Source organism: Apteryx rowi, unplaced genomic scaffold (assembly GCF_003343035.1).
Source record: "Apteryx rowi isolate R43461 unplaced genomic scaffold, aptRow1 scaffold_506, whole genome shotgun sequence".
NCBI classification, from domain to species: Eukaryota; Metazoa; Chordata; class Aves; order Apterygiformes; family Apterygidae; genus Apteryx; species Apteryx rowi.
The window spans coordinates 18,405-133,287 of NW_020450768.1; the positions used below are offsets into that span (position 1 = coordinate 18,405).

Consider the following 114,883-nt stretch of genomic DNA (forward strand, 5'->3'; position numbering starts at 1 on the left):
CAAAGATGATTAGGGGACTGGAGCATCTCTCTTATGAGGAAAGGCTGAGAGAGCTGGGCCTGTTTAGCCTGGAGAAGAGAAGGTTGAGAGGAGATCTTATTAACATGTACAAGTATCTGAAGGGAGGGTGTCAAGAGGATGGAGCCAGACTCTTTTCAGTGGTGCCCAGCGACAGGACGCGAGGCAACGGGCACAAACTGAAACACAGACAGTTCCATCTGAACATGAGGAGAAACTTTTTCACTGTGAGGGTGACAGAGCACTGGAAGAGGTTGCCCGGAGAGGTTGTGGAGTCTCCTTCTCTGGAGATACTCAAAACCTGCCTGGACACGATCCTGTGCAACGTGCTCTAGGTGACCCTGCTTGAGCAGGGGTGTTGGACTAGATGATCTCCAGAGGTCCCTTCCAACCTCAAACATTCTGTGATTCTGTGACTCTGGCCCTTTGTCCTGGATAGCCCTTGGATCTTTGTTGTAGGAGCTTGTCTCCTGGATGGACCCTTCAGGCATACATTGTAGCTTGTCTCCAGTCCTGTCTTTGGCACCATCTCCTTTTGCTCCTGACTGGACTTCCTGGATGAACCCTGGACCTGTTTCATCACTTTCCTTACCTGGGACTGTTGATGGACTGTGTTACCCACACCCTGCTCTGCCCATTGTGTTCAGATCCTGTGGGACTGTGCCCCATCAGTGAGGGCACTGCCTGTGCTGGGCTCACCCTCAACTCCAAGCTCACTGTCCCTTAGAGAGCAGCTGGCCCTTGCTGCTCCCTGACACTGAAAAATCAAAGCCTGATAGTGCTGCAGAGCCTCCCTGGCCATCTCGCTGTGAGGGAAAGTCTCTTGTGCACGCAATTTTGGGACACATGACAAAAGGAATGTAGTCAAACACAGTTCATTCAAAGTACAGGGTCCAGGACGTAATCTCAGAAAACATGGATTCTCATCCTGATCTGGTTGTGGCTAAATCATTTGCTTCTACACCTCTATTTCCTTTGCTTATTTAAACTGTAACTTGGCAGGGGCAGGTACTATTTCTTTCTTTGTGTTTGTACAACATCCAGCACAACAAGGCCCTCACTTTCACAGGACCCTTTGATGGTCTAAAAATAATAGTGAACATTTGTCAATTCCTAGGCTGAACCTCTTTGATGATTAAGTAAATGTTTTTGCTTTCTAGACTACTCTGTCTGGTGGCTTTGGTGAACACTGAAATATTTATTACTATTTTTTTTTGAAGGTCAAGGTAACCTTCTTTTGATTTCCAGTGTACAACTCATGCCCTGCATGAAATGTCAAACTAAAGAAAATATGAATCACATCAAACCAGATCTGTTAATTCCTCACTGAGATCATCCACTAAGGATATTTCCTCTGTGTGTTTGTTCTAGTCAAACTACAGAGGCTGCTGAGCCTTGTAGTTTTAAAAGTAGGAAAAGGCAAAAACAGGCCACTGAGGGCAGAGTAGTTTTACACTTACATGCATTCTTTAATGTGAGTTTGACCAGAATAAGCCTTACCTCAATAATATGAACAGACTTGGGATAAACAGTGTCTTTGGCACTGAAGCTGGACAGACTCTATAGCTATCCATAATAGAATGAAATATGATTAAAGATAAGGGGCATGGTAAAGACCATAAATACCAGAGGTGGTTTACTCTGGAGCAATCTGGGGACTCTTAACTCCCTTCCCCACCCCCAGTGCTGCCTGTCAGATAAGTGCACTCTTGCTCACATGCAAACCATGAGGGTGGAAAACTCTACCCACACACACTGTGGCTGTTTCTGGACTTAGATTTACAGGCAAAACTGGGTGCCTCAGTGGAGAGGAACCAGCAGGAGGATGCTTCAGCTGGAATTTGCTGACATGCAAAATGATCTGTTGCCAGCAGGCATCATCTCTTTTATGTTATATAGGTGACATTGCCCCCTACTACAGGGGTCAGGCATTTCCTCTCAGACCACAGAGGTTTGGCAGGTGCCTGACTTACCCATGTCCCCTTCCACAGTCCAATGACAGCCATGACCCTCTCCTCTGAAGCTGTTGGTATTTGGCACATCCTTGAACCTCTCCTCTGTGTGAGCATTCTGGGTAATCACAAAGCACAGCTAAAAGTATGCATCTCCATTGACACAGGTGTCTAAGTTTCTTTGTCTCTTCTGCAATGTTATTATAAATGAAGTTGTTCTATTGCACTTCCACACTGCTCTTCCACTGAACAGTTTAACCCATCATGGAGCTTATGGCCCTGTTACTTGTTTTTGATACACTGGAGAATTACAGCAAGCTCTGTTTCAAAAAAAATTGGTTGGGTGCGTAGAAAATTGCTACTCCAATGGGTAACATAAGATTAAGCCCTTGGCTACACTTTGCATTTCTGTGGGATAATTATTTCCTCTGTTTTGCAGGCACATATGTATGTTTATTTGAAACCATGTAACATTCAAATACATTATTTAATCCTACACTGGATATAGGTTCGCTTCTGGACTGATTTAATCCTCAGAGTTAGGAGCTGGATCCCAGTTTCGATGTTGTATGTCACATGCATAGCTTTTATGTTCTGCAGAAGCAGCAGCAGCTTCCAGCTGATTCAGTGTCTGACTTTGTATTTACCTGTTTGAGAAATGGCAGTAGGCCACACATCCCAGCTCTGTTTTGGCTTTCAGGTACATTTTTAACCATGCCATGAGCTGGACCACACTAAACTGTGCCTGAGTTTATTTGTAGCCAAGCAGGTGAGGCCACATCCCTAACTAGTACCAAACACTGTGCCTCTGCCAAGCTCTATTGGTGAATATCTAACACTGCTTTGCTATATATTTTCATCATCCTTTCTGTTTATCTTTGGGCTTTCCACTGTTTACAGGTCATCTCAACCACATGTCAGCTTCCTATTTGAAAGCTGGAACATAGCCATGGTCTGTCTACATCAGTGCACACATCAATTCTACATCAAAGCTCACAGACACGCATGCCATGCTCCTGATTACGGATCATTGGGTGGCCAAAATTTGTGTTTCAGTTTCATCATGCGTAGAGGTTCTTGACTTCACTTGATTTAGGGAAGAAAAATTATGTATCCAGTCCCACATGAATGCTGTCCAGCGAAATTCACAAACAGATCAACACCCAAAGTGACTCCCAAAGAAAAAGATCACAGTGATCAATGTAGTGAGCTGAAGGTCCATGATACTGAAAGTTCAGATGCCAATGTCCCTAAGGACTCAGAAGAAGAAATAGTTCCAAAGGCCCAAGTAGCTGACCTATATGATGCCTCATGAAGGAACTGCACCGTGGGAGAAACCCAAACTGATGTCTACCAACTTTTTACCTCCTGGGCTGTTACTCCACCACCTCCTTTCACCACAAATAGCAGCCATGCTGGACTAAAGACAAGGCTTCCTGCTTGTATGCATTTGTGCTCTCAGCCAGCCACTAATATTTGCATATTTTCCCTTACCAAGTGCCTTTCAGTATTATTAATTACCAGGTGTTCTTCCTACTCTATCCAGACACACAATCTAAATTATTGGCAATTCAGGATTTAATCCAGTGTCACAAGCAGTGAAGAAATTTTTTTACTGTAGAGGCAAATGCAGAATAAAACTGCTACTGAATCATTTATGCAGTTCAGACCCTCACTAATGTTTCCTGCTTTTAACCCATTTCAAGGTAGATCCATAATAGAAGGTAGAGAAATATTGCATACAAGAAAAATAATATCAGATACTTAAGAATTCAATTTATTTAATCTATTACTGAAAAGACATCTCATCTAAGTAGTGTTTTGGGATTAGTCTCATAAAATCTGCAGATTTTAAGCAATATGAACTATCAAAGGGTATGTCACTCAACCCGTACTGTAGTGTTCCTTCTTCAAAAAAGAAAAGGCGGCCATTACTACAATTAATTCCCTTTATACCACTGCAGAATTTTGTTTATTTTGGACAGCATTTTGCTCAGATGCTCACTATTATGAAAGGCAACTTAAACTTAAAATAATTCTATAATTTTGTATGATTACAGGGTAAGGCAGAACAGCCTTAGAACAGCCCTCAGAATAGCCCAAATGTGTAGTCCCCTGCAGCTATTCTGTGTCCCAAAAGAGCTTCATTTAGGGAATACTGTCCCATTCAAGCTTCAGTTCACTCACATCACTTGAGCTCTCCCACAGTTCTATACAACTGTCCAAACTTTCTCCATGGGCGACAGGTTTCTCTTCTTCCTCATGTAGCCTTCGGCTATGAAGTATTAAATCACTCAGCAAGTCTAAAATCCCACTCCCACAGAGCTCCCTGGACCTCTAATACCCCATTGCTCTACTATGGAGATCAAACTTCAGCTCAGCTTTGACAGTAATGAACCCATATTGCATGTTTTCTGTGGAGGGTCATGACAGGGTTAAACTGGTGGAAAGTTTCAAGCAGCAAGCAACAGGAACCTCAGACAAATGTACCCAAGGACACTGGTGCAGCTGGGAATGATACATCCTGAGAAAGTATAGATAAACTAGCAGAAGCCAGTGGGAACCAAGGTTAAGGGCAAGACAGCTTTTCTAAACAAGTAGCAAGGTACAAGGCATGACCGCTGCGTGCGTGATCAGTGTAATGATTGGCTACCTGTGACATAATCTGCATGATGATTGGCCTAGCAAAGTGTGTCTGTGAAACCACTGAAGCAGCTAACTTTTTAAATATGCTCAGAAATAACAATAAATGTCTCAGGACACAAACCCTCCTGAGTCCGTGCCATTCATCCGCCACAGTTTTCAATTGTCACTTTCAGTCCTTCATCCTCTCCAGCCATCATTCCCCATTCTCATGTACACTCAGCTTTTCATGTACATGTTTTCATGTACATGTTTTTCTTATGTACATTCAGCTATTGGCATTGTAATACTGCGCACTATGCAGGATTAAGAATGGGAAGAGTATTCAAATCCCTAAGACAAGTGCACATAGCACCAAACACCTCAGAGTAGTAGTCAAAAAATTATGTATGTCACTGCCACACAGCAAAGTTCACTTCCTTTCACACTAAGGTGATGATTCATCTCACCTACCTTACCTATTTCATCTCAAAATCAGCCATCTCAATCTGAGCTGCTCACCCAAGGCTCCTTTTCAGATCCACTGGAGAGGAAAAGGCACCTGCAAAGAGCAATTCATGTGTCGTCTTAGGAGGAGATGAACTGCCCCCTGCAGGCACCTCCTTCTCTGCGTTGGCCCCAAAGGAAGCCTTGGGTTGAGCAGCTCAGATTGAGATGTCTGACTTTTGGAGGCTTAAATTAGGGCAGATTAATCCTATTTTACCTGTTTGAATTTGTGGATTACCTCCCACAGTTGCTGCTGGAGAGTCAAAGGCTAAAATAAAAAATGCAAATGGCACAAATTTCTCTAGTTCTCTAACTAAATTTTGTGAAACCAAAAACAGCAGAAACCAAGGAGCTGCACAGAGCTTGAACCTATTATTAAATCATTCAATGACACTGAGTGCTTTACTAGCAGGAAAAGGAAAAGCCACATTTGACAATAATTTGTTGCTAGCCAGAAAGCTTATAAAAAAGAAGATAATATAATTGCCAGTCATTGATATTTTATTTCATGTTCCTTCTTTGCTCTTGAAGAGGTATTGTACCTCTACGTGTTTCTTCAAGTGTCTTGACCTATCTTACACTTCACCTATAGATGAAATCACCTTTGACCTGATAGTATCAGAAGTCTTTGTTGGATCTTTGTTGGGCTTACTGCTCCCTTCTAGCAGAAGGGAGTTTTCAGCACCAGCACGTGACCTTTCATTAAAAGTAAACTGACTGTAAAAATGAAGCCATTAAGTTGGTATTTCATTTGAAAACCTTGCAAGTGAAACTATTCATTCTTGGAATTTATTAGAGCAAGAAAGTCCTCTGTTGCTGGTTTTATTTTTGCTAAGGTTAATTTTGCTAAGGTTAATGTGGCCTCCAAATCTATTTTTTTTTTCCATTTCAGCTCCTGCACAGGTCATTCTCAGCTGCATCGTAGGCTTTTCCCAGATATTGTTCCCCATTTTGAATTGCTCTGTGCCTGCTGCTTCAAATACATTTTCATGGAAATGATTAAATATTCCATGTCTTATTTTGCAGTCTGTCCTTGTGCTAACATTTTCTTGTCTTACTGCTGCAATCTCAGTCGGGCATTTCTGCTTCAATGGGCTACTCCAGCACACACAATTAGCGGATAAGCATTCATGGAATTCAGCCCCACAATGTGCCAATCCTTTCTCTGATTTATTCTACATAGCATTTTTGTTTTGGCTAAAGAATAGGCATCATTCTAAGGGTGACGTTAATTTCAGCTAGTCCAATTCCGAATTTAATTGTTATGTATGCCTAAATATTTCAGGCTGTATTTAGAGCTGGTGCAAACTCTAACTTCTCAATTGGAATCCCTATGGTTGAACTAATCTATCCAGGCTCAGAATATGACCTATCATCTTTCTCCCTGGCCTTTTCTCTTTTTGCTTTTTGCTCTTAAATATCTCAAAATCCATTTTATGCCATTCATGAAGAAAAAAAAACAATAGATCATGCCACCCCCAGGTAACAGAACTGATAATATTTTGAGCAATTTTTGTAACTATACAAACTCTTAACCTTTGCTCATAAAGTCAGTAGGGATGAAATCTGCTACTGCAGGTAGGATCAGATATAGATCTTTGCACCATATAAATTTTCTTCTGAGTCTCCAGAACAGGCTAAACTGGTACTGAACCACTGTCTAAGCTAGGACTTCCCTCTGCATATGTTTTATTGGAAGAACAACTTATAGCAGTAGTGAATAAGAATGGAAAGAATGCTTGAAAGACAAGGGAAGAAATAGGCCAATGAATCACAGAAAAATCAGAACTGCATCTGAGCCAGAACAAAAGTAAAAAGCAGCTGTAACAAATCTTTGTGTCACTTCCTTTTAGGCATTTTTCTTACTGGGCATAGAGACTTGAAAGTAAGACCATACAGATAACCTGTGAGTTCACTACAATTGTCTTATTTATTGCTGATACACAAGGTATGAGTTGGGACTAGCATGCTATTAGGCTAAGCATTAATATCCTCACTAGCCCTGGCATGGTCAACCAGTGTGTTGAACTAGCCAAGCAATTCTCAGTGAGGTGGGGGAAGTGTTAACTCCCATTGCTCCTTGGAACAGGTTGATCCTCCATCTTGCTGAGCTTCTGCCTTCCTCCTCTCTGCTCCCTCATGCTGTCATGTCAGTGCCTGTTTTTATAAAACTTTAACAAGTCCATTTGTTAAACCATTACTGACTACAATCAACTCACCTCTTGCTTTGTTTCTGCTCTCCCATCCTGCATGGTTTGCTCACAGTATCTTGCTCACAGACTAAGGTAAATGTGACAGGTACAACTCATCATTGACTTGTTTCAGATAAAGCTGGACCTTGGGTCACACAGTAATATAAAGTAGGAAGAAATCAACAGCATTTCAATATCTGCTAGGCAGCCTCTGCGTATAAACACTGTAAGGTCACTTAATTTCATGATAGTAGGTGTAGAAGTTCTGCATACTTAGAGAGATGAAAGAGTAGGAATTTTACAGGTAATCAAATCAGTAGTGAAGATCTTGTGTTGCTGAGATCATAACTGAAGAACATAATATTATGAAGGCTACTATTTGTTTTACAGATCCATATTCTATTTGCATTGTCCTTGAGACTGCTCCAGTGACTGAGGCACCCTGAAAACCTCAATTTCAGCAGAGAAAGGTTCTGCAGGAACTAAATCCACCCAGAATTAAATTCCTCCCGAGGTGAAGAACCCAGCACAAGGCTCATTCATTATTTAGCTCTTCAGAAGATGGCTTAGATGGGAGCTGAGCAGCACACAGGTTTCTGCTGAGTTTCTGCCAGGGTTGGCTTCCATTCTAAGACAGCAAAAAGCTAAAGAATTCAGTGTAAAGCTAAATACACAGTGAGCATATCATGCAGCATACAATGAGAAAATGACAGGCTGTAGCTAGTTCTGAGAATCAAGGTCTGGATGTGTTTCCTTCACAGTCTATAGGACTTCACTGGGTCCTGTTCCCAGCTGGGTAAAGAGGACAGTTCCATGGACAGCTCTTTCTTGATAGGCCATCCCCAGGCCATAAAAAAAGGAGCCAGGTTCCTGTTCACCTGCTGAGAAAACTTCTGTGCCCACAAGTTCATCTTAGAAGGGTTGTCCTTTGGAATGGTGGACATTTTCTGGTAGTCAGAGAAGAGGTGGATGAAGGGCTCCCAACCAAAGCCCTCCTGCAACTGAGGGACAAAAATATAGAGTGTAAAAACAATGAAATTCTCATTTCATAGACATTATTCTTGTGTTACAAGTAATAGAAACTTCCACAGGTTTCTGCAGTGTCATTTGGAAAGGGTGTAAAGTTAGATAAAGTCATCCAACTTTTAGGCTTCAGAGCATAACTTACAGCACTAGCATACAGAAAAAAACACATTTCCACTACACTGGCCTGCCAGAACAAATGGAGACAAAAGGTACATTGGGAGCAGATAGAAATGTCAGCACTCAGCAGCAACCAACCATGCAAGCTGATGATTTGTGCAGAATAAAGCTTCTTGTGCAGTGAAAAACCATCAGTAAGGACTCTGAGAGAGAACCTGGACAGAAGGAAGACAAGAGAACAAGGAGTAGTCAGAAAACAGGAAGGAGAGATTGTGAGCAGAGCATGTTTTGTCTAGGAATAAGAACAAAGGGGATAAAGACAGAAAAACTACTGTTGTATGAGAAATGAGTTTAAAGTAAAGAGGGAGTAGAAACCTGTTTTGTTGTTCAAGGCGAGGTTAATATGGAGAGCTGAGTTGGAACAATAGCTTGACAGGATGCAGAATGTTTACTGATTGTCAGTGTCAGTAGTTCATTACCAAGTCAAAGTGCATCACGCTTTGACACTAGTTTGACACTAAAATGTATTCCACAAATCCTCCATCATGCTGGAACAGCTAAGCAGTGGCAGACAACATTTCTACATTAGGCAGAACAAACAAATGGGTTGTCTGCCTATGATATTCCCATATTCACATGGAAACCCCTGGTGCTGAGACTAGCTATGGAGTAGGCAATATTTTGGGGTAAGAAGGTTGGAGAGTCATGAGCAGGCTGACCGGAAGGTAGGAAAAGGAAGGGTCTGGTTTTGAACAAGGCCAAAAGCAGTAAGCCAAGTTATACAGAAGGCTCCTCACCATGTTAAGTTATATCTGACCTGCAGAATGCAGGAGCATCTCCTAGATCCTGAGTTCAAGTATTCACCTCAGAGAATGGGGAGTTCCCAGCTCCATGTCACAACACGACCAGAATGAAAACTGTCTGTTCACTCCCTTACAGACAGTCTTCTATGGGAAGAAAACACAGGTACTTGTGGGGGGCAACTGGATAACTGGGGGAACAAGTACCCTGGAACATGCTGCAAAGTGCTTCTTTTGCCTAGTTTAGACAGAGTTTTGGAGGGCTCTGACCTTAGTCCAAAGCAAGTTCCAGAACAGTGAGGAAGTGGAGACAGAACAGTACAGACAGGAATTTTGCTGGCCCATTTAAATCTGTACATCCCTTGGGCCAATTGATTGATTTTCTAATTGCTTTATATTCTCTTTTCCAAGATCCGTGTTACAGGCTTCAGAGACCACTCTGGAGAGAGAAATGCATCACTAGGCTGAACTCTGAGGGATGGTATGCTCTGTCAGGCAATGTCAGGACCAGACAGCACCCTCCTGCCATGCAAGTAAGAGGCAGACAGGATGTGGATCTGAAAGGCCTGAAGGTCAATGCTGAAGCCTTTCTGGATAAAAGGAATGTGAAAAACATCTAAATGGGATCCAGATGTATGGCTCAAAGCAACATGGAGAGCATTCAATTGAAGAAAACCCATTATGGCTGGAAGAGGGAAGGTATCTAGACAATAATTATACATAGGTCTTCTGTTTGTCTGTAGAAGGTGTGGTTAGTTTGTAAACTGTGAGTGTTTCTCATCTGTCTACAAAGCATCTTTGAGGTGTAAATATAGAAATTAGGTATTATGTGCACCTTCCTCTGAGGCATCCCAGACTGCTGTCAAAGACCAAGTCAAGGTTGGAAATTCAGCCTGGTACCATCCAGCAGTCTCTCTGTTTCCACACAGGAAGAGCAATACAGAGGCCCTAAACTTTTTCCTTTGCTTAACACATCCTCTCCCAAGCACGGAAATTCAGCACAGGCTAAGTTATGAGACTAGGTGAGGAAACGGCAACTCATTTTTACTTCTCAGCTAGGGACCTGCTAATATCACTTTACATCAACCCAACAACTCATCTCTAGGAAGTATTAGGAAAAAAAAAAGCAATGGAAAGAGGGAAGGTGGCTCTTCTTCAGAGGTAAAGCCCAGGCAGACCTCAGGTAAGGTACCTCAAAACTCCCACTCGGCTGACACCTAAAAACTTATAGGCACCTATCATCCCTGAAACTCATGGTTTTCCAAGTGAATATGTACTAAAGTATTCAAATCCCGGCCCCAGAGCCCTAGTATAACACCCTGTGGACTCTTTGAGAGTCCCTGATCACTTTGAGAGTCTTGCGGATTCTCAAAGTAGCTGTAGCATCCTTTGCTAGTCTGATGTTCAGTGCTCAATACCACTATATTTGTTGCACTATAACATCAACTATTTCATGATGACTTTGAGGGGCACAGTGGGGAAGAAGAGGATTGTTCATTTGTTTGTCCCAACAGTTCTGTCAGTAGCCAGACAGGAGATGGCAGACTCCGGTCCATACTCTGCAAGACCTGGAAATCAGATTTGACCCCAAGTTTCCCACCTCCTCAGGCAGTGGCCAAACTGCCAGCCTATAAGGTAATGTGGGTAAATCTCCCCTCTTGAAACTGTTCCCCTCTGTCTAACTATTTTGATATTCATTGCACCAGAGAAAACAGAAGTTGACTCTGCAGCTTGATGATTCAGGCATTCCTCTGAGATGTGAAAAAACAAGAATCAAGACTCTTACAACAAATACTTTGGTATTTGTATGAGATGTAAGAGCTCCCAGAGGAGGGGCTGAGGGATATTCACCTCACAACAGTCAACAGCCTAAGCCATCATAACGGACACTCACCTTGAAATCTCAAATTCAAATCAAGTTGAATGCTCTCTCTACTAGACTACTGGCTGCTACAAGAAGAAAGGTAAAGGGGGTAGGGGAAGAGCTCTCTCACATGCTTTTCATGAGAGTGCACCTTAATCGAGGACAAGGTTCATGATTTAGAGTCTTGAATGCAGTGAGGCATCTAACTACATTTGGAAGGGAGAAGATAAGATGAATCCATCCCCTTGCCATTTGATAGACTACACTGGCCCCACTCAGTGCACTGGCTCATATGAACACCCTGGTCTCTCCTTTGTTTTGTGTAGGGGAGCTCAGCCTTGTAACTTATCAGGATACTACTCTTCTAGAAGTTCTACAGTGCCAAACATTTTTTGCCAGCTAGCCCAAAGTCCACAGAAAATCTGCAGCAGATTAAAGAACTGTACCGACACTTGATCCTCCTTTTCCCACTCTGTATCAAGAAACAATTCCTGTTTCTCTCCTAGGAAGAAAGATTAGCACTCGGTTCTCTCTCCACATGGCTGAGGCGAAGTCTTGCAGAGGAAGGGCATCAGGAGACATTAGTGATACACAAACTATCCATGTATCTCTCTGGTGCTTTCCAGACCTAAGAAAAATCCAGCTTGTAAGCAAACAGTTGCAGTCACTAGGCACTGAGAATGAACCCACCTCTCCCAGAGTCACCTGCAGGTATGTCTCCAGTGCAGTCCACATTTCTCAGTCCTTTAGCTGAGCACCCTTCTTCAGATACCCTCTTATCCTTTCCTCCCCACACTGTGACCTAAGCGCCTTATGGGCCTGATGCCTGGGAATCCGCAGCACCTTCTCATGCACATAGACAGACCAGAGGTTGCAGGTAGCTTCTGTAGTATGAGGGGGAAATTCCCATGCTTGCTGCTGTTGATTGTGTCCCAACTCATGGACAGGACCCCAAAGACCAGTGGTTTGCATGTGCTTCATATCTACCATCTCCTTCACTGAATCTAGGTGGCCCATGATGGGGTAGCCAGCACGCATCCAACCTGCAGGAAAAGACAGGTATCAACACACAGCATAAGTGCTTATCCCAGTACCTCTTAGATATAAATGACTGTATTTTTTCATTTCTCTAGTGCCTTTCCTCCATCTCACATACCATACTTTATCACCATGAGTGACAATCTTTTCCTTTTTTGAGATAAGGAAATATTACAAACTTCACCTTAACAGACAGTCAAATAAGGGGTGTAAGGGTAACATTGAACTATCAGTTAAGTGCAGTTTTGCCCACTTGCCCTGTTTATACATAAGCGTACACTCACATTTGGACTGACACTGATGTTTTAGGTCGAAGAAGAAAGCCTGAACGTTGCCCAGAACACACCTGAACTCTTTCAAACTGAGCACAGTGAGGCCAATCCAACCATGCAAAAATGTGATTCAGCACTCTCACAGAGCTTGACTCTTCCTGTGTAAAGTGTGGATATTGCAGGTCTGCACTCCAAGAGTTAGCAGTGTGGAAGAAACACATGGAGATCACAGCGCTCATCACGCTTAACTTCACAGAACAGCTGTTATCTAAACAATTTACCAGCATCATGCTGGGCAAGAATTTGGCACTGCAAGGGATTTTACCCATGTCTCCTGGGTGGCTTCATCCCTGATTTGTCCTTCTGGAAGGATCCCAAAACTTTATATGAGAGTCATCTCCCCAAACTCAAACACCTGTCATAGGATGGGTTAAACAGCCCTTTACACTCACCACAAAGGGAGCCTACATAGCTGGCTTTGACTGAACACAAAGCTTGTAGACTACCCAAAGTAGAGGACATGAATCACATACTCCTTCTTGCAGAAACTGTTTAAGATCTTGAGCTCCCCTCAAGCGGAGCAACCCTATAGCAATCCCTGGCAACCCCAAAAGTTCAAGTCCAAAAATGTGAGTCAAACCATTTAGACAATCCAAACCACAAGGGAATCTTGAGTCTGCAGACTATGGTAATTTTAACTGGCATTTTCCCAGGACAGTAGAATTTTACACTCCGAAGATATGCAACAAATTATTTCCCTGTGGTCTAGCCAGAGGTTAGAACATCAGGGTTCATGCCAAGCCCTTGCCCTCACTGTGGGATGAAGAATTTAACCAGCTGGCTTTGAAAAACAACTGAATAAAAATGACATTGTAAGGTTCCACATTTACCATCTAACTGACTCTAAATCAAATGCACTCGGTTTACAACTTCAGAAGCTAGGGTGGAGATGTGGAGGAGCATCAGTGCAAAACTACAAACTCACAGGCTTTGATAGTGATGCACATTCTGTTTCTCCTTTGCCTTCAGCTCGGACACATATTTTTTCAGGCTAAGTTTTGCCCACAGTAACTCTTGTGTAGCCTGTCTCCAGCAGGTACAATTGCAACTGAATGTAAGCAAACAGTCCTGTGACTGAGGCAGGGGAAAATAGAAATCAGGTCACTATCTCCCAGTTGTACTGTCTCTGCAGTGCATTTAGGAGGGAGAATGAGTGAGCCAAAGCCATTGCAGTCAGCAGCTCTGCCTCTCAGAACACTCAGGCAGCAGAAAAGCTGAGTGAGACAATACCAGTTTTGAAAGCAGAGGGGCAACTGCACCAGTCACTGTGGTTTTTGAAAGCCGTGCCTTACCACATTTCCATCCTGATGGAGTAGCTCACAGTTATGCAAGGCTTGCACCCCTTACATAAGTTTGCAGTCCAATTTTAGCACAACAACCTCAAAGAAACAGACATTGCTGCTAGAGGCCACTTTTCTCTGGGCTCCTTGAGAAGGCTATACAGCAATATACCTACCACATGAGATCTGGACATCTGTTACAATCCTCTCCAGCCTTGGGAATTTTGTTGGTATGGCTGCCAATGTGCTATTGCCACCATGATCTCATCCCACAGGCTAAGCAGTGGCTTTGGGTTCTCTATGTGTAGAATGCTGTCAGCTGGTACAGTCAGGATAAGATTCTCAACAGCTAATTCTGCCCAGGGAGCAGGGTAATGCCGGATACAGGCCTGCCACTGGCTTTCACAGGTCTCCCCTACATCAACACAGAAAATCAATTTTGAGCACACTCCCAGAAGACAAGCCACAGAAACATGTACTTCAGAAGTCTCTTCAGGGCTCTTTTGTGGATAGGAGACAAAGAGAGAAAAGGACTGTCTTACACCAAAGTAGTAGCACAGCAAGAACAGATCTCTGTTTCCTATCTGAGAAAAAGAAGCATCAGACTTCTCCAGCCTCTCTTGATGATCTCATTCCCTGTTCTCCAACAAAGAGATAACAACACTGATTTTTGTTTAGTTTGACAGAGGAGCAAAAAGAAGTTCCATACAACAAGAGAAACTGATGGAAACATGGGAAACCCACCAGTGGGGAGATTACTGTTTACTGTAGGGACTGGAGGTGGCCATATGGGGACACCCTAAAGCAGGCATATGGCAAGGCAAGCTTTACCACAACTGAGGTCAGCCTGTATCGCTCCAACACAGTGGTTTTCATTGAAAATGACAACTCCAATCTCTAAAAAATGTCATTTTGAACAAACATTGCCCATTTCATGACAACCCTCTCACCTGCCTCCCGCCACAGAGTGGTTAAGTGACTTACCCAGAATTCCAGGGGAAGTCAAAGGAATACAAAACAAGAAAGCTAAACCTGGGTATTCCTAAGTCCAGACCAGTGACCCTAAACACTGGGCCATCTTTCTTTTCAGTCACAAGAATAACAGCATCTATGAGCAGTGCTAAGGAGAAAGACACCAAATAAACAAACCTACCAAGCTTGAAGAAAGGAGCTCTGACTGCCCCTTCTACAGTGATGGACACTTTCCCCAGGACACTCTTTCCTGGTACTGTGATGTAAATAAGGCCACCCCAGACGCAGGAAACAGACTGTTTGTGGCAGGTAATATCACAGGTGTGTATCACCACTGGGGCCGTTTCAGCTCTGTGGCATGAGACAGGTCATCCGCATGACACCCAATCTGCACCTGGCAAACAGAAGGGTAGGAAGAGCTGGGCAAAATGCTCCAAGTGCAAGCTGACAGGCCACAGCACCCTGAGACCCCTGGTGTGCCTTGTAGGGCACACACACAAAAGCAGCCTTCTGACTCCAACCCTACTCAAGCTTTCAGCTTGTGGTGAGCAGAAGCAGCAAAACAAGAAAAAAAAAAAGTTCAGTGCTGTCCCTGTCACACAGTCTTACACCTCTACTCCCATTATTACTGGGGTCAGCTACCTCCTTCACTGGCAGCGGAGAGTACCGCAGTGACTTCCTTCACTAGAGTACTGTATTGATATTTTCTTCACTCTGCACCAGCATCGAGGTCACATACTAAAAACGTGAGGTGAGGAGATGTGATCACTGCTGGCTTCCCTTCTTGCGCCTCTTCCCTGGTACTGATACAGTAAAACAGGATGTGGCTGCAAGATCATACAGAAGTACCTGAGTTAACCTTGGGTTTCAGCTACGTGGAGCTTTCTGCAAAAAATACCCAAGCAGGTGAGTGCTTGCCTGCTTTGTACTTTACAGATAGCAGGAGCCCAGGTAGCTAGTTTGTATCTGATCTGGATACATCTACATGAGCAACAGGGACAGCACTATGAAAGTACCTCACGAGAGATCTGGAAAGAGACAACACTAAGTTTGGCGATTAGAAGGACCCAAGCACTTATCCTGGGCCAGGCAACCACCTTGATTGTTTCTATCTGCAGGGTAACAAAACAAGCACAGCTGCCTTCAGGTAGCACATTTATCCAAGTAGCACACAGAAATAACAACAGTAAAGAGTGGGAAACAAGGTAAGAAATGATGATAATGCACTAAAAGTGACATAGGGTGGCAGCAGTAGGCAAGGATTGAAATGGCAGCAAAATTAGTACGGAGAAAAGCCTTCTGAGGCCTGTATTTGAGTGCCCACCTGACAAATACATCAGTGTACAGTAGCCAAATTCAAGAGAACTTACCTGCAGACCAGCACCAACCACCATGCAAGTGAATGTTATAACTGCCGTGTGTCCTTCAGGGAGATAAGAGTTCTGTACTCCTCCAGGCTGTCTTGCCTAAAAGTTAAGACTTTCCTGAACAGTCAGCACTTTTTCAGCCTAACGTCATGCATTCTGGAGATGTCAAGCTGCAATAAAAGAATCTTCATCCTCTTTTTTGCCTTGCTCTACACTCACAAAACTGTCTTGTGTTTTACCCAAACTGTCAGAAATACATTTCTAGTTTTAAAGCAAAAGGTGATGTGAACTAGACCGCCAGACAATTAGCATGCTTGCCCACCCAAATTTGAACTTCTGAAAATGACAAGATTAAACGCACTTACTAACAATTTAAAAATATAAAAAAGAAACCCAAACCCCAACACCTCCACTCAGATTCTCTCACAGTAAAGCCCTCATAAGAGGTGCATACTGCAGTGATATTAAATACAGTTGAAGATGTAATGGTCATAAATCATTTCCTAGATAACAGACAGACAGTAACATCAGATTTTTCCCTAGAGTCTGGTCAGCACAAGCTGGGGCCCACACAAATTCCCATTCCTAGCAGACTGAAGTTATGAGAAAGCCTAAAAGGTCTGTCTTATCCTAGGTCTAACTCTAAATTGGGTACCCCATCATTCCAGTACAATTCAGCATGTTTCTAGACAGTCCTTCCATGGAAATGCAAGTCTCCTCTGCCTAGAAGATCTCTGTGGACAGTTGTGACACACAGTGCAAAGTTGATCCATCTCTACTGTACTGTCCAGGCAAAATCCACTCACTAGTTCACAAATAATGTTTTACACAAGTGTATTTCAGCACAAACAGTTAACAGTCCTAAAAAGAGCTGTACGGTCATAAAGCACCCTTTCCATAAAGCACCTCCAAGAAAGAATGACCAATTTTTTCAAGTAAAACTTTCTCCAAGAAAAAATGCAAATTAGACAATATCCGGTTTCACCATATAGCATGTTCACCAAATACCATGTTTCACCAATTCATCTCAGTTTTGCTTGGCTTGCCCTGATAGCATTTTTGAAATGGTGTTCAATCTTAAATCATGGTTTGCTAGCATTTCTTTATTTTTTATATGAAACTATACAAACACTGAATAATTTCTGGCCAAACAAAACAAGGCATTTAAACCAATGCATTCAATTTAGTCAGTGCTAAACAATTTTCTTCTTTTGTCCTGACTCATTAGAGAACTGAAAACCAGTGAACAGTTGTTCCACAACTCTTCTTCTCTACATATCCTCTGCACTCAGACATTGCCACTTCAGAACAGTCTATCCTCATTAGAACAGTTTTCAAACAACTCCTCTCAAACATACTCAAATACAAAAATATAAGGTGAATCTGTCCAGGGAAAAATACCTTACTAGTGGAATTACCTAGACTTTAAACATATTATTTACACACAGGAATCTCAGCAGGGTTGTATAGATAAAAAACCTAAGTTTAGACCTCTTACTCAGGATGTGATTACAAAGTACCTTGGCTTTAGTGACAATGCCAGCTTAAGAAGTTCCCACCTTACTTCTGGACCCCCAAAACCACAACCGGTTGCTCCTTCAGTTGTGCTGATGCAAGTTGTGGGACTGTGCTATAAATTGGATTGGAATGATTTGGATCAAAAATAGCCCTTTGTGCCTAATTCAGATCTTTTCATAGCACAGCCCCATAGATGGCTGTATCAGCACAACTATGGGGATGGCAATCTGCAGTGCAGGGCCAAGACTTTCTTAAGGCAGTTTTCTTGCCAAAACCATTATGTTGCATAATTCCCCCGAAGTGCCTCTGTTAGGTGGTTCATCTCCCTCAGTGCCCTGTACACCAACAGAGAGGGAGCAGAACTTCCACAGGGTGTTTCAGAGCACTGCACTCCAGGTTGGCCACAACAGGAGCCTGTCTGTCACTACAGAGAGATCAGCCTCCTCACAAGCCCAAAGCAAAATTGTACAAGTGTCCCCATGTTCAGCCATACGTACACACAGACAAACACGTGAGGTGGGCCACTGTTCCCAGCAGCAGCATTACTCAAGAGGGAGGGAGATATGCTTCTCACCTGGGTTTGTGCCATCAATTTCTACAGTAACAGGGAGGTCACAGACCCCACTGGTGGGTTTCTGCACTAAGGCTGCACAGTCCGTCATGGCACAGGACAGCTCAGTTGCCATGCAGAGAAGGGCTGCCTCTTTGGAGTTGCTCTGGACAGGGCAGTGCCTGCTGACATGTGGGATCCCACTTCTGCGAAGAACTTTGGTCAGGATGCGGTGGAGTGAGGCATATGCAGGGCAGTCTTTGGCTGGGATGCGCAGAAAGGCAGCACAGTCTTGTGTCAGTCTTTGCAGGCAGTCCTTCAAGGGAGCTTTGAGCTCCTCATCCCTGTCTACATGCCTCTGGAAAAGAGAGAGCACCTTGCAGAAGTGGTAGTGCTCCCCAGGCACCACGGCTGGGTATTTAGCTGCCTGGACGTTCAGACCCAGAATGCTTAGCCCAAAGTGGTTGAGGATTTTGTTGCCAGGATATTCTGCCACAGCAGCTTTGTTGTGGTTCTGGGAAGCTCAGTACCAGGCCTGACCTCCAGTCAGCAGACCGCCTCCCTCTGCCACAAAAGCATGAATCTTCTCCATCTCTCTGTCACTGTAAGAAGGGCAACAGTACACACTCATATCGCTTGTCAGGTGTGACACCTGGAACTTCACCTCTCCTTGAGAGAACAGGTTACACAGTCTCTTCAGGCTGACATCCACACCCACCAGCCCCTTCTTCCCCGCATCCAGCCACTGGACAATATTGAGCAGGAATCCAGCCAACTTTGAGGAGAACAGCTGACTCTCATGAGTTGCCACCACAACACGCCCTTTGCCATAGCACGCTGCAGCTAAGAGGCAGCGGTGTGAGCTGTCCAGGCAGAGTGGGAAGGAGAAGATACCATGCACCAGCAAGATAGAGGGTACACCCCTTGTCACAACATCCAGCTCTGACACACCACACAGGAGAAACTCAGCATCAAGGCTGAGATTGGCATGATGTCTACAAAACCAAGAGACATCCAAGTTAGCCCAAGTCCCAGAATCTTTTAAACACAAGTCTGCCTGGTCCATCCGTGCCTCTTCTTCCACCCTCACATCACATTGACAGTTCTACCAATTTTAAAAATACCTTCATTTTTCCTTTTAAAGCTTCAGGTTTGGGGGTCAAGTATCTCTGTAAGAATCTCAGTATTCATTTAAAAAAAACAAGAGAGAAAGAAAGGTCAAAAGGAAGTTTCTAGGCCTGTGACTTTGAAGAGCAGCTTGAAAATCCCTTCTAAATACATCACAGAAGCTCAAAAATCAGAAGGCCTTTCATATATTTTAATCAGTCTCTTGCAGGTTTAAACCTTGATGTGGGGATTGGCAAATCTCTTGTAAGGGAAACTTCATCCATTTTATCCTCCCTAGAAATCATCAGCTAACCAAGCCCAAAAGATTTCTCTGTGCTATTTCCTGGCCTCTGTCACTGTTCAGAACTGAAGAAAGGATAGCTTGGCTAAATGGACAGATAGGCATACAGACAGTGAGTGACTTGAAGTTGACTTAGGCTCCTAACACATACTCCTCAAATGCCCATCAGTTGACCTCTACCACATAAAGAGATTTTATTGTGCATGGCCCTCCTCTTATCTCTGCTATTTCCATGTAACTCCTATATGTCACTGTGGTAAACAGTGTATTGAATTGCTTGGTTTTGCTTTGTTTATATTTTCTCCTGGTTTGGCCATACAGTTTTACCAAACACAGTTTTCACTCTGGCACTGGAAAGCATCTCATTACGTGGCCATTGCAGCCAACTCAGTGAGAATAAATGATTCAGCCCTTATGCACGCCCACAGGAGAGAAATTAAAACTGCAGCCCTCCTTTGATTATCACTTTACTCCAATCCTTTGTCACACAGAATAGGTATCCAGGCATACGGCACAGCACCTGCATCAGACCGCAGTCTGATTCTCTGTGGGTTAAACAAAGGCTAGCAGGAAGGCCCAGATGCACAGAGCTGTTGTGTTGCACTGAAATTATGTATCTAAATTCCTCTGTGGCTCTGGGTCAAAACAAAAACACCACAGAAGCACCCTAAACAAGCTCTAATTCACTGTCAGTTACCACTTAAAGCCTTGTCAATTGCTATGTAATTTCTCTCTGGTGAATTTTCCACCCCCCTCCCTTTCTCATCTGCCTGTGAACTGGAGGTGGGGGAAAAGATCATTCAGAAAATTTTAATTAAATAACTTCATTTGTTGGCTGTGTCCTGAGCACTTTTCTGAATTCAACAGCAGAGCTTTCTGCTACCTTTACTGGGGCATAAATTCAGCATCCAGGAAGTATCAAATCCAATTATTTGTTGAAATTTAGTATATACAAGACTGTGATGAATGAAAAAACTTGTAGGGAATTTTATTATAATTGTTGCAGCTTTCAATGCAATGAAATGAAACTGCCACACACAGGAAGCAAAGCAGCATGCATGCTCCTCAAAGACCCCACTGCACTTTATGTAACTCTGGAGAAAGCTGTGCTAGGCACAGCTTGGCATGCTAAGTGGGAAGGGGAGATAGAGGAAGACGGCAGAACAACACCCAAGATTCTGGTGACTTGTCTGCTCTGTCATGTGAGTCACAATAGCCCTGAATTTTATACGTGCTGCTTTGGGTCCCAAAGGGCCACTCTGGAATCCCAAACTATCTCGGAGCACAGAGGTTTCCTGCCCATGGTCTGTGTCGGGTGCTGAGAAGGGATGTGGCACTGGGCCAGTCTCCTCAGCTCTGTACTCGCCCTGGGGCTTCACTTACAGAAGTAAATTTCTGCAGCTAACAGGTTGAACAGGTTTAATAGCTGCCAGCCAGAGCCTGGCCCAGAAAGCTAGCCAGATGTTCCATCTCAAATCTGGTTCTGAACCACAGGAAAGCCACAGTTGCCCTGAATGTACAGTTCTAGGGGCAAAGGAGAGGAGTTACTCTTCACTTCCCCAAGTTGCTGTGTGTTGCGCACAGATGCATTTGGTCATATATGCTGTTCTAAACAATGGCTACCTTCATTTCTTGTCCCTGAATGAATTCCCTGCGCTTTACCCAGCTCCCCTGGAAGCAGTCAGACATCATTCTTTGAGACGGCAAATAGTAAGAAGATCTCTCTTAAATTTCAAGATAAAAATTGCATCCCTGTCTACAAAAGAACCAGCATTCCTCATCATCCTCATCTCTTACCTCAAGAATCTCCTGTAAACATCTCACCTGTACAGCTTTATCAGCCACTTAAATAGAGATAGCAATTCAGACACTCACGGGACAAGTAAGGGAATCTTTGGCATCTTCTTCACAACTTTGAAGATCCCCTTTTCCACAGTGTTTCCTGTGAAGTACACACCAGCCACACTGGTCACCTGGTTCCCAGGAAATTCAAACAGCACCTTCTCCTTGCCATGTTGACTAGCCCAGTACCAGGCCTGGCCTCCAATGAGCAGGCACCCACCTTCCTTTACAAAGTGAATCAGGTTTTTTGCATGAGTACTGTCATAGGCATCCATACAGTACACCCCCAGAAGGATGCTGAGCTCTGCCCCAGCCTGTACTTTGGTGCCAACCCTGAGGAGCAGCTGGGAGAGGGAATCCAAACAATGACGGACCCCAACCAGGGCCCCAAGGGAGGTCTTGAGCCAGTCGACAGCATTTATGAGGAACTGGAAAAACTTGGAGTCCTTCAGGATTCCCTCATGAGAAACAACCACCATCCGGCCCTTCCCATACTGTGAAACAGCAATCAGAACTTGTTTCTGAGAGCTCACAAGCACAGGGTAGGCATCCTTTCCAGTAAGCAGCAGCTCACAAGGAACAAAGCCTCCAGTGAAGTCCCATGGCCCAACACCATCCACTAACAGCCCATAGGTGGCAGAGAGTTTCATCTTCAGGTCGCTCTTATCTGGTGGAGAGAAGACCAACATTCACTACAGGATGGCTCAGCTCTAAAGAACTGCTATTGACAAAACTGCAGGGTCATTTCTTTGTAGTCTAATAGGAACTCCAAACCAAACAGGAATCATTTACTGGAAGCAACTTCAGGGGCACAACTTTTCAGTGACTGGGATTTTTTTTTTCTTGTTTGGTTTTGTTATCACACTATTTACCATTTAAACAGAAGTGATAAGTATATCAAGATGACAGAGAAAAAGAAAGAGACTTTGTAATAAATTCTCCTATTCATCATGAAGGAGATCAAGTAAATAAAGATGAGTACTTTCCCATTAACAATTTATTTGGAGAGGGAGGGGTGCTAGAGACTCCAGGAAGTCTACAAAGAACTTCCTTGGTGGAGGCGGTTTACAAGGAAAGTGCCAGAAACTAAAATGATGGAAGCAATACAAAACCCAGATGTTGCTGAAGGTAAAGAACTTATCAGCACAATACATGGCATAACTCCAACATGCAGTTCCACTTTTCTTCCTAATTGAATATATATAGAACTACACACAGTTGCTCCCAGACGAGCTTCCAAAGTCATGCTTTTCTATATGCATTAAGACATTGAAAGCAAAGAGTATTACAAGGTACTGGGAGGGAGGAGGAGGTTCAGTATAAATGATGAAGACAATCAGCACTCCTGGAAGAATAGGGACTTAGAAGAACAGGTCTGGGAGCAGGAAATTCATGCCCTAGTTCCTTGCTCTGAACTGCCACATGATCTCAGGGAAGTCATTTCCCTTTTCTGTAGCTTTGTTTCCTCACCTATAAAGTGAGGTGAATGATACTGACCTCAATTGCCAAGCCCTTTGAGGTCTATGGGTGAGACGTGCTCTATTTAGGCTCCCCCAGTTTGAAAGTTGGTCTTCTTCAGCAAAATTATCCCTGCTACTGAGCCGGGGCTGCTGTGTAACAGACTATACAAACAGGATGGTTTTGAGGCGGAGAGTTTAACTTAATCCCACCCAGTTCCTGTCATTCAGGATTCCCAAGGCTGACTCAGAGCAGAACGCCTATGGCAAGAGAAAGAGCTGCTTTGGGGCGGGCTTGGCCCTCCTCTTGGTCATGTCATATGGCAACACCGGAAAGACACCTGGTCTTCACATTAATTTCATATGTGCTACCCTGAAAACAGTCCTTAGCGTGCAAACACAGAGAAATGGAGTCATCCTGGAAAAGCAGCATCCTTGATATGGATTTAGTCATCACAAGCTGAAAGGTGCTCAGAAACTGTAACTTGACCAAGAATGACAGCATAATTTTCCCTGGCTTGTCCTCCGGACATGCCTGGAAGCTCCTGTTTTTCTCTGAAACTCTCCTGAGACTCTGGAATTGTTTTAAATATGACTTTTCAGTGGAAGCTGCTGACTAGCATAGGAAAAAAGCTGTATCACCCAGAAATTTAGCACTTGTTTGCTGACTCATTTTGAACTGTTTCCCTGTATTTGAATAAGCCCTAAATTTAAAGGCACTTATTTAGCCAGAACCAGGCACGGCTGTCTGCGGAAGGATTTTAACTCTCTCTTAACAGAATGTAACTATCACCCTATACTTAGAATTCCCAATTTCTACGTATTTACAATTTCACCCTTACTATTGTATTAACCATTTACTCTCATTTTTGCATAAACATAGAGCTGAAGTACTCAATTGCTTTCAACTAATTCAGCATCTTTATATTGAAGTATTATAACAATTAGCTATAACATGGTTTATATAGGTGCATTTGAGTGCAGCCCAGTTCAAATTCATATTCTTCTTTGGGATGATTAATCAACTAATAAATCTCTGCTCAAACAGCCATGCCCCTCTTAGAAGTTTACATATCCATTTACAGCTAAGGGAAGATCTGCAGCTTTGTCAGTCTATCCACTTCCCATAGGAAGAATCATTAATTCAAATGTGGGAGCCTCCTCCACTTACTGCAGTCCTAAATCCCAGAAAGATTTACACTCCCAGTTCAGCTCTGCCACAACGTGCTTTTGACTTGAGGGGGGAGCCACAGAGAAAGACAGTTACTGAGCAAGCAGGAGTCATGGATGAGGAATTTCTTGCCTTTTTTGTGTGTTGTAAGTTAGTAGGAGTAGGAGCACCAGGGGTGAGGGGAAACAGTCTAATGAAATCCACCCCATGTTAGAAACCTGAATGTGCACTGTGCAAAATAGTCAGCTTTTCCTCAGACTATTGTTCAATTCTCAATTCCTTAGCAAGTAAGCTCTACTTCAGATAATTTCTGTGGCCATTCTCATGATTGCTAGTGCCTCCTCATATGAATGGCATTATGTTAAAGCAGTGCATTCATATACTGGGAGTCAAGCTGAAGTAATAAAACGGTACAACATCTTGAGGAAATTTGAACAGCTTATTTGGCACATACATCAGCTAATTTCTGTTTTTCTCCCTAGTTTACAGGCAAAACCTCAAAACTGTGAAGTGATATAGACTGTCGAATTACCCAATAATTCCTGCACTAAGCCCAGTAACTGGTCAGGGCTTGCTTGTTTTTGTGTTCCCACAGCATGCATAGGATTTCAGTGTGGAGAAAAAGAATGTAGCATACCCATTATATGGGTATACCCATTATATGGGACTCAGAGCAGACACAACGAAAGACAAGCCCTCCTTTGTAGAGAGACAGGAGAGGATGTGGCAGGGAGAGAGAACACCAAGGTCTAACAAGAATTACAGGAAGATGCAGAAGACTGAGATGTATGTCATGTGAATTAGGAGGAAACAGCAACTGGTTCTAAGTATGCACAGTGGGAAGAGGATTATCTTGGCTCCCTTATAAACATGGAAGTGCAAACTCTCCGGGACAATGTTTGAAATGAGCTGAAGATTCCCCATTCCTTGTCCTCCTCCTGCTCCTTCCACCTCTGATCTCTAGACACTTCTCACTGTCCCCAGAGTTGAAAATATCAAGAGTAAGGTTTGGTGCATACATTTGTAAATCCTGCCTTTCTTCTGCCTCTGAAAAATGGACAAAAATGGCATGGGAAGGTATCGGAGCTTCATTAAAAGCAGACTTAAGATTCCATCAACTCCTCTGAAGCCAGGGAGCCATTACAGCAAAGAGAGCAGCCAAGCAAAAGGGATGTGGTACAAAAGAAGGAAAACCCCTTGGTCCACTGAGGAAGACAGATGGCTGGGGAACTCTAAGGGTGAATATGGGAATAGACTCTGTGTGTCGAATGCTCAGTCACTTTGGGTTCAATCCTTAAGGGTCCTTCTGAAGCCTGCAAGGATCCACATGGGTAAAATGTTGGGGGTTGTGCGAGGGACGCAACACAAGGCACAGGACAGCCACTGGGGATGAATCACTGGCTAGGAACACATGCAACCTGTCCAGTGAGTGAGGAAGACCTGATTCCTACAGATTTGGCTGATATACCTAAATAGGGGAGATTCTTTGCCCTTTCCTCTCTCTCTGCTTTACAGTCTAGCTGTAAGCACAGTATTCAAGCACCAGTATGCTGCAAGGCCTGCAGATAGTAAAGAATTAGTATGATGTGAAGAATGGTGCTGGGCCATTGTCTTTCTAACGTGTTTATTAATAAAATTGAGCAGAGAGGAATGCTGATATTCAGCATTTGCTGAAGAGACAAAAGGGCTTATATTCATTATGTCCATTCATTATCAAGATGAGACTGTTTATAGGGGAGAACACACCTTAATTAAGAAACTGAGCAGAAAGAGATTAGATAGACTAACAGCTAACCCATAGTCTGGGGCAGAGTGAGAAGGCCCGAGTGGATTCTCCAAAAAAAGTTCTCCTAGGCAGGCAAAACTATTTGGGGATCACTGAGGGACTTGCAAAGCAGATGGGGGATGTGGCCTTTTAGAATGCTGATGTTTAGAGCTCAGCTAGTCTCTGTGGGCTCCGTTTATTATCAGTGAAAAGAAACAAGCCATTGGAGGGAGCAATCTCTCTGGCCTACTTTTTAAACCTCTTCTTTAGGGTGACATGGATCACTTCCTACACTCCACTGCCTGGATCTCTCCTAATTACAACGGGAGCTCAGGACAATTAGCTCTGATGTAATCCCTTCCAATTAGATGAATCCCGTCTCAGCAGTCCAAGGCCTACACGGAGAAATTAAATGATGCTGAACTCCAAAAATGCCTTAAATGCCTTTTATCCAAAAGTAGCTAACTTACAACTTGAATTTCAAGGCTTGAGATGTGCCCTTGAGCATGCTGGGCAAGCACGCAAAGCTACAGTTTTAACATTCCATGTTCTGTTGCATGACTGTAATTTCGAATCCAGAATAGAAAAATATCATAATCCTGCTCTGCTCATGTGAAATTGGTCCTCAAAGCTCCCCCCAGACATTCACCCAGCCCGATCTTAAAATAATTATTCACTGACAACTATTTCCTGCTATTCCAAAATGAAACTAAAAATGCTAATATTAGCTGCTTCAAAAATCCTTCCCTCCACAGACAGTCTACATCATTCATTCTCACTAGGCTGGGAGGGAAACACAGGAGGGTGACCAATAAAACTTGGAGACTTCTGTCCTCATAAGCACTGTAGGACTGCTGGTGTCACATGGCAGGCAGGCCCCAGCATCTGTATGGAAACAGTGATCTGCAAGTGCACAACCTAAAAGATAACCTGAAGGCAAGAAGACACAGGAAATAAGGATGCATTTATGTCAATGCAATCAAAAAAAACCTGAAAACCCTAGAACTTATAATTTGAAGTGCTTAGGAAATTTGATGGCATATATAATACACGGTGAAGACTTATTTCTTTCTTCTCAGCAAGATCATCTGAGTTCAGTGTGACAATGCCCTTGTTAGCAAGGGAAGACTCACTAACTCACTGTAAAACTGAGTCACATATGCTTAGTATGCTGAGTAGTGTGAGTGCGAATTTAACACGCAACAACTGAAAGTGCACTTGAAAGTTCTATTTCAGATTCATATAAAGAAAATCCATGTCTATACAGCAAGAGTAAGTGGGCTCAAGAGTTGGCTTAAGCACACAGGTGATAGCCTGGCCTGATGTTAGGGCAGTTATGTGCTCAGGCTTTTCCCTGCCAGTGGGTCTGGAACTTGATCTCAGCCTACACTCAATGTGTGCTCACATATGAACATCATTCAGAGTAACTGGTGATACTTGAGAATGGGCTCAAACCTGTGCTTTCCTGAAGATGGGAACAATGACTTTCTGGACTGCACGTTCCAGTTGTGTTCACATGCTTCTCCATCCCCCTTCAACACCTGTGAAAGCATAAACACCATGAAGCCACCAGCGGGGTAGGCTACAGCAGTAAGCCATGAAACTTAAAGACCAACCAATGTGCAACAAAGATGAAGAGAAAAAGCACTACAGTTCAAGTGCAACAGACAGAACACAAACAAGAATACAATACCTAAACTCGGGCAACAGCCTTTCCCAAAGAGCTTATCAAAACTGCTCCAATAGACTATTGGAGATGAAGAAGCTGGAAGCAACCAAGCAATAAAGAACAAACAGAATTAACAGAAGCTTGCATGGGAAAGATAAATTAGGAAAAAAACAATAAAGAAATCCCTCTTATGTTACTTAACAATATCAAAGAAACAAAGATAAATACATCACGGGGAAACTAAGAGCCAGAGAAAAAGTAGGTGAAGTTGTAAAATTAATAATGAGTCTAAAGCAACAATTAAAAGCTGGATTCACCAAGAAAAACATCACAAAAACCTCCAATAGTGTATACCTTCCAAAGGTGGCTGTTGATAAAAGTCAGGTAGGGAAAAAATTTAATCCATACAAATTGACAGAACCAGATTATCAAAGACATTTTAAGTCAAGAAAGCAATTCACTTTTTTTTTTTTTTTACAGTTACTGTGCTGGAGTTACTAGAAAACTGATTAAAAACAAATGCAGTACCATTTTTAGTATGAACACATCAGAATCAACCAGGCAATCACCTATTTGTAATTACTGACAGTAGTTTCCTATGGCACTTTACAGCAGTAGATCACAAAACACTACAATTTCCAAGCTTAGTAAAATACTGCTGTGTTTTAATGAAAGAACCAGGAATTGCCCATCCTTTCTGGTGAGGTTAGCATGCATCCATTAGGGTATACTCACTGGCTACCATGCAAAGAAATAGAAACCTGAGTGTGTAAACATACATCTGCCCAGCAATCTTAATTGCTTTTTAAAGATAAAACCTCAAAAGGAAAGAACAAAATGAAAGCAGCTGATGATATTTGTTTGGATAAAATAACTTTGCATTTGGTTTGGAATGGTAATCAAAATCTTAATTCAAATATACTTTGAACTAAAAATAGGCTCATAGGCTATGATCAGTAGAGACAGATATACTGAATCAGAAGAAATATCTACACAAGAAAGTGCTAAATTTAGCCTTTTTAATCTGTATCTGTGATCTAAAAAAGGGCAGCACCTATCGCATAAATGGAATTCACAGATAATGCTAAACAGAAAGTAGTTATGTGTAGAAGCACAGGAGAAAAAATAATAATTTTACCAGAAAATAAAAAAGAAGAGAACTTATATAAATGCAAGTCCTATGGCCTGTACTTTTCAAAAAGTGTTGACATCTGTTGATGAACAATTGGAAGAGCAGCTTTGAAATCACTGAGAACTGCAGATCCAGAGCCCTTCCATTCCTGCACATTGGAAGGGTTGGGCCTCATTTGCATGCCTGTTATGTAACAGCTCAGATCATTTCTCTTTGAATTTTGCTGGGTTTTAAAGTGAGGGATGAGCGTAACACCACTGTTTATATTTGAAAAGGAACATGAGAGGCCTGTGTCTAATGCTTTTCGATTGGGGGTCATGCCAACCTGCTATAGTCTGTAGTAATGCAGTAAAGGGTAAGGAGGAACACTGACTTCATCTCTTCTCCTGAACTAAAAAGACAACACGGGGCTTGTTGTGTTAGATACTGCCAGGAGTAAGGAAAGCAGGTATATCAGGACACCTCGGTGAAGCTGCAGTGGAAGCTTCTCAGGCTCTGGGCTTTTCAGAGCCCTATGAATGAAGAGCAGTTAGGGTGTAACTTGGCTGGAGGGCAGCGGCTGATACCCTGAGTGGTCTAACATGGGTATTACATACAATAACAGTGTAGGGTTCCCCTGAAGAAAGCTTGTGCTCTGCTTTGTACTTCAAGGGTCATACCACTGAGAGCAACAAAAAAGTGTGCAAATCAAACAGATTCAACTGTTTCCTCCTTATTATGCATCATTATATTTTATGCAACAAGCAGAAGTATTACAAGCTATCCTTGATTTTTTAAATCATATTTTCCAACAGGCTACAGCCCAGCTGTGTCATACTATGCCTATCTTTTCATGGCTTTTTGTCCAAACCCTACAATCTCTGGCAAATCTTTACACAAATCTATTCATAAATGTAGCAAGTTGTAAACCAACATTAGCTAGGCTTGACCTGTTGGGAGGCTGTTCCAGAGTCTTGCTGCAACTAGTTGTTCTGGTGACATTTGATTGCCCAGGCTACTCTCTGCTATTCTGGATGTTCATCTTACTTGTCTTTCAGTCTGCATGGAATCTATTGCCAAAACTTTAATTTTCATCACTGTTAATCATGCCTCTCAAGCTCTGAAACCTTATTTTTGAATTCCCCTCCCTTGCGTAGTTACTGTCTTTACTTTCAAAACTATCAGATACCTCAACTGTATATCTTCTGAAAAAGGTCTCTCATATGACTCAGGGTCTTTTCCAATGCCACGGTAATATAAACAAACCTTAAAGGACATTTGAAAAGAGGCTTAAAAGACGGGAGACTCAAACCTCTTTGCATACAGCAAAAAATTTTAAATCAGCATAGAGCATGATATAAGAAAATCTAGGTAAAAAGAGAGGTCAGGGACCCGATGACTTGGCAGTGCAGAGAACTTGTGTGTTAGTGCTGACCTGAGACTACAAACCCAGTACAGTATAGACTCATCAGTCAGGGGACAGAGGAAGAATCTCCATGATTTTGCTGTACCTCAGCTAATAAGACCTGCTAGACTTGCTGGACCTGAACCCGATTTGATGCTTCTCTGTGCTCCCCAGAGTGTCAAGATCTAGGTTAGCATGCACAGAAACAGCTTTGCACCTCCCACAGATTTAATCTGCAATCTAAATAACTCATCCATGGGAAACTGAGAGTTGAGTGCGGCTAGAAATTTCTAGACCAAATGCACCCAGAAACCAGTCTTGTCTTTCTCTCTTACCCTCACCCCCACTTACTCCTCAGATTGAAACTGCACCAAAGCATGTTTATTTTGGGGCTGAAAGGCACGCTTTTTTAGAGGGGAAACCTGATGATTTTGCTCTTTATTTAGGCTCTTTCCACTGTTTTCCTTTACCACTGGCAGAGCCAGGCTAAGGGTGCTGAAGTCTTTGTGTACTGTGCACACATGCAGTTTTATATTGGCACAGAGCAACTCCTGGCTCCTTGCAGAGCCAGGACAAACACAGCCTGCCTGCTCACAGACCAACTGCACACACTGCTGCCCACTCCCCTGCAGCCTTCCCAGGCATCCCTTCCAAACTAATGGGGGGGGGGTCTGAACTGCACGGACCAATGCCATGAGGTGGCAGTGGGGACTGGAAAACCAACTCTGGAAGTACCGAGCATCACTCTGCAAGCCTCTTCCCTTCTACCCTCAGCACTGGCTTTTGCCATCGAAGGGTCAAACATCATGTTGAGAAAGCTAAAGCAGAAAGCGCAAAATACGCAGCTGTCTTTTCCTCGGCTCTGGGGCCCATGTACGCCATACGGGCGTTCTCACTCAAAGCCAGCTCTAACTGGGGTCGGGCCGCCGCAAAGCACCCCTCTCGGCCCGGCGGGCGGCCGCGGTTGGGGGCAGCGCCGCCGCCGCTGCCGATGTGCGCCGCGCGCAGACAGCAGGGGCCGCTCTGGGGCAGGAAGAGAGCTTTTGGGGGCAGCGCCCGCCCCCAACCACCGCCCAGGGCGCCTCGAGAAAGTGAGAGAACGAAGGAGGAAAAGAAAGTTCAGGAAGGGTCGGGAGCATGCCAGCAACCTCACAACTCTCACGGACCGCGCGGAGCGGGAAGCACGCAGAGTTGCACACGGTAGTCCAGGGAACCCGGCATTAATGGTTTGCAGTAGAAAGTTTAACGTTGTAAAACCTTAGCTTTTGATTTACTAATTTATGTCAAAATTGCCAGACAGGATCCTGGTCTGATACTACATCATTGCAAGTTGCAGATACTTTGGCTGAAGGTAGCACGCAGCACCATAACCTTTGTGCTGATACAAATAAGCGGCAGAATCTGGCCTGCTAATTCCACTACACTTGTACTAAAAATCTTCATTTTCAAAGCGGGTTTCTTTTTTAATGAATGCAAATCCACAACAATGCCATCAGTCTGGCAGTGGGTCAATGCACAAAACCAGTGGCAGGACTTACCCCCATACAAACGTTTTACAACTCAAAGGTAATTCTTAGCCACAGAACTTGTGTCAGAAGCACACTAAGCCTGCTTCCACCTTTCCTGACTCAGTTTTAAGCATATAGTTTTCCAACGAGATTCCCCAGCCCGGCAAGCCAAGAGATGTGCAAGCTACCCCCACTACCGCTTCTGAGAAGGCACTTTGCTTTGTACTTATTTGTGCTTTCACATAAATCTAAAATATATAGCAGAAAAAAGATTTGCTGTGCGCTGATGACAACGCGCCCGCCCACTAGGCGACTCTTCCCCTCCCCCTTGGCCGCGTAATGCGTACTTTCTCCTCAACCCCTTGCGCGCTCAGGCTTTTTAAATCCTCTCGTTACCTCTCTAGAAACTTCTTGGCCCCTCCTCCCCTCCCCTGTCTCCTCCCCTTCCGCATCGAGCTCTGGGCCAGCGCTGCGGTGGAGGTAGAAACGTAGGAGGCGCGCGCCTGCCCGCTGTCCGCGCGCCGCCGCCACAGCCAGGGCGCGAGCCGGCCAGCGCGGGAGTCGCGCGCGGCAGCCGCGCGCAGTCGCAGCCAGCGGACGAGGGCCGAGGCCGCTGCGGACCCCGCGTCGACCCCCCCACACCTCCGCAGCGGTGGCAGAGGCAGGCGGGATGACGGCGGAGGAGATGAAGGCGGACGGGGCCCCTCTGGAGGGGGTGGACATCACCCCTAAACGGGATGAGGGCGTTCTCAAGGTAACCCGGCGGCTGCTCGGCACCGTTCTCGGCTCTGGCTTGCGGGGCCGGCGGGAGGGTTTCGTGGACAAGGCGTGAGGTGCCGGCCTGGCGCGGCACCCCGGGGACCCCTGAGAGCGCGCGCTTTCCCCCTGCCCGCCGCCCCGGCGCTTGTCGGGCTGCGTGATCCCTTTTTTTCCCCCCTTCCTTCCTTTCTCCCCTTCCTCCCCTAAGGGCACAGCTGTTACCTGGCTACCCGCCGCCCGGTAGACTCGTGCGGACCTTGCAGTTAAATATTAGCCACGCCGCCCCGGGGCAGCGGGCGGGACGGCGCTCCGCCTTGCGCGCGCAGCCACGTGCGCGTGGGCTTGCGCGGCTGCGGCGGGGGGGACTCCTCGGACCGGCCAGCGGGCGCCCCCCCCTTACCGGAAAGGAGATACTCTGCTCGCGGCGAACCGGGCTTTCAGCCTCCAGCTGGGAAGGTTAAAACGGATTGCGAGGAGGAGACGCTGCTCGATGCCTTTAGGTTGCTGCACGACGCGCGTGTGGGCGAGGGGGCGATCAGAAAGTTGTGTGCCTTTGCAGTTCTCCCAGAGTGTGCTTCTGTCCCCACTGCTCGCTTGTTTGGGGGAGTGTTGGTTGTTTTTTTTTTTTCTTACAGCATGTGTTCTTGGGGACAGGGACGTTTAAAAAAAATAAAAATGGAAAAGTATAATGTATATTTTGTATTCATCCGTAATTGGTATAAAGTAATGGTGCTCTTCGAACCTGACCTTAAGAATCTGAAAAAGAGGCTCTCCATCTTGGTGGGAGCAATTTCTTAAACGTTAGATAGTGCCTTTTCACTTGGTCCTGAAGTAAATGTAGTCTCCATCTCTGTGGCAAGAGCCAGAAAGGCTGCCTTTTGTTCCATTTCATGGGAAAAATTAGCTATTAGCAAGCTACAAGTGAGGCTGTTAGTAGCATGGACTGCAGAGCTAGTTGTGGTCACAGTTTCTGCTGTATATTCAGCATGCCAGTAGCCTGGCTTCTTTCTTCTGTACTTGCAAGACAGTTAATAGAAGCGGCAGAATTCATATGAATAAGGGGGGAGTTACATTAACTTCCTCTTTTCTCTAAAATTTCCTATTTCCCAATCTGTAGAAGCTTCTTCAGTCTCTCTAGAAATTTTAATGTTAAACAATCACTAGAAGCTTTTCCCCTTCCCCCTCCCCTTTTCCCCTTCCCCCTCCCCTTTTCCCCTTCCCCCTCCCCTTTTCCCCTTCCCCCTCCCCTTTTCCCCTTCCCCCTCCCCTTTTCCCCTTCAAAGAAGAAAAGCAGCAGGGCGGTAAAAACAAAATTCTGGCTTTAGCAAGACTTGTCTTCAGGGCACTGCTTCTACTTTCAGGAAAGATTTTTGGGACCAGACTGAAGATGTGTACCTGGTTCCTGTACCCTACTTTACCCATGTTTCTGCTAGCGTATTTTGGTGAGGGTTTCTAGGTTTCATATACAGCACAGTATCAAGTTAAAGTTGTCACATACGTGGCTGCCCACAAAGCTGCCTGCTGGTCTGTCATCTCAGCTCCCTGAACATTGTAAAATGCAATGTTATAATGCCTGTTTTCTTATTGCATGTACTACCTTTTGATGATAGGGGAGAACCAGGTAATAAAAAAGGAAAACACTGGCAAGAGAACTGAGGAAAGGTGTAACTTTGAACTGAAGAGGTATAAAAGAATGTAGAGGTCATGAAGTTAATCCAGTGTGCCTTTAGGGGTTTTATTTTTGTAGTGATGTAGAAATGCAGAATACACCTACAGAAACCAAGGGTCTAACTCTCAACTAGTCTACACCAATCTTGTACTGGTATCATTTCACTGATTCCTGGAAAGTTCTGATTCGTTCATCAGTTTCATATCAGGATAGTGTCCAGAGGTTTTTACCCGGTGGTGTTGAATGTACTTGCATCATTTCTAATGTAAGCATTTAAGTTCAGAAATAGAAATGAGTTTGCAATCCCAATATGAACAGAAAAGGCAGGATTCTGCATTTGAAAGGGAAGTGGGTTACCCTATTGAAAATACTGAGTATATGAAAAAAAGAAACTTGATTCCTCTCCAAAACAAATAAAATGTGAAAGAATAACATTATATAAATACTGAAAATGAGATATTCATGACTTTAATGTTGTCTAACTTAATATGACACTTGAAGAACCTGGCATTTGAAAGAGCTTAGTAAATTCTCATTAAATGCAGTTACTTCAAAATGATTCCAAGTTGGCTGTCTTAAAACTACTAGTCTCTCCTAACAATTTCAGTCCTTTTTTTCCCTTCTCTATTTAAAGCATCATATAGTTCAAATTGGTTACCAGATTCCCATTATTTTCAAATGTGTCTGTTTACTTATCTCTTTCAGTTACAGTTGCTCGAATTGTCTTCCATGGGAAAAAAAAATTAATAAATTGTCTTAGTTCTGTAGCATTAAGAACTGCTGTAGCATTCAGGTTATGCAGGATGAGGGGGTGGTGTAGTTAGATAAGGCATCCCTCCTTACATTGAGCCTTCTGTCTGTAGGTAACTGAGCAGATGTAACTTCTCTTCTGCCTCTACTGAGATACTTTCAGCTTGTCAAGACATAAGCTACTGACAGCTTCTATTAAGACAGCTTCTGACAGAAGCTGTTCACATTTGCCTCTGTTTCAGGCTGAGGGTCCTAGAATTTCACTATCATAGTTGGGGGGTGGCACAAAACAGGAGATTCTGGTAGTGATTGGTTGCAGGAAGTTGCAATTTGGGAGTGAGAGTCCCAAGGGGGCTTGCACCTTCAGTGCAAACCTGCAATCAGTATAAAAGCATGGAGGAATATGATGTTTTCCAGATATGCATAGATGTAAGCAAGTAAGTTCCCCCATTAATTCCCTTTTGCCTAGCTAAAGTAATGCCAAACTTTGGCTAGGAGCCAGGTGGTTTCAGTCAGTATTGGAGAAAAACAGAACTTGAACTTTATAAGTCCTGTTATTGGCAAGGCCTCGTATCCATGTTGCATGAGAGAAGTGGGCATTTTTCTCTATATACATTTTAAATGAATACCAGAGAGGTTGGATGAACTTGCTTTTTGTACAGTGTAGACTTAGTTGATGCTGGTTTTGTTCACTAACCGGTAGCACCTCTTGAAAAGAATGTCAAATCCTTGCAGTTTTATATGTGAAATAGGGGTGCTGACAATCCATGTTATAGTTGTGGGGTGCCGAAATTAGTATTACAGTTACAGAATCACTGAGGTTGGAAGGGACCTCTGGAGATCATCTAGTCCAACACCCCTGCTCAAGCAGGGTCACCTAGAACACGTTGCACAGGATCGCGTCCAGGCGAGTTTTGAATATCTTCAGAGAAGGAGACTCCACAACCTCTCTGGGCAACCTCTTCCAGTGCTCTGTCACCCTCGCAGTGAAGAAGTTTCTCCTCATGTTCAGATGGAACTGTCTGTGTTTCAGTTTGTGCCTGTTGCCTCGCGTTCTGTTGCTGGGCACCACTGAAAAGAGTCTGGCTCCATCCTCTTGACACCTTCCCTTCAGATACTTGTACATGTTAATAAGATCTCCTCTCAGCCTTCTTTTTTCCAGGCTAAACAGGCCCAGCTCTCTCAGCCTTTCCTCATAAGAGAGATGCTCCAGTCCCCTAATCATCTTTGTAGCCCTTCGCTGGACTTGCTCCAGTAGTGCCACATCCCTCTTGTACTGGGGAGCCCAGAACTGGATGCAGTACTCCACATGTGGCCTCAGCAGGGCTGAGTAGAGGGGGAGGCTCACCTCCCTCCACCTGCTGACAACACTCTTCCTGAGGCACCCCCCTCCCCCCACACCACCCCCCAGGATACCATTGGCCTTCTTGGCCACAAGGGCGCATTGCTGCCTCGTGCTTAACTTGGTGTCCAGCAGCACTCCCAGGTCCTTCTCTGCAGAGCTGCTTTCCAGCAGCTCAGCCCCCAGCCTGTCCTGCTGCAGGGCCTTATTCCCCCCCTCGGTGCAGGACCCTGCAATTGCCTTTGTTGAACTTCATGAGGTTCCTCTCCGCCCACCTCTCCAGCCTGTCCAGGTCTCTCTGAATGGCAGCACAGCCCTCTGGTGTATTGGCCACTCCTCCCAGTTTTGTATCGTCAGCAAACTTGCTGAGGGTGCACTCTGTCCCTTCAGCCAGGTCATTGATGAAGAAGTTGAACAAGACTGGACCCAGGACTGACCCCTGGGGGACACCGCTAGCTACAGGCCTACAACTGGACTCTGTGCTGCTGATCACAACCCTCTGAGCTCAGTTCCTGATTGTTACTGTGTTAGCTGATAGAACTAACCTGTGTTGGGGTGAAACTGTTATCTTTGTTAAACTATAGAGTAACCTTCAAGAATCTCAAATTCCTTGCATGCAACATCTATTCTAACAAGGAACTGGTACATTTTTGTTGTTAAAATGCTTTGCGTAGAACATGGAAATTTGGGGTAATGATACAGTGTTGGTAAGGAAAGTACCATAAGCAGATAAAGTAAAAAAACTTGCCTATGGCTTTATCTACATTTCACAAACATCTAAAATTTGCTGGGGAAGGATAAGTGACATTGTTAACTATGGATGCGGAGATCTCTAAGCTAGTGCCAACTGTGGCCATTCAAGTTCTCATATCACAGCAGAGCTGTCTTGAGTGTCCATGCATTTGCAACACTACTAATCTGTAATATATTTCCAGTTAACCTGCAAATCTCATATCAACTGAAGATGATAATGTGTACACCTAAATAAATGGAATTAATGTCCAGTTGGCGAACTTAGTTTTCATCATCTTAGTGTCACTTACTCTTTTTCTCAGGTTATCAAGAGAGAAGGCAGTAGGACAGAGTCTCCAATGATAGGTGATAAAGTGACTGTCCATTATACAGGATGGCTTCTTGATGGCACAAAATTTGACTCCAGTCTGGACAGGAGAGACAAGTTTTCATTTGACTTGGGGAAAGGTAATGTTTGATGTTGACTAGTCTTAATGATGCTGAGATGAGGATTCCCTGCATGTGTGGCTCCTTTGTATGTTAAAGTTGCTATTTTAACTTGTTCTCAAAATGTAAGGTTTTTTCTCTTAGAATGGCCCAATCAGAACTGCTTTGAGAACTTTCTGAATTGGAAAAAATATATGCATAACCACTTCATGAGGTTTGTGAAGAATTTGGAGGACTTCAGACAAATGACCCCAAGGGAAGCAAACTCACCTTCATGGGAATTCACCCTGAAATGTAATGATAAAAGTTAGTTAAATAGCCAGCATGTGCATTTTTTGATCCTTTTTTGGCAAAAGTCTCGTTTAAGTATGCTTAACTGTGACCAATTACTGAGACGGTGTACTTGGGCAACTGTCAACTGCAGTTGAAGAATGGGGAAATCTATTCCCTCTTTCCCTAAACTTTCAAGTTAATCCAAATCTGGGTATCAAAGTACACCTCTTCATTATCAAAAGCCTTATTTTTTTGGATGCAAAAAGCATCCTTAGTGTGACAAATCTTACTATTCAGTTTCTTGATTCCCCCTGACAGTTATCCACCTGGTGCCTTTTCTATTTGGGGGATAAATTCTGTAGTGTACTGAAATTGGGTGATATGAGGGATACCAATTAATACAAGGTTAATACATGGGCTACTTGATGGAGTTGAAAGGAGCAGCAAGTAGGAGAGCTTGAGTGAGAGAGAGAATTTTGTTACTTTAGGTTCCAGCTTCTGTTCACTTTTGGCTTTACAAGGAATATGTCTTCCCCTTTCCTGTCCCCTTCTGTTACAAGTGTATGTAACTTTTAGTTACCACTCATGCTGGTCTTTGCCAACTGATAAAGTACAGAGAGAAAAGACTGTTGTTTTGGATTATTTTCAAAATATAAGCAGGCAATCTATCACCCTAAGACCTTCTTCTTTGAAGAGTTTATTGTTATTTTCTAGCACTTGAGATTGTGCCAGACACTTCAGATATGGTCTGTGTTCAAATGGCTTGTATTCTCTATAGGGGGAGGAAAAGAATCATTACATTCAAAATGAAGAAATTTTAAGAAATTTCAGATTTGGATCCTCAAGTAGCTTTGTAATTTGATTAGAATTTAAACTGATATATGCAAACAAGAGTGAGTGCGATCAAGTCCTTCAGTACTTTTGCTCTGTCTGGCAGATTCTTAAGTTTTGTATGCTAAAAGTGATGATGCCAAGATTCACAGCTGATGATCACTTTCATATGTGCCTAACAATCATGCGATTGAAATCTGACTTGCATAGGTGAGGTGATCAAAGCATGGGACATTGCCGTGGCAACTATGAAGGCTGGAGAAATCTGTCGGATTACATGTAAGCCAGAATACGCCTATGGCTCTGCTGGGAGCCCCCCAAAGATACCTCCCAATGCTACACTGATTTTTGAGGTGAGTGGGAGACAGTCACTAAAACTGTACACTTCAAAAACAGTTACAACAAAAGTGTCTTACTGTAGAAAATGTGTGATGTAATGTGCTGTGCAACACATAGTTAACCTATTATTTCATTATTTAGAAAGACTGTAGCTGAACAGTTCCTTTTAATGAAATCAGTACAGAATAATTCTTGTGTCTCAGAATTCAGGATCATCATGTCACAGCTGGATATGAACGTTAGCCTGTTATCCCAGGTAGTCAATCTTGTATTTTTGGAGCAAGAGGCTGGAGGAGCAAACAATTACAACAACTGTACTGGGTCAGGCCAAAGGTTCGTCCTTCCCCGTGTTGTCTGTGACAGTGGCCATTAATAGGTGTATAAGTTCTAATGAGGTTTAAGAAGTGTGGAGTGGCATTGCAACTTGTGGTTGTAAATCTGCTAATGCTAAAATCTGGCAATACAAGTTGGTATTGGACAGCATGATGAGATATACATGTCTTGTTTTACAGTAGATCCTACATTCTGCAGCTAGGGATCCTACATTACAGAAGGTCTCAGTGTGCTTTTAAACAGGAGTGTTACGTTTTGGGTCTGAGTTTCGGTCTCGTTGGTCGCCGTATTGTTGTCTTCTGTAAAAAAAAAAAAAAAAAAGAAAGAAAATATGATCCACTAAGGAAGGGGGTGCAAAACAGAGATGTACTGGTGATTTGGAAGGTTTGGGGTTCCCTTATTCTGGAGTTTTTAAAATATTTGAATGTTTCTCTCTTAGGTTTGATCTGACAATTAAAAAAATGATTCCATATAGGAAAATGAAGGTTGAAAAAAGGTGTAAAAGGCAGGTTGTTAAATATTTTTCAACAGAGGTGGAGAGCTGTATATCATGATTTCACTTAACACATGAGTAAATACAACTGTCTGCTCATAGGCTTGTTTTTCTTCTGTTTTTATGGATGCCTTACAAGGGGAGCCTGTGGATTCCCAAGGCTTTGTATTTTTTACCAACTGGCTGAAAACTTTCAATGGAAGACTCTCAGGCTAAGGTTGTGAAGTAGTTGAAAAAAAACAAAAATTTTTTATTCTGTTTTCATTTTGCAAGACTCAAAATAACCATACTTATGTTAAACTTTTTTTCAACAATAGAAAAGGCAATTAGTGTCCTCAGTCTTGTATTTTTCATATATATGTATGTGTGGGTGGGTTGGTGAGCATTTTTTTCATTTTTTTGTTTTGTTTGGTTTTTTTTTTTTGTAACATTAACACAATCTTTTATGAGCTGCTCAGGAAAAAAAGATAACTAGGCTGTGTAAACTGCTAAAATCTATATATTTGAACAGCCATGAAAGTATGAAGTCTGTTTTCTATAAGACCAGAACATTTTAGGAATCCTTGAAACGCCATAAAAAACAGTTGTTCAGATTCAGGTTGTGTGGTGAAGACCAAAGTCTTTCTGTGGCTCCAGGCTTCATTGATCAATCTTACTGTCACAAGCTCATTTGAATATACTTGACCATGAGACAGATCCAGCAGTCTTGAGTTTGGTGTCTGGGTAACACTAGTTTTACAATTCACATGAAGAGTTCATCTCCTCAGAGGTGAACTCCAAGTATCATCTTAGTATCTTAATAAGCATGGAGCTGGTTAGGATGAGTGTTTCTTAAATTCTGTCCTCTACTGGGGAGGTTACTTTTCAAGAAACCATGTCAGGTGCCTTCTCTGCCAAGGGTGGTGGAAATAGCAGTTCTCTTCTGTATTGCTTCAGTAGAGTAGTTTCTCAGAATGCTGAGACCTGTGTTTGATTTCTCATAGTTAGAGAATAATACCAAAGCTCTCCTGGAGCATGCCCTGACAAACAGCCTGTACAGTGTTCTGGGAGGATATATTTTTCTCATTTTTGAAACTATTCCATTTTCCAAGAAATGCTTCAAAATTAATTGGGCTCAAGAGGAGGAGGATGGACTTTTAAAGTATGGGGTTTTTTGTTTGTTTGTTTTAAGCACTTAACCAGTGGAATAGACTCATACTTTTAAGGTGCTTACTCTGGGGGCATGAGGGTTCTTGAGTTCTGTTTGATTGCTCTGAGATTGTTTTATCCAAAAACTGAGGAAGGTGAAAACAGTTCTTGGAGTAGGGATCGGAAGCCAATTTAATTCTAAATGGAAATGATGAATATCTATTAAGGGTAAAGTAATCAGTGTTGGATACTTGTATTTTTATTTCATTTTTCCATGAACTTGTGGGTAATAGCATTAGAGATGTATTTTTTTGTGGAAGGATTCAAAAAATACTGCCAGAAAGTAGTATGCCAGGCCCCCAAAGGATGAGCACTTGCTCATTTCAGGTATGCCAAAATTAATATTATTTGTGCAGTTAATGGTTCGAGAATAATGACTTGTGAACCTCATCTTAAAAACAGGGTTTCTTATAAACCTAAAGATAGTCACAGTTCATTTGTATTTGATTGAGCTACACACATGCTGGAATGCACAGTTCTGTGTGCTTTACACCAAGGTAAGTGATACTAAGTGTAACACAGGACCAGATTGAAAGGGGAGATAAAAACAGCTCTTGTTCTCCTTCTGCTCACTCTGCTGTCCATGCATGCTGTCTAAAAGCTCAGACTTTCTACCTTGACTGCATGGCTGCATAATAAAGCATTCATAAGGGCTTAGTCAGTAGCACACAGGATGGCTACTTAGTTTTTCTTCAACAGTAGATGGTACCTAACCTTTTGATTAAATAGAAGTACAATTGCAACAAGGGATTTTTCTTCCGAGTACTGCTGAGAAGTACTGAGCTTATCTGATGCAGTCTTGGATTAAATTGGCCCACTCTGTAGCATTATAAGCTAACAGTTCAGTAAACCACCTATTTAGCTTTGTGGGCTGAAAATTCCAACATGAATCACCTTTCGGTTGAGGTGAAAAGCCTTCTTTCTAGGTAACTTGTGCAAAATGAGAAGTAGCTGTCCTGAGGTGACTTAGCTTGTTTCAGTCCGAATATTATTTGGGATTAGATATTCATCAAAATACAAAGTGGGACTTGTTGTGATGAATATCCAATTCCTTTTGTATTCCAGGTATCTGTAAGTCCACTGTCATGAACCTCCACAGCAGTAACCTTGAGCTTTTTTTTTTTTTAAACAATGTACTTAGTCTAAACAATGCTGATTATAATGGCTTGATCTCTTGTGCTCTTTTTACCATTGTCTTACTCAAACATATGATAGCAAAACTTGTTTTTAGTTTTCTTAATTTCATAGCAGTAATGACAAGTTTCTCTTTTGTGACTGGACAGTTTTTCCATCTTGTCCTGTACTCCCATTTCAAACTATGATTTGCACTAAAGACTTTGAAGAGCATGTGAAGTTTCAGGCTGGATAGTCATCTCTTTTACATTAACATCAGCTCTTACAAATTCTAAACAATTTGTTGCAGCAACAATTTTAGATTAAAGGTGGGCCAGATCTCCCTTTTTTATTGTAAAGTACCTTATTTACATTTCTTTGTTAGCAACTAATTTTAGTCATCTTGGTTTCTTCTTTGTTTTGGAGATGATTTTTTTTCTGAAGTGATCCCACAATACACAAAGGTCAAACTAGAGGGGAAAATACAACAGGCTTAAAATGAGAACAGTAATTGTATTGAGATATGCAAGCAGGAATGACACAGAAGTTTTGAAACTATTGTCCTCTAGCACAAGAGTAAGAGGTTGAAGAAATGAGTAGGGAAGAGCTGAAATCTGAGCAGAAATGATGTTTTTGAATTTGCTTTAATATTGCAGGACAAGCATTAGAAATCAGTTTGGGCTCAATTCTGAGCCCTTTGAAGTTGATTTGAGTTTGACTGCAGGTGGAAGGGTATGATCAAGCATTAAGGGAAGGATCTCATTTGTATTTAATTTTCCTCCTCCTTTTCTCCATGCGTTACTTAGACCTTTTTTTGCCTCTTGGATACCATGGCACTACTGATGATTCTGCTCATACTAGACTCTAGCCTGACAGCATGTGAAGGCTGATGATCAATGCATTAGCACTGATTGGCAGGTGTAAGCAAATCCTTTCTGGCTTTCTGCTGTATTTTTCATATGTTCAAAAGACATTTTCCTTGGCCGGGGGGGGGAGGAGGAATCCTGCATGCAGACATGAGCAAAAATGCTATTAAAGCCTGTAGGAGAAAGGGACAATTTTCTCCATAGTAGTCTTTAAGCATTGTGGGTCATTTAAGCTTTATTCAGAGGCTAGGCTCACACAGTCCTTTCCATTAAAGATCTTCTCTAATTTATAGTTTTCAGGGCTTTGTTCTCCAGCATCCTCCATCTCTAAAGGTCTGAATATAATCTAAGATATTTCATCATGTTTCCATCTAGTATCAACTTAATACAGTAGCTGCATAGCCTTAGCTATCTAATATCTTACAGAACCTTGGATCATCATGCCTAAGATAGTGCCTGCCTAAACAGTTACAGTTCTAAAGATCTCTGGAGAATGAATTCCGTGAGTTATTGAATTGATGCGAATAAATGCAGGTGTTTTCTTCTCTCTGCAGATAGAGCTGTTTGAGTTTAAGGGGGAGGACCTCACTGATGATGAAGACGGTGGCATAATCCGAAGAATCCGTAAGAAAGGGGAAGGCTACTCCAAGCCCAATGAGGGTGCACTTGTAGAGAGTAAGTCAGTTACATGAATAGTAACTGGGCTAACCACGTGGGAGGGCAGAACCTTTTTACCACCCACAACTCTGTCTTGAGAGAGAGGAATACCTGGCTTCTCTTTCCCTTACTAAGTAACTTAGGAGCCAGGCTAGAGTAGCCTTTCATTCTCTTGTTCCTGGAGAGGTTTAAATTTTCCAGCAGGGATTGAACTTGTGCTCTTCAGAGATTCTGAGTCTGCTCAGGTGCTCACTTGACCAAAAAAGCTAGATAAGTCTAATAATGTATTTTCATTTTCTGAGAAACAAGAGGGGAAGTAGTTCTGGCATTTGTTGTTGGAGTGAAAAGAAAACTTGAATTAAAAAAAAAGGGGGGGGGGTTGCTGGCTTTAGCCAGTGCTTCCAGTTGCTAATACTTGCTTGGGTAGCTACTTTCAAGGAAGACAACTATTTAGATGGAGAATTTGTCATTCCCTGTATTACCTGTGCTACCTGCCGCTCACTATGCAGGTATCTTCTGATTTGTCTCTGGCTTGTTTTGTTTTTTGTGACCAGTCCAATTTGAAGGCAGATATGGAGATCGCATGTTTGACAGGCGGGAGTTGCAGTTTGAGATTGGAGAAGGTGACAATTATGATCTGCCTCATGGTCTGGAGAAAGCAATTCAGAAAATGGAGAAATTGGAGGAATCTGTGTTCTATCTCAAACCCAAGTGAGCTATTTCTGATCTTTTTGATATTTGAAGAGTGTATACTATGCATCTGGCAAGAAAGAAGTAGCATTCTGTAAAGTCTTTCAGCTTAATCTAATACCATATTAAAGACTTGGTCAGGCCCAAAAGTTTAATGTATGGGAAGTATGAAACTCATTACTTAACTGCTAGATTGAGTAGCAAAAAAAAAAGACCTTAGTCTTTATAGTGTTAATACTAGTGAATATTAAAACAAATACTGTTGTTCTGTTTTTGTAACCTTGTAATAATGCTGTATAGACATCCCAGACTTGCATGTTTTCTTTGCCTCTAGCTTCTGATGTACAAGCATGGCTATCTGGACAGCTTCAGAGCAGTTTTCTTCTCTATCTTACAGCTATGGTTTTGGAAGTGCTGGGAAGGAGAAATTTCATATTCCTCCAGATGCAGAGCTACAGTATGAAGTGAAGCTCAAAAGCTTTGAAAAGGTGGGAATGAGAGATGAAGTCTCAAACAGATTGGGAGGTAGGGAAGAGGTGTTGAACTCAAACAAGAAAGATGAATCTTTGAACTCTGATCTGAAGTATGGAAGCTACAGCTGTAGTGACAACACACAGAGTACTTGGCTGAAATTGCCCTTGTTCTTACTGAATCCCTGTCTTTTGTGGTCAGTGTCTCTTCTGGTCTAGCCCAGTTTCCGTTTTCTTCAGTAGCAGTTCACAACTCTCCTTTGCCAAACCTATCTTTACCATACCTGTTAGTGAGAAACAGCATAGCCACGTGGATTTCCCCCAGAAGTTGCATCCTTGACTTGAACTCTTTATTTTTGTTTAGGCTAAAGAATCTTGGGAAATGAACACGGAAGAGAAGCTGGAACAAAGCTGCATTGTGAAGGAGAGAGGCACTCAGTACTTCAAGGTAAATTACAGCCTCCAAGTTCTGTTAGCATTTCTTAACTCATGTCATGAGTTGGTAATGATGATCTACAGTTTGTCATTTCAGAGTGCTGTTCATGGTATCCTCAGATAGCCTCAGATAGGATTGCACTATCCAAGTATTAGCTGCTCTGCAGGGCTAGCTTTTCTTTTTTTCCCCTCTCCCCCTCAAAGCTGTTTGCTGTACCTAGAGGTAGCTTTGGGGCATACACTGAGTAGTGGCAAGGTTACAGTATTTGAAGCTGCTGCTATGAGATAGTGCTGTGAATGAGAAAAATTCATTTAGGGTACAGATGTGTGGAGAAGCTGTGCTTTAAAAGATTTGACCAGCTCATGACAGGCTTTTTCTGGAAGACTCCCATGATCTTCCTGGTGCAGTGGTAGCCCTGATGTTTTGAGATTGCCTCATCTTCCTTTGTATTTAAAGTTGAGTATAAGGTGGGAGCTCAGAGCAAAGTATCAGTGCTGGCCTATACCCACAGCTTTAGTGGGTAGTATGATTCCTAAAGAGTTTCTGGCCCTATGCAGGAATTGCTGACAAATACTGTATATTGTTTGATGATAGAAGTTAGTTTGTTTACTTAAAATTGTTTTCTCTGAGGTATGGCTCAAGGTAAGCAGAAGGGGCAAGAGGCAGATAAAGGTTATTGTCATGAGCTGTGTGGATATTTAAACTGCTGTGTTTACAGGAGGGGAAATACAAACAAGCAACATTACAGTATAAGAAGATTGTGTCATGGCTGGAGCATGAATCAGGAGTTTCTGATGAGAATGATACAAAAGCCAAGAGCCTGAGGCTTGCTGCCCACCTTAATCTAGCTATGTGCCATCTCAAGCTGAAGGAATACTCCCAGGCTTTGGAAAACTGCAACAAGGTAGTAAGAGTTTTTGTATTCTTAAACTCTGTCAGTTTGCTTGTGCAGCTTATCCCTCACTTTAGCAATTTAAGGGAGACCAGACCTCATGCTGTTCAGCCTATCTTACCAACTGGTGCTTTGGTAGTACCAAATACACAATGTACAAATATTCTACAATACATTTTCGTCATTATTCTTGGAATATCTTTTAATAACTTGCTGCTGTATTAACTGAGAACATTCAAGCATTTAGAAAGTAAAAACAGGGAGACGAGGCAAAGACAGTGGTGTTGGCAAAGATCAAAGAGCTGGTAATAGACCAGGATTAAATATCTGATTTCCTGGTTCTCTGTCTGAAGTCCTACTCTATTCAACCCTCTCTTATTAGTAAGCCCCGAATTCCAGGAGAGATGTACTTCAGAATCAAAGTCCAGTTTCTAGGCGTCTCTGGTGATCTGGCTGGATTTTATTTTAAAAAAAATCGTGCATTAATTGTTTATGCAGGCACTTGAACTGGATAGCAGCAATGAAAAAGGCCTCTTCCGACGTGGGGAAGCCCACCTGGCTGTTAATGACTTTGAATTAGCCCGGAATGATTTCCAGAAAGTGATACAACTTTACCCAAGTAACAAAGCTGCCAAAGTGCAACTAGTAACTTGTCAGCAAAAAATACGGGAGCAGCATGAGAAAGAGAAAAAGATGTATGCCAACATGTTCCAAAGGCTTGCGGACAAAGACTTTAAGGTAAGCAACACTACTCCAGAAAACTGCAAGGTTTGATGTCAAGTGTTAGGCAAAGAATAGTGAGTTTTTATTGTATTCAGCTTACTTTTTAGTACAGATAAATAGCACAATGGGAGAGCACTGAAGTAGCTGCCTCTGAAAAATGGGAATAGCCAATGCTCTCATGATTTTCAGGCCATCCTGCCTGAACAAGACAACTAGCAGTACCAAGCGTTGCACGGGATGCTTTTACTTCATTTCAGCTAATCTTTCAGCAAAGCACTGTTAATATCAGTGAGCAATTGAAATGATGAGATGCAAACATGATAACGTTCAAGAACTGAAAGAAGCACCTTTTCTCCTTAAACTGATTGTTCTAAAGAATCACAGAATCACAGAATCGCTGAGGTTGGAAGGGACCTCTGGAGATCATCTAGTCCAACCCCCCTGCTCAAGCAGGGTCACCTAGAGCACGTTGCACAGGATCGCGTCTAGGCGGGTTTTGAATATCTCCAGAGAAGGAGACTCCACCACCTCTCGGGGCAACCTCTTCCAGTGCTCTGTCACCCTCACAGTCAAAAAGTTTCTCCTCATGTTCAGATGGAACTGTCTGTGTTTCRGTTTGTGCCCGCTGCCTCGCGTCCTGTCGCTGGGCACCACTGAAAAGAGTCTGGCTCCATCCTCTTGACACCCTCCCTTCAGATACTTGTACATGTTAATAAGATCTCCTCTCAACCTTCTCTTCTCCAGGCTAAACAGGCCCAGCTCTCTCAGCCTTTCCTCATAAGAGAGATGCTCCAGTCCCCTAATCATCTTTGTAGCCCTTCRCTGGACTTGCTCCAGTAGTGCCACATCCCTCTTGTACTGGGGAGCCCAGAACTGGACGCAGTACTCCAGATGTGGCCTCACCAGGGCTGAGSAGAGGGGGAGAATCACCTCCCTCCACCTGCTGGCAACACTCTTCCTGATGCACCCCAGGATACCATTGGCCTTCTTGGCCACAAGGGCGCATTGCTGCCTCGTGCTTAACTTGGTGTCCAGCAGCACTCCCAGGTCCTTCTCTGCAGAGCTGCTTTCCAGCAGCTCAGCCCCCAGCCTGTCCTGCTGCAGGGCCTTATTCCTCCCTCGCTGCAGGACCCTGCAATTGCCTTTGBTGAACTTCAGGAGGTTCCTGCCTGCTCATCTCGCCAGCCCCCTCTGACCGGCAGCAYGGCCCTCTGCTGCATCAGCCACTCCTCCCCGGTTTGTATCATCAGCAAACTTGCCGAGGAGGCACTATGTCCCTTCAGCCAGGTCGCTGATGAAGTTGAGCAAGACTGGACCCAGTACTGACCCCTGGCGTGGCGACGCTAGCTACGGGCCTCCAACTAGACTCTGCACCACTGATCACAACTCTGAGCTGTGCCATTCAGCCAGTTCTCAATCCACCTCACTGTCCACTCATCTAACCCACACTTCCTGTGCTTGTCTATGAGGATGCTATGGGAGACAGTGTCAAAAGCCTTGCTGAAGTCTAGGTAGACAACATCCACTGCTCTCCCCTCATCTACCCAGCCAGTCATTCCAGCACAGAAGGCTATTAGGTTGGTAAAGCATGATTTCCTCTTGGTGAAGCCATGCTGACTACTCCTGATCACCTTCTTTTCCTCCACATGCTTGGAGATGGCTTCCAGGATGAGCTGCTCCATCACCTTTCCAGGGATGGAGGTGAGGCTGACTGGCCTGTAGTTCCCTGGGTCCTCCTTCTTGCCCTTTTTGAAGACTGGGGTGACATTGGCTTTCTTCCAGTCCTCAGGCACCTCTCCTGTCCTCCAGGACCTTGCAAAGATGATGGAGAGTGGCTTAGCAATAATGTCCGCCAGCTCCCTCAGCACTCGTGGGTGCATCCCATCAGGGCCCATGGATTTGTGGGTGTCAAGTTTGCTTAAATGATCTCTAACCCACTCCTCCTCCACCAAGGGAAAGTCTTCCTCTCTCCAGACTTTCTCTTTTGCCTCCAGGATCTGAGGTTCCTGAGGGCTGGCCTGAGCAGTAAAGACTGAAGCAAAGAAGGCATTCAGTAACTCCGCCTTCTCTGTATCCTTCGTCACCAGGGCACCCACCCCATTCAGCAGCAGGCCCACATTTTCCCTAGTCTTCCTCTTGCTACTGATGTATTTGAAGAAGCCCTTCTTGCTGTCCTTGACATCTCTAGCCAGATTTAATTCCAAATGGGCCCTGGCCTTCCTCGTCGCATCCCTGCAGACGCTGACAACGTGCCTATAGTCCTCCCAAGTGGCCTGTCCCCCTTTCCACATTCTCTCTACTTCCTTCTTCTGGCTGAGTTTTGCCAGGAGCTCCTTGCTCAGCCATGCAGGTCTCCTGCCTCCTTTGCTTGACTTCCTACTCATAGGGATGCACCGCTCTTGAGCCTGGAGGAAGTGATGTTTGAATATTAACCAGCTCTCTTGAACGCTCCTTCCTTCTAGGGCCCTCACCCATGGGATTCCTCCAAGTAGGTCCCTGAAGAGGCTAAAGTTTGCTCTGCTGAAGTCCAGGGTTGCGATCCTACTTGGTGCCCTGCTGCCTCCTCGCAGGATACTGAACTCCACCATCTCATGGTCACTGCAGCCAAGGCAGCCCCCGACCTTCACATCTTCCACCAGTCCTTCTTTGTTTGTTAGTATGAGGTCCAGCAGCACACCTCTCCTCATTGGCTCCTCCACCACCTGTGTCCAAAAGTTATCACCAATGCTCTGCAGTGACTTCCTGGAGTGTTTGTGCCTAGCTGTGTTGTGTCTCCAGCAGCTATCAGGCTGGTTGAAGTCCCCCATGAGAACCAGGGCCTGGGATCGTGAGGCTACTTCCAGCTGTCTGTAGAAGGCCTCATCGACTTCCTCATCCTGATCAGGTGGCCTGTAGTAAACACCCACAACAGTGTCACCCATGCTAGCCTGCCCTTTGATCCTTACCCATAAGCTCTGGACTTGCTCTTCAGCCACCCCGAGGCAGAGCTCAATACATTCCAGTTGCTCTCTCACATAAAGAACAGTCTGTTTTGGTGTCTGCATGGTCCATTCATGCCTCTTGTACTGATGGTCCCAAGCAAAACCTTGAGAATTGTCTTGCTTCTCATGGAGACAAATATAAGATGGAGAGCATCAACCATTAGTGTCACAGATTCATTTTGAAGTGTTGGTCTTGAGCCATTTCTTTGGGCTATCAGAAGATTCTTTATTCTACTGTATGGATGGTTTTCCTACTAAGTTTTCACTGAAATCTTAGTAAATATTAGTCCAGTTAACCTGTAATCAAATACTGCCATTATTACAATAGGATATATCAGCTAGCAAGAAACGTTCAGTGTTGCCTGTGAGAATCTCTTATCCCAAGAAAATGCTCATCTCTTTCCTTTAAATCTGATGGCCCTGGACTGAGTGACTTCCAAGAGAAATTTGGTGTCTACATTTTACTCAATTTTCTCGTAACACTGAGCAGTTAGAAGATTGCCTGTCACAAGGTTATTTCCACAGATCTTTACACTTACCTTCCCAGTATGTGCATAGAGAATATAGAAAAAATTGTCCTAGATTCAGGTATTGGGTATGTCAATTTCCTGTCCCTTAGCCTATGCTTTGCTGTGTCAGTAAGTCTGTCCTAGAGCCCTCTGTCCTCAGATGGATGAGACTATCCTGACAGAATTCAGCCATCTCAGATTGCATCAGTTGACTATATGCTACATGAAACGTTTCACAAACCTCTCTTCCTCTTTTCCCCCCATTCCAGTCCTTCAAAATGGGATGTATCTGAAATTAATTTTTAGCCCAGAGACAATGGGAGTTGTATCTCATTCTTCATCTATTTACGCTGTTAAAGTAGTCATATGTTAGGTATGGGGTAATTGCCCATAGTTGGATGATTTGGTGGGCTGAGTGTTCTATTTTGGGGTGTTTTCTTTTTAAAGAAGAGCAGTGGTACTGTGGATCTGGTTCTCCTCACGGAGGAGCGTAAACAAAACCATAGAGGCAGATACTCCCCACTGATTCTGCAAGGAAAGTGGCATTACCCATGAGTAAGGTAGTTTAGATATCCAGTTAAAGCAGCCTAAGATCCACAGCAGTCCTCACTTACTGGAGGCTTTAATAAAATAATCTCAGCAAGATCATTTTAATTCGGTTACTGTATCTTTATTTCACTGTTAGGGATCTTCACTTGTGAATTTGCAGTTCTTAATCACCATCAGGCTCTGCTGTTCATGTTTCTTTCAGGTAGTATAACTGCTGGGAATCTGGCTTCCCACACAGTATGGAACACTGCAAGATCCCTCACTCAAAGAGGCAACTCTCATTCAAAGAGGCAGAGTTGATTACTGAAACAAGTTAGACCCACTATACTTAAAGTACAAAAGGGTTGTCTTCATGTTTTTTAAAATGTACTCCTCAGCCCCTAAAAAAACAGTTGGCAGAGTTCTGTTAGCAACAGGCAGGCCCATAGGCGTTGCATACTGTTGGAGATACTGTGAAGACAGCAATCTTTGTTCCAGTTTTCCCATGTACTTTGGGGTAGCATCAGTTTGGTTCATTCTTCTCAGTAGTCAGACAATCTTGGGAATCTGCATATCGTTACACTGTTTTGGGAGAGCTACTTCAAATTTATGTGGCTTTATATGAAGATGGCATATGGAACTGTAACCAAAGGACACTTATTCCCTAGGTCTCTCTTGGGGTTTTTTCTTGCAAGAAAAGATGTTTTCCTATTACTTTATCAATTATCTTGCTACCTTACTCTAGTTCCAACAGTTCTTGTCTGGTCGGAGAAGTTCAACAGATTTGGAGAAGAGGGTTTGTTCAGCAAATGTCTTCTGATTCCTAAGAAAGCAATTTGGATTATGGTTCTGAAATTCCTGAAATCTACAGATCTTATAGTCTGCTGGAGTTCAAGACAGCCACTCTTGCAACAGTAATTCTTTCCCTGAATTCAGATATTCACATACATGGAGTATGAATTTTTAAAGGTTAAGATGTTTATTATGTTATCTTGACCCCAAGATTCCTAGCTAATGTATTTTCTGTGGAGAGGAGATTTTGCTGATGTGCAATGTCCTACTGTAGAACAGATCTGGTATTCTCACCCCATGGCTCTCTGCCTTCCACACCCTTGTAACAGTTGAAATCCCATCTTCAAGGAGAAGCTCATCTTCAAGCAAGGAGAGTTTTTAGAACAGCTGCCTTCTCAGAGAAGATGAGGGAAGTTCTCACTCAATAGGTTTTCTTCTGGCTGTCCTTCAAGAGAGCTTAGTTAGGTGTCTATCATAGAGTTGAAGTCACTCTTCTACATTCTTTACAAAAGCAGTCTTAGGTTGTGAAGAAGCACCTTGCCAAGTTCAAGTGTGCTGTGAAGGTGTTTCCCCCCTTCTCCCCTCTAACTTTAAGAGGAAAATAATAGCTGTATTAAAGTTGAAGCAGGACAAAAGCAGTTCTGTGCAGAGATGTCCTAAATAAATTTGTTTGTGGAAGAACACATTAACAAAGCATTAGGTGGTAAATATACATGCCAGAAGCATGTGCAAGTAATATTAAGAATCATAACCACCTAATACCAATATTACTGCTCAGCCCTCTTTATAAAGTGCTCCTGGTTTCTTAGATGCAGAAAAAAATGCAAAGAAATTTTTGGTCTCTCTTGGCTAAGGTTCTTAATATCTTAATTCAGTCTTGTTTGGAGACTGGGTAGCCTAATGGCTACCAGGCACAATATCAGGTTTGTGGTATTGTTTGCAAATTCTAGCAACTTTGTATAACAAAGGAGTATTTTTCTTTGTCTCTCTGTTTAGTCAGCTGATACTCTTCAGACCAGCCACCCTGAAGATGCAGAAATGAAAAATGAGCAGAATGGAGTGGAAGATAAGCTGGAAGTTGACACAGAAACTTAAGTGCAAACCCTATTCCATTAGTTTTGTAAACAAAACTTTCCAGTGAATTAGACCTTTATTTTTCTACCTGGTTGGACAGTGGCTTCAGGGGAGCAGAGGCTGAGGCCACTGTGCCACAGTCAGTTACCGCTTTACATGTCTGTGGAAGAAGCTCAGTGGCAGCACAAATCTGGTTTAATCCTAAGGACTTTATTTATTCATTCAACCTGTTATCATTGGGGTTCTGTCAGGATTTATTATGCTTGGTTTCTTTGCAGTTTGTCATTGGTGTTTGTCTCTTTCTGGTTCCAATTCACTTTAATCCCAGGTTCTGCTTTCTAAATTTATTTCCTTAGGGTTTTTTGTTTTGGGTTTGTTTTGTTTTTTTAAGTAATCGAGCTTTTCCAGGAGTCCTCACATGAGACTTGAGAACAAATCACTGCTCCCAGTTCTTCTGGCTTGGTCTTGCCCCTTTCCCTCCTGTTAAGTAGGAAGTCCCTTCCATTAAGTGTTATAACCTTCCTTGTATGCCCCCTCTTCACACATTGCTGAAGGTGAAGACTGTGAAGTCACAGCTTGAGTAATGAAGCTCCAATTAAACTCAAGAAAACAACCTATAGTGTGTTTTTATTGGAATATGCACAGAATTGAAAGCAAACTTACTCTTCTCTAGTCATTCAGTGTTTTCTCATCCATGTAGCTGTACAGTAGCCACAGTATCTCTATTTTCTGTTGTTCACTGCTGTAGCAAACTTCCACAATAACCTATACTCTTATTTACCTATTTATTTTCAAAAGGAAAGTGGGGTGATGAAAAGTGTAAGGGGAAAGAAGTCTGTAACCTCTGCATAGAACTTTTATATTGCTACCCTCTTTCCCTAAGTTATAAAACAGGACCATAAAAACACCATTAATTCAGAACAAAATTCAGACAAAGTAATTGTCTTTAAAGAGAAAAGTAATAGTAATTTAAAATTATGACAAATATTTAAAACTCCTAATGAACTATGAACTCTTGAGTGATTCTAATGACAAAAGCCAGTTTAGCAATCCCCATCTCACAGGAAAGCCCTTATTTGATATTCCTGCTTCTTCCTGAAGTACTTTATTCCATGCTTGCAGGGGTAGAAAAAAAAAAAGTAGCAGTCAAATATATCTGCTCTTGTTTATCCTGTTATCTAGTCAAACCTTAGTCTCCATTCTGCTCTAGAAGTGGGGATGTTTTGTTTTTTTGCCTACTCTGCAGGACTACAGAAAGCTAGGACAGATAGATTATCTGTTCATTTCAGATAAAAAGTGGATTTTGTATTCTTGTATGAAAACACAGCTATCTCTAAAGGGGAACATTACTGAACTGGTTAGGACAAGATAAAATAATCCACCAGTTTGAACTACAACAGGGGAATCTGGGAACACCAGGTTTGCAGAGTCTCATGTACTGCTGTTGCACAGCTTGGGAAAAAGTTCCATGTGAATTTACATGCTTCTAAGGATTTGGTGGAAAATTTGCTTATTTGGCAAAAAAAAGATAATATGCTTTCCAAGACCCACGTTTCTTTATCAAACCAGGTACTATCACCATAAGCACTTAGATTGCTTTTCTGTTGTGCCACTATGACCACTTTGGTCATGCAACATGTGAAGAGGCAACTCATCTTTCAGTGTATGCCTTAGTCATTCACATTTGACAGAGGGAAACAATTATTAAATGATTTGCTTGAAGCTATGTGAGAAATCAAGGTAGACAGCTGGGCACTTAGTATCCCTGATTGCTGCTCCAATACCTGATAGAGATCAGCAATGCCAGTATTTAAGTTTCCCACCTTCATCATTAAAATGAGGTATGTCCTCATGCAATTGCAAAAATAAGATTCCAAGAATTGGGGGGCTTAGTTAAAGAAAAGAAAAAGGTGCATTTTTAAACAAATCCATAGATTCAAATAAAGATCATGAACCTGGACTGGCCCTTCCCTTCTCCCTAGTCTTTCTGGTTGCCCCACAGCTTTCCAGAGCCAGGCTGGGCCCTGTCACGTTCTGAGGCATTAGTGTCATCAGCTGCAGGCACTCAGAAGTCATGAGACGACCCCATCTCCTCCTCTGCGCTAGCTTCCGAGTGGCACTATGCCTGTCTGTAAGGAATAAAAACGCAGATCTTTTAAAAGGCAGGCAGTGGCGCTCTACCTCCTGAAGCTCTGGCCCCGCCCGGCTGGCAGCAGCGCGGGGCCGCCGCAACGCGCAGGCGCCTACCCACGCCCTCCAGCCGCACGCGCGGCTCCTTTTCACCGCCCAGAGCCTGGCACGGCCCTAGCCGCTGGCGCCGCCACGTGATTCTGGCGCGTGCGCGCGCGCTCCCCAACCCCCCGCCCCCGTTCAGTTTGGACCTACAGGGCCGCCTTAGCGTCTCCACTGCCGTAGCGCGGACAGCGGGCCTGGCCCCGAGCTAGAGGAGGCCCGCCTCTATGGTCGGCGGTGGGATGCGGTCCGTCAGCTACGTACAATGCGTGGCGCTCGACTTCAGCGGGAGCCTCTTCCCGCACGCCATATGCCTGGGAGACGCCGACAACGACACGGTCTGGGGACAGGCGGCGGTGCGCCTGTGGGGCGCGGTTTTGGGAGGTGGTGGTGGCTCTGCAGGCAGAGCGGGCGGGGCCTGGCCCGCCTCCGCCCCCGTGTGGGCGGAACGGTGCTGGCGGCGCAGGGGCGTGTTGCGGGTGCGGAGCGGGACGGCTGCCGGCAGCGGCGCGTGCCCGGGACTGCGGCTTGGCGCCGCCCCCGCGGCAGCTGGAGCTGCGGGAACCGATCTTCCCTTCTGCTTCCTCCCACTTGGCGTCGTGAGGCCGCACCTGGAGTGCCGGGTCCAGGGGCGCTGACGAACCGGTGGGAGGCTAGCGCAGACTTGAAGATGCTTAGGGGGCTGGAAAATGTGGCATGTGAGGAGAGGCTGAGGGAACTGCACCTGGTCAGCCTGCAGAAGATGAAGGGAGAGATCTTACCACTATCTACAATTACCTAATGTGGTTGTAAAGAAAACACAGCCAGGCCATTCTCAGAGATACACAGTGCTAGAACAAGAGGCAGCAGTCACAAGTTGCAACAAAGGAAATTAAAAAGGGGGGAAAAATCACCTTGAGGGTGATACAGCACTGGAACAGATGCCTAGAAGAGGCTGTGGGACTTCCATTCTTGGAGATGCTCAAAGCTTGACAGGGGCCTGAGCTAATGTCAGAGAAGCAAGAGTTGAAACAGATGGAATCCAGAGATCCCTTCCAAACTGAATATTTCTGTGATTCTGGGCTACAACTGGTCAATGCTTGCATCACCATTAGACCTTCTAGGCACCCTTGATGTGGGCACTGGATGCTGTATAGCCAGCAGAGAGATAAGCTTTTGCTTCCAAAGAGTCACACTCCTCCTGCCACTGTAGCATGGGTAGGTATATGGAAGCATGGGGAAACAGTCTGTGCTGGGACACAATGAGGTATCTGCAGGGAACAGGGTCCAGTCAAGACTCTGTGTTTCTTGACCTGTGTGCTTGATGGGGGTGCATCAGGAATGTTGCTGTCAGCCCCACAAAGAGTTACTTCTGTTGGGTTTAATTTGGCTATAACTAGGAAGAGATTACTGCCCTACCAGATAAATGAAAACTGACCCTTTTCCTCAACAGCCAAATTCTATCACAGCCTTACTGGGCAATCCTGAAAAGTATGGTGGCTAGCAATGCAGTGGGCAGCAAAACAGTTTTTCCCATTAGAATTAGTGTAATGGGGGGGGGGAATGTATGCAGGGACTTATGAAATGCACACAATTTAAATATACAGAGGCATGATGTGGAGGATGGAGTAGCTGGAGTAGGCTTGTAAACTGGAGGAGATGCTGACTTTTCAGCAGCCTTCTTTTCAGAATAGATCACCATTCTGAAAGATCTTAGGCACTTCATCAGTGAGACAGAACACCCAGTGTAACCTATTGTGAGTGCTCTTGCAACTTCTTTCTCGATGGTCATGTTTTCATTATTGTCATCAGCTTCCTTGGAAGAATCAAGAAAGATCAAATCAGTCTAGATTGAAGGATGGAAGGTGGGGTAATGATGATGGTTATCAGAGCAGGATGTTTAATGATTGGTGACAGAACTCTGAAACAATGGCTAGAGAAGCAATGGATAATGGGATGTTGTTATGAGGGGCCCTAAGAACCACTCTCTCACCCTTTTAACTACTAGAGTAAAATTATGGCTTTTGTTTCCCCAGAGGTTCTCTATTGAATCATAGCTCTCTTTTTAACTTGTTTCACTTTGCCGATTCTTCCCACAGAATGATTTTAGATACGAATCTTGTAATTCCCGCTGGGATGGGAATGTTGTGTTGCTGTGTAAGTTTCTTCTTATTAACCCCCTTCTCTTGTCCAGCTGAATGAGCTAGTGGTGGGGGACACCAATGGGAAACTCTATGTGTACAAGAATGATGACAGCAAACCCTGGACTGTGCGATCCTGCCAAGGAATGGTCAGTTTTGGACAAAGTTTTTAAATGGTCTGTGCCTTTTGGTGTATGTGCAGCCTGCTGTCCTTGACTACTGCCTAGGAATGTGTAGGCCAGAGAAGAAAGGTAGCCAGAACTGGTTTATATGATATAAGACCCTTCTTTTGCCAGCAGCTAACCCCATGGACTAGCTGTGAACCCAGCCTGAACAAACAAAGGAACTGTGCTTCTGTTCCACCTTGATCCTGCTCCCATGCACTGTGGATTTTGCCCCAGAACTCTGGGCAATTGTGTGGCAGATCAGATGTGTTTCTGTCCCTGCCTCAGCTCTTCTTGTCCTTGAAAAGGCTGTTAGAGGTCGAGAGATGCTTTGTGAGGAGAGGTGTAGGGTGTGTTAGCAGAGGTTTATCCCAAATGCTGATCTGTGTTGTCTTCTCTCATGTATGGACTCTTAAAGCCTTCTTTTTTCCTGCAGCTCACATGTGTTGGTGTGGGAGACATATGCAATAAAGGAAAGGTGAGAGCAGCCAAACCCTCCTCAGCCCTGTCTGTAGGGCCTGTGGGTGGTGCTCAGGAGGTTACAGTTATGACATACGCTGAATGTGGAAGAGAACAGGTGCTTTCTGTCCAGGATCTGCCATAACTCAAGAGTTTTAGCACTACTGTTCTAAAAACGGTTCCTCTGTTTACACATAGCCTGCATGTGCTTGTGAGCCATATGCAGGCACTGGTAAGCAAAGAAACCCATTCTGTCTTCAGGAAGCATTACTGATTACCACGTCTCCCTGTGTGAGCCCTGTGAGGCTTCTGTGGTTTGGGGGTTGCTTACTTTCCCCAGTGGATTTTGCCCTGCTCTATGATGGTCCCTATTATGGACCATGGCCCTTCTGCCATTTGGCTGTGTGCATTTAAGGTCACCCAAACAAGACCAAGCCACAGAACAGTCTAGACTCCCAAGCAAATTCCAGTGTGTCTAATATGACTCCTTTTGCTGGATTGGTATTTCTGGGATTAATGCAGGGCTACCAAGTCCAAAACTGCCAAGTTTAGGCACCCCGCCTAACATACTATAGCTATCTGTGCTCCAGAGGGCAGCGGAGCGGAAGTGAGGATTGAGAAAGCCATACATTTTTGGGGGACTGCAAGAGCACATCAACCTACAGACAGGAATGAACAAGAAGGTTGGACTCTGCAGGACCTGAGTAGTTTGTATGCTGTCCAGAAACTTTACTGTTCCCTCTGTAGCATCTGTTGATCTTGATGGATCTACCTCATTTCTTCCCTTACCTTGCTGTGGGACAGCTTCTAAAAGAGGAAAAATGAGAAGGTTTTTTCCTTCCCTCTTAGAATCTCGTGGTGGCGGTGAGTGCAGAAGGCTGGTTTCATCTTTTTGACCTGAGTTCTCCAGCTTTAAAGCACCCAGATGCCTCAGGGCACCATGAGTTGGTGGCAGCAGGAGAAGAGCAGAAGCCAGTGTTCAAGCAGCACATTCCTGCCAACACCAAGGTCATGCTGATCAACGACATTGGTGAGCAGGGCAGCTGGGGTGGGAATGCAGGGTGAGGGAGTGTGTGGGTGTGAGGTAGTGGTGGAGGATAGAGAAAGTGTGTCATAGTTCAGGTGTCAGGATGCAGAAGGAGGTGACTTGCTGAAGTAGGTGTTCTAGCAAATGCAGCCCAGTACTTGAGAGAGGAGTGAGAACTTCAGGAATTTTCCTGAAGTGCAAGTTCTTGTTGCAGAATTGGTATCCTCTGAGATGCCATCTGGTGGAAACCAGCACTGTGGTTTCTGAATGTTGGGGATTTGAGGCTGTGAAAACCTGAGAGCGCTCATCTATCTCTTTGTATTCCCTGCAGATGGAGATGGGAAGTGTGAGTTGGTGGTGGGTTACACCGACAGGGTGGTGCGTGCCTTCCGCTGGGAGGACTTTTCTGAGAGTTCAGACCATATCTCAGGGCAGCTGCTCCTGCTGAAGAAATGGCTGCTAGAAGGTCAGGTAGGAAACAGGATACTTGGAATAGAACAAGCCAAATATAGTCTTCATGAGGTTTCCCAAGGAAAGGGGCATAAAATCTCAGTCCTGTGAACAAAGAAAATTTTTTGGAGAAGGGATGATTTGAAAGGAGACTTTCCCAGCAATTGTCCTGTGTATGCAGAGCAGCTGGTTGGGATGGTCTGGGAAACAGTCATCAGCTCTCACAGGACTCTTGAGAGCCTTTTTCACTGGAATGTTCTTAGGTGGCTTTTGGTAGGAGAAGATCCCTTTTGCTGTAATTTAGATATTTTGCCCCTCTAGCTAAATTTGTTCAGCCCCTGCTTGACTTCTAGTAGAAAATCTACCACCTTCAAATTTTGATACAGGAAGCACAGTGGAGTCCTTTGAGGTGTATGAAGTTCTCGATTTGACTCGCTCCATGTTTTTCCTGTGCCAGTACAGGTGGACAGCTTGTCTGTGAACCCAGGCCCTGATGGCTCACCTGAGATGATGGTGTCTCAGCCTGGCTGTGGTTATGCCATTCTGCTGTGCACCTGGGACTCTGAGCAGCAGCCCACACCAGAGGGAAGAGACAACTCTGCCCCAGGCAGGTGAGCAGCATATCTGCATGGGGTAAATAAGGAGAATCTGCTTTAGAGGCCTGTTGCAAGGGAGCACCATCACATCAACTTTCTGTGGGGGGCTGCAGTTCATCTTTAATGTCCTGCTCTGCTGCTGGGAGTCCATGACTTGTCCCAGTCCCTTAAGCCCACCTGTACCCAAGTACCAAGTGAACTCCTTTTCATGTGTCTATCACAGACACATGCAGCTTTCCTTGCATCTCACTCTTTACTCCCTGGGTTGCACAAGGAAAGTGGCAAAAACAGCTTACCAAGGCAAGGCAGTATCCAGGGCTAAGGCAGGAAGGAGAGCAACTTGTATCTCCAGAGAAAGAGGAGTACGTAATCTGGGCATCTATCTAATGGTGGGGAGTGTGATGACTGTTAGCTGGGCTAAGCCCAGTAAGTCAGAAGCCCTGGGACAACGCTGTGGATTCACTGGTTTCTTGCAGATGTGGTAGCTGGAGGTTTTCCTAATGAGACCCTGAGCAAGTGCTGTAAATCACAACCAGAGCAGTCAGGATGAGCAGGGAGGTTATTGTCCTTGGCACTTCAGGGACCCTCGTTGGGAACTGAGGTGTTCCTGGGGTCTTCTGTGAGACTTTAAGGCTGACCCAGAAAACTGTAGTAGGAGGGGATTTATTACTGGGCAGCTTTGCTCTGAGCTGTGTGGCAAAGAGCTGAAGGCATTCATCTCTTGTCGGTGTCCTGGGGCAAGTCTTCTCCTTGCTTTGTTAGAGACATTAGTAGACAGAGTACCCTTCTAGCCAGGACCCAGGCACATGAACCTGTTCTGCTCCGGGCAAATGTGTGAATTTGAGTGAATGGCAGCCAGGATTACATGAAAGTAATGATAAGAATTACTGTTCTTCCCTTGGTTGGAATAGGTTTTTTTCACTGCCTGATTCTTGAGCTCTTTCCAGTTTTCTCATACATAAAATCATTCTGTTTTGCTTTTTAAACATTAGCAAGTTCCTTTCATACTCAAGGAGGCATGCATTCTTTTTCTTAGTCTTTATCAGCCCTATCAGTCTTTATCCCTCTGCTAAGCCAGACTGATCTCCTCTGTCACTCTTTGCTGCTGAGTATTTCACTGGAGAGTTAGTCTGTACACAGCCTCCATCCACTTCTGGACTTGGAGAGCTCTGGAGTGCACTGCCCATAAGATTGCTCTGGCACAGTCCCTGGCATGATGTCTGTCTCTCTTCTCCCCAGGGAGGCACCTGTTCGAGATGTTGTTCTCCACCAAACATCTGGTCGTATCCACAACAAGAATGTTTCCACTCATCTAATTGGTAGTATTGGCCGAGGTGAGAGATAGGAAGCCTTGGGTCTCTGACCCAGCAGTTGTCCCTGATAGAGCTTGTCAATGCATCAGTCCAGCATGAGATCAGATTTCCTGTGATAGAAAGATAATAACTCTGGGAGGCAGCTACAAGAACAGAGGTTGCTCAGTTCATGTTAGCCAGCCCCCAAAGTAGAACAGGTGGGTGTTTGCATTCAAACTTCCTATAGCCTTTGTTCCTCCCAGAGTAGCTCTTAGCCTTCACCCAGCATAGCAGCTTCTCTGCAGCCCCCACTGCCTTGCATTTACTCATCCTGAATAGCTGCCCTGCTTCTGCAGACGTCCTTGAGCCTTGTCTTTGTGTGGCTGCAGCTTATGCCCTCTTTTTTACTCCTGAGATGTATCTCCTTCTCTGGACAGCCTCATCTTCATACTTGCTTTTGTGCTTTGCAGTGCTTGATTCCTGATGCCTGTCCTCCAACAGCTATATCTTGCTCTTCCCTTACATAATTCCAATCCCTCCAGAGCTGCTTCTCTATTTCAGTGTGCTCTGTGTCCAACCAATGTATTCTGTTCAGCTATCATGCCTAAGCTCTCCACAGCTGCTGGCTCCTGTCAGCCCTTATACATTGCTGTTTTATTCCGACATTTCTTATGTACTGCCACTGCTTCTCCAGCGCAACTGCTTTGTGCTCTGATTTGTGCCTGAACCCACCTCCTGGACCCTGTTCTGGCAACTATGGAGAATGTGCAGCTCTCACTCACCCTTGGAGCATGTGGGGTTAATGCAAAGAGGCACAAGATTCCCAGTGTAGATCACTTTCATTCCTTGTCTGCAGCTGGCTGGAATCCAGCTGCATTTACCCTGTTTGAGTGTTACCCCTGCAGCACTGTCCGAGGAGGACTTAGGCTGTCCTATACAGTTAAAGCTGGGGGAGATGGACAGCCTACTGAACCTTGCCCTGCCCCCCCAACTCACACAGTGCCCTGTCCTCCCCAATGCCTAAGGCTCTTGCTCAGCCTGTTATGTTTTCTGCATCTCAGTTGGTACTATGAGCACCATGGGCACCAGGGCATGAAATCAATTATTTCACTGCATGCAAAATGTCATACCTAATCAGAAGAGCCTGCAAACAAATGGAGGCACACAGAACAAAGAATGAGGGAAGGGTGAAAAAGCCTCTTGTGCTGGACCATCAGTAGTGAAACAGCTAGAGTGCTATTGTGACAGGTCTATAAAGAGGGCACAGCAGATCTTTTTAATCGGTGCCTGTCTGGATGAATGTCAGTGAGGGACTGTAAGGCACCCAACCAGCTGACTGTTTCTCTTAAGATGACCAGCAGAAATAGGACAGTTCCTGTCATAGGGGGGTGCAGGGTGCACTAGCCTGGAGCTGGCCATGGGCGGCAGAAGTAGGTTTGAAGTACTGTGTCTTTCTGGGAAACTGCCTATTTGCCTTCAGCTCTGCTGTCTTGTCCCTGATTGCCAGGTTTCCTGGGTTTCTAGAGACCCCAGAGAGCATGGGTCTCTCCTGCCACATTGTCACTGAAAGAATTAAATGGAGCTGTAGTTGAATATAGCTCCAGTGCTCCTCCTGCCAAGTGCGACATACTTTCAAAACCTAACCTTGCATGTCCTTTCTGTCTGGTGGCTAGGTAGAGAGTGTACAGGAGGGCTGGAGCAACCTGGTGTCCAAGGGAGTCTCCTCTTTAGGTTTAACTAGTCACACCTGCCAATGCTGTTTTGCACACAACTGTGTGGTATACAGGCTTTGAAGAGGATACTGTTTGCAGGAAGTTCACAGCTATATGGGCATGGCCCAGGAAAGCCAGGGGTAAGTGTGCAGATGAGCATGAAGGCAGGTGTCCAATCTGCTCATAAAGCAAGGACTGTGTAACATCTGACCAAAGTCTGCTGGGAGGAGACCACAGCTTCTGCACAGTTCTGCTCTAGTGACAACAGTAGAGTTGGTAGCATGGGTCTTGGAGCTTCTCTCCACAGACTCATTCAGGAATTGCCGTGGAGGTGCTTTTGTGCTAACATGACTAATACTTTATCCCCCTAGTGGGGTCTGTCCTCATTCTCTTGCTCCTTCCTCGAACAGCTGAAGGCTCGGGGATGTTCCCATCCCTGAAAGAAATGGTGAGGGTACAGTTGTAATGCTCTGTTTGGCTTCAGCTGTTCTCTACTTTGTCCCTCGTGATGCTCCTGCCTGTGCTTTGGGCATTTCTGGAGACTGGAGGGGATGTAGTGAAGTTCATTAAAACCAGAATCACGAAGGGCCTACAGCAGGTGCTTATATGGCACAGACAGACTCCTAGGAGCAGCCAGCAGAACCAAACAGGCCTACTTCAGTGCAAACGAAAGGTTCGGGATTCTTGTGTTTTGAGATGCCAGTGCCCCACAGATAAAAGCTGTCAGGAAGTAGGATTAGCTGGAAGACTATGCAGATATCTGTTATGCAAAGTGTCAAGGCTGGGCAGAAAAGGAGAAAGAAGTATGGGTCAGCTTGCTGTTTTGGATCTTTCCTCAGGAGAGGGAGGGGACAAGACTCACAGAAAAGGCATCAACTCATGTAATTCTCTTCTGCATTTACAGGCTGCTCCAAGGTGAATAGTGGCTCAGGCCTCTTTGCCCTCTGTACTCTAGATGGTAAGTCCTTCTGCTGTCCTGGGAGAGAGCCCCATGGGGCAGCCAAGGCCTGTCAGTAATTCAAAGCAAGGAACAGGGGCTCAGTGCTTTTGGTCTTGAAACACAAGGGAATCAGACTTCAGAAACAGCTCCTGGATCAGGCAAGAGAATTTGGTATTGAGACTCTTTCTACTAATATCTGTGTAGGCATGAAAGCTAAGACAGGAGCCAAGGTGTAGGAGTTCTCACTGAGAGTAAGTCCCCCTTAAACCAGGTGTGTGATTGCATGCCTGTATCTGAGGATATGATAAATCTTGTGAAATTGAACATGTCTTTCTGTTTCTTATTGAATTGAGTACAGTGTTGCACAGGTTTGTTCCCTCCAGGAAACCTGTGGTGTTTTCTGTTGTTATTAATATTCAGCCTTCTGTCTTCCCTGGTGCAGTTCTTTTATCTGTGGATTTCAAAGCATTTTACAAACATTAATTACTCATATGGCCTCATGGCCAATGGGGATGGAAATATTAAAGCCATGCTGCAGTGAGCAGCCTGGAGTATGAAGAGGTTAGGTCATTGGCCCAAAGCGCCACTGCAAGTTTGAGATAGAAGGTGAGACTAGAAACTTGCATCTGCTGACTCCTAGTTGCCTGCTTAACCCGATGATTAGACAGCTGTTTGAGAGGCTGATTCAGCTGTGCCATTCATGTAGACAAGAGAATCTAAACCACAGCAGACATGTCCTTGCACTTGAAGGAACTTGAGTTGTTTCCAGAAGCAGTAAAGGAAATGGATGCTGGGCTCTGGATGCTCAGACAGGAACCGGCCTTACACAGGCCTAGGAGCCAGGTTCTCCAGGCTAGTACAGGGATTCTGTCCAAAAACCCGCAGTATGACAACAAGATGCTGTGCTTCTGTATACCCAAATAGGCAGCCTGGCAGATTTTGGCTGGAAGTCTACCTGTCCTAAGATGTCCAGCCAGGGACTTTATGATTATTCCTCAGGCCTGAACTCTGATGCTGCTGCATTGGGCAAAGCCTCCAACCTCACCGTGGTTCACTCCTGAGCCTTATTAAGGCTGGAGCGCACTGTGAGGATGGATTTGTGTTTATGCTCTGATCTGTCTCATGGCCACATGCCCACCACTGCCCTGTACCACCACAGTTTCTCTCTGGATAATAGGAAAATGGAGTGTGCGGTAAGTGTCCAGTATGGTTCTAGTAGCCAAGAGGCATGTCCATACTGTCAGCCAGCCAGTTCTTAGCTGATACCTGCCAACATGCTTTCCTGAGATTGCATGATCTGTGGGACATGGTGAGGAGCTTCTACTTTAAGCACTGTGTCTGATGTGAGATCTGTTGATGTACTGTATTCTGGGAGCCCATTTGGGGCAGTTTTCTTCCTGTCTTGGAGTACAATCCAATTAGCAGGGCTCCTGCAATTTTTCTTCTCCATCTCCAGTTCCTGCTGACAAGATAATGGACTGTCATACTTCCCAGAAATGAGGCTGTGCTATATGTTATCAACCACAACCTGCACCACAGGATCCACTACATCTGAAGACCCTGAGTGCAGGGCCCAATGCTAGTGGACATCTTGCTCCTTCATAATGTTTTCAAGAAAATCTTTTTTTCCCTTCAGGAACATTGAAACTCATGGAGGGGGCAGATAAGCTGCTCTGGTCTGTGCAGGTTGATCACCAGTTGTTTGCTCTGGAAAAGCTGGATGTTACTGTAAGTGTCTGTGTTAATGGGATTGGGAGGGAAGGAGTGGGGTGGGAGCAAAAACTCCACATGGCTTTCCACATGAACTTAGGAAGGGCAGAGGGAGTATGTCTCAGCTAAAAAATGCTGGGATTGTCCCAGGATGGCATAAAAAGAGCTCTGACCATCCCAATGCATTCCATCAGGTCATACAGTCCAGTCATGTCAGTCCATCCACCTGCAAGAGGCTGAGTTGTGTCTGCCTGTTTGACCCAGTGGTTTTGCTCACTGCTGATATACCTGATTGTGTACAAGCTCTTAGGATGCATAAGGATTAGGACAGAGAAGAGGGAGCTGGCACCAAGTTATGAAAGGAGATGTCTTGTTCAGTTAATGTTCTGTTTCTGAGCTCTGTTGAATTTTAGTATCCTTTCAGGAAGAATCCTGGGCCAGAAACCATCCTTGTGTGCAGACTTTTAGAAAGAAGGCAAAGAGGGGAGTGACACAAACATTTCCACAACAGCAAATATTCTAGAAAAGGTGGTTTGGGAGTTGCTGCCTTCGTTCCTTCCTCTTTCTCCTGTCACATGTCCATTTTATCTTAGGCTGCTTAATAAAGTTAAAGACATGGGAGGAGAGTGAAACAAGGAAAACTTCATATAGCTCATGGTTTAAATATAGATTTGTTGCCATGAAGCAATGTTCAGGTGAAGAATATAAAATGGTTCTAAAAGGGTTCTGGTGTTTATATGACTGTCTAGAATATTTGGAGCTGTCGTAATTAATTGATGCAACTTTGAGGGAGAGAAGATTCAGGCTTCATGGTGCTGGAGGGACAGAGTATTTTCCATCTGTTTGCTGGGAAACTTTTTTATTTTGATGCATTTGGCAGCAGCCACTGTTAGATCCAGAGTCCCAAATCATCTGCATAGTAGGTCTGAGTCCTGTATTCCCTTAGTCTGGAAACTCTCTGGGATCTGGTATCCTCAGAGAGTTGGGATTGGGAGGAGGTACTTGGTAGGCAGGAACGGGAGTTGGGAGTAGTTAGTGTGCTTGTGGAAGGCAGAGAAGGAAGCAGTGAAGAACCAAAGAAAGAGAGGATAAAGCCCAAAGGGTAAGGGAACTGTGGGATGGAACAGTTGGATTCCTCTCTCCTGTGTTTTATACTGTCCTATAGTGTTGCCTGCTCATGCTCTCACTTTTCAGTTTGTTGCACAGAAAGCCTAGAAGCTTTTCCCAAAGAGAAGAGATTATCTGCCGCTGCAGCTATGAGATTAGTGATTCCTTTATCAGGGCTCTGCACTGAACACATGCTAAAGCAGTGTGCCAGAATAGATGCTTCTTTCTCCAAGGAAGAAGGATTCCTGCCTGCCTCTGGAAATATTTGATGTCTGTGCTAATCAGAGATCTTACGGTTCTCATAGGGCAATGGACATGAGGAAGTGATTGCCTGTGCATGGGATGGCCAGACATACATCATCGACCACAATCGGACTGTCGCCAGATTTCAAGCAGATGAGAATGTCAGTGCATTCTGTGCAGGTGGGCAGCTGGACTGCAAAGCCAGCCTCACAGCATTTCTCCCTCCAGGCTAATGTTCTTCTCTGGAAGACCTGAGACCCTTTGAATGTCTGCAGTGGGGAATAATTCCCCTGGGGTGTGTATACTGCAGGATGCCAAGCTAGTCTTCCCTCTGGTAGCATCTGGGAAAAGGAATGGTGAAAGGAAGTGATGCTGGGCTGTGTCTGTAATGGAGAATAGTTGGGTTTTTGTTTTTGTTTTTTTCTGTCCTGTTTGGGAGTGTTCAGGTGGTCTTTTGTCTTCCTCACCCCTTTTCAATTTGTAAACTAGTAAGCTGTTGCCAGTAGAGATATGGAGCCCTACATAGCCAGCCTGACCCTTGGCTTTGCTCTCAGACCTATGAGAAGCAGTGTGCAAATTCCCAAGCTCCATGCATTAATACCCCAGTTCTAGAGACACTTGCCCATGGTCAGGCTGGTAGGCATCTCTTGTATTATCTCAGAGGGCTTTCACATACCCAAGTTCATGTCTCTGCTATTCACCCTGGCTGCTCACTGCTTTCTGCTAACAGCTTTGGTACCACATCATGCGAAGCTGCCTAGTTGCTTTCTCTGTCCTTTGTGCAGCAACTCTATCCTTTTGGTTTCTCCAGGCCTCTATGCATGCAAAGGAGGAAGTAACAGCCCATGCCTGGTTTATGTCAGCTTCAATCAGAAGATCTATATCTATTGGGATGTGCAGCTGGAGAGAATGGAATCCACCAACCTTCTGAAAATCCTGAAGAGTGACCCAGAGTTTGGAGACCTCCTGAAGCAGCTGGGTGTAGGTAAGTGCAGAAAGGGAGAGGCTTATGCAGGAAAAAAGTGAGGAAGGGCTGTTGGCAGGTGGCATGCTAGGAACTAGCGTTCCAGGTACTTCTTGACAAGGAGACTAATCTACTACCTGATGAGGATCCCTACCAATCATCTTTCTCTCTTCTTTTTCTAGAAAGAGGTGACGTTTCTTCTGTCAAAGATCTGATTCACAAAACACTGTATTTGCCTGAGAAACAACAGCGGAACAGCCCCTCACAGTGTCAAGACCATGCTGGAATAGATTCTTCTACCTACCACACTATCATCCATTGCCCCTTATAACTTTTTGACACCTTTCATCCTAGCTCAAACTCTTCATTGACTGGAATCAGGCACTCACATTGCATGAAGATCAGACTGTTCTTTTTTCCCTCTCTGTCAAGGCTTCCAGTCAACTAAGAGTCTACAGGCCAGGGTTTCAGGGAGGCAAGTGCTTGCCTGTTGGCTTGAGGCACGGTGGCAAGTTGATTTGCTTAGCTGAGGAAGTTATCAGGACAGCAAGAGTCCAGGGTTCTGTTCATTGGCCTTCCATTGCCTATTTCCGTATTCTGTACTATCCAAAGTCCTTTTCAGGTGACTGTAGAGGAGCTCCGAGGAAACAGATGGGAGAGAATAGTCAAGCTCAGTCTTGCTTTTGGCCTGTTGTTCTTATAGTTGCTGTAGTGATAATTTCTGAGTTCCTAGTGGGCTCACAGCACAGGAGTTGCAGGTTGAGGTCTTGAATTGGGCAGCGGGAGATGGCTTTCCCTTCTGTCCAATATAGATGGGTTTCTTCAGTAGACCCAGGCATTGTTTGCCTTTGTTCTGGTGCTCCCCTTCTGCCAGGCTGAGTTTCTCACAAGCTGCCTTCTGTTCTGAAGAGCTGGGAACACGTGTGAGAACCACAACTTTCACTGGTGACTTGTCAGGGGGTATCAAAGCTCCAAGGAACCCCAACTGTACTCAAAAAGCATTGCTTGCCTTCATCCTCTTGGGCAGAGTGATCCCAGAGATGGTTGTGACTTAGCAAAGCAACTGTAAACTGGACAATAAAAGGAATTTGTCTTAACTGTGGATCTGTGGTGCAGCGATAGCTTGTCTGTTCCATAAAAAGCAGTGGGAATGCCACACTTCCCTCTTGCTGTGGAGAGTTCCCTACTATTTTGAATCCTGCGCAATTGAAAGAGATTGACTGGTGGTGATGCTCCACTTGCTGGCATGCAGAGTACGGAAGAGGTCCTGGCTTGCCCAGGATGCTTATCTGCAAAGGCCCAGGCAGGAACCTTGCCACATGCTGCTGGTGTTCTGCTTTTCCCCCATCTCGGCTTGCTGCTTACCTATCTCAGCTTATTAGGACAGGAGCAGCAGGCTCACCTGCTGTGTTGCATCCGTTAGCTTCTGGTCATTTATGTGATATTCTATGGAACATGCATAATAGATAGAGCTATCCTTTCACCCTTATGATAGCCTGAGAGGGCTGGATCCAGGTCAGAGCAAATATAATTAACTCAGTGATCTCTCTTTAGCAAATGATAACACTTAAAGATACTACAGCCTGTTCAGAAGTCTGCTATGCCATGCTCTGCAAAACATCCAAGAGCAACTCTAACAAGGAGAAGGAACTTTGTATGGAGGAAGGGGTTGTCTTGCTGTTGGGCCAAAAGGTCTGTTGTTGAACTAGGGACTATATGGGAGAAGAGCAGGATTTTTACATAATAACCCCTAGCTTTTCTTTGCAATTTACCTCCATATATTTCCAGAGAGCTTTATAGAGGGCAGCTTCTGTCCTCTGTATTTGATAGCTCTAGAAATTGAAGCATGGAGTAGTGAGGTGGTATGCTCTGCTCTGTAACAGTGAGCTGTGGAGCAGCACTCTTCCTGCTTCTCAGACCACTCCTATCTTCTGACTCTATGGGGAAAGCTTCTCCATTATAATGGCTTTGCTGAGAAGCATTTTTAAATGTCCCCCTGTAATACTAAGTGCTTTGTCCAACTGGACTGTTCATTGAGGCGGAAGCTCTGAAGGTATAGTGGTGCTTTGGTAACAGTAGGGCTCAGGCTAGGGGAAGATGGGAGCAGGCTTGAGCCTTGGAGAACTGATAGTGTCTATTGGTGTGCTAAAGCAAGGAATTATCTTGGGGCTTGTAACCTCAAGAAATTCTGCCAGTTATTATGATGCTGAGATGTAAAGCCACCAGTCCAAATGGGCATCTACCATACAGAACAGAGCTGCTGACAGGTTAGTTAGTGTGACCCTTTGACTCTAATCAGTCTTGCTGCACTTTCCTAATGAAGATGAGATCTGATAAGTCTCAGTATATTGGTTTCCTGCTACTTCTAGGTTTCTGATCCCCAAAACCTAGAGCTGCTGCTCTGATGACAGGAGCAAGTGATAATTCTCTTCCTTCTCTCCCCAAGAATTTCAGGTGAAATAGCAACAGTTACTATCCTTGTCTCCTCCCCTGGGGATCCAGCTGAGTTGGGTAGGAGGAGATGCCCCTCCACATGGAGTGAACAGTTAGGTTTCACTGTATTCTGAGATACTTTCTCCCTAGCCCTGTTACTACCTGGATTTAGTCTTGCACTTCAGAATTAGTGAAACTGACACCAAGAGAGACCACAGTGGAGCAGGGCTCAGCAAAGCAGATTTCTGGAAGCATTTCCAGAATGTCCCTGAACAACAGACCTGTGTCTTGGTATATGCTACTTTTCGAGCCTGAGCACAGACTGCTGCTTTTTCTCCACTTTGGGACAGAAACAGGATGCTTATAAGCAATACAACATAGCAATGTCTGGGTTTTCGTTCCTGGCTTGCACAACCTGGCACGTGTACTGCTGCTAGAAGATGAGCTCTTCAGCTGCTTGTGCCATCAAGTTTGATAGGATTGGAGGGAGCCCTACCACAATGTGTGCCTGCCATGGTGCTGCTTAGCATCTTGTTTGTTTTTGGTAGAGCAGGCATTCTTCACAGAAATACTTTCTCTCATGATCCCTTTCTGGGATCTAAGAGCTTCCTGCAGCAACTGTCTGAAGCATTTTATTTGCCTGAGAGGCCAGGCTGAACTGATCTGGCAGCCAGGCTTACAGGCTATTGCAGTTCTACTGCATTGTAAATCTTTCCTGAGCCCTAGCAGCAAAAGAGAATTGTCTACACTGGTAACAGAACAACTCAATGCTGGCTGTCCATGCCCAATGGAAACCTTTATTAGCAACACAAGCACAAAGGGGTACAAAGGGTTGTATGACTGGAACTGGTTCATACAAAACAGAATTTGCCACGCAGGTCAAATGATTTCCAAGGAAGGAAGGTCAAATTGATCCACTACTGGACTGTTAATTTTTTAGAAGAAACAGGAAAGAGCTAGTGCAAGAGAGATGACATTTTTCTATGAATCATCTCTAAAAGAAAATGGGACAAAAACCTGTGAGTGTTGGACAGGGCAAGTATAACTTGTGCAGCCTAGCCCTCTTCTCCTGTTGGCCTGAGGATAATGTTGCTGTGCACCATGCAAGCACTGGCATGCTGCACTGTGGAAAGCAGAGCTGAGAGGATACTCATACTACAGAACATCTGATCCCCCAAAGCTCTACAGCTCTTGAAACCATTGGAGAGGGAAAATAGTAGTGTTTGAGGGTTTTTCCTAACAGTTCTGTTTTGCTTATAGTACTTAAAGGGACTTGCAGATGCATTTCGCTCCCATTCCCCTTACACACAAAAGAAAAAGATGAGAACTGTCTTAGCAAAGTGTATCAGGACTTTTGTACTATTCCTTGGCCAGAAGGTGCCTTCCCCACTTCTTTTCATGCCCTGAACACCAAAGTGGCAATTTAAAGGCTGGCTACTGATGGCACTTCCGCTGGCCCCAATTTTCTGTGGCATGTACGTCTGCTCAGAGACTGAGCTGATGTGGCTCCTTCTCTGGAGAGGCGTGGTTACTTTATTATAGTTCCATGGTAACTTAATGCCTCTTTGTTCTACACAGCCAACGTACTTCAAAGAGTTGGAATTAGAAGTTGTTTCTATGCAGCAACAAGTAGTGTTTGCTGCATCCCACTCAGTGGCAGGTTAGCATACCTACTGGTGGCAGGAAGCTCTGCCATGGGGCAGGACTTGCCAGACGCATTTCTATGTATGAGCGACAGTGTGCAGAAAAATTAGGAGTCCAGCAGCGTTTCAGACAATGCAGGCATTTGAGGATAAGCAGTTTGCAGCTTTGGTTGTGGCATTCAATTTACTAGCAAGAAAATAAAGAGAGGGAATTACTTTATTTTCCTGAGAGACAATAAACCTGTTGTCCATCCCTGCTCCAATTCTTACGAACACTTTGCTGGATGCCGTCATTTCCATTACTCTCCAGGTATATCCTGGCATTTGCCAGTTGAATTTCTTGTAAAGGAGGACTGCAAATCTATGTAGGCAGCTGGATAGTCTTCAGTTCTGTAACTCACCATGTAGTGGTGAGAGGAGGAGCAAGCCTCTGGGATAATGTCTGGCTGAAGCTGCTGTTCCTTTCAAAGGCCAAGTGTCCCCCAAGCTTGGCAAGGCAAATGATGTGATTATGGCTTCAGAATGGTGCATGTTCTTGGGATGGGTTTACCTCTTGCATACAGGCCTTGGAAGGGGCCTCGAAAAGTCACTTAGTCCATCTCTCCATCTCAGGGCAAGTTCAGCCATATGTATCTCACACCTAACACATACTTGTCTGACTATTTCAAAGGCTTGCTGTTACAGATACTTCCCTGTATCACTGTTTCAGAGCTGCTCTGTCCACACTGCTGGAAAGTAGCCCTAGTAGGAGCTGACCAACATGGAGGTTCAGAGACATTCTCCCTAAAATGATAACATACCATTGCCTATTTTTAAGGGGTGGGCCACCTTAAAAAGAAGGTGTTGGACGCACAGAAGATGTAGCTGTGTCCTTCTTTAGGATGGCAGTTTGTACTAAATTTCCACCTTCCATATGAAAGCTTTAGCATTTTTTTGGTCTCCAGTGGAAAAGACCTTTAGACAGTTCCCTACTTCCCCTCCCCCCCCAAAAAAAAACAACTGGGGTAACTGGTGTTGGGGGCACAGAAATGCGCCCGTGTAACCAGCTTTTCCAAAGGAAACTACAGTTGAAACGGTCTTCAGCCTTGCCAACCTGCTTAAAAAATGACATATTGGACTCCCTAAAGTCAGGAGATTTTAAAAAATAATAATGTTTCATGTGAATGGGATTGAGCTTGCTTCTTTGAGGCATTATCAGTCCTGTTTTATAACTCCTCTTTACATCTTTGAAAGACAAAATTTTTCTCTTTCACGATGGAAACTGGGAGTCCCATGTAAGGACACAACGCCAAGAAGGCTGGTCTTTTGAGAAAACACCAGTTTGTGCATTAATTCAGAATACATGTGTTAGAATTAGTGACAACATGTCATTTAATGCCAGAGAGTTCTGGGAGATGAAAACCCACCAGGAGTTCTGTTCAATGGTGAGGAAAGCAGGTACTGACAATGTAGGATTAGACTGTCACTTAGAGACTGAGTTGAAGTGTGCTGTCAGCTGTGGTGTTATGACCAGCAGGTCTCATTTAGTCATAGCTTCTTCTGTAAACTCTGCCTGCAACAAAGCTTGATGAGGAGGTTTCAGGATAACTGTTTCCAACAGGTTCCTCAATGTTCAGGAGGAAGATAATTTTACTGAGGGGACCTGGATGTTTAACTGACGTGGGCAGGAGGAGGGTGAAGAGCGTGTCTCATGCTCTGGAGCTGATTTCACAGTTGACTATAAAGCTCTCCCACACTGACTTAGCACTTGCTGAAAACATCCTGTCTGTGACTGAGAAGTGGTACAGTCTACATTCATGCATGCAATTGCTAAGAGCAAAGAGGAAAGACTGACAAAATAGTGGCAGAATGTAAGAGAGTATTAGCAACCAGTGTATATGAAAGTGTTGTTAAAAGGATTATCTAAAGAAGGAAAAGATTCCTTTTGGAAAGAGCAAATTTGTTACCAGTGTGGGAGAGTGGATGATTCACTTGGGCAGAGATAGAGAGGATGCCAAGAAGGTTTCATTATGCAGAGAGCAGAGGAAGAGACAGGCAGAGCTGGATATTTCCACCTGCCATAGCACATTATTTAGCAGAGGAATATGAACTTCTAATGATTTGATGAATGAAGATGAGCAAAAAAAGAGAGTATGCCAAGTCTGATGTGTGAGAACAGCACCTGGTGAATTCCAACAGCAGCTTGTGTGCAAGCATCTGCAGGGCTGTGACAGGTAGCAGTCAAAATGGAGATGTCAACCCAAAATCATGCCAACTTTCTATAGGATCCAATCCAGCACCCCTTAAATGAATGGAAAGATTTCTGTTAGGTTCAGTCTGATTTGGTGAAGATCCTTGATTTTTATTTTTTGTTTTTTAACAGATCAGGAAGGTTAATGAATAACAAGATGCAATAGACATGCTATTTGTCAGCTTTAGTAGGTTATTTGCCATAGTTCCCCATGCTATTTTTAGAGGGAAGCAAGAGGTGGAAGCTAGGTGAGTTGCTACACGCAGGAACATAGGAGCAAGTGTCTCATCTAACACAAACAAGATTTTTTCAGCAGAGTGACCTAGGTACCAGGTAGATTCCAGCTGGCATGCAGGATGGGTCCAGTACAAGTGTGAACTGTTACTAAAAACCCCTAGGCTTGAGAAGGCAGTCAGACATGCAGGTGATACAAATCCAGAAGGGATTACTGGTACTTTGGGAGACAAGATCATCAAGAAGCCTGTGGGTGCAGATACAAATGAGATAAAACTCTGAACTATTGGTGTCATTCGGGAGATGCATGAAAAGCAATTCACACAGGAAGAAATAATCAGATGCACAAGTGGAAGAATGGCTCAGAAGCCAAGCAACAGATCAGAGGCTGGAGGATATGACTAACAATAAAAGTCACCAGCCTGAGGCTGTTTTTAGGAGGGGCAGATGCCAGTCACAGCAGCTAATATTAGTAAGTGTGTCACATGTATCAGCCAGGCAGTAACTCCCTGGTTTTACTGTGTTAGAGTTCTGCATCTGGTTTAGGAAAGAACTAAGGTGGAGGGGGGGGCAAGGAAGCAACCACAAGTATTTTAAGAAGCACAACAGCAACAATGAGAGGTTTGGTAAGGCAGGAAGAGAGTCAGCAATGTTTAATCCCTGGATGGGCAAAATGAGAATGTCTCGATATTCTATGGGAGGATAAAGGGATATTGTGGAGAGATTGGATAAAGAATCAGTAGTCATGAGGAGGAGATGACTTCACTGGGTTTCAAGTGTGATATGGAAAAACTTGAGCTAAATATTATGAAAAATATCAGTTGTGATCATTTTCAGGCATGGAGCAAACTGTCCTGGCACATCCTTCCTAGAGGTAGTAAAAATAGGCAATGTATCTATCACACAGCTATGGATGCAAATGAAAAAAAAAAAAAAGTGACTTAATATCCATCTTGTTCAACCCAGATGAGTCCACAGTTCTCTGACCTGAGCTGATACTACAAGAAAGTCTAGTTCTCTGGTTTTATGCAGGAGTACCAAAGTACCAAAGGAGTACCAAAGGCTGTGAGATGCCAGGGCTTGAGGTTGATGATGTATCTGTGTCCAATCACTAGATTTCAAGTTGAAAGAAAGGAACTGACAGAACAGAAGACTCTAGGTGCTGTAATTCATCACAGCATTTAAACTGAGTGGCAGGAACTCAGTTTGATGATGCAGCAGAGGTGATAGGAATGTAGCTCTAGCAGCTGGAGTGCAGAGGGGAGAGGCCTGGTCAGAAGAATAGGGTGTGCAAGTCTGGTTACTATGTATAGCAAGACTAAGCATTGCCATTCACACTAATATAGCCTAGTAGCAAGGCTGCACTGGCAAAGCTGAAGCACCTGTGAGCATTCACTGTACTCTGGACATCTAAGTTCAGCATTTCTACAAAGGTTTCTTAGAATTAAGAACTCTGACATTGTTCTTGTTGCAAGGTTTTTCCAAGAAAATCCTGTTCTGCTCTGAGCCAGCAAGAAGAAACAAAATCCAGCTTCACAGCATGCAGGTGAGGGGGCTGGCTGCAGACCTCTTCCCACAAAGCAAGGGGAATGGAGTCCACTCATCCAGGCAGAGAGAAAAGGGAAGCAAGCATTCATAGCGATCTCTGAAAGCTTTTGGAGAAAGCACCGTCTCCCTGTCCACAGAATGGCAAGATTGTTCAAAGTGACTCTCACTTGTCTCATGAATAGAGTGCATTGTAAAAAGATGTTATTAAAAGGGTAGGGTGAATTTAGTGCAGAAACAGAAATTGGAGGGACCAGGGACAGATAGAAAAACAAGAATAAAGTGCCCACTCAGCACATGGGGACAAGCAGGAGGGTTCAGTGAAAGAAGGGAGAACTCTCCGAAGAAGAGGCATTCCCAGCAACAACAGCTTCCAGCTCCCATTTGCCTTTTTCTCACTCCCCAGTGAATGCCTCAGCCCAGAACTCAGCAAGGTTAGGGGCATGTGAACCTCACCCTCATCTCTCTCATATGGCAGCAAGTTTCCTCACCCCCCAGAGATGGGGTATGCAGCCAGTCACTGACCAAGCTCTTCAGAGGCATGTAGGAAAGGCAGCTCTTGACTCAGTGCTTTAAATCTCAGGACTCCTTCCTCCAAGTCGATGCAGCACTAAGAAGGGGAGAGCCAGTTACTCGCTGGACATTTCAGATAGCAAATACCTCAGTCTTATGATGTCTGTGACTGGGGAGAAGCTGGAGAATCATCAGACATCCCCACTTTGGATTTGGAGAGGCCTCCTAGCTCCCCCTCCCTGCCATGGCTCTACCTCCTGGCTCCTATTCCCTCCATTGGATTTCTCTCCAAACCCTCCACGGGGCCATCCTCCTCCCTTCCTCCAGTTTTCCTCCCTCTGGGGTCATGTCCTCACATCACTCAGCCTTTTGGCCCAATGCTTTTCCTGCTTTATGAGTCCCAGCATGTGACTACATATTTGGCAGGCAGAAGCAAGCTTGCTGAGGCCATGTTCTTTTCTGCCCAGGAGACAGGCTGATCACAGCACAAAACCTGACTTGAGCTGACAAAAGGAGAGGACTCTCTCCACCCGTATCCAGTCATTGTTCAACATTGCATGTGGCCATACAGCTTCATTTGGCTCAAAGCAAGGACAGAGCTTGTTCATGTCTACCTACAAAAGGCAACACAGATATAACTCAAGTGGCACATTGTGCCCTCCATTTTACAGTCTCTTCCTCCTCAATTTCATCTTCTCATTTGCAACCATTGTGAGAAATAACAAGAATGGTAGATGCTGTAGTGTCCTATGGGGTGATTCCTTTATTAGTCCCTTTTAAGAGGGACTGGAGAGGCATCAGTGACTTGGAGCATACTGCAGTCAGCCAGGGAGCTGTGCAGCAAGCAGTGCAAGTGGCACTCCAGAAGGCTTGGGCATGAGCATTTCTGATGCTTCCAGCAGCCAAAACTTGGAGGACTCATTGAGAGGAGCCCGGCAATAAGCAAGAAGCTTACTCCTTACCTTGAGAGACAACAGGGTCTGGAGACCAATGCAAAACTCCAACATTTCATCATCTGAGAAAAGAGAAGAGACTGGTCAGGCTCAAGACTATACATACCTTGACTGCCCCTCTAAAGAAAGTGTCTCCCTCCTATAAGAGTATGTGGAATGTGAGAGCATCTGATTCATTAAGTTATCTGGTTAAGGACTATTCAGTATAAAGTAAATAGATAACAAGGCAAGTGATGAATTAAACACATGGACACACAAACATTAACAAGTGGTGATAACAGTGACAGTAGCAAAGACCAGAACTCCCCTGCCACAGATCGATGAGCCATTAAAGGAACTACTCAGGCACAACCCTGAAGAGGGTCAACCTGAATTTGTAACTGATAAGAAGGGGAAAACAGGATCACAATGAGTATTATAAGATATTTGAGGGGGCTTGTGGGACTGTGCAAAACTTATTATGGGATATCAGAAGGGGCTTGTGGGATTATGTAAAACTTATAATAATTGTTTAGGGGAAGGGCCAAAGTAGGGAAAGGGATGTATCAAGGTGGATCAGGGAGGAACAAACATGGGAAAATGCAGAAAGGGGGGATAAAGGAGCCATCACATGTAAGCAGGCTGCTGACCAGTTCACTTGTCTGGACTGAGTCCTGTGCCTGATCACTGCAGTCTATCCTGTCTTCTTATTAAATCCTTTTCTTAACTGTTTTTTCTGAGTAATCTCACTCTCTATCCTTTGTGTGAGTATGCAAGGTCTATGTGCCAGCAACTGGAGGGACTGGCATGCAAGAGAGGTTTCTGTGCCAATAACTGGAGGGACTGCAGGTCATATAACTCATAGGTCTAAGTGTCAGCAACTGGAGAAGGGACTGTGGGTCACAGGGGCAGTAGGTCTGGGTGCCAGCAGCTGGAGAGACCAGCATGTAGGAGAGGTCGGGGTACCAGCAACTGGAGAAGGGGCCATGGATCACAGGGCCTGTAAGATTATGAGTCAGCAACTGGAGAGACCAGGGTGTATGTGAGAGGTCTAAATGCCAGCAACTGGAAAGACCTGGGTGTGTTTACATTTCCCCAGTGAATTTAACGCTGTGTGTGTGCATATGCATAATTTGCTAGCAAACTTCAAGCTGGACTAGCTGGCAAGTAGGAGGACATCTGGAAAGATTCAAGGTCTGAGCCAGCAGCTGGGTAAAGGGCCCGGTGTCCAGACATGAATATTAGACAGACCTAGAGGTCATGCTGAGTTTCGAGGGATCTGTGAATATGAGTGTGCTTGTGAATCTAGAGAGTGAGTGTGTGTTTTTGCTAGTGAACTTCAATCCTGATCAGCCAGAGAGGAGAAACAGGACTGGGCTATCTGTACTGATGTGTATGTGAGTGCAGTTCATGTTTATGAGAGTGCTGGTAAAGGCTCTGCTCTGTCTGTGGTAGTCTGTGTGGCTGGCCTTGTTAGTGTCATTCATGTACGTGCCTCTCAGGAATATACACTGAACCTTGCTGCTGGCCAGACCTGCAAATTCAAACAGCAGCAGCCACATTCATTGGACTGGGATGGAGAGACCTCCTGGGTCTTAGATTGCACCCAGCTGGATATTCAGTGGCCAGGAAGGAGGAATCCCCAGGTCTTGGATTCTGCAGGATTTTGCAGACACCTGTAACATCCTTAACATCTCCCACAGTTTCTGCATGCCTGCTTGCCTTGTAACCGTTGTATGTATTTTACTCCACATAAGCAAGAGCACTGTGTGTCAATTCTGAGACACACTGAGCACAGATATGGCAATTCTGCTTCTTCCAGGCAGCCATTTCCATATCCCAGCACAGTGGATAGGTGCTACAAGGCTAAATTCACCTGTGCCAGCACTAAAGCAATCTTTCCATGAAGGACAAGAGCAAGTAGAGTGGGAATCAGGGAAGGAGAGTGAGCTGAGGTGTAGACAAGGAGAAACTTTTCTCTGGATGATCAGGAAAGCAGGAAGAATGGACATGAAAGAGGTAGGGGGCAAGGGAGGCCCTGGAGGTAAAAGACTGAACAGTAGTCATCAAAGATGAGGCAGATAAAGGCAACAGGGGATGACTGGGGTGGCTAAAGGGAAGAAAGGACAGAAAAAAGGGCTAGTAAGTTGTTTTCAACATGCATAGAGCTTAATGTAAATGCAGAACATGCGGTCTTTCTGCTGTTCTCTGGGTGTGCTCCTGTGCCTAGTTACTGGGCCTTGTCTTCTACAGCTCCTTCCTCCAAAGTGTCCCACCTCAGGACATCTCAGGGGATTCAGCAGTCCAGGGTTACTAGGTTCTTCTAGGGCGCTCCCTGCAGCAGAGGCAGATGGGTACACAGAGAAACACTCCAGTGAATAAGCTGTGCCCTCTGTCAGTTTCTCTAGTGGCATCCAGCCAGCCAAGAGCACTATTCTGATGACTGAGCCAAGGGCACAGGAGAGCACAGCACATCCAGAGGACTAATCAAGCAGTCTGGATAATTTTAAGAGAGGTCTATTTTAAAAAGAAAAGAGAATTTTCCACATCCTGGATTACAAACAAAAAGCACCTCATTTCTATCCCCCTTCAGCATCAGTCTCTCTTCTCTGTACTCTTCCTATGCTCTTTGCCTTTGGTTACACTGAGGGTGTTCACAGCCCTTGATGAGTTCTGTCAGCAATGCAGGTGACCACATCACCAGCTTCCCACCACCTTACCCTTTTCTCACAGATCCATTTAAATGCCCTTGGCAGGGAGAGAGGGACACAGGAAGGCTGGGGGAAAGGAGGGGCTGGTGCTCTCACCTACAACCAGTGCTGAACACAGCACAGTCTCCTGGCCAAATTGCACCTCCACGTGTTCTACTCGGCCAACAACGCTGGGGATGGGAAGAGAGAGTTCTCCACAGTCCATGACAGACACCTCTTCTAGCCTGTGAGACACAAAAGGTGTTACTGCCTCAGCTGGAGTAAGAGGATGAAGAACAGGACTTCTCACTGATTGCCAGCACTTCTTGATCCCATTGGGAACAGGCCCAGAAGAGGAGGAACCTCATTCATACAGCAGTGATGTCTGGAGGCAGATTCCACAAGGCAAACCATAGCTGAGTTCCTCACATCACCTGGTGAGCATCAGCTGGTCCTCTTTGCCATGCAGTACACACAGCCAGAATGACACAGCTCTGCTTCTGAGTCTGGGGTCTACATAGAACTTTTCCAGTGCTCCTGATGCCTGCCCTGTAGCCCACCCTCTGCATCTTGTTCTAAACAGCCATGTGCACATGCAAAACTTATAGCCATTATCACTGGGATTGGGAATCAATGTAAGGATGTGATTTGGGAATCAAGAGTGGAATTTCAGTGCCTGGGTCTTTGCCATAGGGTTTTTTTTAGCTATCTGTCCTTTTCTACTGTGCAAGACTTACCCCAGCTGTTTTAAACAGCTCTTGGAGATGAGATTCGGTTGATATCCCGTGTTAATAGTTGCTTTCAATACCTGACCATGGCACTAGAAAAAACATAACAACAGATTATTATGGTCTCAGAATAGACATACCCACTCTTCCAATATTGTGACAAGCCCTTACATCTTGTGTAGCAACACAGCCAAAGGCTTGGTGTTTAGGCAGTAGTCAGAAGGCAGGAGACTCATCCAAGTCAATGAGGTTCCCTGATGCTCTGCAAACTTCTGCCAAAGGCTTCCTTTTGAACTTCTTGTCTTCTTTAATTTTTATTTGATTGCCTAGACTATTATTAGCCTAGTCTATTATTAGCAAGTTTAACTTAGCAGTATTCCGGTCAAGAGATGCATAACTGATGATTTTTTTCAGGAACCACATGTGGATTTTATTAGCAGAGCAATAATTGATAAGAAAGGTTCTAAAGAAATATAAGCATATGTTTCAGCCTTTGCAGGTTTTCTCTCTCCATTTCTTCTAGTGTCGCAGGGCAAAATGTTCCAGGGCTAGATGTCTGCTCTGAATACTTTGGGCCTCCAGCTTTCAGAAGGAGGAGTCTGTGTGAGAAGTAGGAGCATCCTGGACAAGCATCCTTGAGAAGAGCTTGAATTTAAGGCAGTTCCCCAGGTAACTGGCACATCCAAGTGACTCCTGAATCTGAGTGGCTACCTAATCAAGTGGTGTCTACTTTTGTGTGGGGCTTACAGTAAATTCCTAGGCAGCTCTTTAAGGAAGATTGACATGAATACTACAGTTAAAATAGTCACAACTGGTGTCATCCAGAGAAGGGAGAGAAAGACTGAACCCTGCACACCGCACCAAAGTCCCCACCACATGATCTTACTGGAACAATGCCTTTCCCACTTCATCTCTTCACCCCTTTTCACTTGAAAGGGAGCAAAAATGTGGTTACCACCTGTTTTCTGTCCCTTCTGTGCAGAGGACCTTAGTGACAGGCCAGAGGTGCTGAAGTAACAGCAGCTCTCATATTTGGCAGAGGCCTAGAAAACTAAGGTTGGCAAGGACATCAGTAAGAAATCTGTGCAGAAAACAAGGAGGAACAGGAACTTAGAAAGGACGCTGGAAAACATGGAGTAACTCCCAGCTAAACAATATGTCTTGCACCACCCATAGTGCCTAACTATACCCATTTTTGATGGCCTACTTCTTCAAGACTCTGTCTTACACAAACACTAAAAGAACTGAACCATGGAGTTTCTCTCTTGGGAGGTTCATTTTCCTCCTGCTGTCATTAATATTTGCCTGTGATTCCTTTTTTTTCTTCCACTGTGGAAGCCAGTGCCATGGGCTAATCACAAACAGCAGCATGCTCCCACAGCTCCCCTACCCTTATGCTCACTCCCCGTCAAGAGCTTAAGTACTTGAAACAGTGTAAGCAGATCAGTATGGCCATCAGATATTCACAGCACAGCATCAGTGGGGTAAAGGAAAATGTCTCAATTTCCTGATTTCTTAACTAAATCTGTTTATGATTTTTACATGGATTAATCAAGGAGAGCAAAAACCAATATTTCCAAGATTTCGTTTTCAAAAATGTGCTATTTGTGACTACATAAAGAGAGAGAAGAAAGCAGCTCCTGTGAGAAATACTGGACTGCTGCAGAGATGGCACCATTAGTAGCTTGAATGCTAATTGTACCCAAGGCAACCTCAGACAGTGTGTGCTGGAAGCTTCAAGTCTATTTTGCCTGGCAGCTTTTTCTCTGATCTAAACTCCCAGGCACAGCTGAAGTACATCAGTGTCGAGAATTTCACCGTTCTGAACATTCTTAGAAGAGCTGTTTAGTTGAGAAATTTGTCACTCTTGTAATTGCAAGACCACTGGAGCTAGATAGCTCAGCCTATTTTATTCTACAGAGTTCACCACAAATCATGTAAGACTCATATATGCATCACATATATATGATGTATATTCAAAGAATGTTAGTGGATCAGCATTTACCATGTGTGGCCACATCCAGGAACAAGGAGAGAAGTGTTCAGCTGAATCTACACAGATGCATATTTTCAACAGTTCCTTATTTATTTATTATAGTTTGGGGTTTTTTTAAATTTAAAAAAGTTTGTCTTACTCCTAAAGAATTATGTTCAGGTCAAGCTTCCACTTTGGAACAAATGTCACGAACATTTCAAGGCAGTAAGAATAGATTGCCACAGTATCTCAATGGAGAGTAAAGACTGGGATGAAAGCATACTACTCTCCTACTTATAGCACTCAAAAACAATTGTCATCTCTCACAGTATTTTTGCAATGCTTTTCTTTTTCAGTTTGATTTACTAGCCTAAGTTAGCTAATAATCCCATGTATCTGTAAACATTTATGACTCCCTACAACACCCAAGCAAGGTGGGTGCATTAAACAATTTAGCATGGTCAAAGCCAAGGCAGAACTCACAAACTTCTGGCTGCTAGGGCTGTGCCTTCCCCATTACATTATGCCAGTCTCATGGTCTCAGCCACACTGGCATCTACATTCTCAGCCACTATTGGCATCTGCAAGGCTGCTCTTTAGCACATGATATGGAAATTGCCAGAGCACTATGAAGTCACATATTGGGAGCACACAGAACTCCACCAGCTTGATCCCAGCTGGAAGATTCATGGAACAGAATCAAAACCCAGAGAAACCAGCTCCCAGAAGCTCTCCCTGAAGTTCTTTACACATTCACACAGAAATAGCCCTCCTGGCTTTTTCACAAATGAGCAATCCCAGCTTACATTCCTGAGCAGCTTGAACTGTTCTTCCATGGTAATGCATGTCACATGGAGACCCAGCTGAGCTGTTGCCTATTTCCAAAACACATCCATTCTCTCACCCTCTATTCATGCTTACCCTCTGCCCCTTGGCAAAAAACAGCTGTAAGTATGTGGGAGAAGATGCTAGAGCCTTACAAAAGGGGAAGAGATGCAAAGTGCTGAATTTTGAACCTTCTGACTTTACCAATACTTCTGTTTGCTCAGAAGAAACCACTGCAGCAGAGTTCCAGGCTATCTGGCATGTGGACTTTAAACAACCAGGTCTTGCAGCAGTGCCTGCCAACAGAGGCTTCTGCTGTCTACTCCTTTCCTTTCCCCAAGGCCCATCAGAGAGAACACACTTTGCTTCATGGTGGCAGTTGTTTATAGCAAAAACTGGTGATATAAACTTCAGGCTTCTAGGTAGAGAACAGCCTGGAAATGGACTGGACCCAAAGGATAAATGTCCCTTCTCTCCACTTTTAGAGCTCTGTAATGTCTATGCTTTCCATACAGAAAAGGCATTGTATCAGGTCTTCAAAAACAGGAGAGCTGGAATATGGATAGAAATTCCTAGGGAATCACTATGGGAGCAGACAGACCTAAGAGGAATAAGCTGTTCGCATTGTTGTGGTAATAAACCGAAACTATATCACTGAACAGACTCTTGAGTTTTGTTCCAGAGCAAGTTGGAAAAGTTGCAACTTAGAAATTTGCTAGGATCTAACAGGACAGTGATTTTTCTCTATAGGACATTTCAAACTCTCTAATGGTGGTAAACAGCCCAGAGCAGTTAATCAGCTCCAGAAGCCTCACAGAACAAAAGCTATCTGCCTTCCTATTACACTGCTAACCATTTGCCCAGAAGACTCACCAGGAGCGAGGGAAGAATTCTTGGTCCACCATACCACAAAGATAACCCAGGTGAAGAGTACATGATGAACTGATGAACCTCAAGCCTTCTTGGACTTAGAGGACTATTCATCATGTTACCTAGTCTAATCTCTGCCCCAGAACTTTGTCTGCTATCATCAGTTACTGTTAATCTTTATTTAAATGTGTATTATTCAGATTTTCAAGAAAGTGAAGGACAGGATGGGAATCAGTAAGGATCATCATTTATAAAAAACTTTGTTTTCTGAAATAATACCAGTTCCAAAGTCAAGAAGCTGCTTTAATCAACCAATCTGTATCCCAGGTGGCTTTGGCACAGAGGAAAAGCAGCCTTAGATATCACTGGAATTGTTCAGCATCTATTTCTAATTCAACACAAGGCAAGCCACATTACAAAAATAACAGCTTGTTTTTACTGTGCAGATGTCAGTCACATGGCAGGCTTTCCAATGTGCTTTGTGAAAACTGCCACAAAGAAGGGGTACTTTGCTAAAATACTGTGTGAGCAACCCACATAAGTAAATAGAAGGGTGAGTGACTCTGCAGTACAAATATTACAGACTGGGGCTGTCCATTATCTCTGGTACCAAACAAGGCCTTAGTCACAGGGCAACTATAAAACCATTCAAGTGAAAACGCTGGTAGCCTGGGTCTCCCTGTGTGCTAATCACTGATGTCTACATATATTCAGCTTTATTTTGTAGCCAAGACTAGCTGATGCATTTATCACCACTTTGAAATTTTCAGTATGCTTGCATGAGTGCAAATAGAAGCTTTATGCTGGCAGATGATATTTTCTCACAAGGTTCTTTCACAGAGAAGAGACTTCACTGGGGCCACGTCCTGTTTCTAATAACAACTACACCGTAGTCAGCAGTAAGCAATTCTCCAGAAGGTCCCCACTCATCCGTCTGGTTAAAATGAACCTACAACCTATGGGTTCTATTTCCCTCTGTAGAACCATCACTTATAGACAAGGCTTTCTGAAGTTCACACATGGACTATGACCATGAAAACCAGCAAGACTGAAGAGAAGGGGAGGAGAGCTTCTCTTCTTTACATGTTAGAAGATTCAAGTGTGGCAAACTGGGTTGCTCTTAAGTTGGACAGAGAAGGAGAGAAACACCTGTGACAAAAGGTACTGAGTTCAGGGAGAGTTAAGTGCACATTAGACCTATTACCTTGTCTGTGATGTCCAGCAAACCCTCCTCTATGAAGGAAAATGTAATGTGTGTGAGAGCAAGGGTACAGCCTGTTAGAAACACAAATGGGAATGAGTAGTGGATTCTGATGCTGAGTTAGTTACTGCCTCTGGGATATTATACCTATGCTTCGCTATCCTTGTATAATGTACATTCCTAGCAAAAACACCCCCATACCATTGAGTTTCCTCTTCATGAGCAATACAGAGAGTTGATTAAAGAAAAAGAAATACCTTCATTTGCTCAAAGAAGACTCCAGGTACCTAGAGAAATTGCACTGAGAGCAATCCTACGAGTCTGTTTTCCCAAGTGCAGTTATGTTGGCCTAACTACAGCAGGGGCTAAAACCCAGGATAAGCAATGCCTGTCTCCAGCAGTAAGGTTGGAAAACAAACCAGTCAATGGATTTGCATGGTCCTGAAAGACTTGATCTTAACATGTCAGAAACTTGCCAGCAGCCTGTGTTCATATGATAATTAATTGTGCCAGCTGAATTTTCAAAGGCAAATGTATTTTTGTTGCAAGTGTAGGCTTTGCACTGTAACATGAGAGGTTTTGTAGGACAGGTTACTGAAACAAACACAGCTGTAAAATGGATTTTGTATACCAAGTCCACCTCTTGGTGAGTCTCATATCTGCATATTACTGAACAGCTCTAACCGTGCAGCACTGAAAGCCATTTTATGGGGCCTAGCCTTTGGATTTGCTTTGTTATATGTAAGGGCCAGAGAGGAGTGTGTTCTGCCATATACCATAATATAAGAGGAAAAGATCTATAAGAGGAAAAAATACTGCCTCCATGGAGGAAACGAAACAGTGCTAATTCAGAGCACAGTTAGCCACTTTCTTAGGAGGTCCTGTGATACCTGAAAAATCAGACCGGGCAGGATCAGTTTGTGTAAATCATCTAGGGCAGCACCTGCCTTGAAGTGATAAGGAGACGCTGCTTGCTCTTGCATGCTTCTGTATCTGTTTTCAAGTGCATGGAACACCTCTTCTCATGGGAATGCTTATTTCCAAAGGAAGGAGATGTAATGAAGGTAATTTATCTTCAAATACATGGACAACTAGCATGAATGTGGTAGAAAGGCTTTCCTCTGTCTGTTGGAAGAACTGAATCCAAACTCTAGGAGAGGCCATGTGGAAAATCTACTCTCTCCAGTTGCAGAAGAGTGGCCCAGCTGGCATTGCAAGTAATAACTTGGAATGTCCTTTGGGATTGGAGCAACTGGAACTCATTGAATATTTGCCATCACTGTGAAATCAGCAGCACTATGTTGTTGCCTTACCTGGCACTGTATTAGCAGGAGTGGAGTCTCTTTTCTCCTGTCCTTTCCCTTTTCCATCTTTTCATCCTGGTCTTTTGCCAGCGGAGATTGAACCCATGCAGATTGAACCCTTGTCTCGCCCCGCAGCTTGTTCAGATTGCCTTCCAAGAGGCGCCGCTGGACCACGCTATGTGGCTGCTGTCTCCACCAGAAAGAAAGAGAAATCCCAGCTAAGTATGGACCTAAGGACTAGGAGATTTGCTAGCCCAGGGAATCAGCCTGCAAATGCTTTGGCCCAGCTGATCAACCTGATGTAGGACAGGTTATCCCAAGAACCTTTTTTTAAATCCCAAACGTTTTCTGCAGCCTCTGAGATGATGTTAAAGTGCTGGGCTGTCTGTGACAGGCAGGTCTCTGGGATGCAGTTGCTGGAGAGGAAGACATGTCTGATGCATGCTTTTCCCACATACATCTGTTCCTTCAGCCAAACATACACTCAGCAGTCTCATACCTGTCCAGGTACTGCAATACAGTACCTGGTGTATATGTGCTGACACCCAACCAAGCACACTTACAACTTCAAAGGAGGCAGGGGTGGGTGGGTGATGTACATATGGGTAACAAGGCAGGACTCCAGAAACTTTAGGTGTACAAGCAATTATTTGGAGGGAAGCAGAAAGTTTCCCCTGCATAGGAAACTAAACCCAGCTTCTAATGGTCTTTGGAGCCTGTCTCTGCTCCCCTCGATCAGGAGTGATGTTATTTTGATGCCTTCCTAGTAGGAGGATCATCTGTGAAGCCCCATGTTGTACACTGCTAGAAGGGAACACCATCAGATCAATGGCTAAAGATTCTGCTTTATTCCTGTCCCATATAACAGTAGCAGTTTCATCTCCCTTTCTTCTAAGCAGAAGAAGGGAAGATGCGCCAAAAGGGAAGAAAGTGGTGTAGTGCATACATACATCACAGAAAAATGTTGCTTTGGAAAGAAAGCTCCCTTCATCATCAGCTTGATGCTCGGGTTCTTGCCCAACGTTGATTCTGTTCCTCCAGTTCCTGCACAGCTACTGATTCAACAATGGGCAGCATAAATGAATTAGGCCTGTTGGAGGTAACTTGGCCCATTCTCCACGTGCTGGGCCCCATGACCTTTCTGCAGGAGCTGACAATAACATTTTCAGTAACAGTTGCATACATGGTGAAGGACAATGACTCTGAAGGGGCTAATGCATGACAGCATAAACAGTTGTTCTTATCTTCCTCCAAAAAAAATCATCTACTATATGATGCAGGGGATTGGTGTAATAGTTTATCAGTGTGCAGGCCAAACATCTGAGTTAGAACAGACCTAGCAATGAGCTGGGCTGTCGTAATCCTACAGCATGTGTATGCTTTTGTCTAGCTTTACGGTTGATTGGAATGCTGAGGTCAGGGAAGTGTATAAATTACAACTTCAAGCACACTGACTTATCAGTTTTGCCCAATGGTTGGAGCAGCAGAGCTGTTACAGGCTCTTTGGTCATACTTAGCATGGCTCTGGGCATGGTGCTAAGTCCCTTGTGCCTCTGTTTCCCCATCATTCAAGGGGTGAGAGTCAGATCATGCACATTCTGCATGAGAGACACTGCAGGAGTTGAAAAAGTGAAGCAAAAATATCCCTCTGTTCCTGTTGCCTAGTCCTTTCCCAGCCCACTGCACAAGTCCACAGGACAGTTGGCTGTTTGACTCCGCTCCCTAAATACTCTGAGCACAGTGCTAGTTTGGCTGCCAGCTAAAATCTGGGCCATCGGAAAAAGGCCGGGAGCTGACAGCAGGTCTCCAAATTCCTATCCTTCTTCTGCCATCTCCTCTCACAGTCTGGCATACAAATGACCTTTTCCTCTCCTTGCAACCTTTCCCATGCAATGATCAAGCCCTTTGCAGCTGCCACCTCTGTCCCTTTCTTGTCACTCAGGCTGGGAAAAGGCCAAACACTGATGGGGAAGAGCTGAGATCTGGGACTGTGAGGGCATCCATTCCAAGAACAGGCTTCTGGGGCCCTCCCTGTCTTCTGTCCCACCAAATGAGATGGAGAGGTGGAGAACATTGTCTGTCTTGGACCAGTAGGAAACAATGAGAAGAAGAGGATGATGGGAGGGGACCTGAAGAGAGTTGCAGCAGGCAGTGACAAGGGAGACCCTCTCAGGACTCCTGGAAAGAGCAGGTTCCCAGCACAACATATCATATTTAGACTCTCCAGTGTGAAATGTCAAGGCATTGCTCTGACTTACTGAAGTGGTATGAGCTAGGGATCTTGATTTTGGGTATGGAATAAGCCAGATCTTTGGATCTTCTTGTTACTTTCAGAATATTTTAGTTCATGCAGCTACTTTTTTCTTCCCCCTTTAAAAAAAAAAATCTCACACTCGTGGTTGTAAGAAAGCAGGAAATGTGAGCTATTCCCTGAAATGTCTAATTCTCCATTGTTGGGGATGTGATGGGCCCATAAAATCCATGAGACTACTGAATGCATTGCATAAACTGAATGAACAACCTGAATACGCAGAAAATGGTGGCAAAAAGTAACAGCCTGACTTTGACTGTGTAAGAAAACATATCATTTGTGAAATGCCACTCAGAATAGTCAGGGGCCTTGCTCTAATCTTAGGACATACGGGCTGCCAAGGTGTGAGTCTCTGCTACCTGACTTGCCAGTGCAGACATGTTTTGGGGAATTAATAAAGTCTCCTCCCCTGCAAGTGCTATCAGACTCTGGGGTGTTTTGCACTCTCCCCAAGAACAACCTCACCAGTACTTCCTACTGCTGTTCTGCTTTCCTGTCATCTCAGGGGTAGCAGTATGAAATTAGGAAATAGAGATAGGGTTTTGCATGGAGCTGGAGGACTGCCTGAGAGCACATTTTGTTCTGTTGCCTGTGAAGGACCCTCTGGCTTTTGTTATCAGTATAGTCCAAGAGAGTCTGCACTGCCTTTTATCATTCTTACAGGACATGGCCTGGGCCACAGCAGAACAGGACCAACAGGAGAGCTCAGTTCTATTTCTGGTCCTGGAACAGGCCTGTGGGGTGACCTTGGACAACTTTCCTTAGTTCCACATTCTCCCTGCAAATTGGGGACAAAAATATTAAGCTCTTTTATAAAGCCTACAAGCATCATGAGCTCAACAGACACAGTTGGGTTCTGATCTGCAGCCCCCAAAATGTCACAGTAATATTACACTGGCCCATCAAGTCTCAGGGACTGCTGAATGCAGCACACTCTTCTTGGAAATCTGAAGTCTGGTTCTTGTCTTGCTCCAAAGTAAACCAGAAATGGAGGTACCAGAGCTACCACATTCACCCCTGTGTGTGAACTTGCTCAGGTGCCACACTTTATTTTGTGCCTTCTGACACCAGTGCAAAATTTCCATGGCAAAAAAGATGTTATACTTCATTCACTGCTCCCTAGCTCCATGATAAAAAGCTTTCAGTCATTCTGTTATGGAACATGCATGACATATACACTGTGATTTTGAGTGACCAAATACTGTCTACATATGAGGAACTCTCACGCCTAAAAAAACATTAAATTAATCAGGAGAACTGTTCATAATAAAAGATTCTGACAAGGCCTCTCTTCGACTACTCAAGAAGACTGACTGTCAGCATCTTAAAGCCAAGATTATAATCTGTAATATACAGGAGTCACTGTACAAAGAGGCCTCAAAATGCACAAAGGCCTTTGGCTGGCGCCACAATTTTATTTGGGGGGCATGGTGTGATAAGAGTCAATATCAAAGCAAAGCAGGTAGTATTATTTCTCTCTAGCTGTGTGACTGGGCTCAGAAAGCACACAAAGACCAAAAAGTTGCCCTACCTGCTGAAAACTGTACAACTACAAGCCTTGGGGTATACCTGGATATCCACTCCTGAAGCTGAAGTTCTCGCTGCATGACATGAAGGGTCAGTGCTGGTCTGTCTGCCAGCCTGGATGGACTCTTTCAGACTCAGATTTGGTCTGACCTGCTTTCCTGTGGGGCAGAGATTTCTGAAGAGGCCTGCTCCTTGCTAATGGGCCATTTTTGCAGCTTCCCTGTTAGACTTCAGACAGTGACTGTGCTCTGCCCCAGAGGGACACTGACGACTAGTCTCTGCTGAAAGTTGTGTGTGCTGTTGACAAGGACTGGGAGAGCATGGGGTGAAGTCTCAGTGTTACTTTGAGGAGCCACCCTTGTCCCTGCCTGACCAAGGAATTTCCTCTATAGCTGGGACAGCTCTGGGGAAAGCGTGCTGGGAGCAGGAGGGTGTGCAGTCACAGAGCCTGTGGCACTGGCCCTAGGCTGTTCAGAGCAGAACTGCTAAGTCCCAAAGGTTTCAGGAAGAAGCAAAGAGGGTAGTTTACATTCAGGCCCCAATGCCCAGGAACCTGCCTGTCCTTCACATTTGTGCCGCAGCGCAAAGCAGTGCCTCACTGCAAGCAGTGGTGAGGCCTGCAAGGGAGCAAATAAAGCAGAAGAGAAATGGCCTGAGGCAGATACAGGCACACAAGCAACGTTGTTGTTGTTGTTGTTGTTGTTGTTGTTGTTGTTGTCGTGATGATCCCTCCCATTACAAAGGGAAGTGCTGCCTATAGGGAGGGGCAATGTCTTTCATGACACCCATTGACACAGCTGGAATAAATGGTTGAACTTTCTGCCACAGAGGCTGCCTCTGATCCACCCCCTAGCCCCAGCTGACAGGCCCAGGGTGCTGCTGCAGCTTAAGATACATCTGTGCCTTTATTTGGCCCACATTTAAAAATAAGGAACTCTTATTAGTGTAGCAACACAGTGCAGATTGGGCAGAAGAGTCATGCCCTCTTTTGAGAAAAGGGTTTAAACCCCCACATCCTTGAGCAGTTATACTCCACAGTGGAGAGGAGAAGTTAGAGAGAAAAACTGGCAGAACGTGTGAGGAAGGGGGAGATGTGTGCAATTAAATCAGCAAGAAATCCCATGGGAAATGGTTCCCTGTCTTGCCATGCTTCCTTTGTGAAGTCTGTCCTGACTACAGATTCTCCCCAGATTTCTGGAACAAATCCCCTTCCTGATGCTGCCTGCTCTATATTTTCACAGGGAGACAGCCAGACACCTTGCTCCCATGCCTCTTCCCTAAAGGTGTCACCAATAGATGCTGATCACTACTGTTACTAGCACTACACAGCTAGCAGTTCTGCCCTTCTGGAAACAGATAAAAGAAAACCCAAAGACTAGGGGAAAGGAGAATAGCCAAAAAGGTGACAAGGTCAAACATAAGCCCCTCAAAGTTTCAGGAACTGTGCTTCCCTTCCTGCTCCTTCACATTGAGTGCAGGGAGGACTGGGTCTGCTTTTGAGCTGGATTTTGCAGGAATATGTGTGGACTTTCAGGGGAGTCCCACATGGAAACATACATGTCAGATGAATGTATTTATGTACCGGGTGAGTGGAAAATTGGATCCTCCCACTCCATGTCTGCCTGCCTCTGTGCTTGGCCCCTATGGGGATGCATAGGAAGACATGCAAAAAATGGGGGGGTTGTTCTTTCCTTTCACCCAGACCTGCCCCTAAATGATGCTGAGGAGCAGTTTTGTCTTTGCTGGACCTGTGACTCTGCTAAACCTGAGGGCAGTTCCCAATGATGACTGGGAGGAGGGGACATTAGGATGTGAACCCACTCCCAAATGGGGTCCCTTTGGACTCACCAGATCCTTGGAGGTACCAAGCCTCATCAAACCATCCAGGGGCAGCAGGTCAGCAGAGTCCTTGTGCACAAATTGTGTGGCCTGTTTAAGGCGCCTTTTCTGTTGCAGAATAGCTTTGTTCCTCAGCTCCAGCTCACACTCCTGTGGCTCCAGGTCTGGAATACCCTCACTCTCCTTTTCCTCTCTGTCTCCTTGCCCCAGTGGCTGAGGGCAGCTCTTCCTTGTGCTCATGGTGATGACTCAGACAGGACAGATCCTTCTTGAGATGATGGGGTGTTCCTTGCACTTGTGTCCTGATGCTTGTCCTCCTGAGGCTAACTCAGTCTCTGAGCTCCTTTCCCTTTCCCACAGCACTCCTTCTCTCCCCTTCTCTGCCTTTCTTCCTGCTCTCTTAGTTATAACTCACCCATCTCTGAAGTGTCTTTGTCTTTTTCTCCCTCTGTTGTCTCCAGTATCCCAGCTTTCCTCTGCTCCCCACCTCTTCCCCTCCCTCTCTTCTCCTGCCCTGACTGCAGCTCTGCCTCCTCCAGTCAGTAGGTCCCTGTCGTAACAGAAAAAGCCCCACGTCAGAAACCAATTTCCATAAATTACAGCAGTGCCGGCATGATGCTCCAGCTGGAAAAATCCAGCAGCAGAAGGATGGCCCTGCTGCTGGGGGCTGGACCTACCTCCCTCTGGCTGCATTCATGCCTGTGTGTGTGTGTGTGTGTGTGTGTGCGCACGCACTGCCCCGTCCCCCACTGATACGCTGAGGAGACAGTAAATCTCACTGCTGCAGGCTATGTGGTTCAGTATCTCTGCTGGGGGGCTTTGATGCATCTCAGTAAGACTGTAAATACTGGCAAGAACATGGTTCCGTCTAGAAGATGATGCAGTGCTTTGGTAAATGGGAGAGAATATTTGCTTCAAGGCTCCTGGCAGGCATGCCCAGTCTCATTTCTGTGGAGAGTGGTACATATTTGGGATAGGCTGCACTGAAAGATTTTACTGAGTAGCTTGAATGAAATGCTGAAGGCCTGCTTTTTGTTTCTGACCAGTGCAAATGCACTGAGCCTGACTCTGCTCTTACTTACACTCTAAAGTAAATCCCCTGAAGTTGCACAAGCTTAAAAACACTGTTTGGCTTGTAGATATCAGTGGACTTGACTCCAAGCTTACACTGAAAGTATGCTGAAATTGTTGCAGTGTGGGATGTCTGCTCTGGTCTAGCTCAGGGAACAGGGGACATGGCAGAGCTTACTTTTTCAACTCTCTGCCTCCACAGTGCCCTTTTGCCCTCCTTGAAACTGTAGCTGAAGCTTGCTTTGTTTTGATCTCTTTTCATTGTTGAGTGCAGTTCCCTGGGAGGCACCAATTCTGATGTCATGTACAGAGGAGGATACTGAGTTTTAATCAACTGTGCAGCTGAGGACAACATTACCTTTACATGAATCACAGCTGGCTTTAATAAACTGGGAATGAAATCACTTTGGTGTACTCACATAGAAGGAATAGCAGCAGCAGGATACGAAAGTTACAGCAAAAGGAGGCTTTCTATTGCTCCATATTTATTATATTTTTTCCAGCTTAGTAATATGTAACATTCCAACATTACTCATATAACTTAATTCCTGTGTTCCAAACTGTATATAAAAATAAAGCAATGAGTTTACGGTGCTAGGAAGTAAACCAAATAGTCCATGTACAGAGATGTGTCCAGTCAGCCACTCTGAGATTTCACTGGGATGGCAGAAACTGCCAAATGAGTTAGTCGGCTTCAGTGCAAAGCAAAATGAATCAGATTCCTTTTACTCCCTGCTAATCATCACAAAGTTAGGAGTTGGGAGGTGATCCTCAAACACTATAAAGGAGGCTGCTCAATTTTAGAGTAATTTTAAAATTTGAACTGGTTAGTCTTTTTTCCCCCATATGCTAACTACTTTAGACAGAGTATCATGGTTCCCACAGCACCAACTTTCAGAACTAGATTTGACAGGAATGGGGGGCGGGGGGGGGGGTAGAAATAGATTCCAGCTGCTTAACATGGCCAAACCCCAACATCCTAATGCAGGCAGAGTCCCATCGAACTCAGCAGAGCTGTTCTTTATCTGCTCTTGTGTCTCTACAAATAGGGGTGTGTAAGGAATGGGTATTCCCAGGGAAGCCACATTCCCATGGGGTTGTTTTCTTGCCCCTAGGTTGTCATGACTGCTGATTTACACACACTTTTGACCTCTTGCAGCCTCACTGAGCATCCCCTGAGCCCTGTTCTCAAGGCCTTTAACCATCCCTATAAACCAGCACTGAATCATGCACCTCTACTCTCACACAGGGCCAAGCTGTTTCCCCTTGTGTTCCTTGTAAATACCTCAGCATGCCAGCCCCAACAAGGCAGCTCTGCTTCTGCTGGCAGCAATGACTGTCAATTTTCTTAAAGACTTAGAACATATCTTAAAACAATAAAGTAGAACAGACCATCTTGAGGCCACATCTCCTACAGTCCCTGCCCTGAAACCTCTGGGGCAAAGTTACACAATTTCTGACAAGATCCCCTCTTCACCTTGGGTGTTTGGGGGGGGCATGAAGAGGAGAAAGTGCTCATAGTTCCCAGCCCTAGTTCCTCCTGCAGTCTGCCACTTGCTGCAGGTAGGAGACCCCCCACACCCTTATCATTTGCTCTTGTTCCGCACTTTGGCAAAGCCCAGGCAAAACTGGTTTGCATTGCAGCTGTGCTGGAGCCAGTGTTTGAGCAGTTCTGCTTTAGAGTCTGACCAGCTAATCCAGTCCCCTAATTCAAAAAACATTTCTCTTCTAATCCATCAAAGGGAAGAATTCTTCAAATGTTTTTTAAGGCTTTCTCCCCTCCTTCATCCTTCTGCTCCTAAGTGCAGGTCACTTGACTCTTTATATCCTGTTATGTGTCAGTTCCCAGATCTGGTTAAAAAAAAAAGGCATTTTGTTGGAGATGGGGCCAGCTAAGATAACATCTTCTCCTTTAAAAGGCATTCTGGGTTTGAGGTCACTGGCTTTTTCTGTTTAGCGATTACTTTCTCCATTTTGTTCTTCTTAAACAGAGCATTATTAACATTATTAAGTAGGTTAGCAGCTTTCAGCTTTTTTTTCAGTTTGGCTGCTCCTAAAGGTTTTCTAAGGGAGAGCCAGACCACTGTGTAGTGAATTTAAGCTTACTCCCAGTTGCTATGTCTTTCCCAGTCGTCTTTCACAGGCCCTAGAAAATAGCACATGGATCACCAACAGTCTGTGTTAGAAGAGGAAGTTAACATTGATTTAGATAAAAACATTCATACACAATCTCATACATACTGAGAAATTATTTTCCTTCTCTGATCCAGTCACATATGTACCTCAGTATTCTTATACTTCATACAGAAATTCTTATGGGATGTATAGTAGTGTCACATAATAATGCATTCAGATTATGGAAGAATGACTCCATTTCCATCACACAGGCACTGTTATGAAGCTGGTCTTAGTCAATGTTCACCTTGGTTATGCTTCATCTGGGATAGGCACAGAAGATAAAAGCCCTGCTCCTGCCAGCAGCTTGGCCTTCTGATTCAAGCAGTTTCAGGCCAGTGAGAGCTCTGGGGCAAAGATTCCAGCTTCTGACCAAGAAACCACAGCACTGTATATGTATATGTGGCTGTTGGTCCCTGATATTGATCTTCTCCATGTCTGAGAAATGCTGTAGAATTCAGAACTAGTGCCCAAATTTCTGAGGAAAGGCACTGAAAAACAGCATCTCCCAGTAGCCAGATGAAAATTAAATTTGCCCAGCTAAGAAATAGGAGTGGGTCAATATTCCATCCAGCCATTCCTTCTCTCAACCTTTGTTGAAGAAATGCGTGAGCAGTACCTGAAGTAGTGAAGCTGCTAAACGAATTCCTTTGCTGACAGAAATAACTCGCACATTAAAGAACAGGAGACAAAGTGGAGTTTACTACCCTCTGCCAGGAGCATTAGGAAATATCTCAAATCTTGGAGGAGCTGTTGTGTTGAAGACTGTCACTGGGTTTGATTTTAAATTTCACAAGGAATCTTTCATCATGGAATTTCCTTGTATCTCACTTCTGGGAAACTTTACCTAACCTGATTATTCCTCTTTAAAATACTCTTCTGCTGCTTTTGCAACTTCTAATACTTCTAATACTTTCCCCTTTCTTAGAGAATTCATCTCCATCTTTAAATCTTTGTTCTTTCAACAGTTCAGAGACTATTAATTTGTCTTCTTGTAGAGCCAACACAGTCCAGGTGGGAGGGTGGGTCACAGATAAAGAGCGTTAAATTTCTTTGTGTCAAGCTGGACTGTTAAAGAGATCAAAAATTTCTCCCATATAACATAACCAGCCAAGAAGTTGTTTCTATGTTACATCAGTCTATGATGCACTGTCTCAATTTGATAGAACAATCTGCGAGTGGCTGTAAATCTGCCTCATGGTGCAGCAACCGTGTCAATGCCAGGAGACTGCTTGTAGTGGCCCAATGCAGAAGCTCTATCAAACAAATTTCTGCTCATCCTCTTGCATTGTGCCCACAGCCCCTGCACAGCCTGTGGGCAGCTGCAGATGGTGCAGAGCAGGAATGAGAGGACAAACCTTACTCAGCCAAACCATACATGCTTTCCTCTGGGGGGAAAAAAAAAAAAGTGTAAAAAAAGCTTCCACTGCTTTGAATTCCCTCCAGTTTGTTAATTTGGATAATAAAATATCTTCCTCCCTACTATTCTACAAGTGATGAATAACGGGTTACAGTATTTATATCTGTGAACATGTCTGGCAAGTTTCCTTGAGGTTAATGTCTTCTCAGAGGTACATAATATTTTTGCTCAGCTGCTGGACAGCAAAGTGTGTTCTGTCAGTAAGATCAGTCAGAAAGTAGAACAGGTTGCCTAATTAGATAATATTGGGTCAAATCTCTATGGTCATCTGCCTTAGGGGCTAGATCTATGAAAACAGTGTGGCAGACCTGGTACAGTGTTGTCCAATATGAAACCACCCTACTGTTTAAGTATTGCTTGTAATGATTTGTGTTCGGTCTATATTGATTTTATTGGCTTGAGGTAAGCTGCATACAAAGGAGCCCACTCTGTTTGCATAGCAGCAAAGGTACTGGTTAGAATAGCTAGCCTTGCTACAGAACAGATGCCTATCATGCAGCAGGAAATACAAAATTCCCCTCCCCCCCCACCTCCATTATATGGCTATATTAATTGCACTAGATGACTTTGGCTTTATTTTCGCAGAAAAAGAATATTCACTTTTACTACAGAGCGCTAATGCACATAACAATGATAATGGCCTTGCTCATGCTAGGGCTTCTCAGTGCTGATGAGGATGTTTAAAGTAGAAAATAATTTCTAGTAGTAATATGCTTACAAAAAAAAAAAAGATGCAAAATTCTGAGATCAACAATAGTTGTGTATTTAAGACCAGTAGCCCAGTACTTAGAGATGTGCATTCAGCCTCAAAGATGTCCTCTCTGTGCACCTTGGGGTAATTACTTTCATTTCACTGCCTCTCAGCTTCTCATATATGGGGAGAATAGTATTTCTTTTATCCACTTAGTTTGAGGCAAACAATGCATTTGTCCCTAACACAGAGATTTTTTCTGAGGTTTTTATGTGCTGCCATAATAGTAAATATATATGTGTGTGTGTGTGTGTGTGTGTGTGTGTGTGTGTGTGTGTATATATACACACACACACACACACACATATATATATATATATATATATACATATATCCTTAAGGCTCCTTTCAAAGGATGTCCTCAAAGCTGAATACCCAAACAGTAAAAAACAACACCGTTCAAGTTGCCTCAGCAAACTTAGTTTGGTGTGCATATGTGCGAGCTTATTACCAAAAGCAACTATGGAGTTTTGGCATGGTGCTTTGGGTGGCTGTCTGTGGGCTTTCTGTCAAAACTTTTTATTTTTCCAGTTATAACAACAACAGCAGAAGCAAAGAAGTAAGACAACCACCTATAAAATTTTGGCCTATGCAATAGCCACCTGTACAGTCAGAGCAGATCTTGTCCTGCTGAAAATGAAGGACCCATCAAGCCCAGTTATAGTCCTCAGAAGGTAGCCATAGGTTGGCTATGCTTTGACTCCAGTCTCCTTTTCTTGGGTAATAGGTTTTAGGGTCCCTCAGCAGGAGCTGCAGAAAACTCCCATCAGCACTTGTTAGATCTATTGTAATGTTTCTTGTCATATTTGTCTGTTTGTTAATGGCTTGCTTTACATCTTAAATAGACGTAACTCAGAATGTTCATCAATCAGCAGCATATCTTATTGAAATTAATTATAATCACCTTAACCGTCTATATTTGTCAGTATACACAGTCAAAGTCATGTATATTTGTGTCTGTAGCACCTTTGTGGTTGCTGCAGTGTGATGCTCTGTGAGCACCTCGACTGGAGCAGTTCCAGCTGGCTACTTAAATGCTCACACGTAGGTCTGGCGAGAGTGAACCACTCTAAAGGATGTTGCAACTCACACATGCTGTCTTGTTCAGGCAGACTTTCACTTAGAAATACAGCAATCCAAGTTTCAGTGCTCTCTGACTAAATCTTTAAAGACATGACTGCACACTCTTGTAGATTGTTCTTCAAGAGCAGTATTTCAGTTCTACTCAGTGACTTTCCATGTTATATTTTCTCCTTGCTAGTAGGTGCATGGCCCTTGGCACATCTCTCAAACATTAATGAAACCCAGCCCTGAAAACAGAGTGCTCATGTGCTTCTCTGAAGTGCCTGAACGCTTTGCAACAACCGTAATCCTAAGGATTGTTGTCTCAGTGACCCTGGTATTCTTCTGAGGTAATCTTTGTGTAAGTTATCACTTGAGCTCCTTGGGTGTGACATGCTGAACTAACCTACACAGGAACTAGTGATGTGCTTCCACAGAGGAGTCCTTTACAGCTATTTTGGACAGCAGAAAAACACTTCTGCATTCAGCTTGCGTTCAGTAGGGGAGTTACCTACTGGTTATGGCCTCCTGCCTTTGCCCACAGGATGGTCCATTACTTGTCTTCTGGCTCCTGACACCATTGGCTCTTCAAGCCACATTTTTCCCCATAAAGTTCTTTGTTCCTGTCATCTACTACCTCAACTCTAGCAGAAAACTCTGGTACACAACAGAGCTCATATTCTTGTGCTCAGCTCCTGCCAGCCAGAAAGAATGCATTCAGAAAAAAATTTCTGTATGCTTATAGAATCACAGAATGATTGAGGTTGGAAGGGACCTCTGGAGATCATCTTGTCCAAGCAGGGTCACCTAGAGCGCGTTGCCCAGGACCCTGTCCAGAGAGCTTTTGAATATCTCCAAGGATGGAGACTCCACAACTGCTCTGGGCAACCTGATCCAGTGCTCAGTCACTCTCACAGTAAAGAAGTTTTTTCTTAGATTCAAACAGACCTTCCTGTGTTTCAGTTTGTGCCCACTGCCTCTCATCCTGTCACCACTGAGAAGAGTCTGGCCCCATCCTCTTTACACCTTCCCTTCAGATATTTAAACTTATTTATAAGATTCCACTAGGCCTCCTCTTCTCTATGCTAAACAGTCCCAGCTCTCTCAGCCTTTCCTCAGAGGAGAGATGCTCCAGTTCCTCAGYCATCTTAGTGGCCCTTTGCTGAATTCACTCCAGTAGCTCCATATCTCTCTTACACCAGGGAGCCCAGAACYGGACACAGTACTCCAGATGCAGCCTCACCAGGGCCGAGTGGAGTGGAAGGACCATCTCCCTCAACCTGCAGCGCTATTCCTAATGCAGCCCAAGATACCATTGGCCTTCTTGGCCACAAAGGCACATTGCTGGCTCATGGTCAGCTTGGTGTCCACCAGCACCCCCAGCTCCTTCTCCGCAGAGCTGCTTTCCAGCAGGTCAGCCCCCAGCCTGCACTGGTGCATGAGGTTATTCCTCTCTACGTGCAGGGCCCTGCACTTGCCTTTATTGAATTTCACGAGGTTCCTGTCTTTCCATCTCTCAAGCCTGTCAAGATCCCACTGAATGACAGCACAGCCCTCTGGCATATCAGCCACCCCTCCCAGTTCTGTATCATCAGCAAACTTGCTGAGAGTATGATTCACYGTATCATCCAGGTCATCAGTGAAAAGTTGAACAGTACTGACCCTTGGGACACAAGCCTAGTGACCGGCATCCAGCTAGGCTTTGCACCACTGATCATGACCCTCTCAGCTCGGCCATGCAGCCAGCTTTCAACCCACCTCACTGTCTGCTCATCTAGCCCATACTTTATCCGCTTGCCTATGAGGTTGTTATGGGAGACAGTGTCAAAAGCCTTACCAAAGTCAAGGTAGACAACATCCACTGCTCTCCCCTCATCCACCCAGACAGTCATTCCAGCACAGAAGGCTATTAGGTTGGTAAAGCATGATTTCCCCTCTGTGAATCCATGCTGACTACTCCCAGTCACCTTCTTATCCTTCATATGCTTGGAAAGGGTATACAGGATGAGCTGCTCCATCACCTTTCCAGGGATGGAGGTGAGGCTGACTGGCCTGTAGTTTCCTGGGTCCTCCTTCTTGCCCTTTTTGAAGACTGGAGCGACATTTGCTTTCTTCCAGTCCTCAGGCACCTCTCCTGATCTCCATGACCTTTCACAGATGATTGAGAGTGGCCTTGCAATAACATCRGCCAGCTCCCTCAGCACTCGTGGGTACAWCCCATCAGGGTCCGTCGACTTGTGGATTTCCAGTTTGCTTAAGTGATCCCTAACCCGATCTTCCTCCACCAAGGCAAAGTCTTCCTTTCTCCAGAATTTCTTCCTGGTCTAAACAGCCAGGGATTTCTGAAGATTAATCTTACCAGTAAAGACCGAGGCAAAGAAGGCATTTCATACCTCAGCCTTTTCTCTATCTCTTGTCACCAGGGCCCCTTTCCCATTCAGCACTGGGCCCACTTTTCCCCTAGTCTTCCTTTTGCTACTGATAAACTTACAGAAGCCCTTCTTGTTGTCCTTGACATCCTTCACCAGATTAACCTCCAGATGGGCTTTGGCTTTCCTAGCCCCATCCCTGCGTGCTCAGACAACGTCCCTATATTACTCCCAGGTTACCTGTCCCTGCTTCTGTGTACTTCCTTTTTATGTCTTTTATGTTTTGCCAGGAGCTCCCTGTTCATCCATGCAGGCCTCCTGCCACCTTTGCCCCACTTCCTGTGCTCAATAGGATGGACCATTCTTGAACTTGGAGGAGATGATCCTTGAATATCAACCTGCTTTCTTGGACCCCTCTTCCCTCTAGGGCCCTATCCCATGGGATTCCTCCAAGCAGGTCCCTGTTCTCCTCAAGTCCAGGGTTGTGATCCTACTTTTTGCCCTGCTCCCTCCTCTCAAGATCCTGAGCTCCACCATCTCATGGTCACTGCAGCCAAGATTGCCTTGATATTCATATCTCCACCCAGCCCTTCCTTGTTTGTAAGTATGAGGTCCAGCAGAGCACCTCTGCTTATTGGCTCCTCTATCAATCAGCTCTATCAGGAAGTTGTCATCAATGCTCTCCAGAAGCCTCCTGGATTGCTTGTGCCCTGCTGTGCTGTCCCTCCAGCAGATATTGGGATGGTTCAAGTCCCCCATGAGGACCAGGGCCTGTGATCATGAGGCTACTTCCAGCTGTCTGTAGAAAGCCTCATCTTCTACGTCTTCCTGATCAGGTGATCTGTAGCAAACACCCACAACATCACCCATATTGGTCTGCCCCTTAGTCCTTACCCATAAGCTCTCAGCTGGCTTATCGTCCACTCTAGGTAGAGCTCCAAACATTGCAACTGCTCTCACATAAAGGGCGAGTCCCCCCCACCTTGCCTTCCTGGCCTGTCCTTCCTAAAGAGCCTGTATCCATCCATTGCAGCACTCCAGTCATGTGAGCTATCCCACCACATGCCCATGATCCCAGCAGGATCATAGCCCTGCAACTGCACAGAGATCTCTGATTCCTCCCATTTAGTCCCCATGCTGCATGCATTAGTGTTCAGGCACTTCAGAGAGGCACCCAGCCGTGCTGGTTTCCCAGAAAGGGTGTGAGAAGTTTCCTGAGGTTTATTGTCTTGTAGGCACTACCTTGCCTACATGCAAATGCTTGAGTGCCCCACTTAAACCCTATTTTACTGATTATATGTTCCTTTTTGTTCACATCACCCCTGGGCCTTTGCTTGTCAACCCTGTCCATCACTCCCTCACACGGCTGCTGGTAACGCTCCCCCTCTGTTGTTCCTAGTTTAAAGCCCTCCTTATGAGGTTAGCCAGCCTGTTGACAAAGATACTTTTGCCCCGCTTAGTGAGGTGGATCCCACCTCTCCCAAGCAGACATCAATCCTTGACCTGGTCCCATGGTCATAGAAACCAAAATGCTTTTGCCAACACCAGCTGCACAGCCAATTGTTGACACACAGTATCAGTCCACTCCCCCTCACATCCTTCCCTCCCACTGGTTGGATTGAGGAGAAAACCACCTGGGCCCCTATACTCCCCTAACCATCGCTCCCAGAGCTATGTAGCCATGTTTGACACTTTCCAAGTTGCCCTTGGCAGCATCATTGGTGCCCACATGGAAGAGCAGCAGGAGGTAAGAATCAGAGGGCCAGACAAGCCTCAGCAGTCTCTCCACAACATCTGAGATCCGAACCTCCAGCAGCAGCAAACCTCAAGGTCAGCTTGTCAGATGGGTGTCATGCATTGCCTGTAGCAGGGAGTCACTCACTGTTATTGCTTTCTGCTTCCTCCTGGTGCTTCTGCATGGCTCAGAGTCCATTGACCCAGACACTTCACTTGAAAGCGCACCCAGCTCCTCCTCAGCTTTGAGGTAGTGAACATGTTCCATAGCTGCAAGCCTTCTGGTGGAGCAGGAGCCTTCCTCCCGGTATAAGTCACCATCTTTCAGCCTTCACCTTCCTCAGAGTTTCTACTTGCCATCTCACTAGGCACTGACTCCACTGCCACTGAGGGTTGGGGCTCTTGAAGCTGTGTGGTCTCCAAGAACATCCTGTCTATCTCCCTCTCATCCTCTCTGATGCTGCACAGTCCGCTGACTTTCTCCCTTAACTCCTTTACTTGTCAACACAGCTCTTCAACAACAGCAGACCTCTTGCAGAAAAGGCAACCATCTGTCCCAGACTCAGGGAGAGGGCCCAGGCACTCCCTGCAGCCTAAGACTTGCAGAGCTGCATCCTGCAACTGAAGCTCTGTCTGGGTCAAAGCCTCCAGCATTGTAGAGACAGCTGCTGGGGAACATGCCCTGCAGCACCTCACCACCATACCTGAGGACATTCATGCTGGCCTGAACTGAGATGATGACCCCTTCTTTGTATCCTGCTGCATAAACTACTGTGTCTGTTGGCTATGCGCTAGTCCTGGCTCTTATATAGGCCTCACCCTAGCACTGGCTAAAAGGGTTCTTGACGCTCCCTAGTCATGGGTCATCTGGAATAAAAGCCACCGCACCCTCTGATCAGGGGCAGCCAACAGAGCTCCTTAGCAGCTGCTAGAGCTTGCTAGAACTTCCCAGTAGAAGTGAAGGTCTACTGTGGCTGTCCTTACCTGGCTCTCCCTATCTGTCAGCAGCAGGGCCCCTTTAGTTCCTAAGAGGGTTCCCAGGAATCCCCCTACAATCTCCACCAAAGTCCCCAGAAGATCTAATCAGAGCTTAGAGACTGCTGCACAAACTACTATGTCTGTTGAATGCCTCTCTTAGCTGCCGGAGCACACCGTGTACTGTCTCTTCTCAGGCTTTGGTTCCAACTAAGTCTCTTTTAAGGATGTGAAATTGATTTTTTTTTTTTCAGAATGCTTATAACTCAGCCAAATGTTAGAAAATTTTCATTCAGCTGGTAAAAAAGAATACATCTAACCCAAGAACCCTGACAGCAGAGAGGCTTGTGTTCTCATTTATAGCAGCAATAGGTCTGTTTGAACTGAATTCCTTATGTTTTCTGTTTCTTTCTTCCCCAGTAAAGGGAAGGGGAAATCTGATCAAGACCAATATTCAGTATGGATATTTTCTGCTCAAATAAGTGTATAAAGAAATGATTTCAGGATTTTGTGAAGGAATTACCCAGCACTGTAACTAGTAATACAGAAGCGGCTTGGTGTACATGATGCAGCAACAGTCCTACATACAGTGAAGGACTAGTTTGTTTGGAAGACAGAAGAATGTGTTAATAGCCCCAGGATTTGATCGATAACTATGCTGGTTTAAAAATGTACTTTTGTTTTGAATTACAGATATCAGGTTCCTTTGGTTTCTTAGCCTTTGGGCTGTATACATATATCGTGTCACCCAGTTGTTCTTTGCAGTCTTGATACCTAGGCCATGATATGATTTTAATGACAGCTAAGACTGTCTCATGATCTCATGACTCCAGCAGTCAAGGTTTTAATAAAAACAGAAAATAAATCAAAACTGAGATTCGGCTATGGGAAATGGCAACACAGCTCTTCTCACCATTGTAATGTGCCAATCCCATGTGGATTCATAGTAGAGTGCTGACTGTCAAGCATTGATTAACTACAGGTTTGGTCCAAAGACCAAACCATTCCCTGGCATTGATCTTATCATTTGTAAACACTTGGAAAAGCACAGTGATCCTGAAAGCACCTGCAGTGAACCCACAAGTCACAAGTAATGAGCTTCATGGTGACAGTTCTGCTTCATTCTGACTTTTCTTCCCCTCCTATTATTGGATGTTAAATACATCAAACACTGTTTGTTGTCCAAAATTTTAAGACTACAGTGCTATTCAAATGCATGAAGAAATAGCAAGGGATTGCTTTGTAAGGATTTCAGTGGAAGGAAGACAGGTGAAGGACAGACTACCAGGCAACGACATCAGGAGAGAACTGCTGAGCTAGAGGGGACCCAGGGGCTTTTGAAGCAGACTAGATTAATAAGAGCAGAAAATGAGAGGAGGAGCTAAGAGGGAGTGGGAGGAAGACTAAAAAGAGCAAGTTTATGTGTGTCAAAATTATCTAGCTGGCAGAGCTGGAGGACGGGAGGGTGGGGGTTGTCCTGTTCTGCATATAAAGTCTTGTGGTTGTGGAGGGACACCTGCTCTCCTAGGAGACTGTGGCAGAAACTTTGCAAACATGAAGTCCCACCCAGAGGACAGGTAGGACTATCGAGGGCCCGAAGCAGGGAGCACCATAGTTGTTCCTAGCATCTGTGTCCTAACTTGTAACATGTCCTCCTTCAGGAGAGGTAGAAGTAAAGAAGGAGACAGACACTGCATATGGAGCAAAGAGGAGAGAAGAAATGGTATGGTCATGGAGAATATGAGTACAAGAGAGAACTGAGAGTGTCTAAAGGGAGAGACAGCAGAGGCACAGGTCACTCAAGAGTTACACTGGTAACAGCCACTTCCAGCCTACGTGAAGTAGCCCTGAGAGGATGGATCTCTTGCCAATCAAATATTCATATTAAAGTTTCATGTATTGTTAACTTGATGAAGCTAGAAGCAATTCCTCCTCTATTTACCTGTGTATGTGTAACAACGAGCTAAGCAGACAAAATTGTAGTTGACCCAAGCAAATGCTTTTTTAAAGCAAACCTGAAATTGGAAAATACATGTTGATAATTCAGGGCAGATTATATTACGGGTCTCATATAACTACTCCTAAATCACATGTTTCAGGGCTTAACAACATACATACATTATTCAGAATAGAAATTGTAGTTGGAATTTCATACTGTTCCATGATTCTAAATAACTTCATGCATAGACAAACATGTAATATTAAAAAATGCAGAATAAAAAATTAAAAGTAATTTAAACATGTTACTCCATGAAAAAAAAGCATGGAGTTGAGACTGGATGTCCTGGCCTATGTAATGACATTATGCAAAACTTCATCTTTATTAAGACTTACGCAAAAGAAGCCTTGTGGTTGTGGATTAAACTGAAGCTCACTTTGAATACATTCACATTTTTTCTCCTCATGGTGTTATTTGATCCAGTTGTAGCCAAATTCTTACACTATACATTGTGGAACCTGAGATCTTGATATTAAACAGGATGGAATAACATAACCATAAAGTTGCTTTTTACATGCTGTTTTCATGATGTCTCTCCTTTGTGAAGCAACTCAAAATGACAGCTATTGTAGAAAAATGCTGTCCTGCTCTCTTACCTATAGACACAGAAAATTAGTATTGGATCATATGTTGTCTCCATTTGCTTTAAATTTAAGTCAGGATGATAAAGTATCTTTTGCTCTTTGCAGATGGTTCCATAGAATAACGATTTGAGATAAAACAGTTGGTATGATTCACAGAATTTTAAAACACTTTTGTCTTAAAGTTTGTGAACTTCTACTTCCCTGAGGCAAGAGTGACATCCTGACAAAAGTTCTTCCACATTTTTTAAATCCTTGCCCTGCTGCCAAAAGGTGTTGGTGATAGATGGTTGCTAAGGGCTGGATGATGAAAGCTGAAAAGTGGAATTTTCAGTCCTGTGCATTTGCTGAAATTTCTTTTTATTCCAGCTGGAATGAAAAAATAATACTTTAAATTTCCCCAAAAGCGAGACTTTTGCTTTGATAAATATTACATAAAATGTGAAAGAATATAGTACACCAAGAAAATATAGCATATTGATACTGAAAACAAGTGTATTCTATAAGAAATGCCATCACAGAATCACAGAAAGTTGAGGTTGGAAGGGATCTCTGGAGATCATCTAGTCCAACACCCCTGCTCAAGCAGGGTCACCTAGAACACGTTGCACAGGATCGCGTCCAGGCGGGTTTTGAATATCTCCAGAGAAGAAGACTCCACAACCTCTCTGGGCAACCTGTTCCAGTGCTCTGTCACCCTCACAGTCAAGAAGTTTCTCCTCATGTTCAGATGGAACTGTCTGTGTTTCAGTTTGTGCCCGCTGCCTCGCGTCCTGTCGCTGGGCACCACTGAAAAGAGMCTGGCTCCATCCTCTTKACACCCTCCCTTCASATACTTGTACAYGTTAATAAGATCTCCTCTCAGCCTTCTTTTTTCCAGGCTAAACAGGCCCAGCTCTCTCAGCCTTTCCTCATAAGAGAGATGCTCCAGTCCCCTAATCATCTTTGTAGCCYTTCRCTGGACTTGCTCCAGTAGTGCCACATCCCTCTTGTACTGGGGAGCCCAGAACTGGATGCAGKASYCYAGATGTGGCCTCAGCAGGGCTGAGTAGAGGGGGAGRMTCACCTCCCTCSACCTGCTGGCCACACTCTTCCTGATGCACCCCAGGATACCATTGGCCTTCTTGGCCACAAGGGCACCTTGCTGCCTCATGGTCAACTTGGTGTCCACCAGCACTCCCAGGTCCTTCTTTGCAGAGCTGCTTTCCAGCAGGTCAGCCCCCAACCTGCACTGGTGCATGGGGTTATTCCTCCCTCGGTGCAGGACCCTGCACTTGCCTTTGTTGAAAATATTAAAATATTAATCAATATTAAGAGATTCCTCCAATGTGTTTGTTTTCCAGTGAAGTTCCTTTTTTTTTCTCTCTGCTGGAAATTTGGTCTAGCCGTTTTTCAAACAGTCCTAGTTCTAATGAGCTGATTTCTTGTTTGTAACCACAAATAAGTACAATAGAACTTGCTTTCTATAAGTTAGATTACTAAATAAACAAGGACTCTATTGGCAGCAACCTCCTACCAGTCTGTGAGAATGTAATAGAGACCCACAGCAGGGAACATGAGCCATCCATGTCTGATTGTATTTTAACAATCCTTTGTGCAGACTGTTTTGCTTGTCCTTAAATATCATCATTGTTTGGTTGTTTTTTTTCCAATAGGAAACCTTAAAAAAAATGGAAGAAAATGTGTATGACAAATAATTCTGAGGATAGTTCTTCTATGTAAACAGTTTACCAGTGTGTTCCTTGTAATGATTTCCCACAGATTTTGAAGTGTGGAATCAGTTTGCTTTACATAATCTTTTGCCTGTATTAGCGAACTATGTAGCAAGGTATTTAACATCTTTATTTTTCCAAGAAAAGTTATCACTGAAACTCAAAGACAAATGTGTCACTCGAACTTCATCAGCAATTCAGATTCATGGCCTCTACACTCTAAAACTCTGCCCATATCAAAGCAAGAAACCAGTCTGAGGTGACTAGTGAACCAGGACAGTTTCTTCTTAATCTCAGACAGCTAATCTTTTTATCCTCTTGTAACTCACCTCTGCTGGAAAAAAGGGTTGTTTATTTGAGTTCAGAAACAAGATCACATTTTTCAGTCCTGTCATTTTGCTATCTGAATCTATGATGTATTTTAAAGAGAACATTAGGTCTTTTACTAAAAAGAAATTTTCCATCTTACTGTAAATTGCGTGAAGCTTGCATTCCTCCTGACACAGCTACAAGCATAGAAGTATTCTACAACAAAGCCAAAAAACAAAGAATTTGGACAGCTGACCAATTATTCCAATTCAAATGAAATAAAATGAAATTAGTTACTCCAATTCAAATGAGTTTCATCCAACTGAACCACCAGATGTTGCTGCACAAAAATAATGTGTTTTCTAAAGCTTGGCTGTAAGCCTGAATATACAGGATCCTGTTACGGTTGCACCATGCTCACATCCTTTGCTCACAGACCAGGTCAACCAAACCACCCTGTGTGAGGGTAGAGGGGAGGATTAAGTCAAAGACAACAACTGCTTGTCTAGTTCCTCATTAGTGAGCTCCATTCCTCTGTAATACCAGACCATAACAGGATCAAGAGCTTTTTCTTAATCCACGGAAAGTACAATTCAGGGGAAACTATATCTTAAGAAAAAAAGGGCCTAATCTAAATTTCCACTGAAGAAGGGGCTACTCAGACTCCCAAAATATATAGGGTGCTAGATGGTACCCTTTTTTAGAACAATATGAATATATTATGCAATACAGTCATTTAACTAAATAACCTTTAATAATGTGGTGGTCACAGGCGAGTAGAGCTAAATCTAACCTGCATGCAAGTGCATTCTTTGTCTCCTTCCCAGTCTGTGTGATGAGATATTTGCTTCATGTCTGTTGTCCATACCTCTTACCCACGCTACCGCTACCTAGGAGGAGAGAATGAGGCATGCTCCCATCTCATACTGCTGTGAAGTCAGGACATACAGACAGAATGGGCACTGGAAAGCACTCTTGGGTCCTACAGTTTAGGTATAAGCCCTCTGTCCTGCACGGAAATAAGGACTTTGATCTTGGACAGTGGTAAGCTGGTATTTGAAGCTATAAGAGCAAATGTTTGCTCCCCAGAGGAGGGTTTCATGGGTGGCTTCCAGTAGACTGCAATATGCTCAGAATTAGACTGTCATATACATGGTTTTAACCATTAGGATTTGGTGGCATGTCATTGAGGTGATTTCCAGAGATAAATGAGATAAAACTGAGGTTATGTTACCAAAGAAAGGGGAGAATATTCATGCTGTTGAGCTACATGGGAAGCAGAATCTCATTCTTTGTATGCATTCAATGTAGTGGGACAAAGTATATCTCAAGGGAATAGGACATGCTGTGTAGGAGTCCACACAGCCTTTCCTTGGAGCCTGAGGCCTGCCAGGAACAAATATGTGAACTGTAGCTTTGAGGTGACTGGTCAAAACAAGCAGTACAAATTCACGGTATGCCAGAGACTGATGGCAATTGGATGAAATCATGGCAAGGTGACTAAGGAAACATCTGCCTGGGCAACCCATGTGATGTCTAGTGTCAGTGTTAGGTAAGATATTGCCTGTATATAATAGAAGCATTAGTAATAAGAAAAACAATAATAGTTTGAATATTGTTTCATGTAATAAATGATAGATTCCTTCTCTTGGTCATCATCTGATTCAACCAACAATCACTACGTGCAAATCAATATTTACATTCCAGAGCTTTAGTTCTCCTGCAACAGTATGTGAACTCAAAGAAGAGATGTGCTGCTTGCCTCCAGAGATGGGAATTTCTGCAGTATCTTTGTGAGCGGGTGAGGATGTGGAGAAAATGCTCCAACCAGGGCAGGAACTCTTCCTTAGAACTCTAATGCAACTTCTCACAGGAACAGAGGACTACTGCAATCTTACTGCTCAGCTCTGAGCACTGAATGTATGTTTTTGCATATTAGGACAGGATGATGAGTTTGTGCTCAACAAAGTTATCTACTACGCCTCTGACCTGACTGCAGAAGAATTTCTGTCCTGCTCAGTCACTCCCCCACTCTGCCCATGTACCTCAGTTTCATTAAATGGCTCCCCTTGGTCCAATATAAGGCCTTTGTTTTTGTTTCTTACACAGTGTTTCCTTCTGCCCAGCAGCCCCATCATCTTGTTGTTTTTGTGTTCGGTTCATGACAAACATCTTCAACACCTCACACTCCTACTCTGCAGCCCGCCTCCCACAGTATCCCCATCATGACCTCTCTGTTTATGTCTCTCGTGCTTGCCCTAATGTACAAAATACTTGAGTTCCAGCTGTCCTACTTTTCCATCACTTCAGTCCTGAGCAATGGCACCTCTTAATAGTCCAGTTGCTCAAATACAAGATGCCTCAGCAAACATCTGCAACAGCAAACTCTACAAATTTAATCTGACATTCTCCAAACAGTTGCTTAGCTGAGCAGTCAAGGCTATTACAAGCACAGCTCTCCCTTTTCTGTATCATGCTACACTTGTCTACCTTCCAACATCCGATCTGATTTGATTCTCCAAATCTTCCATGGGCTGATCCTGGGCTACTAAGAGCAAGTGCCCTTCTCCCTTTGTGACAGCAGCCTTCCAAGAGAATGGATTTTATCAGGAGCAACCATTACAGAAATTGCAAAAGGCAGCAACAGAATCTTTCCCAACTGGCCCAGAGATGTGAAAATTCTTACTACTAAGATGCAAATATTCATGATTCTTTCACACTGTGAAGAACCTCTCTTCATCGTAATTTATCTGCAGTAACAACTCATTCCCATAAATGTAAATACCATGTAAAAACACATACAAAATACATAAAAATACATGTAAAAAACATGTAAATACCAGCAGGGAGAGAACACAAGGAGAAGTCAAGACTTACTGTTTTAAACAACGTGGCTGCAGTCACTCAGAGACTGGTGCAAATGTGTGACTGCTTTTTAGCTTTTTGTACAGCTTTATGGTGGTGAAGGTAATAGGATGGAATAAAGGAAAGGATATCCAGGCAGAGTATCAGGGAAACACTTATAGACAGAGAAATTAACTGAGCAATGAAGTAGTCTTCCTAAGGGATGTGATGAAATCATCACCAAGAGTAGCTTTGAATTAGGTGCACAAAACATTGGAAAATCTACTGTGGGAGCAGTAGATAGCACTGCTTAGGAAACTGAACTGTATGTTTCTGTCCCCATTATTTTTTGATATGACTGCTCTCTAGTGGTGGCTCTAATTAAACTTAGTGGTAGAGGAAATAAGTGTTTGGCGCCACTGTAGTCAAAACATAACAAGAAGGTAGATGGTGCAAGTCAAGAGTTCTGTTATATGGGAAAACATGGAGTTGAACGAAAGAAGTTTGCTAAACCCCAAATGCAGTTGTTAAACTCTAGAGACTGGACTCAGAGGGAACATCGTGTAACCTTTGTGAACAAATATTTCCTGCTTACACAAGTATTTGGCATGCTTTGAACTGTTTAGCATAGACTTAGACTTAGGTCATGCTTAGACCTGTTAGCATAGAAATATGCCAGTGTTCTTCAGCCAGACCTTCATTCTTTGTTGCTATTACAGACATTCCCATTCAGGATTTTAACAGAGTTAATCTGTTTTTACACTTATGATCAGACGCATTTCCTTCCCACTTTCTCACAGATAATTCCACTGATTCCATAGTTCAGTTTCATTGTACCTGTATATATAACAGATGATTCTCCAGGGCTCACACAGAATGGCAGTTTCTCAGCTTGCTTACTAAAAATCACAGAATCTCTGCTGTAAAGCCATATCACAATCCAAGCAGCCAGCAGTCTCCTAAGCTAGTAGACAGCTCCTCTATGAGACCATCTGCAGCCTCTGTTCTAAGCACTGAGGGTACTGGAATGAAGCCTTCACTGCATGCACATCTTAGTCCTGCACTGAGCAGTCACTGAATGCAGAAGACAATCTTCAGTTCTCCTTTTTTGTTTACCTTTTTCTTCATTCTTTGACTGCCCTGTGAACGATGTTCAGATGTAGACCCTGCAGCTCCCTCCATGGAAATCTTCTAAGCGGCATAAAAACTAGCTAATGAACATACTCACTAGCTACATACATTCCCCTTCTAGTTGCCTTTGCAAATAGCCATGTCCACAGCAAGTGTGCTAGGATTCAGCTAAAATCCCTATTTCAAAAGTCTTTCTCCCTTTTCTTTGGCCACAAGATGCAAAGGGATGAGTGTGAAGGCTGCACAAGTTCACAGTGCCTGCAGTGTTGGACCCCAGCAGCCAGGCACTTACCTTGTCTCATAGTTGCCATGAGAACGGTACTACCATTCTCCAGTAGGAAAGGGAACTGGCTGCAGTGTTGAAACCCCCTGCCAGGGCTGTGGCAGGACAAAAAGGCCATTTCTTGCTGTCTGCTCAGCAATGTGAGGTGGCCTTCAGAGCACCTCTACTGGCAGGGATTGTGGATCCCCCACTTGGAACTGGACACCATCTGAAGGATAAAAGCATTTTATATGTTTAAGTTTATAGTGCATTGAGGACGTGATCCTTAGTTAGCTGGCTCTCAAATGTTAGTTATGTGCACATGTTCTCTCAGGAACAGGAAGTGAGGTGACTGGGAGGGAAATGGGGATTGGGAGAGCGCAGCTAACAGAGGCAGTGAACAGAGGCAGTGGTTTGCGCAGCAGTGTTTGGGCTCTGACTAGAATTTAAGGATCTTGTTGGAAATTATGGGCTTTCTGAGGACTCCTGAGGAACTAGAAGGTGATTGCTGCGAACAGGAAAGGGGAAGCTAGGCAAGGACAACTGCAGGAGGCCTTGACTTCTCCTGGGAGAAGCTCTAGCTAGAAGTAGCTGCTGCTAACGAGCTCTCTTGGTTGCCCCTGATCAGAGGGAGTTGGGGCCTTTGATCCAGGTGGCCCTCGATTAGGGCAGGTCAAGCACCCTGTGAGTCAGTGCTAGGGAGAGGCCTATATAAGAGCCAGGCCTAGAGTACAGCTCCCAGAGGCAGCAGTTTGCACAGCAGGGCACAAGAAGGCACCTCATTTCCGATCCCTCTGGTGTATGCTTCCTCAAGTATGGTCATGACACGCCACAGAGCACATTCCCCAGCAGCCATTGGAATCGCTGCGTCGGCTGTGTCAGAGGCTGGGACCCAGACAGACCCTCTGACAGTAGATGCTGCTCTACAGGTCTCAGGCTGCAGGGAGTGCTTGGGGCCTCTCTGTGAGGCCTGGGTTGACAGTCAGCTCTCCTGCAGGAGGTGTACTGCTGTTGATGAGTTGTGTCGTCAAGTAAGGGAGTTATGGGAGGAGGTCAGTATGCTGCGTAGCATCCAAGAGGATGAGAAGGAGATAGGGTATTCTCAGAGATTGTACAGCTCCAGGAGTCTCAAGCCCCCACAGCAGCGGAGTTGCCGGAGGGCTCTGTGCCGTGTGAAACAGTACATCATAACATCGTAGAAGAAGGCTGGGAACTGGTCACTGCTCGTGGAAGGAGAAAGGCTCCTACTCCTCCCAAAGACTTGCAGCTGAAAAACAAGTTTAGTGCCCTCCAGGATGAGGAGGAGATGTACTTCCCTTGCAGCAATGCCCCTGGGACAACACACCCTGTGCCTTGCTGGAATGCCTGGAAGAAGCGGTGGGTGATTGTTGTGGGGGACTCCCTGCTGCAGGGGACGGAGGCACCTATCTGCCAACCTGACCTCTTGTCTAGAGAGGTTTGTTGCCTGCCGGGGCTCGCGTAYGAGATGTCATGGAAAGACTGCCAAGGCTTGGCCACTCATCGGACTAGTACCCTCTGCCGCTCTGCCATGTGGGCACTAATGACACCAAGGGCAAACTGGAAACCATCGAACAGGATTTCCGAGCTCTGGGGATGGTGGTGAAGGGTCTGGGAGCCCAGGTCATCTTCTCCTCAATCCCGCCAGTGAGGGCGATGGAGGAGACGGACTTTCCAAGTCAACAGCTGGCTGCACCGCTGGTGTTGCCAAGAGGGTTTTGGTTTCTACGAGCATGGGCCCCTGTCTGAAGATCGACAACTGATGGGGAGAGCTGGGCTCCACCTCACTAAGCGGGGCACATGTGTCTATGCCAACAGGTTGGCCAGCCTGCTAAGGAGGACTGTAAACTAGGAAAGATGGGGCAAGAGGAGCGTTAGAGTGACCGGGTAGTTGGCAAAACATGGCTCGAGGCGGGGTGCCTGCAGCCAGGGAAGTGCGCATGGGCTGTGGCTACGGAGGAGCCCCTTGTATCCCTCCTGGGAAAGCCACGTGCTCGATCAGCACTCTGAAATGCCTGTACACCAATGCATGCAGCATGGGCACTAAAGAGGAAGAACTAGAGAGCTGTGTGTGGTTGCAGGGCCATGATCATGAGCTCATGCAATTACAGAGACGTGGTGGGATCGTTCACATGACTGGAGTGCTGTCCTAGATGGCTACCTGCTTTTTAGGAAGGCCAGGCCAGGAAAGCGAGGTGGTGGAGTTGCTCTTTAGGTGAGAGAGCAACTGGAATGTATCGAGCTCTGCCTCGGGGTGGCTGAAGAGCGAGTCGAGA

The 114,883-nt window shown here is 44.5% G+C and overlaps 3 protein-coding genes and 3 long non-coding RNA genes across 17 annotated transcripts; 2 read left to right on the forward strand and 4 right to left on the reverse strand.

Annotated features, from left to right (window-relative positions):
* Positions 1-6,905: 6,905 nt before the first annotated feature.
* LOC112972856 (TRPM8 channel-associated factor 2-like) lies at positions 6,906-22,070 on the reverse strand. The gene is given in 10 exon segments (XM_026079968.1): positions 6,906-8,292; positions 11,804-12,141; positions 13,925-13,993; positions 13,996-14,163; positions 14,902-15,060; positions 15,063-15,114; positions 16,091-16,156; positions 16,158-16,186; positions 18,180-19,150; positions 21,439-22,070. Coding segments are annotated over 10 exon segments (2,715 nt in total). The 5' UTR covers positions 22,056-22,070; the 3' UTR covers positions 6,906-8,046.
* Positions 22,071-25,780: 3,710 nt separating this feature from the next.
* LOC112972857 lies at positions 25,781-31,925 on the reverse strand. The gene is made up of 3 exons (XR_003255805.1): positions 31,522-31,925; positions 27,254-27,339; positions 25,781-26,728 (listed from the first exon to the last, which is right to left on the reverse strand). It is a non-coding gene; the product is annotated as an uncharacterized LOC112972857 (long non-coding RNA).
* Positions 31,926-32,063: 138 nt separating this feature from the next.
* FKBP4 (FK506 binding protein 4) lies at positions 32,064-68,496 on the forward strand. 12 transcript variants are annotated; one of them, XM_026079954.1, is made up of 20 exons: positions 32,064-32,245; positions 37,067-37,211; positions 38,505-38,647; positions 43,181-43,301; positions 43,838-43,994; positions 44,371-44,461; positions 44,808-44,891; positions 45,598-45,783; positions 46,270-46,509; positions 56,784-56,879; positions 57,331-57,372; positions 58,203-58,383; positions 58,712-58,851; positions 59,293-59,441; positions 60,666-60,760; positions 63,335-63,388; positions 65,007-65,098; positions 66,493-66,610; positions 67,242-67,415; positions 67,577-68,496. In XM_026079954.1, exons 1-20 carry the CDS (start codon positions 32,162-32,164, stop codon positions 67,723-67,725), a joined length of 2,541 nt encoding a protein of 846 aa, XP_025935739.1. In that variant the 5' UTR covers positions 32,064-32,161; the 3' UTR covers positions 67,726-68,496. The 12 variants fall into 12 exon arrangements, 11 of the variants coding, with proteins under 11 accessions (XP_025935739.1, XP_025935740.1, XP_025935742.1 ...); XM_026079955.1 differs by having other exon boundaries at positions 58,712-58,846; positions 59,288-59,441; XM_026079957.1 differs by lacking the exon at positions 57,331-57,372.
* On the reverse strand, positions 52,755-54,966 carry LOC112972858. The gene is made up of 2 exons (XR_003255806.1): positions 54,875-54,966; positions 52,755-54,507 (listed from the first exon to the last, which is right to left on the reverse strand). It is a non-coding gene; the product is annotated as an uncharacterized LOC112972858 (long non-coding RNA).
* A 4,106-nt stretch (positions 68,497-72,602) lies between the features above and the next one.
* Positions 72,603-92,434, reverse strand: NRIP2 (nuclear receptor interacting protein 2). Its single transcript, XM_026079967.1, has 6 exons — positions 92,204-92,434; positions 86,527-86,703; positions 80,352-80,434; positions 79,732-79,859; positions 76,955-77,007; positions 72,603-76,089 (listed from the first exon to the last, which is right to left on the reverse strand). Exons 1-6 carry the CDS (start codon positions 92,432-92,434, stop codon positions 75,997-75,999), a joined length of 765 nt encoding a protein of 254 aa, XP_025935752.1. The 3' UTR covers positions 72,603-75,996.
* Positions 79,844-83,801, forward strand: LOC112972859. Its single transcript, XR_003255807.1, has 2 exons — positions 79,844-80,051; positions 80,866-83,801. It is a non-coding gene; the product is annotated as an uncharacterized LOC112972859 (long non-coding RNA).
* Positions 92,435-114,883: the final 22,449 nt, after the last annotated feature.

Excerpts from the sequence above, each read along its gene's own strand:
- FKBP4 (XM_026079954.1), top strand. The coding sequence starts at position 32,162 with ATGACGGCGGAGGAGATGAAGGCGGACGGGGCCCCTCTGGAGGGGGTG. Across the intron at positions 58,852-59,292 it reads AATGGCTGCTAGAAGGTCAG|GTGGACAGCTTGTCTGTGAA; the intron begins GTAGGAAACAGG and ends GTGCCAGTACAG. Across the intron at positions 60,761-63,334 it reads AATTGGTAGTATTGGCCGAG|GCTGCTCCAAGGTGAATAGT; the intron begins GTGAGAGATAGG and ends CTGCATTTACAG.
- NRIP2 (XM_026079967.1), bottom strand. The coding sequence starts at position 92,434 with ATGAGCACAAGGAAGAGCTGCCCTCAGCCACTGGGGCAAGGAGACAGA. Across the intron at positions 80,435-86,526 it reads TCCTGCTAATACAGTGCCAG|TGCCATGGTCAGGTATTGAA; the intron begins GTAAGGCAACAA and ends TGTTTTTTCTAG. Across the intron at positions 77,008-79,731 it reads GTGTTCAGCACTGGTTGTAG|ATGATGAAATGTTGGAGTTT; the intron begins GTGAGAGCACCA and ends CTCTTTTCTCAG.